Consider the following 109045-nt stretch of genomic DNA (forward strand, 5'->3'; position numbering starts at 1 on the left):
ACGCATGCCCAATATCCTTTGTATTAGTTGCGATGTCATTAAAGTTCGAGATTATATATATAATATTTTTTTAATTAAATAAATAATAGAGTACAAAAAATTTAAGGATAGATTAAAATTTTATATATATATATATATATATATATATATATATATATATATATATATATATATACACACACACACGCATCATTTAGGTGTCCAATTCATATGTGATTGTTCAAGTGACATAGCCAAATTTGTAAGTACATGCACATATATATTTTTTTTAGAGGAAGGTATAACCTGTTATAAAAGGAAAAGGGAAAAAGATCTTGGCTCTACGAAAATTTTGTTACAACTTCTCATTCTTTTAAATGATAAAGTTTAATGAATTTCTTGCGACATCACAGACAATGAGCTATTTACATTATCATAATCTGAAACATTTTATCGGATCATTTAATTGATAAAAACAACGAACGATGTATATAAAAAGCAAATACATAATTAATGAGAGTTGATAACTCGCACTTATTAAGAATTTTTCATTGAAGATTAATAATTACAATGATCTATCTTATTATTAGGATCTCTATGTCCTTATAAAATATTTTTAACTACTCCTTTTTAATTTAATTAATTAATTAATTTAAGTAAACTTAATATTCATGGAAACGTCAAAGGATACTCCATATTTTTAATTTCAATGACTTGAAAAATTGATTTATTAAAATTACCTTTAAGGTAAATGCCAAAAAAAATGAGAAATTTATGCAATATGTATGGTTTACTTTCTTTTTTTTTGTAATTTTTAATTTATTAATATTATAATATATAGTAAAATTAAAATACATTGCTATTATAATGTATGAGAGTTGATGGTATCCATGATTTATTTCCATTTATCTTAGACGAAAAACTTTGCATGGTCCCACAAAAAAAGTTGGAAAAGTTGGCTGCAGCAAGCGGTGTGAAAAAATATAAAAACATAAAAAATTGATTTGACATTTTAGTGTTTAATTTGATTTAGATTAATTTTTTTATTTGATTAGAATTAAGTTTGAATATTAAATATATAAATTAAATTTAAATTAAATTTTAAATTAAAAAATAAAAAAAATCGAATCAAATTATATATTTTTATATATTTTTTAAATTTTTATAAAATAAAATAATTATTTTATACTTAAATCATTTTGAATATATAAATTATATTAAAATAATATATAAAAATTTAAATTTAAATTTTGATGAACAAATCAATAAAATTTAATTTGAATTGAGTCAAATAATATAAAATTTTCATTTAAATTTAAATTAAAATTTAAAAATTTATAATTTTATATATGAATCAAATCAAAATCAAACTCAAATCATTATTATCTTTTTAACTGCAGGGAAATTCAGAACTGACGGAATAGCAGGGGGGATTATGCAGCTTATAACTATGGGTGGAGAGAGCTAATAATCTAATGAAATTAAGGGCAGATAAAATTAAGTAAAGGGTACCCACTAAACCCAAGGTGGGGTTGGCTTCAATTTTTTTTTTTAGTTTGTTCATGTTTTGAGTAGTCTTCTTATTCTTTTTGGATTTCAATTGACTCATGCGAATTGTTTTTGGTTGAAAGTAATCAAGTCCAAACAAACAAAATGGCTGCCATTATTGCACCACAAAGGTCAACCCCCTTGCATGTCCTCTCTTTCTCTTTCTCAGCCTTGTTTCCTGTAGCGGCTGCTAGCTGCCTTCAACTTCCCTGGCCCACCTTGGCCACACCAAGATTCTACATCATGGGTTTCCTTTTCTGTATTATTTTGTAATAATATTTTGTTTTTTGGGGTATAAATCCGCCATTATCAACAGCTTCTCGATTTTCTTTTCTGCCCAAAGAAATTTAGTCTCTCTTCTTCTCTCTGGTTGACACATATATATATATATATTTTTTTTTTCTTCTCTTTAGATTGATGGAGGATTACTCTATTAATTCATCTATACACAAATTATCTGTTGCTTCCAAAGGAACAACAACAACAACAATCAAGACCAAGGATTCAGCCGAAGAGAGTGGCTGGACTGCTTACTTTGAAGATTTATCAAACAATGATCATCAGCAAAATATTAACTCTTCTAGTTTTAGTTGTAGCTCTTCCTTGATCTCAGATGCTGCAACAACTGGTGCTGCATGGCAAATATCCCACAATAACCATCATGTTTTTGCCTGCTCTTCAACCTGTGCCCCCTCCTCAAAAATTCCCAAGAAATTGAAGTTCAAGAAAACAAGAACGAAAGAAACTTGTGAGGATGATTCTCTGGAGGATACTGCTAGTTCTCATATTAATAATCCCAAGGTAAAAATATTGAAGAACACCCCATATTTCTGTATTTCTTTGTCTTAATTTTGATCTTTCTTTCGCATCTTCTTCTTTGATACTTACTGGTTTAATAATTCTTTTTGTTTTCATATTTGAATAGGTTAGTGACTTGAAATCAAATGATAGGAATATTCCCAGAAAGACAAAAGATCAGGTCCATATATAGTTCTCTGGTAATTAAACTCAATTATTCTGAGATCATGATGATAATATATGTTAGAAGGTTGACCTAATTATTAAAGAGTTAAATTAATATGGCTTCTTGGTGATTATGTAGGGGAAGGAAACTGCTTCAGAGAATTATTCAGAGATACAGATTGAAGAAGAAATTAAAGAAAATGAATTTTGACCATGGGATCAAGCGTAATTAATTGTACAGAGTTAAAGAAAAGAGGGCTTGTTTAGTTCCTTCGTCCATGTTACTTTACTATCTTGGTCAACACTCAACATTTTATCATTAATCTCTGTCTCTCTTCCCCTCTCTCTCCTCTCATGTCTTCCTTGTAGCTGGCATGCTTATATCATTGTGTAAAGAGAATGACTTTGAGCTCGAAATTAACTCGATTCATACCTTAGTTATAAGTGACATCCGATAAATTTTAAAATTTATTCCAACTCCTTCCATTTCCGACCTCTTTTATAAAATATAAAAGGAATTTCGGTTGATATATGTTGATTATAGTGTGAGCATACATTATTAAGTCCTTGATCTATAATATTACATGAGAAAGTAAGAAAATTAAATTACTTGGTGAAGAAAGTGAACCTCATTTCATTATCAGGTATTCCCGTTTTATGAATTATGGTAGATAATTCTAACAAATAAATATTCAGGTATATTATTCTTGGTGAGAATGAGAATCACAATCACAATCACAATCACAATCAAAACCCAGCTAAAGGATGGGAGTTCCTTGCACCCTCAAAGCAGAAAAAAAAAAAAAAACAAAGACAAAGGTTTAAATATTATTTAATATCCAACCTCTTGCAGGCCATTCATTTAAATTATTCAGAAAGGGCTGCAATGGAAGACCCCTCCATGTGCACAAGCATTATATCAAGGCAGGTGAAGCACAGAACAGAACCCAGAGTTGTTAAGGGCGTTCAGCTAAACACCCACCATTTATTCTTCTGGTTGACTACCTAATCTATCACACTCTTCTATATGGATGTTATCTTAAGTCTCCTTTTCTCATTATCCTTTTAGGAAGAAGATCGTAGTTTCGGGATCGAAAAAAGAGTTGCAAGCATTATAATTTTAATTTCAAATTTATTAAATATTAATTTTTATGATCGATTTTATGAATTAAATGAGTTAAATTATATAATTCATCGATAATTAAGATGTTTTCAGTATATATGCTTTTAATAAATGTAATTCCTTTGGATTTATGTTGCTGCATTTAATCAGTTTTTGAACTAATTTTTTTTCCTGTTTATTTCAAAAAGTTTTGTTTGTTGATTTATAGAAACATTGGAAATTTTCCAAAAGCTACCTTCCAACGTAAAGAGAGACCTATATATTCTACTTTTAAAGCTTTATTTGTCAGTATACTGCAAGGCATAATTAAAGAATATGACAACTTGGATTACTTGGTTTGATTAAAAATTGGAAGAAACTGACCAAAATGGTTCAGTTTGATGCATAATTATCTGATCAAAGTGCAAGATTCGAATTTCTGGTTTCTTCGGTTTGAAATTTTAACCATAAATGGTCGAAACTTGAAAGCAGTGGAGAGGTCCAATATTTGGCATCCAATTCGGCTTTTGCAATGAAATCTTGGACCATTGAAAAGCCCAAAATCTATGTTTTGTGCAATGGTAGATAGGTTGATTTTTAGTATATAAATTTATCTTTGATCCACTTTTTTATACTATTACTTTGTTTTAGTACAATTCATACAACAATTTGAAAAGAAAAGACTTAATTTTTTTTTACCAATAAAAAAGACTGAATTTAAAAGAGTGAGATATGGATCCATAAATAAGAGTGTAAATGATATATTAGTACTTGTAAATTATTCGGGTTCGATTTCAAAAAAATTTGAATTCGGTTCGATTATTATCGAGTCGAGCTCAAATTGCTCGACTTATCGATCGAGTCGAATTCGAGTATTCTTATATCCGGTTCGAGTAGTTCGCGAGCATAATCAAACTTTTATATTTAAATATATTTTTATTATTTTAATTAATAAAATATTTCGAATTCAAATTCGAGTTTGAGCTCGAACATAAATAATCGAACTCTTGTCGAGTATACAAATCAAGCTTATTTTTATATATTAATCAAGCTTAATCGAACGAGCTCGAATAACTCGAATTTAATCACGAATCGAGCTCGAGTTTGAAAAATAAAATTCGATTAAATTCGAATCGAGTATCAAATCTTGAATTATAAATTAAACTCGAACTCGAACTTCTCACTGTATTGACTCGATTCGATTAAACCCTATCCACAAATAAAGTTTGATTTTGTGTGTGAACGAATATTTTAAACCACGATACGATTGGGCTTATTAGATCATTCTGAAGCCTAACTAATATCCAAGCCCCTAACTAATTAAGAGACCTTTTACAAACAAGCAGGTAAATTTTTTTTTAGCGATAAAGGATTTTTTTTAACTTTCATTTGATATATATATATATATATATAATTTAAATAAATTTAATAAATTTATAAAAAATTAATTTTTTACATTCTTCTAACGGATTAAAACTAAGACAATAAAAAAAAAATTCTTATCACATTAACCAACTTATGTTAATCAAATAGGTTATCACATATTTCAGTTATTATCTTGTTATTTAGTACATATATTTCTAAAAATTTAATCTAAATTTAAACTCTTCTTATAATTTTTTTATTTTTTTTATAATATTTCCACCTGCATATATAATATATAATATATAATATTTCTTCATTTGAGAATGCGTTGGCCGTACCTACCAATAGTTTTTTTTTTTTTTTTTTGGTCCTGGATATTTATCATGCAATAGTAATATAATCCTTGTAGACCACAAGGGTGATAGATGGAATTATAAAGCTGATTCAAATGTTCATAGTTTTGGAACTCCATAGAAGTAAAACAAAGTTTTTTTTTTTTTCTCGTAGAGAAAGTGGTTGCTTGTAGTAGGGAAAGAAATCTCCAAAGTAATGTGAGAAGCATGAAGGTCGTTTTTCTTTTTCCTCGAATTGCTATACACCTTAACCCCCCATCACCCCATCTCAATCAGCAAGCAATTTAGGACCACAGTCAATAGCTAGGTCAGCTGGTTCAGTTCCACCTTCAACCATATACCAACCACCACCCCATTCTCAATGTCACAGATCCCAAGTAGAAGGAACTCTTTTACTCAACGTTAAGTATTTGGTTCCAATTTCCCCATCACTTTTCCAGAAACTCAGCTGCAGTCCAAAGAACCCATATCTCATCTTTATTTCATGCAGCAAAAAGGAAAAAATAATGGTGTGATCATGCAACACATTCCTTACGTGATTTTTTCTTCATATAAATAGATATAGAATTTATGATAGAAAAGGATGCCATGATCCTGAACCGATCTTACCCGGAATCGCAAATCCCAAGTTTATTTACGAAGAGCAGATCTAATTGTATTAGTGTCTATAATTGATTTCTTCTTTATAACACTAGTTGATAAGGCCTCATTGGTACGTGCTATAAGATTTCGTAGATTGGAACCCACGGTTATGGACTTGAATCCATTAATATGGAATATTTTCTTTTCCAAGTGAAATCCTCTAGTATATGAAAGAGTGAAAAAATGCTTTCGTTGTGATCATACAATACATCTTTGCTTTCTCCATGGCTACATGCATGCTCTTTGTCTGTATTTTTTTGGGTTGCTTGAACTGCAGAGTTTTTCTTATCTCTAAGGAAAAAAGAATCCATGGAATATGACAAATTAATATGATTCTACCATGCATGTTAACGAAATAATGCTGATATTTGGTGAATTATAACAATAAGAATTTATAAAATTGATTGATTCTATTGCCAAATATGAAGTATAATTAAAAGGAAAAAAGAAAAGAAAAGAAAAACAGTTAGTTGGATAAAATTGCCAAGTTGTATGAGAAAGTGATAAATATTGAAATGGCAATGGAGAAATGAGGATTGGGGATAGGTCTATCTTGATTGTCCTCGGGAATCCCAAATTTCCAAAATATTGTAACAATTTTGTATCGTCAGCAATTCTCTAAGAACATTATCCCTAAATGAAAGGAGTGTGTAAGAAATTAATGCTTACAACTTTTTTTTTTTAACTTGAATCTACGAGGATTTCATTTCCATGAAATTGAAATAACAATAAGACCCTTAAAATGCTGTATATTTTTATGTAACGTTTATTTTTTTTATTTGAAGTTATCAGAATTTAAATCAACATTAGATGACTATTCCAAAACTCGTTTGAAGGACGAACGATCATCTCAAAATGCAGTTGTATCACACAAATTATCATGCTCTGACAGTTGTTTTCGGATATTTTTCTCGTCTGGTTAAAGCAGAACAGATCTAAAATCAATGACACCAAATTCACTTCATCTTGATCTGTCAGAAAACAATAGTCTACTGCTTAAATGATCTGTTTTTCGGATCACTCACAGCCATACTCAGCTAACCCGACGATCATACACAGCTAGAGATGTTGTGACTTTACGGGGCAACCTCAAACAGAGCTATGGCTCAAACGAGATGGCAAAAAGTTATGGAGAACTCTCAAGACACACCAAGCAAATGGCACTGCCTCAAGGACTTTTGGTGCACTTGATCCTGTCCAAGTAACCATGATGTCCAACCATTTTGACTCCATTTATGTCTCTGGTTGGCAATGCTCCTCTACTCACACCACCACCAACGAGCCAGGTCCAAACCTTGCTGACTATCCTTATGACACGGTCCCGAACAAAGTGGAACACCTTTTCTTTGCACAACAATACCATGACAGAAAACAAAGTGAGGTACGAATGAGCAAGAGCAGGGAGAGGGCTCGAACCCCTTATGTTGATTACCTGAAGCCAATCATAGCAGATGGTGACACTGGCTTTGGTGGCACCAGAGCAACTGTTAAGCTTTGCAAACTTTTCGTGGAGCGTGGTGCTGCTGTTGTCCACATTGAGGACCAGTCCTCTGTAACCAAAAAATGTGGTCACATGGCTGGTAAAGTGCTTGTTGCTGTTAGTGAACACATTAACAGGCTTGTCGCTGCAAGGTTGCAGTTTGATGTTATGGGAGTGGGGACAGTTTTGGTAGCCAGGACTGATGCTGTTGCCGCTAATTTGATCCAAACCAATGTTGACACCAGGGATCATCAGTTTGTTCTTGGTGTGACTAATTCAAATCTTCAGGGAAAAGGTCTGGCCACTACGTTAGCAGAAGCAATGGCTGCTGGTAAAACTGGCCCTGAACTTTAAGCCATTGAAGACAACTGGCTAGCCATGGCGCAACTCAAGACATTTTCCGAATGTGTTACGGATGCAATGAAGAACATGAACATCAGGGAGGATGAGAGGAGGAGGAGAATGAATGAATGGATGAACCATTCTATTTATGACAGGTGCCTCTCAAATGAACAAGCCAGAGAAATTGCTGAGAGATTGGGGCTCAAAAATCTTTTCTGGGACTGGGATTTGCCTAGAACCAGAGAAGGGTTCTATAGGTTTAAGGGATCTGAAATGGCTGCAGTTGTTCTTGGTTGGGCTTTTGCTCCTCATGCTGACCTTATTTGAATGGAGACTTCGAGCCCAGACGTGGTTGAGTGCACCGAGTTCGCTGAAGGGGTGAAATCAATGCACCCTGAAATCATGTTGGCTTACAATCTCTCACCATCTTTCAATTGGGATGCATCAGGAATGACTGATGAACAGATGAGAGACTTCATTCCAAGAATAGGCAAGCTTGGTTTCTGTTGGCAGTTCATAACACTAGCAGGTTTCCATGCTGATGCACTGGTGACCGATACATTTGCAAGAGATTTTGCAGGGAGGGGAATGCTAGCATATGTGGAGAAGATCCAAAGGGAAGAGAGGAACAATGGGGTGGACACACTTGCTCACCAAAAATGGTCAGGAGCAAACTTTTATGATAGGTAGCTCAAGACAGTCCAGGGAGGCATCTCATCCACTGCTGCTATGGGCAAAGGCAAGTCATAAAAAACCCCATTCTTTTCCTAGTGATTACTCTAATAGTGGAAAAGAAAAAGAGTTTGATAATTAATTTTTGTTGTTTAAAATTTGTGCAGGAGTGACAGAGGGGCAATTCAAAGAAACATGGACTAGGCCAGGAGCCATGGACCTTGGAACTGAAGGCAATCAGCTGGTTACTAAGGCTAGAATGTAAGAGAAAGCAATGGTGAAGGGACAAAAGGGTTTGGTCTATTTGAAGCATTACCCAATTCTTATATTTTGGAAATGGCATGCAAATAATAAAATATGCTAATAACATAATTGGAGAATGGATCATTCTGGGCAATTTTTTTTTTTTTTTGCCCACAGTGTGTATCTTTTTTTTTTTAAGTCTCTCGAATGCTTTGTTAAAGATGAAACTTGTTTCTTTTATAGTTTCTCAAAGTTTCAAATGCTAGTTTTACTAATGCAACTCAAGGTATAAAACAACATATTTGCGTTAAAATTTAAAAATCTAAATGGTTTTTTGGACAACAACATCTCGTAATCCACCTTTAAAAAATTTTTGAGAAATTTTATGGAAAACCATAAATTTCAAGGTGTATTTCTAATCACTCAATACTTTCTCACATAAAACATAAAAAACTATTATTAGTTGAACATGACCTTCAATCCAGCTCAGTGATGAAGCAATTGAACATGGCATTGGCTGAAGTTGAAGACTATTATTAGTTGAACATGGCCTTCAACCTAGAAATTGAAGATTATGTTGGGAATAATAATTCAAATCTCATAACAAATTTATTTGAAATTTATTAGATATTACTTAATAGACAAAAAAACTTATAAGAGAAGAATTTTAAGAGGTTTATTGCCTAACAGACTAACCTTTGGCTGTCTGAGTGCCCTTCTTTCATTCTTTTTTTTTTTTCTCAAAGAAATTGTCAATGATCTGATTGTTACACACACTGAGCCCACCTGATTGATCTTTTTTTTTTAGTTTTTAATTTAATTTTAAAATAAAACTAGAAAAGGGATTTGCTTTTATGCTATGATGAGATGAAAACAGGCTAAAGAGTTGATGGGCAGCGGATTTGGATCTTTCTTATGAAAGTTCTGCCATGAGCCATCTTTTTTCAAAAACTTATCCTTCCACTGAGCTCTAAATCCTTTTCTTTTGCATGTCATTTGATCCTGGAAACGCCACAAACATTGTGTTTTCTTCAAAGCTTTCTTGAAACTTGAATGGAAAATAAAACACCAAGGATCCTAGTAGTATTTTGTCCAAAAAAAACTGCATCTTAACAAGACATGTCCAAATCAAACACAGCTTAAGCTGATCATGGGATAATGATTTCGGATCAAAATTGGAGTTGATTGGCCAAAGTTTGTAAATGAATGATGAATGAGCAAAACATAGAAGTTGGTATACATGTCAGGTGACAATTATACTTTTCTCATAAAATTGATTTATTAAGTTATGCAGCACTAACATTTATACGTTTAGCAATCCTTTTTTTTATCCGATGTTAAGAGGTTGGATTGGTCTGGCATTTGGCATGGAATCGGATAAGTTAAGGGTTGACTCTTGATATAGAGTCGGACGAGTCAAGAGTTGACTCTGATACTATTTATTACCTGATTATTATTCTCTTTTAACAAAATCGGAACGTGCAACGTTAATATTTATATGAACAACCTTTTTTATCCTATGCAAAGTAGAATTAATACATCTCTTTTTTATCCGACCCAACATTGGATTAATGCATCTTATCTATTCTTTTTAAATTTTGACGTAACATATACATCATGAAAAGGTGATTTTTTTTTTAAATGGACCTGTTCTGTTGGACATTTTTAAGGGGGCAATAACTATCAACTCTCCACCCAACCCAGGGTTTAGAATAAGAACACCATAGTATTTTATGGGTGTTAGTTGTATTCTATGATTTTGATACTGAAAGATGGTTTTAAGTTTGGACCAGTTATGAGTTGCGAAGTACAATGGTAAAAGTCGCTGATGTTATGGTCAAAACATGAACCAAGATTCTGTACTGGTTATTACAGCATTTTAAGTTGCCATGATACAGTTGCGGACAGTCACAGATAAGAAGTTTAGCACGACTGATGAAAGGTTAAGAGTTGGTTTGAAATTTTTTTTCGTTGAAATGTGATTTTTGTTGGAAATATTGATTCAAATTTTATAAGAGATTTGTTTGAAATTTATCAGATATTATTTGATGGATAAAAAAACTTGCAAAAGAAGAATTTTAAGAGAAAGATGATTCTTAATAGGTAAGTTTGACTTGTAAGAGAAGAATTCTAAAAGGAAAAGGATTTTTAATAGGCAAGTTTGACTTACAGGAGAAGAATTCTAAGAAGAGAGGGATTTTTAATGGGCAAGTTTGTATGATTATAAATATATAAAGTCTTTACAGCGTTAGGTATGAGAAAAAGATGTAAGAGAGTTGTAGAGTTTTGTGGGATAGACAGAACTAGAAGAGATTGAGATGGTTCACATAGGTATGGTGTATGGGAGCATATGAGTATGTGTTTGGTTGTGTTGAAAGGGTGCACAAGGGTTTGAGTTTGTATTTGTTTGGGTTGAGAAAACTCCATAGGACTAGAGGAGATTGAGTGTCTTATGAGTATTGATTGTTGAGTGTGGTTGATGATTTGACGTAAGTTTGTAATTCTCTACAACTAATGGATCTTGTTTCTCATCCGTGGATGTAGGTCAGTTGGACCGAACCACGTTAAATTGTTATCTCTTATGTGTTTGATTTATTGTTTGATTTCGCTTCCGCTGATATGATTACATTGAAGGTTTTTAGTCCAACAAATGGTATCAAAGCTGTGGTGTTCTCTAACAACTTTTGAAATCAAAAGTTGATTTTCAAATAAATGAACTCGATCCTGGAGGATGAACTAAGCTTTAATTGGATGATAAATGTATGTAACCATCAAGAACGAAGTTTACACTGGTGTTCGGAGTTCTTTTCTATAAAATTGAAATATTGTTACAAGATTGATAAGATCATCAGTATTAGACCCAATCCAATCTGAAACTTGAGCTTGAATTTGGGCTCAGAATGAGTTAGACAGAATCCCAAAACCCAAATGGATATGGAGGCCCGAATGCATGGCTTCCCTCTTCCGCTTCAAAAGTGTAAAAGGGAGTAGCAAGGAGCTTCTCCATGATAAAACTGGGCTATGCATGAACATTGAACGGCAACCGTGATACTTCCTGAAGAAACTGGAGGTTTTAACCGTCAAACCTGATGGGTTCCAAAGCCTGGCTCGTTGAAGACGAAAGTGCAAGAGAAATGTTGGACAGGGTTCTAACTGAGCGCCCTTTCTTGCTTCTTCCCCCTCTTCACAGGGTTCCTCTACGCGTCGGCAACATTGTTGAGATTGTAGGCCCTTCACCTTCTGCCAAAACCCACATCTTAATCCAGGCTGCCATCACTTGCATACTTCCCAGACAGTGGAAAGGTGTCAATTACGGTGGATTGGGGCATTTAGCGATGTTCCTTGACTTGGATTGTCGCTTTGACATTTCACGCTTCTCGGATTTGTTAAACCATAGAATCATGGAAGCAGCCAATGGTAAGACTAATTCTTGATGAAAATTAGCAGTTTCTTTTCTTTTACTAAAGTTTGGTTCAAACACGTATAGGATCAAGCAGTGAAGTAGATTGTCAGATAAAGGAGTCCGAAGCTCAAAATGCAACAATTAAACCTTACAATGAGGAATTGTTTGCATCATGCATGAGACGGTTTTTATACATCCGTTGTTATGATAGTTCTGAATTTCTTGCCACTCTCAAGGTGAGGACCAAAATTTTCCCCAATTGCCCAAGATATAAGGTGCAAAATAAGTGTCTGTCTGATTGAATTAATGCATTGTTTTCTTTTCATGAGGAGAGAAATGAGGGTTGATTGTCCAAGTGAGAAACCAACACTTTAAGATTTTGAAATGGACCGAATTGGTGCAAGGACCTTGGCAGACTTCTCTTTATACTGTTGTAGATTTGTGCTTTGGTAAAGAAGATTTATTTATTTGGTGGTTTTTAATCTATTGTCATTAGTGTAATTTTTGCTGGATGACAGACATTACACTATCGGCTTCAAAAGGAAAGGGAAACACATGGTGTTAATGTTCATGTCCTGTTGATTGACAGGTTTGGCATTGATCCCTCTAATTCAAACCCTTTACCTTTGTTACCTTTTATTGTCTTTCAGTTGTAGCTGTATCTTGTTGATGTAACAGTTAGAAAATTGATTAAAGCAGATAGTTTAATGAGTTATGGAATATCAAGTATTCTATCTGTTTAACTCATCTCTCTGATGAATATAAGTTGTGATGGTTTTAGGGTAGAGTGTTAGTGGATTCAGTAATCCCAATAATTGAATAGCAAAGATCTCCTTCCAATAACTGACCAAATCGACCGAATTATTTTGGCTAATAGTTTCCAGTACCAAAATTTAGCAAAGGAAATATAACGGGTTAATGAATGGAAGTCTGAGTTAGTTTTGGGAGGGAGTGTGAAAGAATCTAATGTAAAATTCTTTGAAATTAAAATAACAGTTAGGATCACCTAATTCCATAGCCTCTGATGTGCATAAATTGTCACCAGCATTGGAGCATTTCACTGGATAGATCGTGGTTCATCATCTTTTTCACTGGAGGGTGATACTAGGTAACTATTTCAATATCTGTTCCCACAGTTTTGAGCAATCTTTTGAAAATGTCTCGCATTTTTAGTTATTTCCTCCCATAAGTTATAGTAAGAAATTGTTTAACTGTTTTTGCTGTTTTTTTAAATTTTTCTTTAGTTTGCCAATCGTATAGAGTTTTGGATTGTCCTAGTCTTTCCATTCGTGGTATATGTTTATAGTTTATTCTCTATTTAGTTTTCCCCCAAGATCAGATCCAGTCATTATTTCTCACTGTTTTTAGCTATTTGTTTCTTTTTGTTTAATAGCTACACAACACACACACACTCAAATTTATGCAGGTGTAAATATGTAATAAAGAAAATTTTGGTTACTAATTTCATTCTTGATTGACATGTAGGAAAAGCTTGCATCTCCAAAGTGTGACAGAAACTGTAGTTCAGGAGATCAGAAAGCTCCTATTGGTGCATCCCATGCTTGTGATGGCTACAAAAGCAGCTGTCTTAGGCAACAGATATTCAATGAATGATTCAAAACGGTAGGTTCCCTATATACTTGTGCATGGACGTTTATGCAGTTGGAAACTTTATATGTCCACTCACCAGCAGCTGGCAGTATATCATGCAATAGTCTTATACTATAGATGTAAATCTGTTACTGGAAATTATTATCAACAACTGCATGATGTAGTGTTTTAGATGCCATATTTGTCATCTTGACTGATTATGACTGCAGAAAAATAGCTGATTCAGTCCGTAGTTTATAGTTCTCTTAACTAATGTGGATTTGACAACACGTAACTCTCCCCTTCATGTCTAAACCTAATGGAACAATGGATAAGAATGGGCTAATCATGCAGATTATTAAAATGAGACAGACAAATAACTAGGCCTCTTTACATTGTTTCCTTAGTTACTTGTGTTCCTTGTATAGTTATAGGTTTGAATTCCTCCATAGCTTGGAGTTAAAAAAATTGGATGATTGAAAATTTCTGCTATTCACGATGGCTAGTTGGATTGTAGTTTCCACCTCAATTCCTTACCACTTATGGTTCCCTATGCTCCTCTTCTCATTTTTTATTAAGAGCATGTATCATTGTTTAAAATATGTAATGTCATTCCACTAATTTGAAAAGTGCTTTCCAAAACCTATAATGTTATCACAGATATACTTCCATTATCTGATGGAAGCCTTTGTCCCAGTAGAGTTTAAAGGTAATGATTAATCTTTTTGACAGGAATTACAGAACATGGTCTGCAAAGGATAACCTGCATTCAAGAAATGTAACAAATAGTGATCAGCAAGTTCCATATCGCGAGTATATGCCTGCTGTCTGGCAGGTAACGCCTAGGATTAGGTTGTTTCTCTTGTGATTCATGAGGGTGTTTTTTAGGACACATGCATGAAGCCTGTTATAAGTTGACTGTTGCTTAGCAGTTAAAGTTTGTTAGTTGTCCCTGTGCTTAGCCAAGTGTTCAGATCAGTCACTGAGGCATGACATGCAGTGAAATATTAAATTGATATCCATAAAGTGCGTTAAGACATACATGGAGCGTAGGCATATGAGGGATTCTTGTTACAAAAGTACTTCTTGTTCTTCAAATATGACGTGTAGAATTTGTCATAGCTGACTATTTAACAATGTTGGTCATTAAACTTTATATTGTGTTAATTAATAATCCTTTCTGGTTGCTGCAGTCCTTAATTACGCACAGGATTCTTGTACGAACTACAGGTTCAGAATCTTCTTTTTAATAGTGGAAGTCACTAATTCGTGTGGCATCTTTATGCTTGAAGTTGCTTTATTTCTTAATGTGGAATATGCATCTAAGGTGTCCTTACTATGTTACAGATGCTGATTTTGTTAATGGTGAGCATCAAAATGTCTCTACATATCTATCAGAATGGTTGCTGCCACCACTGAATTCCGTGGACAAATTTATAGTGAGAGATGTAAGAAAACACTCATGCTTCGCAGTTTTTAAGAAGAAAAACCAAATATCAACTCTTTCCTTCAGTTGTATTTGACATAATTCATTTGCCACCTGTAGACGGGTGTGTTCGTTCTTTCTTGAAAGTTCTCTTATCCGGCAATGTGGGAACTGAAAGGTTGTTGAAAACTTGAAATCGCCTCTTTACCTCTTATTTTCTTTCAACTGTTGAAGCAAAGCAGCCATGAATTGAGGCTGTTGCAGGAGCAAATGACCTTGTTATTGTTTTCTGGAGCTGCAGCAACCACCATTCACACCGTGTGAGTTTCACTTGCTTCCTTTTCACTTGCTTCCTTCTCATTCTCTCCCTCTCTGGAGGCCCATTTGTTTACTTCTTTCCTTTGCTTCCTGTGGCATATGAGATCATATCTGTTTTAGAAAATGCTGGTCGTTCTCATTTCAGTTGTAATGCTGCTTAATTTCACAGGACTCCGGTCCCGCATCTGGGGATAAATTGCTTTCCTCATGAATGCCAGAGTTCATATTAGTCATTCTGGCCATTGAATTCATATCAATAATGTATATATCATCCAGAGTTCATGTTTATGCACAAACTACAAAGTGAAGTAAATGAGCAGTGAAATATATGTATAATTTTGATACTAGAGTTGGTTTTTTTTCATCATAATTTGATCAAATCTCTAGAGTTTTGCTAATCTATATCATGATGTGTGTGTAGGATAAAATTTTTTCTTTCAACTTCTGGAAATTAGAATCATTCTTCAACTTTTTATACTAAATGGGATTCTTATTGAAACTTTAACTTTAGGATAAGAGGGGGTTACCTTCTGTTATGCATGTCAAAATTCAATAAGTCTTCATTTTTATCCAAGAAAAAAAACTTATTTTTATAAAAAAGGGGAAACCCAAATTCTAAACACCATATAAGGAAGGTTATGTTTTTTTTTTTTAACAAAGTTGTCTGAAAATTAGTGAAGATATTATGGTGATGGGAGTCGATTTTTGAGCACGTTGGATATTATTTTTTAAGAGTGATTTGTAAATTTAGATTTGAGATATTGTGTATTCGTATTATATAAAATAATTACGATTCGTATATTCATGTATTTGTATTATGTTTTATACAAAAATTATGTATTAGACGCGAAAACATGAAAAATAAAATTGTTTTGTTAAATTCATATATAATTTTTATTAAAATTTTAAATTATATCATTTTTTTTTTTTGGATAAAATGAATATTCATTTATCTAAAACTAACAAAAATTTGTTACAATACAACTATACAAAATTGTGTTATATTTGTTGTTGTTTTTTTTTTTTTTTATCTCTAGTATCATTTTTGTATTATGTTAATATATTATATTTTAAATTATTAGATTTATATAAATTAATTAAATTAAATTTCGGTTTTGACGGTCGTGATATTAATAAAGGATGTGTTTTATCTCAGGTAAAAAAAAAAAACCTATATAAGAAAAATATTTTTCACAATACAAAATTTGGTTGCTTGTGGGCCGATAAAAAAGTGGGGGTGCAAGAGTGCCGAAGCTAAACAACATTGGAACATGGGCTACGTCCCAAGAAACGGCGACTTTAAGCTGAAAACAATTTCCACGAAATTGTTCTTTTTTTTTTTTTAATTTGAATCTCCAACAAATTCCAAATCAAATAATTTTCAAATAATTCTCCTTAAGGGTTACAACCAGGGAAGGAAGTAACGAATGAACAAGACCGAACCCCTGGCTCACCTCCCCCAAAAGGAAAAGCAAGAAGCCCCAACAACATGGCTGAGTCGGCCAAGGTCAGTTCTTCTTTCTCTTCCTTTCATCGTATCGGCACCATAGCTATAAGGTTGGTTTTTACTTTTTTTTTTTTTGTCTCTTATTTCATATCGGTTTTGATATCTCTGTTTAAAATGTGTTGTATGTTCATCTGTATGTGCTGTAGCCTTTTATTCAAACATAGTAAGTTCCATAAAATTTTGTTTAAATTCTAATTTGCTTTTTATTCAAATCAATTTGGTAAAAAAAAAAAAAACTTAGCTCTTGGAATTAAGTTTGACTTCTGTGGATGTTGTGTTTGATTACGCAATTTAAATTTGTGTTTTGCTTGCAATCTAGAAAGGAAAAACAATCGGATCTGATCGTACAGTTTAATCCTAATCAGCTTTGAATCCAGATATTTCTAGGAATCCTTCTGTTGAGCTGTGATTTCATATCATGTTGTTAAATTTAAAATAAAATTCATCACAGAAAATTAAAAAAAAAAAGTTTGAAGTTTTCCCTTGCTATTTTTTTATGTGCAATTTTGCTGTGAAAGATTGCCAGGAAATCGGGAAAAGAGGTAAAGGTATAAAAGGTCAAGTTTTGTTGAGGAAAGAAAGTGTGCAATTTTGGGAAAAAAATAAAAGAAGAAACACAATATGAACAATGAGGATAAAGAAGTTGTGGATTTGATTGATAACATTTACGAAAAATCATTTGATGAAATCGTAGAAAAGAAAAGGAAGAAAATAAATCAATTTTGTATTTGTACGGAAGTGTAGCAGAAGTGAGTATTTGTGTGTTACTTCCAAATATGGAGGTTCGGGTTGGTATAAAGATAGTCCTGTTAAAATTTGCTTCAAGTACAATAGAAAAGCAGATTTCCTTAATGGCTGACTGAAGAAAACTAAACACTATTTTTCACACAAACTATTTTAAATGTAGGAACATTTTGTAACAACAGTCACCGAGGATCATGAGACTACATGCTGGGGTTGTGGATTGCGCCTCCTCCTTTCAACTTACGCACCTGTTTTCAAGTGTGGTTGGTGTGGAGCCGTAACAAAACAAAGTGTAAACAAACCTGAAACCAAGTGTCTTTGGTGGAGGCGCTTGCGTGATCGGTGCTTTGTTTGTATTCTCTTCATATTTATGCTCTTTGTAATATGTATGTTCTCTCTCTCTCTCTCTCTGTGTGTTTATATAAGAGTTGAAACACTCCTTCACTTTGCCTTTCCCCCCCTTTCCTTTAACCATTAGCTAGTCCAATAATTTGGAATTAGTGCATGCACTAAATTCCCTTTAAAATATGTTTAACGAATCTGTATGTACAAAACTGTAGAGTTATGTTTACAACTCATCTCAAAATTTTGAGTTGGCTTAATATATCTCCTTGTCCTATTGGTTTTATTGATGTATATAAGTTCTGTAAATGAAAGGTTAAATAAGTTTTAGCTCGAGGTTTTGAGAGCATTTCTCTTAATTATTGGGTTATATTCATTATTGGGTTATATTCACTTAAAGGTACTAGCTTAGTAGGTTAACGTTGGAAAATCCTCTTATAAGTTTTTTGCGGGTGACACTAGAGTGCAGAATGAATCTTTATGATTTTTATGGTGGTATTATATTAGATTAGTCACCAAATGAAAGAAGATTGTGGAAACTTTTGCATAGCTGAGATTCATAGTGGATCTTAGATGATTGCATCAATATTTATCCTCATATTTGCATGTCATTCAAAAATGGAAATTTTATATTTTGACATGAATTTTTTTATTACATATCTCCATGTGGTTGTTTCTTTTGCAATTGCTGAATTTAAGTGTATACATTTTGATTTATAGTCTTTATAGCCACGTTTGCCTCTTGTAATACAAGCAGCAGTCAGCTAGTTACCAAGTTGCATTATCTCTATATATATATATATATTTTGTTCCAACTAAGTTGCATTATATAATGTTTTTGGCAGGTGCCTTATCTAATATTTAGTGAAGTTTTATATTTCTCATGTTAATATGTTGACACGAAAATGCAGGTGGGGGGGTATGGGCTGTGTATCCTGTTGTTTTCTCTGTCAGTTATATCTGCGGGATTGTTCATTCTATCTTAACAATTATCTTGGCTGCTACTACTCTTTCTACCTTCAGTTTAGCAGCATTCCGATGTGCTGGCACACCACCAATCATATTGTGGGGTAGCTATCCAGTTGTAGGGAAAGGTGACCTTGAAAACTATACCTTCTGCCACTATTGTTCAAAGCCAAAATCACCGAGAACTCATCACTGCCGTTCATGTGGAACATGTATATTAGACATGGATCATCACTGTCCTTTTGTAAGTATTAAGCATATTTTCAGTGTTAAAATACTTTAATTGTGCCAGGTCTAAGTTATTTTATAAAGTGTTGGTGCAAGATGCCTGGTAAATATGAAGGTTTTGTGGAGTATTTGATATTATTATTAGAAATCGGGATCTATTTCCTTGCTTGTTGCATAATATTAGGGTACAATAGCATCATTACCTGGTTGGATTCTGTAATCGTGAAGTTGTTTTTGTTCATTGGTAACATCTAGGACTTAGGCTTCCAGACCACATGAAAATACTGTGCCTGATTTTAGCACGAGAAGGGAAGATCGTTAATTTGTCTGCAATTAGTAGTTCACAAGAAAATTAACTAGTAGGTGTAAAAATCTCCATGAAATAAATAACCAAAACTTAATGCTAATGAGATTTTAACCCCAACTCTCTTGCTAATGACAACAAACTATTTTGCTTTGTGATATGACACAGATAGGGAATTGTGTTGGGGCAGCAAATCATCGGCACTTCATCGCCTTCCTTTTTTCAGCTGTTTTCAGTACAATCTATGTTTCGGTCATGTCTGCATATGCAGGGTTGCATACCTGGCCACCGTTAAAGTATAGATCCCTTGGCCACTTGAACGCTTTCAGCAGTGATGTGGCATTGCGAGCATTCAAGGAAGTTATTCTTGCTCTCCTGAGCTCTGCAGTGCAACTGTCTGCTAGGGGGCTTATTCTTGTTTATCTATTTGTTTCGAGCATTTCTGTGGAGATTGGTTTATGCGTTCTACTATGGCAGCAGCTCTGTTACATATATGAAGGCAAAACTTACCTGACCCATATAAGTTCCCGGGGAGGTGATCAGGTTGAAGAAAAGGATTGTCAAAATCTTCTCCGGTTTTTCGGTTGTCCATATTCTATATTGAGATTCATGCCTAGCCTGCGAAATTCACGAAAGAGACACAAGAAATGAAAAGGGATAATTTTCAGTTTCATCTTGAATTCTGAATATTTAATCTCATATTTTTCGTTTCAGAATGGATTCACTGTTGAACCCCTGCCTCCTTGTAAACTGAGATCCACATACAAGAGGATGTCGAGGTATGTTACTTACGTTCATCATTCGGCTTCAAGAAATTGAGAAACAGAAATTTAAAAAATGTGCTTTCAGTTGCCGTTGGTGGTTATGGGAGTGGAAGAGGGAAGGGTTGATATCATTGTATTTTTGTATTAGCAGATTTTGAGCATTGAGTAGAAAGAAACTTCCTATCACCTCTTTTTGGTTTTCAATTTATGCGAACGGGATTCAAAAATTTTCATTTTTGTTCACATTATCCGCTGCTTGTTTTCTAAAAGTAATTTGACTTATGTTTTTTCGATGAACACTTCATCCATGTTATTATTTCGATTGTTTCTTCAAACATCATCGAATTTAATTCCATATTTTTTGAATAATATATAAAATTTTTAAATTCAATTTGAATTTGTTCTGAATTATCAATTTTTAAAATTTATTTTTTATTTTATATATTATTTTATATAATATTTAAAATATTTAAATAAATTTAAATTTAAATAATTATTTTATTTATTAAAATTTAAAAAATATATAAAAACTGATAAAAATATATAATTTGATTTATTTTTTTATTTTTCCATTTCAAAATTTAATTCAAATTCAATATATACATTTAATATTTAAATTTAATCTAAATAAAAAAAATTCCAATCAATCATCATAATTGTAAATAAGTTTCTGACTTTTTCCAATTTTTTTCACCCTCATAGGCAAATGCTAAATCTTAAGGAAAAAACCTTTTTTTTTTTTGGCTAGAAGTTGCAGGATTATTACCATGGTCAATAACTGACTGATTCAAAAAGCTTCAATCTTGAAATCCCGGTATTTGGAACTGCTGAGATTTTTTTTTTTTTTCTGATATATGACAATTTGTTTAATTAAAAAGTTTTTTTATTAGCAATTATGAAAGTTAAGTGAATCAAACTTAGTGCAAGTAAAAAACTCAATGCTGCATTAAAAGAAAGATAAAGAATAACAAAAGCACCAATGGCAACCAAAATTCCATGTCCAGAGTGAAAGGAACCTCCATCTTGCAACCACCCAGCCTATGCTGCAAGGAGCAAAAATGGCAGCCCAGAAAACCACCATATGAACTCAGGAAAAAATGAAAAAAAAAAATTGCTCCAAAGGAAAGATAATAACAAATTGATAAGCCACTTCTACCTGTGACAGGTTGCCCATACCAGGGGCCGGGAGTCCAAACAAATAGCTTTTCTGAAGTGAGAAAGTAAGGAGATCGGAAATACCGTTGCATCATTACTTACCAAATCTAGTAAGAGTAAAAGAGCAGAAAATTGAATAAGAATTCTAAGGGCATCAGCCCCTGCTCCCCTGGTAACACATCATGAGGAGGTATTGCTCAGCAAAGCCCCTGGCGACACACCATGGAGAGGCACACAATAGTGCTACCTACAAAATATAAACTTCTGGGAAAAGACCCAAATGTCACTAAATTTACCACGATATAAACTTTACGACGCTTTAATGATCATAAACATGGGTACTCAGCAAATATTTTAGATCATAATACAAGTAGTAAACCAAGTGCATATCAAAAGGGAACCAATAGCTAAGTGACATAACGGGGTAACTTGTCTCCCTAAGCAAAAGGATTCCTCTACTTCCATTGCCCCTGAAAGGCTCGCCAAAATGCCAAATCTGCGGTAGATAGCAGACTTGCCATTAGTTTAAAAGAAACAAACATGTGTGGTAACATTAAGATAGTAATCCTAATAGTACATGACCAGCCAATGTAATCTCCATAATATAACAACAAAGAGGAATGAGTAAAGAGTCCCACAATAATTTTTAAGTTCCAACAGAAACCTTGGATGGTCTCGTTCAAAAACTCATCACCTCTTCCTACCACCACGTTCCCTCAATGAAAGAGCAAGTGTTTCTCCTGCTCCAACATTGTAATATGCAAGGGTCATATTGTCCTTCAGAAACCCTGCTTTTCCACTCAATTTCTGTTTGTTTGCAGGAAGCTGGATCTCCCCAGCAATTTTCTCCTTCAAACTGCCAACTGTTTCTGATATGGCCTGCACTGTGATCTCAAGAAGTTGTCCTTTGAGATTTCCTTCATCAAGGTTGGGAACAGACACAGTAATGAGTGAAGGTCCCTAAAAGAGAATCCAAGCAACAATTAGAGCATAATAAATCAAGTAAAGACACCAAATGTAGCATCAATTTTATGTTAAAAAGAAAAAGAAAAGAAAGTTAGGAGTAAAATAGCAATAGCTCCTCATACCGGATGTTGAGCAAGGAACTGATCTTCTGGAACGAGCATGGAATCATCAAGCTTCTGTCTCTTTGGCTCTGGTTCCTCCGGAAGCGGTGGAGGAGCTTCTTCAGGTGGCGGTGGAGGAGGTATTCCTTGGGGCAAAGGTGGAGGTGGCTGCATCATAGGCATAGCAGGTGGTGGGACAGGAAGAGGGGCGAATGGTCGAGGAACTGACAGAGGGGTAAACTGAGAACCTGGTGGAGGGGGTACAGGAATATTAGCTGGGTTAATGGACATTGATAGAGGCATTTGGGGTGGTCGATTCATCATCATGGGTGGTTGGTTAGATGCCATCTGCATTGGAGGTGGTGCTGGACGCATAGTAGGCATCATGGGAACACCCAGTGGACGAGGTTGGGATAGCGGCATAGGAAGCCCACCACTAGATGCTGCAGAATATTGGGGAGGGTTTGGAGGAACACGAGGGATATTTAAAGCTAGACCAGGTGGTGGGGGTAGGGGACGGACTGCTGGATAACCTGGGCGAGGTGGAGGAGCAGCAGGACCAAGAAGGTTCAGTGCATTGCTGTCAGCAGCATCATTTTGATCCTCTCCCATGATAGTTTGAGACAAAGCCTGATTTGCAGTCCGTCCGATGCTTCCAGTGTGACCATCCCATATAACCTGTTTTGGTTGCTCATCTTTCTTTTTCTCAATCTCAGCTTTGACAGCATTAGAAACTTCTTCCTCTGTGGTACCAAATATATCAGGACGTGTGCGTGCAAGTCCCACAATGTTTCTTGATATCTCATCATCCTGAGCAAGTGTTGTCTCCCTAATCTTTGCAAACATCCTTTCTTTCTGCTCCTTGTACTTGGGATCAATCAAGGAAATTCTCATGTGTTCAGACATCTCGTTAATGGGAATTAGCTCGCCAGTTATTGGTGAAACAACAAACTTGGTAGGATCTCTTTCAGCAGGTATTCTCTCCTCAGGCCTCTTCCAGTTCTTCACAATTCTCATTGGTGGTTCTGGCTCTTCATTTGCCCTTGTCTCTTTCTTTTCGCCATCATTCTCTTCGATACTAGCCACTCTCATGCCTTCCTCAACAAGCTGTACCTCTTCCTCATCCATTTCCATTTCCACCTCCTTTCCAGGCTCAACAATTTCATCTTCTTCCATAGCAGATATCTTGCTCCTCCTTATAACCTCCTCAACGGTCATTGGAGGAGGTAAGTCCTCATCCTCATCATCAGCAAAGTCTATAGTCTCAACCACAACAAAATCATGCCAATCGATCATTGCCATTTGCGCTCTCTCCTGCTCAATTTCGTCCTCAGCTTTCTGCCTCGCCTGCTCCTGTGAGCGTTCCCATTCCAACCGATGCAAGCACCTCTCAAGCACAGTTGTCATATCAGCAACACTCTTTCTCAACTTCTCTGTCAAACCCTTTGGAGGCATCAACACTTTGGAATGCGCATCAGCAAGCTCAGTGAAAAAGGTAAACATACTATGAGTCGGCCTTAAAAAATTGAACTGCGGGTTATTAATCTCCCTACTAGTCAATCCTGTCAAGAATGATTTCCCGTTTCGTGCAACAAACTGTGCAGTCAGCTTAATAATATCCAACTCTTCCCCTGAAATCCCTTCAGGAAGTCTAACAGTATATTGAGCAGCTTCTGGTGGTTCAAGATTCTTCCTCACAGGCAGTCTAAACAGTGCAGCAGGATCAGGCTTAGCTACTGCCGCTGCAGCATCATTTTCATCAGCAGCAGCAGTTGGAGCGGACTCAGTTGGAACAGAATCAGCCGGATGCGAAGGCAGTTCCAGCTGTTGAGAGTTGGACTGGTTCTGATTCTGAGCACGAAACTCAGACAACCTGTGTTGATAATAAGCATGGTAGGGATCTGAACTAGTCAAGAAATTGAACTTAACATTGTTAGCATTATTAGCAATGATTCTTTTTTCGAATTCGGGTCCATTTTTGGCAACAAACTGAGCAGTTTTATCAACGATATTCCTAATATCAGGAGGAGGATGAATGATTCCAATAGTTCTAGTGTGAGTTGCAATTGAGCTCGCTTTGTTCTGTTCCTCATTCGTTAGAACCTCTTCAGTTTGATTTTCCGGCACCTGAGATGGAGGCAATGTCCCTAAATCCCCATCGGAAGGAGGTGCCGGAAGGGGCAAAATTGGCATTACCCCCGGCATTTTCACTTGATAAAAAAAACCCTAACTTATCAAGGAAGAATCAAATCAACCACCATCAACCTGCAATTAACAAAACAAATCAGTTTAATCCAAAATTGACAAAGAAATGACTATCGAAATCCAATGAAAAATTAGGGCAGAAAAGAAAACAGTGTAAAACTCAAGATTCCATCTATTTTTCTCAAAAAAATATTTTTTAAAAAATTACAAATTTGAAAAGTGGAACATCTAAACAATAACATTGCCGCCGATCAAAGAGAAAAAAAGAATTAATAGAAGAAAATAAAGGGGTAGAGGCGTAAGGCTGACCTGGAAATCGCTTCGCGTCAATCAGAGCGAGAATCGGAGAAAAAGAGAGAGTGGGTTTGAAAGAGAAAGAAAGCTGTTATGCCCAGGTAGGGTTTGGAAGAGCAGGAATCAAAGGGCAACGATTTTCCTTTGTTCGGCTGAAAAGCAGGATTCGACGCTCTGTAGGGTAAAAACGTGGATGGGGTGGCGGCCCATTGAAGCATTAAAGCCTAATTTTGATGGATGTTCAGCCCATTCCCAAAATATTTGCAAGATAATCATATTACTAATATTATTAATTATTACATAATTATTAAATTAGAACACAATTTTTTTTGCATTCGTTCTATTTTTTAAAAATTACCTTTTAGTGTTTATTATATGTATTTTACTCCAAATTAGCTATAAAATATGTATTATATGTAATTTATATTTATGGGTTAATGGCTGTTGTAGATTAATAAGAAAGATTTTCGAAATAGTTGAAATTAAGAAATGCATATCCAAATGATAGAGATGTTTATAATTCAGTTTTAATTGAATTAATTGATCGACTCAATTTAATTAGGTTAATCGATCGATCATTGAATTAATTTTGATTGATTATTGAAAATGATTTTAAAAAAATTTTGATTTTAAATTAATTCAATTTGAAAACTGAATTAACTCAAATTTTAATAGAAATATTTTAAAATCTATATATAAAATTAAAAATATATGAAATAATTTATTTTATTTCCAGTTATTTGAGTTTTTAACTTGGTATTTAAATATTTTTATTGGATAATTTAATTTAATTTATTTTATTTTATATATAAAAAAATAAAAATTTAGAATATAATTTAACTTAATATATTTTATTATTTGATTAATCCAAAAAATCAATCCAATATATCAAATTAATTTTGGTTGATTAATTTTTGAATAAAAAATTTAATTTAATTAATGAAAATAAAATTATTTTATTTTATTAATTTAATTTTAAATAATTTGATTCAAAATTATCCTTGAAATAACGATGTAAATTTTTAGATTTTTTTATAGAATGAATTACTAAAAGTTTCTTTGTCTACAAGCAATTGACTAAAAAAATTAAAGTCAAAGTATGTTGGCTCAAGTTGCAAAAGAGTTTACACTCTTGCTTGTTCCGAGTTTTAAACTGTTAAGAAATTATGAAAAAATAATTTTTCATAAATTCTTTAAATTCATACGTTAATAAATTTATTTTAATCAATCCAAAATAAAAATGTAATTAACTTATCATAGAAACAAGAAAGCACCCACCACTCAACCAAAAATTATAGATAAAAAAGTGCTAAATTCCCAAATTGATCATGAAATATTCAAAGCCATGGTTGCTTTGATTATGGAGCTTTAATTCGATAATATGATTTTTTTTTTTTTTTTAAGTTAAGAACTCATTTGTAAATGAAAATGACTAGCAAATTTCTTTGATTCCAAGAGAAAGCATTGAAGTGATGGCATTGTCAAATCCGTTCAGAGGTCTTCCTTACATGATATATAGAGTTTTTTAATGGCATGTCTCCATGCTATTTCAGTTGTCAACAAGCTAAATCAAAAACTAGTAACCCGCTTCATCTTGCAATCACTGGAAGGTTCACTTCAATCCATTCAATTAATTTTAAATTAAATTAATTAAATTAAATTATTTTATTTTTATTAATCAAATCAAATTTATTAATTTTAAAAATAAGCTAATTAAATTTAAAATATAATTTGATCAATTCAACATCAAATGATAAATACATTTAAATTAAATTATATTTTTAATTTCTAATTTTTCATATATTAAACAAACTAATAATTTATCCAATAAAATATTCAAATACTTAAATATTATGTTAAAAACTCTAACAATTTAAATAAAATGATCAATTTCATGTATTTTTTATTTTATATTTAAATTATATTATATTTCAATTAATTCAATTTTTAAACTGAATTAATCAGAAATCAAAATTTTTTAAATATAATTTTTATTAACCGATCAAAATTAATTTAATAATCATCCGATTAATCGAATTAAATCAATTCGATTGATTAATTCAATTAAAATTGAATTATGAACACCTACATATAGCGATTGGCTATAAAGATAATATAAAAAGAAAGGGAAATAAAAAATCTCCGCTCCTATTAGACTTCTAATTGCTGGCAGAAACATTAGGGTCATAGCAGCAGCTGGTGCAAGAGCAACATAGCCAAAGATATCATAATAAGGTCACAGCTAAAAAGAAGCCTCATTATCTTAGTTTGTTCAAGAGAGGCAACAATTCAAGAAGATTAACCTAATTCATCAAACTTAAACGTCCGACAACTACAAAACAAAGAGATAACACCGCAGAAAAGAAAGAAATTCTACTAAAGAATGTCACCTCAAAGTCAGTCCATGGGCTAATCGGCGTCTGCGTATGCAGTTTCAAGGTGGGCTTGTTCAGCTTCTTGCACCTCCTTCTCAGTCTTCCTTCCTTTCTTGGATTTGTAGTACACACTCATGAAAGTTCCCACTGCTCCATACTTTCTCCTGACATGCTCATAGAGACCAGCATCAAACATCCTCCAGAAATCCTTCTCATTCAGCTCAGACACTGCATACTGCGGCTGGAAACCATGGTTTTCGATCAACCATTGCTCCATTTTACGAACTGCCTCCGCACCATCAAATTCCTCACCCCTCAACACAGGGCCTGGAGCATAATATACCCCCACATCTGTGAACATCTGAGCATAAGGTGTATCACCCTGTCTGCGATGATAATCAAAGTCTGGTTCAGGATATACCATAGTCTTGACTGGAAGCCTGAACAGTCGATGAGGGCAGAGCCAAAGGGGATAGACCTGGAGAATCAACAATTTATACAATCACAATCACAATCTTAACACTTAATTCTAATAGCCCTAATTTACAAATTTAGGAGTCAAATCAATAATTTATCCATGAGGATGTTTCCAAGCTCTTCTTTGTCTGCGAGGCTGTAAACAACAAATCAGTCACAATTCCGCCTCAGTATGAAGTAGCTTCAAGGATATCTAATATGACTGATTTTTTTCTTCCTTTCACCTTATTATCTGACAGGACCAGCCACAGTGACAAACGTCATACAGGGAAGAGCACCCATTACTTTTCATTAAGGTAACCAGTAAACCAATTAAGTATAATCATTTCATCATAAGAAAAATATAACATTTAAGAGTGAAAGATAAAAGTAACATAAAATGCAACAAGAAGGAATGAGGAGGTAATGAGAGGAAAACAAGTGCAAGAACAAAAAATTTACCTCCATCTCTCGGTGCACCCACTCTAGGGCATCCCCAACCTTGTAAAGAGGAACAAGCATGTCCTGAATGACATGCATCTCGTGGTAATAATTTCTTATAGCTTCACCTTGAGTAGCCTTGAGCAAGGAAACCTTGGGTGGCATCAGCCAGCCCAAGAGAAACCTAAACCACCATTGATCTCCAAATGGAAGGATGAGCTTCCCCTCCCAATACAAACATCTTGTGTGTCTGTGGTAATATTCTCTGGTTGGAATGTATTCTACGAACTCTCCCTTCTTTAATGCTGTCTGTGCATGCTGGTAGAACCAGGGCTTAAACCACCAGCCTACATTGTTAATCTTATTCCCCTTCCTCTTGGCCTCTTCCTTAGAGGCATATCTCCCCATCATGAACACACCTTCAGTAGATGAGTAAATCATGCCTTCCACAAAATCTGGAACTTTCGCTGGATTATCCTGATCACAATCTCTGGGTGTAAAAGAGTCCATATAACCCCGTGCAAGCTCTTTCAGATTCCCCACTACTGGCATGTAGGTCAGTCTCATGTATTCTTTAATGGGTATAAGTTTGATTTCAGCAGCAACAAGAAGCCCGAGGGTTCCTTGAGACCATGGGATAGCATAGAAGATATCAGAATATTCATTGTCCTTGGTAGCTCTAACAACACGGCCATCAGCTAAAACTATCTCATAAGCTACAACAGTATCAGAAAACAGGCCATAGAGGTGGGAGCTTCCTTCAATCCCATAGCCATTGATGAGACCACCAACTGTAAGATCATCAAGCTCTGCAACCACAGCAAGGGAAAGATTCATTGGCACAGTGACCCGTGTGATCTGCCCCATGTTTACAAGCGGCTCAACCCTTGCAATCATTCTCTCTTTATCAATTTCAAGGATATTACGAAAAGCAGACAAATCAACTTCAAAATGGCGAGCCCTCTTATAGTCTACATTACGCATTCCGACAGCAACCCATGGTTTACGGGCCGTGCACACAAGACCATCCTTTTTTGGATTCCTCTGTTTGAGACGCTTTACTACTTTCTTAACATTTTCATCATGTTCCTTCTGACGCTGCTTGAAGGACTTCATCTCAGATCTGACATCTCCAAGATATATAAGAAAGTAATAGGCACAGGAAAAAGGAAGGACAACAAAAATAACCAAAATCCACCGAAAATGGACCAAAAAGTCCACCAAGCCCTTCTTCCTCTTTGGGCGAAGGGGTACTCCAAGATCTGACATAGTGGAGAGTGAGAAACACCCTTTCCCTCTGCAACAATGATGACAGAAGTTTTAAGTCAACATAAAATGCTCCAATACAGCATTTACAATTGAGGGTTTTCAGACTTCTGAAAGAAACAAATTAGCTTAGCATGCTAAAAAGAGATAAACAAATAAACAAGACAATTCACTTGCAGATTTAGGGAGTACAACCCAACAGGAAAAATCCAAGCCTCACTTAAATTGTCTTTAAGGATTAAGAATGGCATAAACTACCTAGGAGATTAAAAATTACATCCAGAAATATCCATAAGACAGAATTTAACATAAATGAGTCAGTTTATAACTGACATAAAGATCATATTGATGTTCACAAATTAAATAGCAAAACTAAAATGCCTAAAGATGCATGTCAAATAGAGAAAGTACATTCTTTCCTAAGAGTGGTGGAGCAAAAGATGCAGAAGTCATAGTAAAAGTTCAATGAAAAATCAATAAGTTGAGAAACAAATAGAAGAGCCAAAGTCAAATAACTGAAAACCATTAAAAATCTTTATTCAACATGCCCAATGCAAGACTTGAAGAAATGAGAATCTTAAAGCCACTTATGCTATATGGCAATATAAGGAATGAAACAAATTTTCACATTTACAACACATAGTCATGAAAAGCTAGCTCCTCAATGCTAACTAAATAAAGTGCAACTCAACTTTTTTTGAGAATGTAAGCCACTGAATAGGTAGAATGGACAACTTTTGTGAAACAACATACAATGTTTAAGTTTATTTGAGAATCAATATTCAACAACACAGGTTTGATCTCTGTCAAATAGGAAGCACAGCAAAGATCCAATCCTCTGAAGAAAAAGGCACTTTACAGACATACAGATCAATATATCATTCAAGCAGGAGCAAAGAGTGAACTTCAAATTTCAATAGGCATTTTCAATAGCAGCAAAGATGCTTCAACTATGTGAGCATTCTAAATGTAAATTCTTTCAAGATGACAAGCTGTCTCTGACCAAATTGCACATCAGCACATTAGATGTTTGTCCATTTCTCTATTCTTGTATAGAATACCAAAAGTAGATGATGAATTGACGCAATTATATAAACAGGAACTTATCACCCATCATATCACAAACTAATTAAAAATCCAAGTACTTTACAATTCTAGTTTAATGCATAAACATGTGAGGCAGTGAAAGAGAAAAATAAAGAATTTTGGCAGGTTAGTGAAGGTGAAGAGAGAATCCCATTACAAAACTGACAGAAGCATGACTAAGGAAACGACAAGTTGAAAAATCTTTGTCCCAAGGCTATAATTTTTTAAGTCACAAAAACAGTTTCCTTTATTTTCCGACCAACTTAGAAGTCAAAAGAAACAATAGAGATCAAAATAAATGCATGACAGAGCAAATAAGACATAATATATTCAACTAGAAAACCTCCCAACTTATTAGCCATAATGCAGAACGTTAACATACAATTTGCTATTTAGTCTAAACCCCAAACTAGTTTAATACTACCTTTCAAGAACAATAGATAGTCAAATTATCACTAACACTTAAACAAAATGTAAGTTCAAATAACAAATGAAAACTTCCTAAATGAATCTAGTATGGCTAACTGGTTATGCTTCATTCACTCAAAACTTATATCAGTAACGAAAAACAATAGATTTGTAGTGTTCTTATTCATCAAATTAGCTTAAGATCCCAGATCTTCCCATGGCTCCTTTTACTTCTTTTGAAATATAATAACCCGAAAGCCGATCCTGGCACAAAGTACTTACTTCATGGACCAAACAGAGTACTAAGCACCAAAATCTACTAAAGATATTCTAAAAAGGCAGACAATCAAAGAAATCCTCTGATCTATGCAAAGTCCAGTAAACCAAGACATTGTTTGGCTAGCGACTTAAACTTAGGGAAAACAAAAAATTAAAACAATGACAACAGATTTACCATAAAATTACAGTTTAGGCAACAGATCTACTGTTATAAACCCAAAAAAAGGTGTGAAAAATGTGTGGGACTAATATACGTAGTAATAGTTAGTAAGCGACATTCAACTTCAATAGTCCAATATTTACTTCATTTTCTCATTTCCGCAGTAACTGACAGGTGATCTAACAACAAAAAACAAAAAAAAACAGGAAAATCCGAAACAACATCATAAAAATACCGATTAAAAACATCATTCAATTGAAAATGCAACGTCCAGTCAAAAGAAAATTAGTTTTAGTTCAGTTTTCCTTCGTTTTTCTTGGTAACCAAACAGACAAAAGAAAAAGAAGAGCAAAGAGAGGAAAAGAGAGAGAGAGAGAGAACCTTACGCTCCAAAACTGTAAGATCGGCAGAGAAAGTGAAGAGTATGTAGAGCTTTAAGAAGAAAAATGAGCAAAGCGAAGGGAGCTTAAATAGAGAGTGAGCTCAGTGTACTATGAGAGTGTTGATGGTAGTGAAATAAATATCTCAAAAACCAAATCAAATCAGATTTTTCTGATTGGGTGTTATTAATTTCAATTTTATTATTTTAAATTAAAAAAAAACAAAACAAAATGAGTATGTTTTTAATTGAGAAAAAAAAAAAAGGAAAAGAAATTGTGGAAATGGAAGACAGATCAGAAATGTGAAAAGGAAAGGACGGGCCTTTTGGATTCGCCGGCACTCACAGGCAAACCCATGTGACAACGTGACCGAATCAAAATGTAATTTACTTTACTAATCAAACATTAGTAATTAATTAATTAATTATTCTATATATAAGCCCCAAGACCTTAATTAATATATATATATATTTTTAAGAAAAAATCTGAGATAAATAAGTTATTTAATTTTTCGTATCAAAATAAAATGTATCGTATCTTATAATTTAATATAAATAATTATAAATCGTATATTTAAAATAACTTTAATAAATTATCACCAACAAGATTTGAATTTAAAACTTTTAAAACAAATAGTCACAAATCATACATTTGAAATAATTTTAACAAGTGATCATCAAAATTTTTTTATAAAAAAAAATAAATTTTAACCGACTGAACTAACTACTTGTTGATTAATATTATTAATGGGATAAGAATAAAATTTTGATTGAATTTCTTAGGTTTTTGAATTGAAAATTTTAAATTCAAATCTCATTCCAACTTGTTTATATAAAAAAAAGTTTTATTTTTTATATTTTATTAAAAAATTATTATCTTGCCAGTAGAGTTAACCACTAATTTATTATAATCGATTTAATCATTAATTTATTCTAATTGATTTAACCAATCAAAACCTAACAAAATATATTAATTCAATAAATATAAATATAAATTTTAATTTATTAATTCATTCAATCACCTTAAATTAGCCATATACAAATTAGGTTCAAATTGAAGTCTAATATTCATAACAAATTAAGATATATATACATATATATAAATAATGGTGGTATATGAACAATTAACAGATATACAAGGCAAATCACATCTACCATCACTTGATAAAATCAAAGCAAAAATTTTCCTTGCCGCCATTGGAACACTCCTCTGCTAACAAGTATGAATATATATAATGGTATGGATGTAGTATGGGAATGAAAAATGTGAATCTACTTCGGAAGAAGCCGATATTGGATTTGCAGTACTTGCAATTCCTTCTCTTGTTCCGGGCTATAAATCCTTTGAATCAAAAAAAGGATGGCCGAAAACCTGCGGATGGAAAACATAATGACTTAACATCCAGTACTAAAATGAGATATAAGAACGAGATGAAAACAAATAAACCACAAAATCCTGTTACCGGAAACAGTGAAAGGATAAGTGCAGGCAACTATAATCATATTCAAGAGAGAACTGAGAACCAAAGAGGCTTTAGAGAATTACTTGATCAAGCAGAAGCAGTATCACTTACCCAGGTGATATCAAGGGTTGAAGAGACTCGAGCCACCCATATTGAGTGCAATTAGCACTAATGTACTGGTAATCACAGCAAACCAGAATAGGGTTGATCCTGCAGAAGACAATATTGAATACAATCAAGACAACAACACGTACAGACAATTGAAACAAACTCTTAGATACAGATATTTAAATGTCACACCTCCAGATGCTTCAGAACTTGTATCAGAATCTGATGGAACAGGTTCTCCATTCACACCACTTGATCTCGTTTTCAGAGGCCCTGTTCTTGAGATGTCATCAAAAAGTTTGCTCCCTGGTTCAGATGATACTATGCCTTGAAATTCCTCACTCACAATCAAAGCTGCTAGAACATCCATAAATGACTCTTTGTCTGTTTCATCTGTATATTGCTTTACAGCCTGCTCATATGGCACATTTGATTCATCAGAATCAGACAACTCATCATCTGAAGCATCAGTATCAACAGATCCTGCCGCAGTTGTGTCATCTTCTTCATCCTCAACGTAAGATTTATACGTCAATCGAAGCAATATTTCTCCTGAAGATCTCTTTCTGAGCAGTCCCCAACCTCCTTGCAAGACCACAATCTTATCTGTTGGAACAGTGTCCTGGAGAGTTCCCAGATCCACCTGAAAGTTTTGATGCATCAGATAACCACATTCATAGAAAAGGGGAAAAAATTGACTGCAAAAACTTGCAATCTATTAATTAGCCTTTGGGTACAGTGAAACTTTATCATGAATCCATATTTTGCTGTTAACTATAGTCAATCTCAATCAAACATGCAGCAGCAGCATTATATGGACATCTACCCTATAGACCATCCGCCTCTTTCTTAGGCAGCAACTAAGTCTTCATTGCCATATTCATAAATCTTAAGCTCTATATAGGATAGTCTGTATATTATGTAACACAGCAGTCTCAAAGTAGAAACTCTTGCTTCTCACCACAAAACAAATAGGTGCCAACTGCTATGTAAAAGATGGACCATCATGCCTGTTGGTCAATAAGTGCCTTGAACAACTGGCTAGGCTTGCCTTACCACACAGCTGCTCTCAACACCAATCCTTGGCCTTTTCCAAATGAATATATATAATTATTAAAAATTAGAATGGCAACTATTGTAAGTGTCAAATCCAAAAGTTACGTAACTATGCCGCGCCTAAAAGATGATTTCAGCATATATAGGAATATTCAACAATTATACACACTGAATTTAAAAATAAAAATGTTCACCTCTCCAGTACCAATTGTCAAATCAGTGAACCCAAGGGAGTCGTTCACTTGGATGCATAGTTTTTCTTTTCTAGGGTTTGCCACAAGTAAATGAAAATCCTGCCAAAATGCCAAAAAAAGTTGATCAATTGGAGAAATCTTATAGCTTCAAATGTAAAGTTCATCCAGTTTGGAAAGTTTCATTACAGTTGATAGAGTTGAAAAAAAGGCTAAGAAGCTGCACCTGATTCCAAATTGGTTTGCCAGGAGGCCCAATTACAGTAGTTTGACTGTTCTTTTTACTGCGTATAACTTGATCCCCCAGGCTTAGAACAACGTATGGGTCAGTTTTGCCTGGCAAAAAACAAAGAGCAGTAATGAATACGGTGAATGGAAGTGAAGATATACATGCATATAAAGGATTCTACTAAGATATTCATATAGCTATCAGAAAATCTATGTATTTCATCCTCATTCCCTATCTCAAGTCGCAAGTTAGGAGACATTGATAAGTAATTTACATCTCTGTTGCCGAGACTTATCTCTTTACTCTGCTCATGTGGCCACAGTACCAACACAAGTAAAGGGTGGGTTGTGCTGGATCTTGAATGAAAGTTTTGGACATTGTTCTTGTTGTGTTCTAAAGATAGGGAAAGAGAAAGATTGAGAAATAGGGACCTTGTGTCTCAGAGAAAAGCCACACAGAACAAGAGGAGATAGGAGATAAATAAACAAAGCTCAAAAGATTTCGAAAAGGCACAGTAACAGTCTTTAAAAAGCATTGACCAACTTTAAGTAGAAGAATGACTAGCTGAAGTTCATTAAGGCTGTGTTTGCTTGGGAATATGAAAACTTAATAAAAAATTTTCAGTCTAAAGGTTGAGTTACACAGGTTCTTTCCAAATTGTTAGCCCCACCTTCCCATCCTTCCTACCAAGCAAAGGCTCAAGCTAGCAAAAATGGGCTAGCTAACTATAGACCAACCTGACGATAGATAAACAAAGAAAACACACCAACAGCTGGTCACAATTTGTCTTTTACCCCTTTTCTTTTGTTTGTCATTTCTTTAGCACTATTCATGGCTAAGCCAAAGCAAACTAAAAAAAATATGGCCCAACCTATAAATATAGCAAGTTTTCATCCACCTTTTGTGGGCTCGTAAGTACTGCAGGACTAAATACAAACTTAACTCTTCAAGGACACTGGCTATAAAACATTCAGACTATATCCCTAATTTTTGGACGACAGTATGTCAGTACCCATGTCCAGTTTCAGACAAATACCTTTGCATCTCAAATTACAAAGATTTGGAAGAGTTAGACACTAAGATCCTTATCATACATAACACCCATGCCTAAGCTCAAGGAACATAAAATTTACATGCACAGATATCTGTACTTTCTGTTGTATATTAACCTAGAGAAGTGTTGAACAGAGAAGGCATAATAGCCTAGCCGCTTTTGCGCAATTTTCAAAATAGATAGGGTTGTCAAATGTGTTGTATCAAGAAGTGTCTGATTCAGCAATTAAAGAAAAGTGCCCAACACATAATAAGCAGTCAGTGAGAGGCAAACATTTTTTCCACAGTTTGCAGCAGTTTAAACTTTAAACCAAGTGTTGTCACACACCTACTTAGCAAGGAAAAAAAAAATTGAAGATGCATCACAGAAGGTCAAAAAATAAAAATTTATAAAAATTACTCATTTTGTTTTAAAATGGAAAAATGTATCTTCTTAGAGCTCAAATGAAAAACGGCTCTTACCATAAAAAACATAAGAAAGTTTCCTGGCATCTACAAGAGTCACGGATAGTTCTCCAACAAAATCCTTGTTTTTTTCTTCTTGAATTTCTCCAGATTTTAAATCATTTGCAACAGGGCCAACTGCTTTCCCTTTTTGGAAATCCAGAACAATCTTCTTTGGGCGTACAAATAGTCGAGGCAAGTCCACAGTAAGAAGTTTTGTCAAAAACCTGAAAGTAATTGTAGTCAGACTCCGTACGAATAAAATAGTAGAAAAAAGAGACTCATAGAAAGTAGTCAAAACCAGAAGATAACAATAATGCATTGAAATAAAATGGAAACATTCAATAGCAAAGCCAAAGAAAACTGCTATGTTCCATCACTTATAAAACCTTTACATAAACTGAATGATTATTGATGCATGAAAAAAATGATAGTAATGGCAGCAGCAGCAAAGTAAGAGTTACTATAGCAAAATTCAGTGCCCACATTTAAATTTATGATGCAATCCTTACCCATGCATAAAAACATAAAACAAAGGAAGAAATAAGAATAGTAGTGACAAATGCCAAAATATCCTGATACTTGAAACTCAAATGGGATACAAGTTAGTGTCGTTTTAAGCCACAAGAAATTTGATATACATTCCCAATTTATATGCTTCTATTCCTATAGTTTTAGGGAAATCCTTGGGAGAAAGTAAGTGGTGCCCTCCCCATGCCATGAACAAAATTCCCACCATAGTCATTAGATAGAAGCAATATCAAGAAAGACAACTCACTATCATTCATTTACTTTCAATTAAAAATGAACAAACGAAAACCAATCCTAACAGCCAAGACATCTAGACTGATACAAGAAAAGTACAAGTGCAATAATGAATATTGGGTAAAAAGTAAAAGGTGAATTATGTCTAACCCTTCAGCTAGAATATGTATTTAGTAAGAGGATACATGTGCCAAGTTGAATGCTCAAGTCAAAAGCAGGAGGGGAAGAACAAAGAGGAGATGAGTTACACTATCAAATACAACCTATCTATTAGTGATCAGTCCTAAATATTTACTTAAAGTGATATAGATTGAGGAATGCAACTACATCAAGCTCATGTAGAATCTTAATTTAAACTAAAAGCAAATAAATTTCCATTTGCCTCTATATATCTAGCACTCACATGTTCTTGAAACCTACATCAACCAATTGGGAAATTGTAGCTAAGCAGTAAGAAGTTCTGTAATGTATGTCTCCAATGCTGAGAGGAGGATTTGACTAGAAAATTCTAATAGAATTTATTTGCAACAACTATGTTATGTAAAATAACTCCTATAGTAGTAAAATTCTTAACCTTTAAGAACAGTATGGAAAAGATAAAAAAAAAAATTGTTTACAAGCCAAATCCTTAAGTTAGCATATTATAGAAGCTGTGAAAAAAAAATTGCACTTACATTGAAAGGACAGGAATTGCTGTTATTGCCCAGTGCATGCACAAAAGAAGAGAAAAAGAAACATGTATCAGCATCTTCGATGACAATTAGCGCATACAAGGACAATTCCTAATCATTTTTTTCTTTAAAACTTTCAAGACAAGGGAATTGAGAGCAATCTCCAAAGAAAAGAAGACGTCAATGAGCAAAATCACATAAATAGATATGTTTCTCTTGATTCCATAGTTATATAATTAAAATTCAACTAATTAACTATTCTCTACAGGAGACTAGTGTGAATTATTTTCTTTTGTTGCCACCTAATTCTGTGCATCCGGTAATTGTTTCTTCTAACCCCTTAAATCAACTATGAAATGCACAGCTTAATAGGTAATGAGCAAACCCGAGTTATTGAAGAACACTAAGTAATTTAAGCTACACAAGAATTATCTTAAAATACTGAGAAAGGAAGGGAGAAATTCTATACTCCTTTATTCAATTTTAAACTTTAGCAATCAGTAGAGAGGAAAAGAGGCATCGTACTTTGTACCAATGCACTTAGGCATTGAATTACAGGACTAAACTAATCAATCCTAGTATCAAAAGAGGTCTGCATTTCTGTAGCTTTTCTACAATAAGAGAGCAGTCCTGGTCCCAAGCAGCTCATGTTCCCTTTACTTATAAGATGACATGCTTCTATCAAATTAACTTTCTTACACTTAAAGATAGAAATATGTTAGAAAATGTTGTAAAGAAGAGGGCCATCAGAATTACATACCCATCAAGTTAAACAAGCGAAATGGTGATAACTCAAACTTGATCTTTGGAAGTGAAACGAAAGCCCATGAAACAGCTCCAACAAAAGGTTCCGTTGGTATCAATCGCAATTTAACCCAAAGTTCTCCATCAATATCAAAATCTCGGACACCAACTGGCACAACAATTGGGATAATGCCAAATTTTAATGACAACATCAACAACATTCGAGCACCACCAGTATAACGAAGTCCTATTTGATACCTAAATTTGAGTAAATGGAAGTTAGTCAAATGCACTCTCGTATTTGTAAACAGAACCTCAAAATATCCTCACATCATAGCACATAAAGCATCAAGTTTTACATCATACTTATAATGAACCTCCAAGCAATAGAAAAAATATTTCATATATATCAAGAACACTTCTAAACTTGAAAATTAAAATTCCATATATAAATAAACATGGGAATCAGCAATCATAGACAGTTCAATTGCAATTAAAAAAAAGGCAAAATAACTATGTCTACAACAACAACAACAAAATTCTGATAGTTTTGAAGTGGCAAAAAACTCACTGCAAATCATTGACTCTTCGAGAAGTCCTACGTTCAACATTCCTAACAGACAAAGGCTCATCCCCCAAAGAAAACTGCTTTATTTCCACTCTCTGGACATAATCAGGCTTCTCGAGATTATCAATAACAGGTTGTAGCAACCCAATGATCCAATTCTCAATCCCAACTCTATAAACTTTCCACAGCTTCCCCAACACCATGTTAACCCACTCAACTGACTCTTTTCTTTGCAAATCCTTTTCCAAGAACAATGAAAAACTGGTTGGAACTTGTGGCCAAACCCCTCCTCCCATTCTAGCTGCCTCCCCATCTAGACTCCCCAATTTGCCCCTCCTTTTCCTTGAAGTCCAGAATTTATCAAAAGCAACCCCAACAAAGAAGAAAAAGACAAATAACCCAGCAATGTTACGGTTGATTGGAGGGGATGGGATTGGGTGGATAACTCCTAGCTGGGTCCTTAACTTGTCAACAATGGGGTCTTGTTGGAAATTAGTGAAATTTGAGCCCATGTTGATTGAAGATTCTTGACTTTCCCCATCCACAAACTCATTTGAAAACCCTTTGGCCATAAGTTTCCTAGCCAACCTTACATTAAGCCTGTTGGGATTCGGAGTGGAAATTGCACAAGCAAGAAGACAAAGTTTCCGGTAGGGGATGAAAACAGTGATGAGCCGGGCTTTGGGTGGTCGAGCATTGGTCCTGGGTGGCAAGGAGGGATGGGTTTTACAAGGGCAGAGTGGAGGAACAAGAGGGAAGCCGAAACTGGAAGTAGAAGACTGTAAAATGATCATTTAGTACGAGAAATGGGAGAAAGATTTTCAATGCCCCAGTTGGAACGTGGGGATAACAGAAAACATAGTTGTTGTTAGTGATTATAAACATGAATAAACTGGGTGAATCAAATGAAGCAGCAGGCTAAAAGAATCAAATGGTTTTTGGGAGCTGGAATCGAAGACTGACAATGGTTGGGATTGTGTAGATGTGATGGACAGCAAGAGAATAAAGATTGGCAATGGCCCGCGGTCATGCTTTCTTTGTGGTTGAGCATTAATTTTTTTTCATAGAAGGTTGACCCTTGACAAAGATCGGTGCAGCACTTCCCTTTTTCTTTTTTGCCCCACAAAAGCAGGACTTTTTTAACAATAAACAAAGAGTACTTTTTATTTCGAATTTTTATTACATAATTTATATCATAATTAATTTATCAATCACTAAATATAATTTTTTTGTAAAAAAAATTTAAGATAAATAGATTATTTATTTTTTCATGTCAAAATAAAATGTATTATATTTGATAGTTTAAAATAAATAATTTTAAATTGTTCATTCGAGATAATTTCAACAAGTGATCACTAACAAGATTCTAACTCAATACTTATATTAAATCAATCACTTATTGATTATCAATAAATATATTTAATAATTTAATTATACAAATTACTATTTTTAAAAAGTATTAAAATCATTAAGTTTTGTATAAGTGTAATATTTTATGTCAAAATTGAACCTTTAAGATAATACATATATAAAATTTTTTTTTTACATAAAAATAATCATGAATAAATAAAAAATTATAAATATTAATATTCGAATTTAGACATACTAAAAATTATTGCAAACATAAAGATTATAAAAATATATAAAATATTATTATTTTATATGATATAAATTATTAAATTATTAAATTTATATATAAAATTTTATTCAATCATGAATTATGGACCGTATATATATATATTTATTTATAATAGAATAATAACAGACAGGTAGCCTAACTTTAAGTTAAAATGAACAAATTCATACCAAAAAGTCTCTTTAGAGACGACAAAAAAATCAACGTTAAAAGCTAAGATTTGCCTTCAAAATTATACCGACCAGATACGGTTGTTGTCTCATTTAGTTTTTTTTTTTTTTTCATCTTAATAAAATCCTTATTTTTTATTTTAAAAGAAAATGTTTAATTTAGAGACTTGAACGAGATAATCCAAGGTTTAAAACTTATAATTTACAAAAAAATGCGCCACATATCGTTAGCGCGTGAAGTGGCGGTCACCATAACGACACGTAACATCATGCGTTCATGTCCTGTCATTTGCCAAACTGATTACCGGCTATCTCCGGGATCTTCCACATTAAAAGAAAACCACCCCCTTCGCCAATCCTTTTCGCCGGCCGTGTTTGCTTTGCTCTTCTAAATTTTTAATTTCGCAAAATAAAAAAAATAACAGAAAAAAAAAACCCAGAAAACCATCATAGTTTCCACTAGCTTCTTCATCTAAAAGAAAAGGAAAAAAAAATCAGTCAATATAATTTCGGGTTTTTAACATTCATAATTAGAAAAAAAAACCAGAGAGAGAGAGAGAGATGGGACATTACGGCGTGGATGAGGCGGTGAGAGCGTATAAGCTGAATGACGCATCCAATTGGTGGCGTAACATTAACAATTCACCGCTCTGGCAGGATCGCATTTTTCACATTCTCGCCGCTCTTTATGGCCTCGTCGCCGCCGTGGCTCTCGTATGCCTCTCCTCCTTCCTTTTCATTACTACTTTTTATATTTTTCTTCTTTATTTATAAGTAATTAGGGTTTAGCTCGGTTTGACTGCGTTGTCTAGGAAAACTGATGATTATAGATTCAAATTTTAAAAAAAGTTTTTCATTATTTGCTTTCTCCTCCTTTTTAACGTGAAAAAAAGAATTAAGAAATTAAGTGCAATTAAGATGCTGTTGTTGTCATGAATGGCGCTTATTAATTACATCTTTGTTCATAAGTCATATATTTATTGATATTTTTAGGTTCAATTAATACGGATACAATTGAGAGTTCCCGAGTATGGTTGGACCACCCAGAAGGTTTTTCATTTTCTAAATTTTCTGGTGAATGGGGGTTTGTATCTGAAAATTTTTGGTTTTTCACTTTTTTTTTTGTGGGCTTTGTATTTGTTTTTATTTTGGTTTCTGTATTTACTGAGCTTTCATTTATATGACAGTTCGCGCACTAGTTTTTGTTTTCAGGCGGAATGTGCAGATCTTACATCCAGAGGTTTGAGACAAACAATTGGGCGTTTCTTTTGAATTACTTGTAATTTGTTGCTTAATGTTGCATTTTTGATAGATTGTTCAACATATCTTGCTTGACATGCCAAGTCTAGCTTTCTTCACGACATATGCACTTTTGGTCTTGTTTTGGGCTGAGATCTACTACCAGGTTAGATTATTTGAGCTCTGCCAGTTTGCCTTCCCACGTTGGTCTTTCTCATTTTGTGATCATTAACTTTATCTTAACTCTGCCTATCCGAAAACAGGCACGAGCTGTATCAACTGATGGACTGAGGCCAAGTTTCTTTACAATAAATGCAGTGGTTTATTCTATTCAGGTGAAATTTATGTTCTATTATTTGGTATAAGTGCCTACAGAAAGGAGAATTTGAAAGTTGGATTCTTTCTATTTGGAAGCAAGTCATGTTTTGTAAAAAACAGTACTGTTATATAGTTTTGCATAATTTGTTTATTTGGCTAATTTGTTGCAAATTCTATAAATTTTTAGCCGGATAAGGATGGCAAATTTTGGCAGAGTGGATTGGTGCCCTTTGGTGACTTTGTAAATACTGTAAATGAATTAAATCACTAAGCTTATTTTTCATAAGTGATTTTCCTTTTTCTTGAGGGGGGATCTAAATATTGTGCTACACATGGCAAGATTGCTTTAGACTAATTTTCTGTTTTAGTTCTTTTAATTGTATGAGATTCAAGTTCGGAAATAATCACGGGTCCAATTTGCAGTGTCAGTAATTGAAAAACAAAGAACTTTTTCACATGTATGAGATAAATATTGCTCTTTGGGATGATTAATTAAAGATGAAAGATACACGTCAACGTCAAGCAAAAAGGTAAATTTAGAGAAGACGGTGTTGATCAGAAGCGATGATCTATTGTTTTAGACTCCATTGGGCTCTAATTGGAAATATATTTGTTTCTTCCTTCTTTTTTTTTCCCTTTCTTTCCTACCTTCTTTCTCTCTTTAATGAGACAGTATGTTCTAACTTATTATGATAAAGCCAATGAGGAAAAATGTTCTGTGGATTTTCTTTTCATGTGCACTTAACCACATTTCATCTTTTTGCTGAGTAAACCTTGGTAAAAATTTTTAATGGTGGAATTTGCTCATAAAAATGGGTGAAAATTGGAAAACCTATTATACTGGTTACATCTTATGGTAAAAAACTGCTTTAATGGCTAGTAGAGTGGTTGCGACTTGTGACCCATGCACCAGTAAGGACCTAGGTATTGGGAAAGTTGGAAATAAGTCTAGTTGATTCTATTTGCATTTGTCCTTTGTATGATTGTTCAGTTGCAGTTTGGATAATATGTTCCACTGGCTTCTTTAGATTTTTTGTTGCATATTCTTATTTTTAGAACTTCTTGGAAATTAGGACACAAAGGACTAACAAGAATATATTGAGTATTTTGACTGTCTGTGCCGTTATTTTTACAGCTTGGCAGAGGGAGTCTCTCATTTTATTTTATTTTATTTTTTTAAATGAGTACGATTCTTATCCAAAACTAAGTAACTTCACTCCCTGTCTTTTTTTTTTTCCCTTATTTTACGTTACACAACTGTCACCTAATTTCAACCTTGACATATTGGTCATCATCAAAGTCATACAACTTAGATTTTGTCAAAGGACAGATATCATAGGTGATACATTTCCTTTTGGTAAGGTTGCAATGCAAAATTTACCCAGATTATTGATTATATTTCTTCAGTTTAAATGTTTCTAAGACTTCCCTTGTTGGTATAGCTAAGTTTGCTATTGATTGGGGGTGTTCAAAGCTTAATAGTGGGGATCTTGTCCTGAAAAAAGGATTTTGTCAATGTATATTAACATATTTGCCCCTCATTTCCTTTTTCTCTCTCTCTGCCTCCTTTCTGAGATGAAAATTTTCCTAACCTTATGACGGTAGCACTACTGACAAAAGGAATTTTGTAAACACCCATAATCCTTGTAGCAAATAAAAATTTAAAGTTTTCATTGATCCTTGTCAAGTTTTTCCCCATTTTGCCCATATCTTGTGACTGTAGTAACCATGAAGATACTATACTTTGCAGCAGGATAAATGAAAAAAAAAGTCTCTCTGGGTGGCTTTTGTATTTCTTTAAAAATGGCCTTAGGAGTTCACTTTGCTGCATAATCAAACCTTTGTAAAGAACATTTCCTTGAAGCTGAGATTGAAAAAATATATCCAATTTTAGATATGTGAGATTATCTGAGACATGATGGAGGATTGTTTGGGATTGTTTTGCCATATATGTCCAGTATAATTTCTAGAATTGATGCTATGAGCTTGCTACAGAATACCATAGTCAGCTTCTTATCCTCCTTTTTTTTTTTTTGTGGATAAGTAGCTCATTATCCTCATGTACTTGTTTTCTATCAAATTTCACAGTTATTGTGCCAATTGATAGTTGAATTCTATTCTGGTTAGCAACAAGGTATATTTTCCTTGATTCAGTCATATGTTATTTAGACCTCTGATAAGTTAAACCTGTTGTCTTCCAGCTGAAGTTTCTTGGTGTTTATCATTATAAGTCATGCTCTGAAATCCTTTTTCATAGCTATTGCCTCCATTAGGTCTAGTATTCTATTGTCAATACAGATATGACATTACATACATTTGTAGTCCCCGCTGTCAATATAACAAAGAAAATATATGAATTTGCTTGTGCTTTATGCATCAATTTGTCCTCTTTGCCCTTTTAGCTATACTCTTGTCAACCTACCTTAGTCATGATTTAAGACACTACCTGTAAGATGCTTCAGCAGTGAAGTCAGATAGTTAATAATGCTTTGTTACTCCATATTTGCAAGCTCTTTGTCCCTTTATTGATTATTTGCTCTGACCTATAATAATTTTTCTTTAAAAATTTATTTCACATTACCTTTAACTGGCTGATCTATAATGTCCCTTTAGTCATGATTATTTGCTCTGACCTATTATTAATTATAATATCCTTAATTGCCTATAATATCAAATCAAAGCTATGTTGAATGACACTGGCCTTTTGCACACTGTGTGTTCATGTTTTTGCAATAGCTTCCTTTTCCTTAATACTTTCCACAATTTGTTCTGCTGGAATAATGCTCTTAAGCTAACCCTGATGCTGGCCTCTACAAATTATGAGCTGGCTGAATGAGAGTTAAACCATAAAATTAAGTTGGTAGGTAGGTTTGAAGACAATATTTCATTTGCTAGAATAGTGACAAGGATGTTAATGGCATTTGTTGTAGATTTTACTAGTGAATTTGAACCTACAGTGTAGACTTTTCTTATTGTAGCCAGTTCAGTCATTCTGACAGCATTTTTAGCTGTGTTGCATACTTAATTTGCTTTGGAAGTATGACTTTTGAGAGGTGTTAATAAAGTTCTTTTTTTTTTTTTTTGTTGTTGGGGGTGGGGGGAATTGATTTCAGATTGCAATGTGGCTGGTATTATGGTGGAAGTATATCCCAGTTTTAGTCATCCTATCGAAAATGTTCTTTGCAGGTAAGTATTTGCTGTATCCTTAGTAGATTTATGGTAGTTAATTATTGAGTAACTTTGGATGCTCTATGGATTTATTATGGATGATCACCTAGTAATTTTGGATGCTTTATGGATAATAATCACCTGGTAATTTGTTTCAATTATAAATGTAAGTGTTTGATCCTGACTTTTGTAAATGGGCAGGTGTCTCATTGTTTGCAGCCCTTGGTTTTTTACTATATGGTGGAAGGTAATTATATTGCCATTTATTTTATTGTTGCTAAATATTTTAATGGCATGGGAGCTAGCATTGAATTATAATTTAGTTTTATGTTTAGGGAGCTTGCTGAAACCAGCATATAATTGTCTTTTCTATGTTATTCGGAATTGTGCCTTCTCTTTGTAACTCTTCATCTTCTTTGTTAAAAGGTCTCTCTTACTTCTCAACTATGGATCTAGTATAATTACAGGGCAGCTTCTTTTACTCGGTCCTGAAGCTTAATTGATATTTATAATATATATACATATATGCTACATATTAAAGTGGTTTAAGGGGTTTGAAATCTTGTGAGGACAAAAATAACCATTCCTTATTTTCTCCTATATTTTTGTTACATTTATTATCTTATTTCTATTTAGAAAGTATTTCATATTTTCTTATGAGGGTTTCTGAATTTTTTTTATCTTGGAATTTATTTTACATTGGAAAAACAAAATTAGTTGTGTTAGTTGATAGAAAATATTGAACTCCACGGACATGTATGCATCATTTCACAATTAATATAATGTATTTCACATTCTATTGGGAAGTATTAAATAAAGATATTGTTACTTGTAACCTCTATATAAACAATTTTTTTATGGTTTTGAAAATGTCTACACACATGATTTGTATGCAAATTGCTTGTCAAGTTAAAACTTAGTGTATAACATATACTTCCATATCAGGAATCTGAATTAAAAGAAAGGATCACTCCCTGGTATAACAAAACCAGGAAGGACATAAGTGTGCCACACATTGTGCTTGTAGTAAATGATATATCAATATGTCAGACTAAAATACACACATGCACACACTTGTGTGTGTGCACACAGCCACGGAAGTAAATGAATAACTAAAATATAACAATGATGCGAGTTAACTAAAATTATTTAAAATGGATATACACTCTCAAATGTGTGCACACAGCCACTGACATTTACATTTTGGTAAACATTTATGATCATCATTGATGAGTCTGTTGGCAAAGGTGTATGGTACACTTATTATTAGTTTATTGATAAATAAATTCATGGTTATTTAGCATTTTTCAGAGAAAATTATTGATAATGACCCTTTTCTTGTTATTCAATGTTGCATGTGTCTCCTAATTACGGTTTCCTTGGTTCATTTCCTAATACAACAGGGTAACCATATCATAGATATGCCTTGTGTTTTGGGTGAGCATGGAGAAAATAAATAATAATATGTTCAATCCTTGCAGGCTTTTCTTAATGTTGCAGCGGTTCCCTGTAGAGTCCAAAGGGCGGCGTAAGAAGCTGCAAGAAGTATATATTTACTTTAAAAGTAGATGTGGTCTTTGAGTCCAACAATTTGACCTTTTATTTACAATTTTTATTGTTATTTCTTTTTGGCTTGGGCAGGTTGGTTATGTGACCACAATATGCTTCTCATGTTTCCTAGTCAGATGCATCATGGTAGATTACTTACTTCCTTTCTGGCTTTACTAACCCTACACTTTTCAAATTGAAAATACTGCAAGAATGTTTTGTTGGACCTCTGTGAAACTTTTTCTAATTTGAGCTATATTGTTATTTTTTGTTCTAGATGTGCTTTAATGCATTGGACAAAGCTGCTGACCTTGATGTTTTGAACCATCCAGTTCTAAACTTCATATATTACCTGGTAAGTTTGACATCTTGCTTATTTGCTAGTGATTGAGAGTCTCATATTGAAATACAGTGTGGAGGTTGCCTAACCCATCTTTTGCCATATGAAAACGGAAAAGATTGCCCCATTTCTGTGCCTTGTTTATTTTGTTGCTTACATAGGAATGCATATTTCAAGAAATTACAAGTTTTATATGCAATTTACAAGTCTTTGGCATCAGATTATTATGTCGAAGAATTTTTTTGGGTGCAGTTGTGAGTTGTGACTACATGGCTGCTGAGTAAAATTTGTTATGATCAGCTTAAACTGTCATTTATCTATTTTTTAGATAACTTTTATGACTTTTGGAAGAGCAGGTTAAGGGTCAGAGGTTGGTTTAACATCATATATTTTGATGCCCAAATGTTACAATTGGGTCAGTTAGAACAATCTCATCCAACTTTTAACCTCATTTTCAAACTAGCTCTTGAACTTTAGGTTTAATAATTTTACCTATGTAGTTTCATTGATAATAATTTCTTTATGTCTTCCTAATGTTTTCCCATTGCTTATGTTTGTATAGTTGTTCAGGCAAGTAGCTAGAGGCTAATTCTAGGTATCTCTGTTGAACATGTATATGAGAGCATGGCTCTTTAAAATGGTTGGAGGGGGGAGGGGGAGGGAATGAAAGAAAAACAGAGTCTACCCATGTTCTACAGTATATTCAAGTATGAGCTACCTAGCATTTATCTATTTTGCTACCAAAATTTAGAGTAATTACTGAAAGTGATGATATATCTTAACCCGGCCCTACCAAAGCGAGGAGGAAATCCTAGTGGTTGACCTGGCCGTACATGACAGATTATGATCTGCATTTTTCATAGGAAATCACTTGTATTGACAATTCTATGCCATAACTAATGATATCTTGTAAAAGTAGTGCAGCATGGATTTAAAACATACTTTGTTTAATATGTTTACTTTTATGTGCATTAGTAAATGGCTGCAACTCCTTGCCTTTTAGTTAGTAAAAATCTTTTCCTTGGTGTTCTTGGTGAGTGTTTTCGATGTGCTAATATGTAGAGTTTACTTGATATTGTGAGGAGTATTTTAATGTTGATTACGAAGATGGCATTCGAATATTTTCAGTTACTTTCTTTTTCTTGGGCAGTTGGTGGAGATATTACCTTCATCTTTGGTCCTTTTCATTTTGAGGAAGTTGCCATCAAAACGAGGTATTACCCAGTATCATCCTATACGATGAACGATTGAGGATGACACGAAAAAAATAATAAAGGGAATCAATGCTTGTAACGATTTTGGACATGGCTTTTGTACCCTGCAAAGAGAGCAGAAAAAGCAATATGGAAGGCAGCAAAAACTAAGTTTTGTGTCTGTACTCACGAGCTGATCTCATGGATTGTAACCTATCAATGTGTTCAAAGTAAGGAGGTTTGTAGATTATGAGAAATTGTGGAATCTGTCGACTAGTTTGGTTCCATTCAACATGTAAAAGCGAAACCGAAAAGAAAAACGACGATGGATGAATTTCACAGAATGCTATTAAAACTCCAAAACCGATACCATTTTGGAACAGGCTACATGGACTAACATATGTCTTTGATAATGTTAATTCCTGGAGGCTTCTAACATAATGATTTCAGGAAGAGATGAAACATACAGAAATATGAAACATACCTGCAGGATTTAGAAGTCTGTCTAATGATGTGGTGGGAATTTTTTTTTTTTTTTGTAATCGCGTTGAAGTGTGATTTTGATGTACGATCTAGTGAAAAAAGGGTTTCTATTGAGTTATCATATTGGGCTTAATTGCATGAACTTGATTGCTGTCTTTGACGCTTGATAGCTGAATGAATATGTTGAGAAATGGAAGATGGGTTATTTTTGTTGTAAAACTGAGAATTGAGGTTTCAATTGTTGGATTAGCATTGAATAGCAATATATAAAAGCCAGTTTCAGAAGGTTGACTATTTGATAGAAGAAAAACCTACCATTCTGTGACCCAGCCACTGCTCATTTTGAATGGTAGTTTTCTTTTTTTTCTTTTGGGAGAAGATTACAAGTCATGTTTTGCATTACGAGAAACAAGAAATTGTTTATTTAAATATTCTAAAAGCCGCAATCTTATTAGCCAAATTTTAGGGAGGTTCTTTTTTATAATTATGAAAATTAATTCATTAATGGGATTAAAAAATGACACATATATTTTAAATACATTAAAATGTTAATATAATAAAATAAATATATTTTTTAGTATATTAATTCTATTTATAGAATTTAAAAACCAAACGGATTTGCATAAAAATAAATTTTTGATGATAAAAAAACTTTTTTTAATTCAATTTAAATTCAAAAAAATTGAATTTAAATTGTTTCAATAAAAAAAAAAGAAAAGAAAAATAAAAACCTATAAAAAGAGAAACCACCCGAAACTGAAGTGATCTAAACTGCATGAACATAAAGTGCCTGATCCGAAACTCCAATAGGTGAAGCAATGAAAACATGTTATTATTAAATTGGAGTCCTAGACTTCAGTACAATCTCCTCGCAGCCTCCCAAGTTGCATGGCTCTGCTGTTTTCCTATAGTTTTAAAAGTTATTCTTTTTTTTTTTTCCATGCAAGGACTTGTGGGGAGTCCTTGTCATGCAAATATGGGAAGGACTTGGGTACTCAGAGTTCTCAGGGAAGGACTTTCGGGCTGTTTTAAATAGTCCCCATCAAAATGCAATCATTGCTACTTAAGTTTTGATTCAGGATGATTACCCCCATTGAGCAGCCTGAGTTTGGTGAGTTTCTTTCCCTTTCATTGTTAATTTCCTTGATGAATCTCGTCTTTGGTCTGTTCTTTTTTTGTTGACAAAATTTTGTTGTTTTTATTATTGCTTTTTTGTCGTAGAAGTTGGGAACGAGAAGCGGATTTATAAGGTTCCTGTTGATGAGAACGAAATGGTGTTGGATGGAGGATTTGTGGCCACTCATACCAACTCTTGGCCACACTCTCTTTTCATTTCCTATTAAATTCATACTATAAAATTTCTGTTTTACAAGGCTGTTTGCTGTTGAAAAAAAAATTTTAAATGCCAAAAATGGCATTACCATTTACCAATCACAGGTTTGGTTTAGTTCAATTGATAAAGTCATCCGTTGTATCGATGACGTTACGTTTTTGGATACAAATTTTATTTATAATACCTTTGATTAACACGTTTTGCTTCCATTGACTAAAATATTAATGTTTTATTTGAATGCGTAGTGAAAGGGATTCTATCTTTTTATGGTTGAATCTTGCATCTAAATGAAACCTGAGTAAGCTATCAACTTGGGATTTGTATGAAAAGGAGGGCATTTACAATATTTTTTGTTTTTTAGTTTGAATTTTACTCTAGCCAAATTTATTCCAACTTCAAAGACCCAAGCCATAGTCAATGCCCAAAGCCAAAAATAGTATGGGTTTGATTGCTTATTGATTTAGTGAGAAAGGCCTGAAAAGAGGCCCAAAATTTTAACAATCTGATGCTCAGAGCACATCTGTTTGTGTAAATGCAAAACAGAGATTGCCATGTTGAAAGTGAAAGGCAAAAGGGTGCTGAGGAATTCTACAGAACAAATCACATCATCAGACTGTTGAATTTGTAAGTGATATTGGCATGTCTGTTTCATTTCCTTAACCAAAAAAAATGAATAAGGGAAATGATTCTTAAAAGTTATAATACTATTTATAAATGAGCAGGTGAGGAGGATGAGAGAGGAACATGGAAAACTGAAAAGGGTGGAAACGAGCATATGGGAATGCTGTGAACTTCTTAATGAGTTTGTTGATGAGAGTGATCCTGACTGAGATGAACCTCAAATTGAGCACTTGCTGCAAACTGCCGATGCTATTAGAAAAGACCATCCACATGAGGAGTGGCTTCACTAGACTGCCCTCATCCATGGTATATACATACATACATACATACATACATACATACATATATATATACTTATATATATATATATATATATATTCCTGTCACACCACTAACATCACCTGACTGACTGACTGACTGAACTCCATGCACTTTTCAATGCAACTAAGGATTTAACACTGTGTTGCAGATCTTGGAAAAGTTCTTTTTCATCCTGCTTTTGGTTGAGCTTCCTCAATGGGTTGACGTGGATGAGTGCCCCCTGCTTCTTTGGTCTTTCTCTTGTCTTGCTGTTTAAACTATACCATCAAACAGATATTCCATTATTGCAGCAATTAGGCAGTTAACGGTGATTGCTGTCATACCAGGTGACACATTTCCTGTTTGGTGTGCCTTTGATGTATCAACCTTCACCACATTGTCAGTCGTTACTCAGTATATATTCTTGAAACTTTATTCACACTCATTATCACCATATTGTTCTACTTTATTACTCATTTCAGAAGCTTAAATTTCTGATTCCCATGTTGCTAGTCTCTAACCTTTCTTGGGCATATTCCTACAGTATTTCCAGGAAAATCCAGACTACCAAAATCCTGCTTATAACACTAAGCATGGGATTTGCAGAAGGTTGTGGACTAGACAATGTCTTGATGTCATGGGGGCATGATGACTACATGTAGTTGGTAAACTTCCAAGTCCATTTTCCATTTTTTTCTCCTTTTATATGCATTTTTGTGTTTTAATTTGATTGTTTATGCTTTTACATTCCATGTTTCAATGACAAGAATTAAACTTTGTTATTCTATATTGGATATATCAGGTTGGTAACGAGAACAAGAGCACTCTTCCTTCATCTGCACCATTCATCATAAGACATCACTCCTCCTATGGTAAGTATAAAAACCTAATGATTCAATTTGTCCGAGTGTTATCAGCTAAAATTTCATCATTTTAACAACTTTGAAATACCATCTTTTTGGAAACAATTCAACTTGCAGCTTTAAATCAGGCTGATGCATGTAAGAACTTGAATGAATGAAGATGATATTGAGAATCTCAAATGGCTGAACATATTCAGTTAATTCTCTGTAAAAGGGAAGATCATTTGTATCTAAACACTGCTTTCCTCTTTTGTTAGATTTGCAGCAAATATGACCTTTACAGCAAAAGCAAAGTCCACATACATCTTGAGAAAGTCAAGCCATACCATTTATCCCTAATCAAGAAGGTAAAAATTCGCATTCCAAAACCCTTAATTAGGATTAATTATATATATATATATATATATATAATTGCAAATTCACTGGTTCTGAAGTAGTTTTCAACAATTCTTTTCCGGTACTTATTATATGATGAAAGTTTGAAGACCCATGAGTAAGGGCATGATTGGATCTAATAAAGGTTTAAGCTCTTCCTAAGGAAATTTTGATCTTTATCTTGAAATTAAAAATTAAAAATTAAAAATTTAATTTAATTTATTCATACAATAATTTTTAAATTTTAACACAAATAATTATTTTTTATTTTCAAATTACGATTTATTTTATATTAAAATGATCGGTATGTTTAAATTCACTACTTTATCTATTACTACATTCTTACTTTGATAAAAATTATACCTAACCAAACCTTAGTAAAATAAAACTAACAAGTTGTACAAGTAAGAAAATTTGGCCTTCCTACTGCAAATGTAATTAAGACAATAACCGATGATGTCTTTTTATTATAGAAAATTTAATTGAAATAATTTATGTGTTATAATTGTCTTTATATTTTGGTCCACATGTAATAATAATTCAATCACTACTTTTGATCTTATTTTGGGTCATCCTTGACAAATATGCGCAAGTGACCACGACAGTTCCAATTGGCAACCCTAGCAAACACTTGATTGGAATAGAAACGTTCAAAAGTCCTGATTGTTCAATATTACCTTAAATTTTTATTGTTTTATATGTACTATATATACATTTTTTTATTATAAACTTGAAAAAGACCCAACGACTATTCAATTTGTCAAATAAAGCTATTATTATTTAACTAGTTTCGTCATAAAAAAATTTGTTTTAGAGAAAATTTTCATAAACAATAATTTTTTATAGAGATAAAAAATTAAAAATTAATTCAAATTTATAATATTTGATTTAGTTTAGATCAATTTTTTTATTTGATTTAAATTAAATTTGAACATTAAATTTATATATTAAATTTAAATTGAATTAAAAAATAAAAAAATAAATCGAATCAAATTATATATTTTTATATTTTTTTAAAATTTATATAAAATAAAATAACTATTTTATATCAAAATTTATTAAAAATTATATTAAAATAATTTAAAAAATTAATAAATCTAATAAAATTAATAAAATTCAATTCGAATCAAATCGAATTATATAAAAATTTTATTCGAAATCGAATTAAATTTTAAAAATTTATAATTTTATATATTATTTAAAAAATTAAATTCAATCAAAATCATCGTTACTCTTAATTTTTTACCCTAATTAATATGAATATTTAAGACCAAAGGGAAACATTTGTATTATTGACAAAGTTTGATGAAGTTATCTATGTATTATTTTCCTCTCAATCCATAAAAAAAAAAATTTAAGTCTTTATATTCAAGCATTCGATTGAATGATAAAATTTGTGTCATTGACAAAATTCGATGAAATTATCCAGTGCAATTGTATGTATTTTCGTCTCAATTTGTATATAAAATAATTTAAATTTTTACATTAAAGCATTCAATTGAATAATAATTCTAAATACGTAATACATTTTTTTTAATTCAAAACGTTGGATCAACTTCGAAACTTCCTTCTTCTAATATCAAAAGAATCTGGGTGTTTGTAAATAACAACTATTTTTATATATTTAATAATTTAAAATATGATATAATGATATGATATGAATATGATATAAAAAATAAAAATAAAATTTAAAATTTAAAATTTAAAATTATAATAATTATTATGTATAAATTTAATAAAATTAAATTTTATATTTTATATTTTTATATTATAAATTTTAATATTTTATATAAAAAATACACAAATTATCATATTTAAAATTTTTATATAAATAACAAAAAAAATAAAAGAAAGTCTGACACCGGCAATGCTGGTTACCGTTTGATTTGTATCAAACTGTACTTTGGTAAACAAAACCCAAAATATCTTTTAAAAGAATAGATTTCAATGACAAGAAAAGGGCTGCGTCCAATGAATGTAGCTATGAGTTAGTTACTTGGTAGGTGGCGTGTAGGTTTTTCAGACAACGCCTTTGTTTCAATTAAGTACATAACCTTTATTTTCCCATTTTTTCTTTTTTTTTTCCTTATATTCCATAAACATACGCAATACTGTTCAAAATTTCCAACATAACTATCGATATATTTGACCTTTTGTCTTTTGTTTTATTGATAATTTCAGACTGTATATATATATATATATATATGTACACATGTGCTCAAGGCTACAGGTAAGAGTTCTGTTTTGTCTCTTGGTGGAGTTTTTGTGTTGCCATTATTGACCATGACCCTCTCTTTTGAAGTTTAGCTGTAATAATATATTTATTTTTTGCATACAGAGAGGAAAAATCAAGTCCTTGATTTTTGGTGGTTGTGTTCTGAATTTTTAAGGTTTGTTTATTCGTTTGCTTTTGTTTTATAGATTGGTTTCGGTTCAGTGGTCTTTTTGATGAATGATCAATGGATAAAACAGAAGTGGGTTTTTTTTTTTTTTTGAGGTAAAGTTTTGGTTTTTTGGATAAAGAATGCTCTCTTGGTCTTTGTGCTGAATCTGTTTCATTTTTTGCTGATTTGGATTGTCTTGTTCTTGAGATTTCATTAGTGGGTTTTTGGTTTAATTTACATATCTTACTGCAATCCTGAGAATTTGGGATTTTACTCTCTATTCACTGGAGTTTTATAATTCAAATACCAAAAACAAGTGAATATAGTTAAAATTGTTGGAAGTTTTGAGTTGAAATCTTTCCCCTTTGGTATTCGTGGTTGGTGGGTCAAGAAGATCAAGGAAAAATGAAAGGGAAAGTTGGTACTACAGGGAATTTCTTTGTGTTGAATACTGGAGCTAAAATTCCTGCCATTGGGCTTGGAACATGGCAGAGTGGAGGAGACCTCTGTGTTGATGCTGTGAAAACAGCATTGTCGGTTGGTTACCGCCATATAGATTGTGCACATCTTTATGGCAATGAGATTGAAGTTGGGGAAGCATTGGCTGAAGCCTTCAAAGGTTCTTTGAAAAGAGAAGATGTTTTCTTGACCTCTAAGCTTTATTGTACCATGAATTCATTGAATAAGATTGACAACTATGTTAGGGTGTCTCTTAAAAATCTTGGAGTCTCCTACTTGGATCTTTATTTGATGCATTGGCCTGAGAGCTCAGGTTTTGGAGATGCAACTGATCCTCCTTTAATGTCTGGGAGTAAGCATAGGCAGTTTTTGAATCGGCTGAAGAAGGTATGGAAGGCGATGGAATCCCTAGTCGAATTGGGTTTGGTTAGAGCTATTGGTGTCAGCAATTTCAGTGTTCATCAAATCAAAGAACTGCTTAAATTTGCAAAAATCGTACCTGCAGTTAATCAGGTTTGATAGATATTTCACTTTTTAACTTTAAATTTAAATTTATTCTAATTTCAATGATTCTTGCATAAAAGAATTTTCCTTTGCATTGATTTATTGAGAACTTTATGGTGAAGTGAAGTCATAACTAGTTGGAGAGCCAGTGACAAATTTCTCCCTTTTGATTATGATTCAATATTACAGTCTAATGGACTTTTATATGATTACATGCACCCTGTATATTTATTTAACTAGAGATGGATTCTGAATCTGTTCTTTTCTTGATCAAAATCCATTTACCCAAGTAGGAGCTCAGAGTCAGAGCTCCAGTAACTTGGGATGATATAATAATAAAAGAAAATTACTATGTGCAATGTTTGAACATGGGTGTGCAAAACTTGAGGCAAACTTTACTGGTTGATGCACGAGAATATTTGTTTATGTTGTAGTTGGTTGGCTGTGGTTTGGAATTTTGATTGATAATCACAGTTACTGAAAAATGAAAAGTAGGAGCAACCTGACAGTTTATGTCCTGCATGGATGATTTACAATATATGAAAGCACATCATTTTGTTTATCCCCTTTCTTGTACCTTGAGACATGCATTTTACTCGGAAGTTGGAACTTTGTCTTTCGTACACAGCACCTTATGGAAAGAGTTTATCTTTGCTAAACATGTTACCTTCCATTTAAAGTACTGAATTATTTGCGTGTATGGCATGCCTTAACATGAATCTTTTTTTCCAACTATATTTTTGCTCAGTGAACCAAAAATTATGGTTCATTTGATTAACTATGTTAATAGCTCCTAAGTCTATTGGCACCATACCACAGACATCGGACTGATGGACCATTAAAAGAAATGCAAAAATGGCTTCCAGAATTGTCTGCCTTGAAGTTTGGCCAGAATAAAATTTTTCAATGACTCAATCCATTTTTCCTTTTAATTAACTTGTGAAGAAGAAATGGGTGTATTGCATCAGATAAACATCATTTCTGTCTTTTATCAGTTCTTTTCTACATGTGGTTTTATATTATGCTTTTCCTGTTTTTAGTGGTTTTATCTTTTCCATGACTGTATATCTTCTTCGCAAATTTTCGTTCTTGCAAGTGTTCTGCTGTTATTGAAATAGAGTGTTGGAAATTATGCTCAAGTCTTATGCACCTAAATATTGTTTATCCCTTTGTCTTGTAATCCTTTCCAGAAATAGACTTTTCATCAACAAGGTGTAAAATTAAATTTCTTTTGTAATAGGTGGAGCTGCATCCTTTTTGGAGGCAAGATGAACTGGTGAAGTTCTGCCAATTGAAAGGTATCCATGTCTCTGCTCACACTCCTTTGGGAGTACCTACTTCAAGTCCTGGAGTGTCTGATAGTGGATCAGGTGGGGAAGATGAACCTGGAACTCCTCGCATTTCATTTAGGAGGTCTAGATCAGTGCATGGACCAATGCTGAAATTGTCAGTTGTTGGAAAGATAGCAGATAGGCACAAAAAAACACCGGAGCAGGTATTTCCTTTTATAACAATATCATGTCTATTTTTACTGACTATGTATTATACTAGCATTCTCCTTCTATGTTTCTTCTGATGTCAAGTAGGTTAATAATGATTTCAAATACGTCGATGATATGTTGACCTCATCTCATCCATATAAAAATCAACACTACTGATACTTGGTTTCAGTGAAATGGGAACTTAGGGAATAAAAAAGAGAAAAAAAAAGGATTAGGACTCATAAAAAACCCTTTGAACCACTTTAAACTCCAAAAATATCAGGTAAAAGAGCTCATGTTTGTCATTTATTAAACTAAATGAATACTTTTAACAAAAATTTTAAACATTTTTTCATAATTGAGCAAAGTTTGAGTAGTAGGTGAGTTCATCTTGTTTATGGTAAAAAACAAGCTTGATAAAGAGCTTGTTTACACCTACAGTGTATATTATTTATGTTTGTCTGAATTTTTAGGTTGTATAAGTTTGAAGGACAATGATGACTAAATATTGATCAAAGTTACTAAAGTATGGGTGGCCAGCCGCCACTATTCTAATCCATCACTTTATTGCCGGTCACAAACAGCGGTGTTGGTTGGTGGTTTTTTTGTTATTTCCCTAAGCTAAACACTATTTTCACCAACTTTATTACTGTTGTCACATAATAAAATATTGCCATGGTAATGGATTTTGGATAATGCATTTTCTCAATAACTAATGTTGCAAAAGTGGTTAATCTTTGAAAGGATCAGGAAAGTGATGCAAACAACTGAAAAGAGTTTGAAATATTGATACCCTCTTGGGAGAAAACAAATTTTGATCTTGTTGGGTTCACTTATATGCCTCAATGTGTTGGATTTTGCAAAATAGTTTTCAAACTAATTATGAATTTACAAGTCAAGAATATTAGGCAAGGAGCGTAGAAAAAGAATAAAACTCATGGGTATCATTTGCTTTGAGAAACTTTGATGGCATTCCACATCAAGCATCAATGTATGAGGGAGGGGACAGATGCTGATAAAAGGCCTCCCCATCCCACTCTTCTCTGTATGCTTTACTGTTAAAATTTTTGAATCTCTGGATCAGTCCGCATGGCCAACTGCTTAAAAGTTGGCTTTATGAATAATTTCCCAAGTAACCAACCTTGGATTAAAGCTTGAGCTCACCTCAAGAGCCTGATAAGCTTTTCCAAACTGAGTTCCAACTGCTAATTTTGAGCTCAAAATGAACTCGTACTGAGCTGGAACTTGGTAAATTTTAGCCAAGTCAAGTCTGAACACAACTTGGCTTGGCTCATTTAGTTGACACTTTACAACCCTATGTTTAGCTGAAAATCTAAAAGCAAACAATTTTGGAGCGGGCTTCAGAGGCAGAGTTTGCATGTCTTCCATATTCCTGCCTGTAACCATGAAAAGCAATATCTTTTGTTATTAATCCCAACTTCATATCCTTCCTGAATAAAACCTCAATAACTAGACAGGAAGTGCATTTTTAGTAATAGTGCTAATATTATGGCAGGTCTCTTTCAGTTTAAACTTCCCCCCATAGCTATACCTGAGAACTTCATACTGTCAACTGCTTCAACCCCATATACCCCATTTTGCATGACTTCCACTTTCCTTTTTCCTTTCCTCCATACACCATATGAAGAGTTAATTCACAGGATAATAGATGGCTCTTCAATCAGGCCAATAAGCTGAATGCCAACCTCAGATTAGATATTAATCTTACATCTACTGAACTTCTGAACTATAGTGAGCTGTGGATCAAACTTTATTTCTAGGCAATACATAATACCACTAAAGACATAGAGGTGCAAATGTAGTGAATTTTCACTATATTTCCTTTTGTCTTAGAGGAACTTAATTCTAGAGATAAGGTGGTTGTATTCTTTATGAAGATTAATCCTATTGCACTCTATATGAGCCTCAAATGTCTTTCATTGGGGGAAGAGAGAGATGGATGGGAGGTTGTACATGGACAACCAATTGATAGCATTTTAACATACTAACACCTATTAGACCACCCAAAATTTTGTCTGTCATGTCATAAATAACTGCTTCTACCGCATCAGTTCAATAAAGAGGACAAACTTCATCATCTGTTATGTAAATAACCTTCCTTCCACCTTTATCATATGTCATATGTCATTTGTTATTCTCAAGCCGCTTGAGCTTGATTTGCAAATATTTGGTGAAATTGAGTTGCGTTAACTGAAGTCTACGACTGATTAAAGTTAATCATGCAAGGAGAAGAACACTCTTATGCTGTATGGGTGTATATTTATATTATCATGACCAGGCTCTAATAAATACGTTCACAAATGCAAAGAGATCTATAACTTTTGGTGGCTCTCGTAACTGTTTTCTTGATAGAAAATATGAAGTGAACTGCTCATCTGAAACTGATTGTCACTTAAGGTCTTATTTAAACATCGTGATGTGATGACTGGGGCTGAATAATGCTTTTCTGATTGGACCTCTTGACCTATGATATTTTATGTATTTGGAGCTGATCATGATTCATGTGTATGATAGTGCATGTTTTTAGCTAGTCAATGCATCGTTTACTTAATCAAATACCTTGCAACTGCAGAATTCAAATTTATGGGTTAATTTGGAGTGTTGTTTCCTGTCCTGCTTTGTTACTTCGTAGGTAATTCTACGGTGGGGGTTACAAAGAGGAACCAGTGTTCTACCATGCAGTCTAAAGCCTGACAGGATAAAGCAGAATATAGACATCATTAATTGGTCTCTGTCGGATGATGAATGGAAGCGCTTGAATCAGATTGAACCACAGGTATGTTTATTCGGAGATGGTCCTCTCAACAATCTATCAGATAGAGGCCTCATGTTCGGTAGCTGTCCCCTTCAAGCTGTGCGCGAAATGGAAGATGATGCAGAATCCAACGCCTAATACTTGTGAACATGTTAAGATAACGTTCCATTTACATTCAACCATGTCATTGTGCAGTTATAATATTGCTAATGTCCCCCATTGTTTGCAATACTTTGAGTTCGTGGATTATGTGTAGAAAGTCAAAGAAAGACATTATTATTGATCATAGTGGCAGGGTTTTTTCTTTATGAACCAAAGTTTGTTTCATATATATATATATTGAACAAAAGTAGCGTGTTTTGTATGTAAACATCATGAAATGTCAATTATCAATGAAAATTTTCTAAAGGAAATGTAACTTTCAGTTGAAGTTATTGTGCCAAACTTGGTTTTAGTTTGCACGTAATAAACTTGGTATCTGGGTGGCCCATGGTTGAATTACAAACAACTAATCAAAGATAATCTAGTTTATTTACGATATGAGGTGGGATCATGACCTGTTAGCACTATGATAAGCAATTTGTCAGTGGGTTAATTTAACACAAAACGTGGGTTTTTTTTTTTTCTTCCTAGGGCTTAAAGAAACAGTAGAATATCAATGAAGTTGTTCTCAATGTGTTTCATTATCAAATATTAATTTAAAAATTCAAGATTTAATTCAAATGATTCGTATAATTATTTTTAAATGTGACATTTAATAAGTATGAAGTTTGTTTTTTTATCCCAAATTACAATATATTTTGTATAAAAAAAAATCAAAATAAAAATTTTCTGATTTTTTTTAACACTATCAATTTTTCACCTAATTCTAGTTTTTGTATGAATTACAAGTGTTTGTTTTTAAAAAATGCAAGTATAATCCAATGTCCATAAGATGTTAATAAATAGTTAACCTTTTTTGTTTGGTATAAGCTTGAGATCAATCTCCATAATGACTTTAATTCCTATAACCCAAACATCTCAGCATAATTGTAAACCTGTTCTTACTATATATAACCAATTTGCCCTTAAATATTTTTATTTCACTATGGATTTCCCTATACTCATCTAGCTCTCATAAACTAGCAAGTGAAGGTGTCACGGGTTGAGACTTAAGCTCTGAACTCGCGCGACTCCGAGACCCGGACATTTATCATTCCGGCATTTCGAATCAGCCTAACCGCCACGGTTCACACCCTTGTGAGTTATTATCCGCTCTAGCCCCTCTGACCTCACAGTTTTGTTCTACAAAAGGCGCCTCACAAGACGGAGGTGGTGTGAACCCTTTTATACCCAGTGACCCTCCTATTATGATCGATGTGAGATTCATGACTCTTCTTTAAATCCGTGACAAAGGCCCTGCTTAATGTTGTGGATTTTTGAGGAAATATCTTTAGTGTTTATGGATTATTTACAATTCAACTTAAAAGTAAATTTGTGATTTTTTTGTTACATTTACTAATTTGAGTAAATTTTATTGATTTGTCAACAAAGAGATTATGTTAGGGTTGAACCCGATATTTGTTGAATACTAACTCTTAAAGCTAATTACATAAATAAATTGAGTTAAATTTCGTATTAAGCTGCAACAATATTTCAAAGATATCTAATTTTACACTAATTTAAGGATGAATAAGTAATACACATTAATGGGAACCGAATGGAATTGTAATATGGATATTATACTAAGGAAAAATAAAGGCTAACAGGGAGAATGCTAGTGAACTGTTGTAGAAAATTTGTTCAGTGTGGAAATAAGATAAGAATGGTCAGTGATATAGATGTTAGGCAAGAAAAAATTAGGAAATGGGAACTGCAATGCTGAACAAAGATTTCATATGAAGTTGTAATTTTTTAATGTGTTCATATTATTAAAAAAAAAAAAAGGCAAAATGGACAGTTTAAAAAGAGAAAACTGTAGCAGAAGAAAGATATGGAGGAAGTCCATGGTGTAGCATTTCAGAAGTAAAATCACTGCAATTCAACTTGTTAAAGACTCAGAAAGTTTGTTGCTGGCACATCATTTGTGATAAAAGACTGATGGATTACAAACAGCATTCAAAGAAATAATCAAAGCAGCGAAAGTGGACATCAATAACCTAGCTTCTTCGATGGTTCAGGTAAATTGACATCGTTTTCCTCTGCATAACATTGACAGGAAGATGAATGTTCAGTCAGTTCACATCTTGACAGTTCAGGTATCTATCTTTGATGGTTGGTGATGCTGGTCATTGTTCTGACAATTCAGTAGGTGTGTCAGCGGTATTCTTTTGAGCCTGATACAAACTTGGGTGCAGGTTTGTCTGCTATGAACTATAATCTTTCAAACCAAACAGGTGAAAGGGGAAAAAAAGTTTTGAAGGAAATAATTCGTCATTGAAGAGAAGAAAAATTCCAGAATAATGATGTTTTGCCACCTAAGACTAAGAGAACTTGTCAGGAGCATTTTGTGTCTATTTGTGATGAAAATAGTGTTTGATATTGGTGTCAGATCCAGGGTTTGAGTGCAGTCGATTTCTGGAAATGAAAGCACATAATTTTCCTTTTTGGGGTCTATCACCATCACTATCACCACCATTGTTCTTGATGAATAAATAAATTTATGTTGATTTCAATTCAGATATCAGAATCAGCAAAGTAAATAATGCTTTTTTTTTTTTTTTTGCCACCGCCAGCACTTGAAGCATATCCGGAAGTAGGATATTCATAATTTAGTTTTAATTAAATTAATTGATTAAATTTATTTTATTTTATTAATTAATTAATCATTGAATTAAATTTGTTATTAAAAAAAATTTTAAAAAAAATTTAGTTTTTAGATAATCCGAATCAAAAATTGAATTAATCAAAATTTTAAATGAAATATAATAAAATATATAATTAAAAGTATATAAAATTATTCATTTCATTTAAAGTTTTAATTAATCTTTTAGTATTTATATATTTTTTGTTGAATAATTTTATTAATTTATTTTAAATATAAAAAATTAAAATTTTAAAATATAATTTAACTTGAAATATTTTATTATTCAATTAACTAAAAAATTAATCGAACCGATTAAATTAATTTTAATGAGTTAATTTTTAAAAATTAAAAAATTTATTCGATTATTAAAAATAAAATAATTTAATTTAATTTTAAATGATTCAATTCAAAATTAATGAAGTGCCCAGCAAACACTTTTATCTTGAAGTGCTAACCCTCGAAAGGCCAAAAATCTTTGAAGACCAGAAAAAAAAAAAAAAAAAGGAAAATGGAACTTCATTCTTAGGCATCCCAGGGAGGAAAAAAATTAAAATAAAAAGATGAAAACAATAAAATATAGTTCATAATCCATATCTTTCAAGCAAATATGCCCTATTTTCCATGGTCATAAAAATCCAAATTCAAAGTCATTTCTATAGATTAATCCACATTCTACATTGTGGGTTTTTTTTTTTTTTTTGTCCTATTTTTGACTTTTCATGCACCAAACTATGAATTCTAAGAGGAATCAGATGCAAGAATGAGACCATAAAAGTTGAATAGTCCCCAAAAGAAAAATCAACTCTATGAAATTGCAAAGGCATGCCCCTGCCCGGTTTGACCCACCATCCTTTTAAATTTAGTAATTCAATTTTCAGTTAAAATCAGCCAGCTTAGTCAAACCTGCAAATGATATAAAACAGGAACTAGTTGGCCATTAATCTGCTATAAAACCTTTCCAAAAATTGTCTTCAACAAATACAGTGGACCATGAAATTTCTTCTATCCCACCCTGTTGACCAAGAATCTGCTGTTTATGAATGTCAAATGGTTTGATTATAGCGTTGTCAACAACCAACACCATTGGAACCACAAATTCTCACTAACTCCAATTGCCAACAGGGTTTGAAAAGTTTTTCTTACCAATATAACCTACCCAACCAAGGAAAGTAGGAAACTATAGGAACAAGCATACAACATTTTTAAACAGAACATTCCAATCTCAATTCACAGTTTTCCTGGAAAATTTCAGATGTCAAAGACAAATTTTCCAGAGAAGGCATAACATTCATTAGCACTCCTGGTGGCCTCTTAAAATAGAAATTCATGTCATTCACACAATTTGTTCTAGCATTATCTCAATAGATACCATTTGCAGGAAAGTAAATCCTAGCAAATAATATTCTTGATACAAACAGAATCCAAAATATGTAGAGCACAGTTAAAATTCTCATTGTCCTATTTTGGAGATGGAACACCCCAAATCCAAAATCCAATGCAGATGTAGGAAGACCTTGGATAATGAAATGATTGGAAATTGGAGCAACACGAAGCGTTTTGCATATTGGGATTGACACAATGCTAGTTAATAATTACCATAATAAAGCTAACAAATAAACTGAGCCAGGGTTATATCAAGGTATGGAACCTAAACATCAAGCCATTCCGAGAGAAAAGCTTGTCCAAACCAAATCATTTTTCCAAGAGGTATGGAACAATCAATATACGGACAAAACACACATGCATGATGATCATCACTAAACATGATCAGAAGAAATTTTTCACATTTCGTATCAAATATGAACCACCATTACATACAAAAAGAATAACTTTTACATGTTCGAAAATAAATATTTTATCATCGTCCAAAGTAAGACACTAACTTTGAATGTGAAAACTAAACTCACCAAGTTTTTGACGAAAACGTCTGTTGCTTCTGTTAGATCCCTTCCTAGGAGAGCACCAAAATCTGATAGGACACATAAGTGGAGTGATATTTACAACAGGATTAATTACTATGAAAAGCTACCATTTTCTACTGCTTCTGTTGGAGCTTGTTCAACAATGCATCTAGGAGAAATATTTCTAGCTATACAACAGAGCTTACCTAGTTCCATTACCAAGCTAGATGCTGATGTCAACTTTGTCAAGCCAAGAAACTAGTTGCTGGGTTGTAGGCCTAACTTTAGGGCTTTCACTTAAACAAAGGCATGCAATTTCAAGAACCCATAACATTTCCTTATCGTGCTGCTTGCCATAGATAAATGGATCGAAAACCTCACTCTCCCTGTTTTCCATCTTCATGTGAATCACCCAAGAGATCAAATCCTGGGATCCTTTTGGCTTGCACATATCCACGGGCCTTTTCCCAGTCAGAAGCTCCAAAAGCACAACTCCAAAACTGTACACATCACCCTTATAGGTTGCAATAGAAGCTTGCCCATACTCGGGAGGAATGTATCCTAATGTCCCTACCAGATCAGTGGTTACATGGGTATCATATGGAAGTATCAGCCTTGCCAGACCAAAATCAGCCAAGTGGGCTTTAAAATTCTCATCTAAAAGAATGTTACTTGACTTTATATCTCTGTGAAGAATATGAGGTTCACATGACTGGTGCAAATAAGCTAGACCCCTAGCCACCCCTTGTGCAATTTGCAGCCTCGTTTCCCAATCTAAAGAGGATGGTCCATCAACCTTCTCATGCAACCAATAATCCAAACTACCATTTTCCATGTAAGAATATATTAACAACCGGTCACTTTTATAAATGCAATAACCTTGTAGGTAGACAAGATTTTGATGTTGAGCTCTTGAAAGTGCTTCAACTTCAGCACAGAATTCTCTATCCATCTGACCACAGTCACCAGAAAGCCGTTTAATGGCAACCTTACGACCATCAGGTAGGGTGCCTATGTAAACCAGACCAAAACCTCCACAACCTATGATATTTGCTTGGTCAAAATTGTTGGTCGATTTCAAAAGGTCGTCAATGCAGAGCTCTTTGTAGGTTTCCCTATTTTGGAAGAGGACCACTGGCCTTGAACCGAGTTCTTCCAAATCTTTATCATTGGTGTCAGGCTTCTCTTTCTCAGGACCAACCTCACCATGCTTATGCGCATGCAACACAACTACCAACACAAGGCCAAGTAAAAAGGCTGTCCCAAATATGATTCCAACAACCATCCCAATAATGATAACTTTGTCCCTTTTTGATCTTTTTGGGGATTCATGACTATCTTCATTTTTAGTATCTTGACAACTGTACCAATGATCACCACAAAGCTTGTTTCCTTCAAAGCTTGAATTTGGAAATGTTGGAAATTGACCTTCAGAAGGGATCCTCCCATAAAGCTGATTGTAGGCAACATTAAATGTAGACAGAAAACTGAGATTTTCCAGTGAAGATGGTATGGTCCCTGATAAGTCATTATGCGATAGATCCAGAATCTCCAAGCTGGTCATCCAAGACAAGTTTCCCGGAATTGGTCCAGATAAATTATTGAATTTCAAATCAAACACATGGAGCTTTTTCAGATTCCCAAACTCTGGCCAAATTGGTCCACTTAGAAAGTTGTAACCAAAATCAAGTGTTGGTGGAAAACTCCAAATTTGATTATACTGCAATCCCGTCCCATTTTCATTCCTTTTCTTGAAGAAAGGAAAATCTGGTGAAGGCTGCTCCAGTGAGATGTTTCCATGAATGAGGCTTGGTAATTCAGTTAAATTTTTTGGGATCTCTCCAGTAAGTGAATTGTTGGATAAGTCCAAGTAAAAGAGATCCATGTAACTTCCAAACCACTGTGGAATTGTTCCGGCCAAATGGTTCCAAGATAAATCCAACAACTGCAAAGAAGTAACATTTCTCAACCATTGGGGAATTGAACCTTTAAGTCTACAATTTGCAATAATCAGAACCTTCAAGTTCTCAAAAAGTAGATTAGGATCATCAGGCAATGTTTCATCAGGGAAATTCAAGGTGAGGACCAAAGTAGTTAGATTCTTACACTGCTGCAGAATTTGAAGAGCAGAGGAAAGATTATGGAGGCTCGAATTTGAGAGGGAAAGATAAGAGAGGCTTTGAAATTCTTTGAAGCTCTCAGGGATTTGGCCACTGAAATTATTCCGGGCAAGATTGATATCTTGCAATTGTCTACATAGGGGAAGATTATCAGGCAGAGGCCCAGTAAACTTATTGGAAGCCAAATCCAGAGCGTTCAAAGCAACCATAGCTGGGCAATTAAGATCTATAGAACCATCCAATGAATTATTCCTCAAATTCAGCAAATTAATGGTTGGAGAATTGGACAATGAACTGGGAATTCTACCACTAAATTTATTTGAATAAGCTACAAGATACTTAAAATTCTGTAGCTGACTGAAGACATCCGGGATCTCTCCAGAAAAATTATTTGAAGAAATATCTAAACGAACAAGGTTAGAGAGATTAGCAATACCAGGACTAAGATTCCCACCAAAGTTGTTATTCTGAAGCCCCAAAAGGTTCAAATTTTGAAGCTGAAAGATGTCTTCAGTTATGCCACCAGTGAGATCATTCATGCCAAGACAAAGTTGCTCCAAGAAAGAACAAGTTCCAAGCCCTGGTAAAATATTACCAGAGAAATAGTTCGCTGCCAAACTAAGGAACCTAATTCGAGTAGAATTAACACATATATGGGAAGGAAGAGACCCGTTCAAGGAATTCGAAGAAATGTTAAGAATTTGAATTGAAGGAAGATTGATGCTTTCTGGGATCGGTCCAGAGAATTCATTATAGCTCAAGTCAAGCTGCTCTAAATTTGGCATATGAAACAAAGATAGTGGCAGTGAGTCTTTGAGGAAATTGTGGGAAAGATTGAGAGTTTTAAGCTGATCCAAAGCAGCTAAGGAATCAGATAATATGCCTGATAATCTTTTCTTCGGAAGTTCCAACTTGATTACTCTACCATATGATGGAGGATCACAGGTTATGCCTTCCCAGTCACAACAATCAGTTGATGAATTTGTGGTCCAGCCTTCAAGATTTGTTGTCAAATTGCCCATGAAATCCTGGAGTGCAGTCAAGTCCATTGGATTGCATGTCAGGTTTTGAGAGTTGAGTAACTGAACTTTCAACAACAACCCAAGAATAACAACCACAACACAACAACCTCGAGCACCCATAATAACAAAAGCAACAACCAAGAAAACCCAATATGGAAGGGAAAAAAAAGTGGAGACTTTATATATTGAGGATGAAAAACAAGCAAAAAACAAGATTTTGGACGTTGGTTTTCATTGTTTGAACCATTGTGTGCTTCGGGTAAAGTATCAAAGCTCAAAACTAAAAGGAGGGTTTTCTTTAGAGAAGAGAAGAAGTGAAGAGGAAGGGAGAGAAACAGAAAGAAAGAGAGCCAAATGACGGCTTTTGACTTCAACACGGATACGAAGGGTGTCAAATGAATGAATGAGAGGCTCTTTGCCCTTTGCCGTTTGCTTCCCTTCCCTTCTATATTTCTTCGAATTGTTTGACTTTGCCTATCAAAATGGAGAGTTGAAAGATTATATATATATAATATATACATGGAGAGAGATGGAGAGAGAAGGGTGTCTTTTGCCCCAATAAAGCTGTTGGCATATTACAGTGGAAAGCAGAATGGAGACGGGCAACATCTATTGGTTTCGAGGCTAACGGTCCTTGTTTAAATACGAGTAAAGAAATATATATAGATAAACATTTGACTGTAGAGTTGCTTAAATTAATCATGCTATAATAATACAATAAATTTTAAATTTTAATTCAATCTATTCATATAATATTTAATAAATTTAAATTTTAAATTCTATTATTTGTAAATTTTTTATTTTAAAATTATGAATTTTTTTATAAAAAAAAAGTCTACAATAATATTGCATGGCATGCTTCTTCTTTATTAATAAAAAATAATTAGGGATAATATTAATCATTTAGTAAAATTATATTTTTTATTGATTTTTTCTACAAAATTTATGGTAATAAAAAAAATAATGATAAGGTGATAATGACTAATTCAAAATATTATTCTTGGGGTCCTTGTTAAAAAATTTAGAAGCAAAATCACTAAATTATTATATTTATTTATTTTCCTCAATTTTCAATATTAGAGAAATAGTCAAATGTCTTTCAATAAAAAAAAAAGGAAAAAATAAATAGTCAAATATTGCCTAATTAAACTCTACCAATTAATGTACTGTTCAAAAAAATTACTAATAATGTTTGTCAAAAGAAAAAAACCGCTACGAATTAATTAACAAGAAATATTCAAATAATAAATAAAAACAACGGTCAAATACAAAAGAACAAGCCGACCGCTGATCATGAATACGAAGTTTAGTGTTTAGTACATATAATGATTTTAAATATTTATATCATATAAAATATTAAAATTTATGTATTTATATTTTATTTTAGATAAAAATTATATATTATAATTCATATTAATATAAAAATATAAAATATATTTTATTTTAATAAATATATAATTATTATTATAATTTTAAATTATATTATTTTTATATTTTATTTTTATATCATATTCATATCATATTATATTATATTTTAAATTATTAAATCTAATATTTAGGTTTAGATTATTATTATTATTATTATTAAAAATAGTCAAAATTTTATTGGATCATGGATTGCTTACTTCCAAAAGTAATTTGAGAAGCAAACGGACGGAAAAGCACTTGTTTTATTTTAAAATTTAAATTTAAATTTAAATTCGAAACTTTTTAATTTTAAAATTGACTCTCATCCAATGCTACTCAACTAACACAGCTCATTAATACAACTTATTGGCCATTAATCTTTTCAAAAAAAAATATATATATATATATAGAAAGAGAGAGATTTTAAATTCGCTTCAAATCTACATATACGACTAAGTCTAATAATTTTTTATCCAATTATTATTTGTTTAATTACGGTTTTTAATTTGATTGTTTTTTTATATTTTATTAATTTATCAGTATTAATTTTAAGTTAATTATTTTAAATAAAAAGCTTAGTTTTTATCCAATGTTTTTCTTTTATAATTGTGTTTGTAAACTATAAATGAGGAATTAAGAAACCTTAAACATGCATGTAAATGAAGTGGAGCTCTAGAAATTGTCATAATTATGAAACATAGTGTTATTTATATATATATATATAATTTTATACTTTTAAATCAATATTGCATCGAATATTTAATTTAATGATTTTTTAAATAAAAATAATATTTAATTTACATCAAATTTGTTATATTTTATTTATTTTGGACAAATAAAGGGAAAGAGATTTTCAAACTCTTGGCCACGAAACCGTCGTAAGGAGGGAAGCCACCCACATTGTCTCAATTTCAGGTAGGTTTTTTTCTTTTTTTGGGTTAACACTTCGTAAATTAATTAAAAATATAAAACTACATAAAATTAAAAAAAAAAAAACCTTAATTAATTTTTTAATATAAATATAAAAATTTTTAAAATTAAATATAACTATTACGTAATATAAATTTAAAAAATATATAAAACAAAGAACATATGTATAACAAAATCTGAATTTTAATATCATTTTAGGTATTTAATTTAAAATTATATAATAATAAGTGTAGAGTCGAATTTGAATATAAAATCTCAAAAAACCTAAAATAGAAACGGATGTAAAATTCTAACATTTTAACATACTTCATCTTATTTAAGTTCCTTTTATATATAGTTCTTTCATTAATCCTTTAAGATTTCAGTACTTATATTTTAGGTAACTATAGTTTTTTTTTTTTTTTTTTATTTGCAACCTCTGCTTAAAAAATGAAAGATATTGTTACCAAGCCATGGTTGACCACATTTTAAAGATGAAATTGTTGACTTTTTAAAATTTGTTATTATATATATATATATGTATATATATATTCTCATGTTGGAGTTAGAATATTGATTTTGTCACGGTGTCTTTTGAAATTAATTGCATGACGCATACAATATATTTGATTGACTTTTATATAAGCACTCATTTTATTCGTTTATAAAATAATTTTAATCTTATTTTTTAATCGTATAGTTTTGAAAAAATAAAAGAATTGAAATTGTGTTTCTTTAATAATAATAATAATACATTTAGTTTATAGACATCGTTAAAAAAAAATTAAGACTCTACTTATATAGGTGTGGTGAGATTAATTGTGATAAAATAAAAAATAATTATTATTATTATTATTGTAATTGTGATTAAAAAAAATCATTGTAATTACGATTAAAAAAAATTATATTGAATGAATTTCATTGAAATTAATAGTTAACTTCAATTGGTGATAGAAAATATGATGAAATTTAAATGGGTACTAAGTTGACGTTGACAATTGAAATTTAAATTTAAATTTGCTTAATATCTAATTTAAAGTCAACCATGTATGTAACATGGTTAGAGATACACATATGTATCACTATTTTTTAAGAGTTCTAAATTTTTAATATGATTAAAAAAAAAAAGGTAATTGCTTTTAGCCCAAGTTATTCATGCATGGGGACGGCGTTATCATTTGTTCAACATTATTACTTCCCCACCGTCCTTCTTAAAATAAATAGATATTGTAATAATAATAATAATATAATTCCATTTTGCGACACCCATTTGCTTTAATTAAAGAAACTAATATTAAAGAAAAAATAATCTCACATTTAATAATTAAATATTGAAATGTAAATTTATAAGGGTAGGTCTGCATATTTTTGGAGCAGACAGTATTTTACAATAGATGCAGTTCAATAATTTTTTCAATAACAATGTTGATCCGTTGCATCAACAAATTTAAAAAAAAAAATGAAAATCAAACTCTTTGAATGATATAAGCTGAAGTTTTTTAAGGAAATTATGAATGGAAAATTTTTCTTTTAACCAACTGTTTGGTTTTGTTGAAAAAATATTGATGACGAATGTAATTTATTAGTCTGAATGAAGAAAATTCAACAAAAAAGAAGAAAAAAAAATTGGAGCAATGCCATGAAGAAATTTCTGGGAAGCAAGCTGAAGGTGACAGATTGTGAGCCAACGTTCGTTTTGCTTTTACAGACACAATAAGCTGGTCAAGTTTAGATTCTTCCCAACGTTGGTTCTTTGGCATATAAAAGCTAAAATGCCATACTTTTAACCAATAAGATTTTTTTTTGTTTTAAAGAAAAAAAAATGTATCAATCGTTCAACATATTTGAAAAATATTTCATTTTCATTTAAGATTTTAAAACTCAAAATTTAAATCACGATCTTTTAATTCATCTCTTATCGGATGAAATTAATATTAGACGTTGAAGATTCATATTTTATGTGATTTTCATCTTTTTTATATTTTTCTTTCTTCTTTCATTCCTCCTTTTGTTATTTTCTTTTTTCTTTACACTTCATATTTAGAAAATAAATTAATTCATCTTTTTTTTTATTAAATCCTTCCAAAAATCCCATTATTTTTGCTTCAATAGCATAGAATGGGGAACTGCATTAAGCTATATTTGTACATATATATTGTGTATGTAAAAGAATGGTAGGCTTCCTTTCCAACTTTTCAAACACCCACTTTTCTCACCAAGGATGGAGAAGAACACATTATCCACCAAGTCTAATAAAAATAAAGGAAAGGCTGAAAATGTGGTTACATTTAGGCTGCACAAATTAAAGGTGACCACCATTTGATTTTTTTTATATATAAAATGCAACCCAACTTGGATTTATTTTAACTTTTCTGGTACTAATATTATTTTATAAATGATTGTAAAGCTCCAAAATGAAGGTTTCTTTCAACTTTCAACCATCCACAATCCAACCTTAAAAAAAAAAAAAGAATTGAAGAAGATTTGCCTCCACTCAAATTGGCACCCCAATATCATCATTAACCATTATCTTGATTACACACACAAAAAAAAAAAGGAGCATTAGCCAGTAACCTCTCCCATTCCTCATTTTTTATTCAAGGAGACTTTTTTTTTTTACTGTTATTTTGCAATTATGAACAACTCCTATGAATAAATGTTGGGTGACATGTATTATTATGCAAGATATTGATAGAAATAATGACTAACTGAAGCCACTTATGGTGCTAAATTAAATTTAAATTATGCCAAGGTCAACTCCATCTAAGATATATATATATATATATATCTGCCAGGATTAAACTAGGGTAGGGCAATCCATGGAATTATTTTTGAATAATAAAACAATAGTTTGCCATGTCATCTATTAATATAACAACGAACTCTTAATTAATTTCAATGATCGAAATTCAATCCTGATATCTTACAAAAAAAAAGAAAAAAACAATACATTGCAAAGAAAAGAAGCTCGAAGATTATGTGGAAGTGAAACTAAGGGATGGTAACCGAAGTTTAAGTTTTCATAGCTATTTTAGGTCAAATTGATCTATGGCATGATATTTGGCATGCAGACCTTGAAACAGAGAAATTTTATCTATGGAAAAAGAGTATAAGATAGTGAAAAATATGATTTTAAGTTATCATATTAGGGTGTTCCATTCAATTAATAGAATTAAAAGAAAAATAGTAGTTCCAAGATGGTAGAATGGAACAAAACCAGCCAATCAAGACACATATTTTTACATGAGCAAAGCTGTTTAAATTAACTACAAATAATTATATATAGTGGACCATGTGGGATAAAACGAGGAGAGATTTGAAGAAATTTCCAAGAAAAAAATCACTTCTTTAAATGGATTTTAAGGTGTTCAAATTTCTTTTAAAATTTTTTCTAAATTTGGAAACTCTCCATTTTTTTCCAAACAAAATAACTGAATTTTATACCCTTTAATATGTAAATCGAAAGAGTTAATATTTCAAATAATCTAATGAAATATTAAATATGATACTTAAATTTTAAAAACCTCTAATATAATATTTGAATTATAATTTTATTAATTAATAAATTACTCATTTTTAATGTAGTCACCTCTAAATAACAATACATGTGATAAATAAACAATTTTTTAAATATTATATTAATTAATAAAATTATAATTTAAATATTATATTATATATTTTTAATTATTCTATCCTACACCAAAGATGTTATAGTTTTGGGCTAACCAATACATTATCTATATTTGTAGGTTAGGTTTAAACTAGTAATCCGTAGATAATCTGCCTCATTTTTGGCTTTCAATTGTAACTTTAATTACGTTTTTTTTTTTTTTTTTGAGTGAGATGGGCCTATTAAGCACCAATTTCATAAATGGACCTTAAATTTTTGGGCTCTTCTTCACTTTAGATTCCCCTTTTTGCTGTTGTTTTCAAAATGAAGAAGATTTTTCCTTCATAAATCATTGGTAATGCCCTTTCTTTAAATAATAGACATCCCATGAACTTGATTTATTCATAGATAGTGTTGCATTTTCATTAATCAGATGATTTCATTCATATTTAACAAATTTTATATCACCTTCTAGCTTTTTAACCAATTAACTAAATATTTTAAAAATTTTTTGTCCAATAAATTTTCGTATCAATCATTATTTTCAATCAAGGATTGCAAACAAAGACGAGATTAATTTGATTAAGGAAGTAAAACTTAGTAACATAATTTTTTCTTCAATATGATAGTACTTGTTTTCACCAATGGTTATAGTAGTTTCAATGATCAAATTTTTTTTAAGAAATTTAATGAAAATAAAAGGTGATTTTGATTTTAATGAAATTAATTTATTAATAAAATATTGTACTCTTGATTTCATTAATTAAAATTTAATTTTTTATAATCTTAAAAATATAAAAAAAAAAAAAGTTGATAAATGAAAATTCCCGAATTCCAAAAAAAATTGATAGCTTGGTTTGATATTGAATTGAATATTAATTTTGAATATTAGATTAGATTGAATAAAAGTGAAGAGATTTTTAAGTGCAAAGCGAATGATGTCGTTACACGTATTCCAAGATTTAGTTAGAGTGTCACACGCCCTTTGTTGATATGTAACTAGCCCGAAACAAGAGCAGCCACTTGCCCCGTCTTTCGCTGCTTGGTCTGTTGACGTCAGAACCATTTCCTACGCATATATGCTTGTGTCCGCTGCTCGAGAAAAAAAAAATTCTTCTTTATTGTATAAAAATAAGTAAAAATTTTTATTATTTTATTCAAAAGTGTTGAACGTACTTTTAATTAAATTTATTATTAAAAATTAATAATTTTAAACTAAATATAAAGTAAATAAAAATATTTTAAATTTATTTCAATCATAAATTTAATTAAAAAAACATTTAGACATTTAAATAAAATAGTTAAAACTTTCTTTCCTAAAGTTTTAAACGGTAAACGTACTTCTAATTAAATTTATAATTAAAATTTTTGTATAAATTAATAATAATTTAATTTAATTTAACTGAATTCAAAAAATAAACTTGGCAGTAATCAATATGCTTGACTCGAATCTAATTTTAAATTTTTTATATAAATTAATAATAATTTAATTTAATTAAACCCAACTCGAAAAACAAACATGGCAATAATCAATATGCTTGACTGGATGAAGCACGATCCCCCAATATTCTTCTTTTTGTATAACAGAAAATGAAGAAAAGAACAGTTGGCTTATTTCTACAAAATCTTTGACGTGAGGACTTTATGTATTATTAAAACATTGATCATGTAATGTGCGGGCAGGCAACGGATTTGCCAATGCCAAATATTATGATCACCATTAAAATATTAACTTAACAGGAAAAAAATATTTATATATAAAATAAGCATGAAAAAGGCGTATAATGTGTTGGACGGCTTCGATTTGATCAATGGCACTTTGATGGGTGTTGGATCATACAAGAAAATAAAAAGACCTTTTCCCCAATATCATATCTAAGCAAAGAGAATGAACTTTTCTAAACCCTTTGACTAAGCCTAAGTCATTAACCCCTTTATTAAAGTTTATTAAATAAATTTTAAAATTTAAAATTTAATCTAATCAATTTATATAATCACAAAATCATGATATTTAATAAATTTAAAATTCTAATTCTAATTGTTAGGGATATTTTTAAGTTCAAAAGGTCAAATAAATTTTTTTCTCCCCATATAAATCAATTAATAATCAAAGTTATTTTGTTATTTTGATCAAATTGAAATGTTAAATTAACTTAAATCTACGTATATATGTCAACTCAACTATCTCAGATGACTTATCATGTCTTGAGTAAACAATTAATTACTAGCACAATTTAAATTTTTTAGGTCAATTTTAGGCCCTTAAAGTTAATCTCAAGTAGTCTAAAGGTATAATCGATCGAGTTCGAGTCAATATAATATTAAGTTGAGTTCGAGTTCGACCCCATATTCAAGGCTCGAAATTTAATTTGAATTTGATCGAATTTTATTTTTTTAACTCGAGTTCGATTCGAAATAAAAAATCAAGCTACTCAAGCTCGTTGATTATTTGTGTTCAAGTTCAAACTCAAATTCGAGATATTTTATTAATTAAAATATATTAAAATATATTAAAATATAAAAGATCAATTAAGTTCGCAAATAACTTGAGCCTAATATAAGAATACTAAAACTCGACTCGATTGATAAGTAAAACTAATCAAGCTCAAACTCGACTCGATAATAATTGAATTGAATTTAAATTTTATTCGAATCGAACCTGAATAACTTACAAATACTAATATATCATTTATATCCTTCACCTAGATTGTCCAAAACTCCTATTTCATAAATATAAATAATATCACTAAATTATGTTTCATTTATTTTACCTTTCATTGCTTTCATATTATCTTCTTTTTAATTCCTTTAAATCGATAAACAAATATTAGAATCACTCTCAATTTTTATTGATAATCATTATTTTTCTCTCTCTTATTATTTCAATATTTTACCCCTTAAAAATAACTCGACATAAACACTAACATTTGTGGTTATTTTTCTATGCCGATTATGATTTTCTTTTAAAAAATCCACCAAACAAAACTATTTCCCAAAATTTTCCTCCTTAAAAGACGCCAAAATTGAGACTCAAAATCTATTTCTTCCTTAAAGGGTCGGTGAGTCTCAACTCAAAGCTCGTGTCAATTGCCACCATTGTTTTTTGGTAAGTGGCACTAACCAAAAAAAGGGAGACTCTGTCTTCACGTCTTTTTGACCTCCTCCAAACCCTTTTTTTTTTTGTTCTTATTTAGTTTCTTTCCATTGTATCTATATTTCCCCTCCATATATCTTTCCGTTTTCATCGCTCTTTCTTCTTTATATCTTCGTCTCTTTATGCATATATTTTTCCATTTTAGAAATGAATCAAATAGAAATGGACCCAAAGCAGTTCAAAGTCGATGATGATCAGGAGAATATTCCCAACGGTGGCGGAAAAGGGAACGGAACCGCCGTGTCGGATGATCAAGATGGAGGAGAATTCGCTGATATCGAGATGGAGAAAAGTGAAGATAAGGAGGAGCAGCTCCAGGAGAAGAAAGATTCTAATTCTGATTCGACTTCAAATACCCCTGAAGGAAGCAAAAACCTTGCCTCCTACGCTAAGGAGGTTAATCCTCACCATAATCATTACATACCAGCCATCAAGGCCCAAGTTCATCTCCCAAAACCCGAGCCACCACCGCCAAAAGTGGAACGTTCACAATCCTTGTCCATGGCCGAAAGCATGCCTTCCATAGGGAAATACATAAGAGACCGAAGCAGCACTTTATCAGCAGCAATCATGAAGCGTTTATCGTCTTTAAAAGAAAATAACGAAGATTTCGTCGTGAAAAACGATTCGTTAAACTTCGAGGTAACAGAGTTCAAAATCCCTGGGGTCAAAGTTATAGTGAAGCTGAAAAATGAAGACGAAATACAAGAATTGAAGGGTCGGATAACGTTTTTTACTCGGTCGAACTGTCGAGACTGCACCGCTGTTCGTAAATTCTTCAGAGAAAAAGGGCTTAGATACGTTGAAATAAACATCGACGTGTTCCCCAAGAGGGCAAAGGAGTTGATCGAAAGAACAGGGTGTTCAGAAGTGCCTCAGATATTTTTTAACGAGAAGTTGTTGGGTGGGTTGGTAACGTTGAATTCGTTGAGAAATAGTGGGGAGTTGGATAAGAAAATGAAGGAATTGTTGGGTCAGAAATGTCCTGAAGAAGCGCCTGATATACCAGTTTATGGATTTGATGACGAGGAGGTTGAAGAAGAAGATGAGTTGCTGGGGATTGTGAAGGTTCTGAGACAGAGCTTGCCTATTCAGGACCGTTTGATTAAGATGAAGCTTGTCAAGAAGTGCTTTGCTGGTGTTGATATGGTTGAAGCCATCATTCACCACCTTGACTGTAGCAGAAGAAAGGTAATTTCTTTTATCTTCCCCGTTTTTTTTTTTTTCTTTCAATTTTGGTTGCTTATTTATTAGTCATCTTTTCCGTTTAACTTACGGCAAAATGAAGAATCCAAATATGAATATAATCGAAAGACATTTATAATTGTCATCCCTCAGGTGAGTTGGTAAAAATCGAATATAAGTATGGGTGTTCATAATTTAATTTTAATTTAATTAATTAATTGAATCAATTTAATTTAATTAATCGATCGATCATCGAATTAAATTCGATCAATTATCAAAAATAATTTTTAAAAAATCTTGATTTTTAATTAATTTGATTTGAAAATTGAATTAATCAAAATTTTAAAGGGAATATAATAAAATTTATATATATAATTAAAAATATATGAAATTACTAATTTTATTTCAAATTATTAAAATTTTTTAACTTAATATTTTAGTATTTGAATATTTTTATTAAATGATTTTATTTAATTTGCTTTAAATATAAAAAATTAAAACTTTAAATATAACTTAATATATTTTATTATTAAGTTAACCAAAAAAATTAACTTAACCGGTTAAATTAAGAGATTCGATCGATTCAAAATTAAAAAATTTGATTTGATAAACAAAAATAAAATAACATAATTTGATTAATTCAATTTTGAATAATTAAATTCAAAATTAATTAAACCATAGAATGAACATTCCTAAATATAAGTGTTACTAATAGTTTTTATAAATAATTTATAAATTTATTATAAATTTAATATAGATTTTCATTAATACTTAAGATGTGTCTTTTTCTTCTCAAAGTCCACAGACACTAATGATGAGCTGCACTAATAACACCACTTAACCACCACGTTCATCCAATCCAATTATATTTATATTTATATTTATATTTATTAAAGTACATTTATATTGTTACTAATTGAAATTGAAATGATGATTATTTTTTATTAACATTACATATTAAGCACTAATAATTGAGGATTAGCGACAACCCTTATGTTATAGTTATCGGCTTAAATATTTCATAAAGTTACGTTACAGTTACCATGCGTGCAGACAAGGAATATGCGAAAGCATAATGATTTAGTACTTTTTGCGACGGTTATGTCGTATTGTCGTTGAATTGATGCCGTTTTAGGTTGTCTACGTTACCCAATTTTGTTTGATATTTGTTCCCGAAGATCTATCAATCCAATCAATCTCCCAAAAAAAAAAAATCTATGAAAAAAAAAGTGTTGATTTTACTTCTGGTATTTATTTGAACGAATTAGAAAGTAAACTTTTTTAAAAAAATTAGATAAAATTTTTTATTAAAATTAAAAATTTAAACCAATAAATTATTATTATTTTTCAATATATCTTTATGTATTGAAATTTCACGTAGGATTTCATGTTTATTAAAATAGTTATAATTTATTTTGTAGCTGGAAAAATAAATTAAATTTACTTATTATTATTATTATATATTTTTTATCTTTCAAAAATTATAGGGCATTGAAACTCAAAAGCGGCTGGCCCAGAAGCATTTCATCCACCATGTCTTTGGGTATGAAAATTCTCTTCTAGATAAGTTCTAATTGCAACATACTTTTCATCTGAAAATATATAAAAAAATTTTAATTGTTTAATTGCCATTTTTGGTGTAGGGAAAATGATTTTGAAGAAGGAAAACATTTCTATCGTTTCCTTGAGCATGAGCCATTTATTATCGGATGCGTCAACTTTCGAAATTCAACAAATGATAGTGAGCCCAAATCTGCATCTTTTCTAGCTGATAGGCTTACCAAGTTAATGTCTGCCATACTGGAAGCACATGCATCTGATGACAGGTGCCATGTTAACTATTATGCCATCAGCAAAAGTGAAGAATTCCGCAGGTATTTTTGGTTCTTTTCCTGTTTAATTAGATTATTTGGCAGATTTCATTCACAATACCTAATTAATTCTCCTCAGACTATTAGAGAAAATTAGATTTAGGTTCCCTTTTGGAGTATGGTGGGAGCATTTCAAGGCATGAAAAAATACGTTTTATGATTGAATTTTCGATGCGATGAAAATCCTCTCATCAGACTAGCAAATGGAGCTTTAAAGTACATTTGGGAGTTCAATGGCACTGGTGGCGTTAAAAGATGATGGACCCTTTCAAATGCTAGCCTTAAAGACCGTTTGCAAGGGCGGTCAACGTGCTCAATTTTTTTTCTTTTACTGTTGATTTGCAGGTACTTAAATTTGGCACGAGATCTCCAAAGGATCAATCTTCAATTGCTTACTCCAGAAGAGAGGCTGGCCTTCTTCTTAAACTTATACAATGCCATGGTCATCCATGCTGTAATTAACATTGGACATCCTGAAGGAATACTTGATAGGAGAGCATTTTTCTGTGATTTCCAATATGTAATTGGAGGGTACCCTTACTCCCTCAGCAACATTGAGAATGGGATCCTCAGAAACAACCGAAAGTCCCCTTATTCCTTGATCAGGCCCTTTAGCAATGGAGACAGGCGCTTACAGGTAACCCAACTTCATCAATTTCTTTGGTTTACTAACTCACTGTTCACTGCAATAAATCATGCATGCTTGACATTTTTTTTGAAATTGACAGCACGCTCCTTCTAAAGTTAATCCATTGATCCATTTTGGACTATGCAATGGAACAAGGTCAAGCCCCAAAGTTAGATTTTTCACTGCTCAGGGTGTTCAAGGTGAGTTAAGATGTGCTGCAAGGGAGTACTTCCAGAGTGGAGGAATAGAGATTAATTTGGACAAGAGAACAGTTTATTTAACTCGGATCATCAAGTGGTAAGTTTTCAATATTATCAATTTATACGTTTATTAACTATTTCTTACATCAAAATTAAAAGAAAAAAATGTTAAAAATGTTAACAGTTAACTGATCGAATTGAACTCAAAGCTAAGTTAAGTAAGTTCATGTAATTAATTTTATAAACTAACATTTAACAAGTATGAAGTTCAAATTCGATTATCTACAACCTTTTTTGTTATCGTCAAATTACGACATCTTTTGCAGAAAAAACTAATCGAATGTAACGTGTTACACTTTCACTTTACAGGTTCAGCGAAGATTTTGGACAAGAAAAAGATGTTCTCAAGTGGGTCATGAGTTTCTTGGATGCAACTAGGTCAGGGCTTTTGACACACCTCTTAGCTGATGGAGGCCCTACTAAAATTGTTTACCAGAACTATGATTGGTTTGGTAATTTGTAACCACTCAACTTTTCAGATCCTTGGGTGTTTAGATAGAAATTTTGGGATGAAATTACAGAAGGAAATGATGAGTTTCATTCATATTGATACAAACATTAGAGGAAGCTGCAATTGGCAGGGAGATTTATTGTATCTAATACCTCAAGTTCAAAGAGGGTCTGGTCTCCACCCTTCAGCAAAGGTATCAAAGATAGGAATTACTTGCATATACACATTTTAAAATCTTGTTTCTTTTTAGTGTGAATTCCAGCTATCATTAAAAGTTGATTTGTACTGGAAGAAAAAATAAAAAAGCATACTTGTTGTATTGTTTAAACTATGTTGTCCTTTTTTTTTTCACCTTTTGGTGAATATGTAACATATGAAAGTTGAAATTTTTAAAATGAAAGAATATGATCTGTCAACCATTATCAGTCTATCATGTACATAGGCACCATCACCAATTCACCCTAATTAACCTATAGAGGTTAAACGCGCATAGTTTCTTTTTTTTTTTTTTCAAACAAAATCAGGTTGTAATGTGAAAATTGAAAAAAAAAAAAAAAGCCCAAGGCCATGGAGAATGGCACAAGCATTTGCTCCCTTATTACTCTTTCGATCAGTTTGTATATGAAACCGATAAAGTTTCTTCTATCAAACGAATCAAGGTAACTGCTTTTTTTCACTTTCAACACTTAAAATTTGAGTGTTTAATGAAATGTTACTCAATCACAGAAGAGCAGTGTGGTCTCGTGGAAGCTAATAGGTTGAAAGCACTAGAAATATCAGCAGCTCGAGCGAGCTCGTTTTAATTCAGCTTGACTGCCAACTCTCAACTCTAAATTCGTACATAGACAAAAAAAAATGGTAATCTCGTCTTCTAAATTCGTTCAAATTTATTTATATCACCCGAACATTGGCAAAAGTCTAAAACCAGAACGGTCGACTATCACAACGGCCGATTCCCATGCAGCACAAAGCTGGCAAGTTTTTTGCCTTCAGCAACATCTCTTGCATTTCTTTACCTCTTAACTCTCCTAGCTGTTGCTTCACCAGCCTCCTTATCTCCTTGCACCGCCATTGCACCTCAATTTGCTCTAGTTCACCACAGCATAATCGGAGTCCTTGGCGGCAGCTAGCATCCCTGATCATTATATTGGTCACCATCAGAACCCTCCGGCTGGCCTTGGCCAAGAACTTCTCGCAATCCTTGAGACCTTTGTCTTTTGTTTGTTCGGACTGCCTAGAGTTTTCATCAGAGATCCCATGGGAGCTGGCGCTGGCAGAGATGGAAGCTACAACAACAACGATAGAAGGGTAATCACCAAGGAAGTGAAAGCTGCTAAGAGTGTGAGTTTCTCCATTGGTTGTGATTTTTGGACAGTGAAACCATATTGGTGAGTGTTGCTTTTACTTACAGGGAGACGATAACGTATTATTATTATATTATAGTAGGGGTTAATTTGCATGAAAATGGTACGTAGAGCTTCTTCAAGCAGTAGATGGTGACCGCTACTTTTGGCTGATTTACGTTAAGTATTTTAGATAAAATTTGTAAATTTTATTTTTAAAAATAATTTAATAAAAAATTCAAATCAGATAAAATTTAATACGAAGGTTACTAATACGTAAAAAAAGTTAAAAATATTATTTATAATTTAAGTTTAATTAATATTTATTTAACGATAAAAATTTATCAATATTTTTACTAAAAATATATATAAATATATATCAAAATTTATTAAATTTTTTTTTAAATTTACATTCTTAATCTATATAACAAAATCTTTTAATTTATCAATTTTAGTTTTTAATTTTAATTTTAATTTTAATTTAATTATTTTTAATTAAAAATTTTACGAATTTTACCTAAAATATTTCATCTTAGTATAAGCGCCCTGTCTCGCATCCTGGTGTGATTAATTAAACGACAGTTTAATTTGTTCATACAATATTAATTTTTAAAAAATAATATTTAATAATTTTAAATTTTAAAGCTTATAATTTATTTATTTATTTTTAAATTATTACTTTCGTTTAATAAAAATTTATTTTATATATAAATAAAATGTTAAAACAATTATTTTATAGGTTTATTCGGAATAATAAATATTTCACTTTAATATTTTTCATTTAGGATGCTCAATTTAATAGAGTTCCTTCTATAAATACTTGACAAAAAGCATCTTGTTTCCTATGAAAAAAACAAAGCAAAAGGCATCACGAGCTATCTAAATTTAATGTAACATAAAGATAGCCCACCACTAAAAATAATTTGTTTTTGTTTCTCTACATTTTATAATTCTTTATTTTTCTAATTTAATACTTTAAAAAGCACTTATTATTTTCAATGTGTTTAGGAGTACCCTTCTCAAGCATTACCAACTTCCTATTTTACAAATATTTTATAACCTTTTGGCATCAAGAATTATTTCATATCGATTTTATAAAGAATTATAATATAAAAACTTCAAAACTAATTTTTTTTTAATAAAACTATAATGAAATTTTAATTTTTTTTATGAAATTACATGTATGGAATGAAGACCCATGTTTGTGTTTTTATTTTTTTAGTACATAAAAATTGCAACATGAGATAAAGAAAAGAATTGTGGCATTGAAATTTAAATATTAAATATATGCTAAATGTTATTTTTTAAAAATAATTATATAAATTAATTAAATTAAAAATTAAATTTATTATCATATTTTTATTATATATATGTAGCATGCCAAAATTTTTAGATCAATTCATATAATATTAAAATTAATGTTAGAAGATTAAGAATTTAAAATAATTACATGTTATGTCATTTTTAATCATATGAATAAAATAAATTAGAGGTTTAAGGCTAGGTTAAAAGTTTTACACACGTAGCAATTTTTTTTTTTTTTTTGAGAGGACGGAGTCCTACAACAAAGAAAGAAAAGGGAGGGATTGAGATTGAATCTCAGCCTTATGTCTTATTAAGGCTTGTGGCCAAGCAGCTGAAGACACACACGTAGCATTATTATTTCCTTGACAATGTCAACCAAATTTGCCTTTTGTCTTGGCGAATCAAGGAACTAAGGGAAAGCTCCGACCCCTGCAGCTAGATTTCCGGCAAGTTACTCGGGATTGTCGTGTGTCCCAAAACGACCGTCCTCCAAAAACTAATGAAATTTCCGAATCTTGACTCCAAATCAATGTGACAGCTGGACACACATCCCCCTTAACGTGAACTCAACTACAATCGAAGACACTGAACCACCTTTTTGCCACGTGTCTTCCATTTTAATATTACTGCTATCCTTTGCCTTCATTTCCTTCACCCATTTACCTCAGACTGCTCAGGAATACAGTCCTTCTCTCTTGAATTATTACATTCAATGCAGGTAGATCTATTCTTTACCATGAACTTCTTGGGTTTTAATAGCTGTTTTTGTTTTTCTTCATGATCAGCTCCAAACCCTTTTTTTTTTTTTAGATTTTCCTTTTGATCTGACAAAGGAAAGGAGGGTGTTTTACTGTTTTGAATATGATCTCTGGGATTGGGTGGTTTCTTTTTTATTTTTAGTTGCTCCAATCATTTATTTAAAGATTTTCAAGTTCTGGTTTTTGCTGGTCTTAGCAGAGTGATGCAGCTAAGGAGTGAATGAGTGAGAGAGAGAAATCCCAGCTTTTTAAGTTCAAAGCTTCAGAGTTTAATGGCTTTTGATTGACCGAATGTATCATTCAACTATCAAAAGAAAGGGAGAGCAGTATTGGATCCCATGACTCTCAAGTTCCAACACTGCTAAACGACGTTTGAGCAGCCCAAGAAGAACCAAAAAGAAATAAGGAAAAACATTTAGAAAGTTGCTTTTTTTTTTTTAAATTTATTTTTTTGTTACTGCAGTTTCAGGAATATAGAAATCATAGAAAGGAGAAAAGAAAGTAACTGAATTTTTTTTTCCTGGTCTGCAAGTTCTGAGATGAGTTCACGTGAAGATTACACTGCGTTGTCCGTGAGTGTTGCAAGTAACAAGCTCGAGAAAAGATGCCTCAGCATTTGGTGTATTTGAGAAAAGACTCCTTCACCAATGCAATGCAGCTCCTCCTCCTTCACCTTAAATGCCGTGGCTCTTTCCAGGGTTTTCAAAGTCACTTCAGTGAGTAAATAAGCTTTTCCCATTGGTGCTTATTTCAAGCTTTAGATCCTGTCTCTTTGCCCAGTCAAAAAAGGAGGGCGTTACTTGCATTGTTGAAAATGACCCAAATTGGGGCGTTTCTTCTTATACTCAATCACTCCCATGTTTTAGTTTTACAATTTCTTGTGCGTGGAAAGAATGGCAGATCTGAAGATTTGGGGTTTGGGCTGTAATTTTACTAAGAGAATGGAAAAGGAGTCAGCTTGCTGAAAGCTGGGATTTTGCTATTGTTTTGGAAAGTTGAAACGTCAAATGTCTCTCCGTACGGAAACCAATTCAATTCAATTCAATTCAATTCAAAGGGGTTGCATTAGTTAAGAATGATGGTTTGAAAGATCCCATAATTTTCTCTACCCCAAAAACAAAGAGTATTTTTGAAGATCACAGGCTCAAAAATGGAACGCCTTGTTTCAAGGCACTACGTTCTTTTCTTCTTCTTCTTCATCTTCTGCTCTCTCCTTTCTCTTGTCCCTCTTGTCAGATCAGGGGATGCAGAGGCGCTTTTAACCCTGAAATCATCCATGGATCCTTTCAACTCATTGCCCTGGCAAGGAACCAATGTCTGTGAATGGAGAGGAATCAAGGACTGTATGAATGGAAGAGTAACAAAACTTGTACTAGAGTATCTAAACTTGACTGGTACTTTAGATGAAGAAAGCTTGAATCAGTTAGATCAACTTCGGGTTTTAAGTTTCAAAGGAAACTCACTTTCAGGTAAAATGCCTGACCTTTCTGGCCTAGTCAATCTCAAATCACTTTTCCTCAACGAAAATAACTTCACAGGCGAATTCCCAGAATCAGTTTCAGGTTTACATCGCTTGAAAACCATAGTTTTGTCAGGAAATCACATCTCTGGTCACATTCCACCTTCTTTACTCAAACTCAATCGCTTGTACACTCTTTACTTGCAAGACAATAACTTGAATGGTACAATCCCACCTTTGAATCAAACAAGTCTTAGATTCTTCAATGTTTCTAATAACCAACTTTTTGGTCAAATCCCTGTGACCCCAGCCCTGGTTCGGTTCAATATAGCTTCATATTCTGGTAATATTGATCTTTGCGGGGAGCAGATTGAAAACCCATGTCAAACAATCAATTTTGGGCCAGCAACGAGTCCTGCTTATCCCAATGTTCGAAGTTCAAAAGCCTCATCAAACAAACATACCAGGTTGATCAAGATTGTAGTAGGAAGTGTCGGTGGGTTTTTGCTGCTACTTGTCAGCTTGTTTTTGGTGTGTTTTGTTAGCAAAAGGACACGTGAAAAGGATAGCTCAAAGGGGGTTAAAAGCAAAGGGGTTGTTAGCGTAGAAGGGGTGGAGGAAGCGGAGGTGTTAGGCTGCGGCGGCGGCGGAGGAGGAGGAGGAGGAGGAAGCGGTGGTATGGGAGGTAATAATAGTGGCAAACAAGGAGGGTTTTGGGAGAGTGAGGGTCTAGGGATTTTGGTGTTCTTAGAAGCAGGTGATCAGCAGATGAGTTATAGCTTGGAAGATCTGTTAAAAGCATCAGCTGAGACTTTGGGGAGAGGTACAATGGGGAGTACTTACAAAGCTGTGATGGAATCTGGATTCATCGTGACCGTTAAAAGGTTGAAAGATGCTAGATATCCAAGATCAGAGGAGTTCAAGAGACACATGTACTTGCTTGGTCGGCTCAGGCATCCTAATTTGGTCCCACTTAGAGCTTATTTCCAAGCCCAGGAGGAACGCTTGCTCGTATATGATTATTTCCCCAATGGAAGCCTCTTTTCTCTCATCCACGGTATGTCGGTGACTCACTCTCAACTCCACTCATTGCTGTTTCCTTGTTTCATTTTTCTTTTATTGGTTGAACTGTCATTGTGACCTAATGCAATGGCAAACATGATTTTAGGATAAACATGATTTAATCCATTCACTTGTAAACATTAGACAATGGCAATCTTTTATGGAGAATGGAAGAAAGTAGCTGTAAACCAATAAGTAATGAACTAGATTTGATTTGTGTCATTATAACAGGCCAAAAAGACGAAAATTCCTATGCTAATTTTTAAAAATAATTACATGAATTTGTTAGATTAAAATTCGATTCTATTTTTATTACTTTTGTTAGAGTCTTTAAAGTTTAAATCCTAAGTTTGTTTTTTTAGGACATAGTATGTAATAATAAATGGTTTATTTGCACTTAATTAGCCTTAATTATGATATTTTAGCAGAAAAAGAATAAGAAAAAAAACCCTTATGAAAGCATGAAGGGAGACTCGGGCTGGGACCAAAACGTTAGCTTTGATTAGATGTCATGGGAATGAGGGAGCAAACTCTAGTTCTTTTCTTTTTGATCCTTCTTTTTCATCATTTCATGGTTAAGCTTAAAGAAGAATTCAATTTTATTTTTAAAAAGTTGCTATAATAATTTCTTTGTTTTTCTCTACAAAAAGTTGAACTACTTGGATGAGCCTAATTGGTCCCTTTCGGAGATCTCATCCATCATAAATGATGGATGGATTCTTGGTTTCCATTAGATATTTTTTGACCCACACCAATAAAGTAGACAAAAAAACATTCTCCATCACTGTCTGAATTTGAAAAAGTGATAAATTGTATTACTGATATAATTTAAAATCCTAAACTTTAAACCTTAAAACTTTAAACCTCAGCTTCACCTCGTCACAATTATATTGTATTACTGATACAATCTACAGGTGATGCTCCTGTGGAACTGTCCTTGTAGCTAGGCGTGTTTCCAGGAAATTAAGCAGCCCATGTTTTTTGATCAGTTAAGTCTAAATTGGCTTGGAATTATTTGTTATAATAAGCTGAATCTTGAAAATGGCCCATTGCTTTATTTGACAACTCATTGTGGACTTGTTAGTCTGACCCCCCAACATGTTATTGTTGTCAGTTGCCCCCACTCTCTGAATTCTCAATTTAATTTTAGTTTTTTAGCAGTCATTTTCAATTGACATTATGATATAAATGTTTTTCTCTTCCCTTTTTTGCTGTTGGTTGTCATAATTTTGTGTAATACATTTGGTTGTCACATTATTGGTTTTCTTGTCTGAAATTCTAATTTAATCAAAGAGATTAGAATAATTAATTAAATACTAGTACAAGGTTTTGCTGTTTCTCTATGTGAGAATTTCTAGAGTTTACTGTTGATTAACACCTGTTAAACCTAAATTAAATCTCGTCTATGGGTAAATTGAAGAATTGTTTCAACATTTGATATACTGTAAATAAAATTTTTTAATTTTATAAACGGAATTACGAAACTGACACATATCTCGTTCCTTTACGTGCATAAAAGTTGTATATGCGATACTGGTTAGGGTCTGCTGACTCTCGTTCTCATGCTGCTTCTTACCATGTAACTTGACAAATATTATAAATCTAATGCAAAAATGCATTCAAAAGTTGGGGGCATTTTCACAATGTGTCTTTTTCTTCTTTGGTCAAGGCTTGCAGTTATGGCTGCAATCCTAATTGCTCATACGCTCTGCACTCATAATGTTTCAGAGCCGTTAACATTTTGGATTACCTTGCAGGAACAAGAGCTGCTGGTGGTGGAAAGCCTCTTCATTGGACGTCATGTCTGAAAATAGCCGAGGACTTGGCTACCGGACTGCTTTATATTCACCAAAATCCGGGCTTGACTCATGGGAATTTGAAATCCTCTAATGTGTTACTCGGTCCTGATTTTGAGTCTTGCCTTACAGATTATGGTCTCACTTTATTTCGAGATCCAGACTCTGTGGAAGAGCCTAGTGCTGCTACATTTTTCTATAGGGCACCTGAATGCAGGGACATCCGCAAATCATCCACCCAAACAGCCGATGTTTACAGCTTTGGTGTTCTACTCCTGGAGCTCCTAACAGGCAAAACTCCCTTCCAAGACCTTGTTCAGGAGCACGGGTCCGACATTCCTAGGTGGGTAAGATCAGTACGTGAAGAAGAGACTGAGTCTGGGGATGAGCCTAACTCAGGTAACGAGGCATCTGAGGGGAAGCTTCAGGCTCTTTTGAACATTGCAATGGCTTGTGTTGCACTTGCACCAGACGACCGTCCTGCAATGAGGGATGTTTTAAAGATGATTAGAGATGTGAGGGCAGAGGCTCAAATGTCATCTAACAGTAGTGACCATTCGCCAGGAAGATGGTCGGACACTGTTCAGAGCTTGCCTAGAGATGAACATCTAAGCATATAAGCCTGTGATGGATTTGGCAGGCATTAAATTTAAGCGTTGTAATTCTTTCCCATTGAAACTATCATATTCGTCCACTAGCCATATTGTAGAGTTGCCTCGTAAAGGTTTTACCGTTTTTCCTCTTTGCAGTTGTAGAAGCTTGAGCAACTTCGATGGTGGTAATTATTTGGTTAATGGATTTTCAGTTATATTTAAATGTGCAGAATTGAATCCACTTTGGTTTTGCTGCAGTGCAATCTCCACCTTAATAATTAGAATTCAGAAGAAATCGGATCTCTCTATCTTCAAAATTCCCTTCCTCTTTTGTTTCTTTCGTTGAAAGGAGATGGTGGTTGAGGTATCAGACACCCATTTGGGATTTTAGAAGCAATAGATCCAAACAGATCACATCAAAATATTTCTGTACCTTGAAACCTTGGAGTTGAATTCTCAAACCAACTCGATTAATGAATCCTCAGTGAAATTAACCTGATCAAGCATTCAAATTGGTTTAATACTCAACAAGAAGATAGCAAACTACAAGTAGTTATAAATCAAGCACCAAATATGGATCCACTCAAAGGTGTTGCAAGTTATAAATTATACACATCAAACTCAATGCAAAATTCAGCTGAATCTGTTGGCATTTTTTTTTTCCCAGGAGCCATGAGATAATAAGCAGTCAGTATTCTTATTATCTGGTGCTTGGGTTTGATACCTGGCGGGTAAACATCTCAGGTTCCAAAAATGGGATCTCTACAAATTTACCATTGTGGCACCCAATATGTGATGAGTACATGAGTACACAAGAGGAAGAAGAAGATCCTACCAGCTTCTTACGCATTTACAGTAGAAAATTTTTTGTAATTACACAGACCAGATATATCCAACCTCAATCTCCGACAGTTCCCTATTAGCACCTTGGCTCCTGCTTGAGGTGGATCACGCTTGGCGAGCCAAAAATCATTGACTGGATACAGAGGGTAAAAAACAAGAGACGGTAACATAAGTGAAAACAAGTATGGATCACACACAAAAATTTTAATTTCTCACGGTGGTAGAGTGGATCAATGAGTAATCATTGCTGATTTGCTCAAACATTTGCAGGCCAACTATTGCTAGTGGGGTAACTAGTTCCTGTCATTAAATCTACATTAGCAGATGGTATAACAGTATGGACCTGGAGGTGTAAAATGCAAACTGTATGAAGCAGTCAAGCAGCATGTCATAGTTTACTTTTAACAATAGCAATAATGTTTGGGAAATGTAGATTACATCAAATTGAGATAAAACTGAGGTATAGGAGGTTTGAGTGAAATCTGGGATTTGAAAGAGAGTAGAAAAATTAGTTCAAGAGAGAAAGATACAGTAAATGTGAAATAATAGAAAGAATAAGGGAAAAAAAAGCTATTAGGATGACAGATCCTCAATTGAATGGGAGCAGGGGAGTTAATATGTTCATCTGAACCAGAAAGATAACATTGGGGATGTTACAGTGCAATATAATTTAATTTGAAAGTTTTGAAGTCTAATGCGAAATGCATCCATTGGAAGGTTTGTTTCACACCTAGCCCTGGTTGAATTTAAACTCTTATATAAAATATAAGTGAACGTTCAGGTCAACCTGGAAAGCTTCCACTCTCAACTAGCATAAAATAGGCTTTGAATGAAACCTTAAGTAGATAAAGTTAATGACAGATCCTATCTGATGGTGGTTTATATGATCCCACCTTTCTGGCCATCGACCCCAGCACATGCAAACTGAATCAATTTAAATGATAACCTACCTGCATTGCACTAGGCAAGACATTAGTTGCACCAGGCAAGATGCTATTTGCTAAATCCTCATTAACAGATACAGGCAATGCTGGCATCTGGCTCATTAAACCTGGCATCTCTCTCATGCTGCAAAAAGTCACTGTACAAATTAATAAACTGAAGCATAGGCAACCCAAGAAATAACCAAAATGCTTGCCATAGGGCATTAATCACCAATTGATAACTATAAAGGAAGGACATCCACGTACTCATTTAGGATGGCGGTAATATTGCTCCTTGTGTGACAAAAGAGATCAATGTTATCCTGTAACTGTTGATAAAAGTTTTACTTAATAAGCCAGCCTCAGAAGACTGTTAACAAGAATCATATATGATGTGAGGCAATCACATGCAAGATTTACATGAGAACACTGAAAAGAACAACAATAGATTGAACCCATGACACCATCCTTTGAAAGACAAGAAGTCCACTTGACAACAATAGGCCGTGCCCAGCAGTAGATGCTTAACTACATATTTATTTCTTGTCAAATAGGGTATACACCAATAGAAGTGCAGGAGCATGGAACAATGAAAGCACAACTAGAAGCATATGGGCCTGATTGTTGCTATGTTCTATAATCCTAATGATGAACCAGATTGGTTGAAATCACAAATAACTCATATGCCACCTTATGTTGGTTTGTAAATGAAGCTAAAAATTTTGGACAATGATGATAGATCCAAAATGTCTGTTTTTCCTAGTTTCATCAGTGATATATATTTTCCCAATTCCCAAACCCATTCAGGAACAAGAAAATGACATCCTGATTTGGATTGAATCCCAAAGAAAAAACTCTAATGGCATCAACACTCATCAATTAAACGAATCATTATCACCTTATTTAACCTCTTGAACTTTTCAGCACAAACTACCATAACTTGCAGATTAACCATTAAAATGTAGCACCAACAAGAAGACAAGGTATTCATCTCATCTAACACCTAATATTTACTGTATGATTGCATATTCATGATAAAAGAATTGCTGTGAACTAGGGAATTATACAGTCACCTTGTATGCAGAAAGATTGGATGTGATTTGACTTAAAGCTTGAGCATTTTGCATCAAAAGATGCATAGTTGTAGCACTTATTCCTGAAAACACACAACAAACAAGTAGATTTACATCAACCAATACCTTTAACAGCAGGCTAGTATACAAGGAATTTACATTATCCAAATCCAACTACTACCTTTAACTTCAATATAATTAATTCTTACTTTCACAATCACCCTTTCTAACTAGATTTCGTTTCATCAAATTACGTGATTTGTTTGAGTTTTTTTAACTTTAAATGTCTAATAATCTACTTGGTTGAGATCTAGTCCCATGTTTACTGGTAGAGAAAATAATTAAAACTTTTGAGAAGATATGCTTGTAACAGTTCAAAACCATTTTATTTTGCCAGCCGTTTCAGAAGTTTACAAACCAATCTCATTATTTCAACAACAATTTGATATTTAATGTCCATCCATTCCTCATCCCTAATTCATTATTAACTGTAATCCACTTTAATCAACAACTCAAAACCCCAAAAACCTAATTTCTTAAACCCAAAACATCATTTAGAAAGATTACCCAAAAGTTTGTCTTACATTACTTGAGATAATAAAAATGGGAGATGTGGACAAATACTGATAGAAAGATATTAATTAAAAGCAATTACAACTGAAAGAAAGTTATCGATAATTCTAGGTGGTAATATAAAGTACCAACCTTTAGAAGGCATCCTTTCATTCTGGTCCAGATGGTGCATCATGTGAGTATATGCAGCCATGTTTTGCGGCAGAGCTGAAGACATATTCATCTTTGAAGATGATCCAACCAGCTTATCCTGAAGAAGTATGATCTTTAGAATACTGGTTCTTCAATCACATTACATCCTAAAGACATTAGTTGATTCAGGAAATTAAAACAGGAATCCGGGCTATACCATTCAACTTAGCAAATTGAGATACAGAGTATTTACTTAATCCTAACTTTTTAGTCATAATTTGCAGTTTTATTTGTAATTTGACTCGAAAGAAAGAACACAATAGAGAAAAGCTGTAATTAACGCAATAGAGAAAAGCTGTAATTCTTTCAAACAAAAGGAATAAAAGCATCCGAGCCAGAGGTTAGAGAGCATCAGTGTGCTCACTGAAATTGCAAACAAGGTTGGTGTGTACATATTAAGTGTAATAAATCAGTTTGAAAATGATTTTTAGGCTTGGTATAAATGAGTGGTTGAGCAAAGCTACATTAACTTATTTAGGCTATGGCAGAACTGAAAATAAGTTTGGCATTTAAAGCATGTTTTCATGATCTGTTTCACCTTACAATGTAGTTTTAATGGTATTTTTCATACAAAATTTTGCATTCTTATTCTTGTCAAATCTAATGTCTTTGACAAATAAGATGCAACGATGCATGAAGAAGAACCATGAACAAATTTAGAAGAAAGTGAAGATTTTATACTAGCTTCTAACACAACGTGAGATTTCAAATACCAGAATTGTACACCTGCCTAGCTATGAAAAGAGAAAAGTATAGGCTAGGGACTAGGGAGGGTTAATGCTATAACATAACCACCAAGCGCAGCAGTTAGTGACCACTATGTCAAGATCAGTTGAATATCGGGGCCAGCCGTCTATGCTGTACAGTTCTGTCCATTAGAAAATGAGATGGGTTTCTCATAATGTAGATTCACAAACTAGGGCTACATCACAGACCCACATTAAGACAATATTATTAGGGCCACGCAGCGGTACACACACACCATTCTATACCCAACAAATAAAACAAAGTCAGGTTTGCTAGCTCAGCAAGCTTATTATATCTGAACTCTATCCATTTTGTTTTTGGTTTTATGCTTATTTTGCAACTTACACGGGCCATAATTAATACTATCTGTTTTGCTTTTCAATGTTTGTCTATTTTTAAATTATGGATGTCTGAAAATATTTGCTCATCTCAAAAAGTAGGTAATACAAGTTACCAACTTCCCAAGCTACCTCTTTTTCTTTTTATTGTCAATTATACCAGATTGCAGTACTTGACATGTACTGAATGCATCTTGTTTTGAAAAGGTCAAACTTTTTAATGTGAACCAAGATTGAGGAATAGAGGAGTCTTTTTCTTCTTTGTACTTAAAAGGGCTAGCTTCTTTCTTTTTTCATTATTTTCTTAATCTTTGGGTAGCATATTTGGAGTTGCTCTCCAATATGATATATTTTTCTTCCTCTACTATGCTTTAATCTTAGACTATTACCAAAATTATTTCCTCTTTTTAATCCTATAAAAGTACTGTTCAAATATGTATCAAATATTAATCAAACTTCAACCTAATAACCAAATAACTATCACAGGGCAGTTCCCTGCACCATAAACAGAATCTCTATCTTAAAAATCTATATTCCTTCACCCCCAACTCCACCCTCCTTTGATTTTTCCGTGAGAAAATTTGACATATTTTACTTACATAAACATGAATACTTGAGAAAATGAAGTAAAAAAAATTCATTCCTTGCCAAATTCAAGCCTAAATTTTACTAACTTAGCCAGTAATAACGTTTTAAAAAGAGTCCTTGTGCTGTTGAACATCAATATTTTGCTCTCTAGTATGCATGTCAACATGCCTTGACTAGGGAAGTAATGGTTATTCAACATATGGACAAGCATATCCATTAATAAATCCAACATTATGACTTATTTATATGATAGTCCAATCAACTTATATTGAAAGACGAAGACATAAAAAGCAGAGTAGGACATGTATATCAAAAACCAAAAACTTCACAATGGACAAAGTGATTATTATTGTCGATACTGATGATTAAAAACCATTTTATACAAAGTAAATCTGCAAGTCTATGTGCTTCTTCTCAAGAAATTTAACTAACATGTTTAAATCATTTAAGTATTGCACAAAATTACCAGCATACCTTCCTATTGTTCACCTTTTTTCCAGCATTAAGTTCTTCAGGTTTCATTCGCTTTCTCTGCCAATTTACAAAAAATACCTTTATTTCTTAAAACAGAAGAATCTACAGATAATTTTAAATACACAAATACAACGTCTAATAAATAAAAAGGATAAAAGAACATTTTAAATACACTTGCTCCAGTCAATGTCAATGGTAACCCATGTTTCTTGACAACATAATCTCTTTAGTACAGTAGCTTTAAAGAGAGAATTAATTTTTCATCAAGTCATATATGCAAAATATCACCAAATGCATTAAGAATAAGCAAAATTAGTTAAGCAGATATATTTTGGTCCAACTCCTCTTTAGAAACTGATTATCCTGCACAAGGTTCATTAGTTGAACATTTCCACCAGCATATCAAAACTAATGATTTTGCACGCCACTTTTTCATATGCAGACAAAGAATGAGAGCATAAATCACATGATACAAGACATTAAAGCTTAGTAACAATGATGGTAGAAATGCATCAATAAAAAAGCAAGGAGCTTACTTGCATCCACCTACACCTCAATGCAACATCACGTACAGTTTTATCAGGCAAAGCAGCCGCAATCTTTATGTACTTCATAATATTTGGTTCAACTTTATTTCTATATACATGTACATTGAAAATGATAATCAGCAATTAATCTTCAGTCCAAAAACAAGATATACCTATTAAGTACCTCCTTGAAAACAGTTCTATCATAAAAAGAGCATCCAAAAACTCACAGCAACCCTAGTAACATAACTAGGGATCTATTACTTAATATTAACTACGATCAATTTGACTACAGTAAGAAACCGAATTATAACGCTTGCATATACAGTAAGAAACCGAATATGGCTCTAAAAGGCCTCTAATAAAAAAAATAATAATAATAACATACTTTTCAAGGCCGTCCTCCAATAGGTATTGTTCATCTACAGACCATTCGACAGCCAGCCCTGTATCATGCTCGAGCCCTGCAACTGAATCAAGGAGGGAGGAGCCAGAAGAGTTTCCAGGTTGGATTAAGACAGGGGAGGTAGTAATAATACTGGAATTCCTAGGTTGGATTAAGGCAGGGGAGGTAGTAAAACTACTGGAATTCCCAGGGAAGATCATGGGCGGCGGTGCGAAGTAACCACTCATCGGAATCATCTCGGAACTACTGTTAATAGCAGCGGATTGGAAACATATAGCATGCCTATTCATAATATAACTTAAACTATCTTCATATTGAAACCCTGTGCTTGATTCTGTTGTCATTGCGATTTCACTTAAAACCCACTTCACTCAAAATCCACTTTATCCAAAACCCATACCAAATTTAAATGTGAAAAAATAACTTACTCCTCATCATCTTACAATGAAAACTTCAGATATTAAAAAAAAAAAAATTTGGTTCATTTCAGCTCGAAACCCTAAGTTGCATACAAGGACAAACACCAAAATAAAATGTCATATCAATCTTGAAAATTCAACCCTAAATCGAATTCCAGAAACAAAAAATCCCATCAAGCTGACTTGAATAAAAACTAAAAACAAAAAATCTCATCAAATTGACTTGAATAAAAAAGAATCTGAGACACAAAAGGCGACAAAAAAAAATAAAAAAGGTAAGGAGAGAAAATACCTTCTACAAGAAACACAAGAAGCACTAATTGGTTATACCTTTTTCTCTCCACTAAAAACTTAAAATTTGGCTTTTTTTTTTATATTTTGTTTTTGGGTGTGGGATTTTTGCTTTTGTTTATTATCTACATTTTTCTTCTTGAAAGGAAACAGGCAGCTTAGACCTCCATAAGCAACGCTGAACTTTTTTTTTTGTAAATTGGTTTTTGAAGATAAAATACACCGAAATACTTAGATAACAACAGATAGGTCAGAATAAAATTTTATTTATCTTGAATTCGATTCGATTCTATGTTTATAATATTTGAAATTAATTTGATTAGATTTTTTTTAATTTTTTATATTTAAATTTGATCAAATCTGATATTAAATAAAATTGTATTTGATCTAATTCAATTTAAAATTAATAAAATATTATTTTTAATAAAAAATTTCAAATTAAATATATATAAATATAAAATTAAATCAATAATTAAAAAAATAATTATAAATATATCGAGTTTACTTAAAATTCGATATCAATTTTATTCTATAATTATCAAATTCAACGTGAAAAAAAATTTGATTTAAAAAAAAAATTAACCCTAAAAAATTAAATTCAATTGAAATATGTCGAGCACGAGTTAAAGTTTCATATATACTCGTACTCAATTGCAAAACTTATTTCTAATTGAAAGATGACATATTTTATTATGCATATTGATATAAAAATAAGTATAATTTTAAATTTTTTATCGTATATATGAATAAAAATAGTAAGATATTCATTTTTATTTTTATACTCTACATATATATATATATATATATTTATATTTAGTAAATAAATTATTATTTTAAATTAATTATAAGTAATATATTTTAATTTAAAATATATATTAATATATTTATAAAAAATTATAAAAATATATAAAATTAAAATTAATTTTTTTTAATTATAAATGCGAAAATTATTCATATATATATTAAATATTTATGTGATAAGAATGATAATAAATTTAAAAAATTTATTAATATAAATGCAAAAATAATGATAAAAAATATTTTATCAATCTTATATTTTATCTATTGACATTTATACGTGAAAATTAAAAAAAAAAATTATTTGTCCTTAATCTACATTTATAATATTTGAAATTAATTCGATTCGATAATTTTTAAAATTTTTTATATCTTAATTTGATCCGATTTAATATTATATAAAATCGTATCAATTTGATTTAATTCAAAATTAATAAAATATTTTTTAATGTAAAATATTATTTTTTAATATAAATATAAATTAAATAAATATATAAATATATATAATTAAATAATTATATATATGATCGAGCAGAGTGGGTTTCCCTAAAACCTTGTTCTAATTTTATTTTATAATTAACAAACCTGACTCTAAAAGATTAAGTTCGATCAAAATCCGTCGAGCACAATTTGAATTGCCATCTTTACTCGTATTCAATTGAAAATCTAATTTTTAACTAAATGATGATGGATATTATATTATAGAGATGGATATCAAAATAATAATAATTTTAAAATTTTTATTAGATATATGAATAAAAATGAGTAATATATTCAAAATTATTTTCATACTCTACGTGTCTCGTGTGTGTGTATATATATTTAATAAATAAATTATTTATTAATAATATAAATTATTATTATTATAAATTAATTATAAGTAGTATATTTTAATTTAAAAATATATATTAATAAATTTATAAAAATTGTATTAATATGAAAAATAAAAATTTAAAAATTTTTAAGTTATAAATACGAAAATTACTCATATATATTAAATATCAATGTGATAAGAATGATAATAAATTTAAAATATTTATTAAATATAAAATAAAAAAATAATGATAAAAAAATATTTTATCAATCTTATATTTTATCTATTGATATCTATGCATGAAAAATTAAAAAAAAATTATTTTCATCACTTAATTAATCATGTTAAAAAATGATTCTTTTATTTTTATATTATGTGTGAAATTAATATGAGATTTTTTCACGGTGTGAGCATGTTATATATAACCATTAATATCATTTAAATAAATTAATGGTAGAAAAATATTTAATAATTAAAATTTATGAGTAGTCGATCAAAATAAAAAGTTATTCATAATTAAATTTTAAGATGTATATTATTCAAAATTAAAAAAATAAAAATTATGTCATGCCAATGATATTAATGTCACATTTTTTATTGTGTGGACTTTTGTAATAATGTGTCATACATGATGTGCTTTATTAGTGTGTTATTAAAAATTAATAGCATAATGAAAAGAAAAACACCACCTGTACTTTTTCTCATTTTTTTTTAATTTTTGTACATTATTTAAAAATATATATTTGTATATATTAATAAGTAATTGATTTAATTGATTAAGATTTGTCATATTTTATAAAAAGATTTTAAGTTTGAGTTTTGCAGTAACCTTTTAATGGAATCATTTCGAATACACGATTGATAATCACTTATTTTAAACTGTCAAATATGATATATCTTGTTTTGACCTAAAAAATTAAATAATTTATCTACTTTGAATTTTTTTCATACCAAAAAGAGAATTATTGTATAAAATTTTTAAGTGAAATTTAAGAAAAATTTTGTATAAAAATAATTTAATAAAAATTAAATCAATAAATTAAAATTAATAAATTAATAAATTAATAAAACTCAATAAAAAATTTAATAATATGTAAAAAAATTATTAAAAATATCATTCATAATTCAAAGTTAATAAATATTTATTTTACAATAAAAATTTTATCAAAGTTTTTATTTTTTAATTTACATGCTTAATATATGTAAGAAAAATATTTAATTTATCAATTTTAATTTTAATTTTAATTCTTATCGAATCACCTCTTAATAAAAAAATTCTAAAAATTTTACTTAAAATTTTATTTTCTCTCTCTTTTCAAATTTGTTTTCTTGATGATTACCTTTCCACGAAAAAAGCAGGTACCCTTAAATTGCATGTGGTAAATATATTATTATTATTATTTTTATATAATTCATTCATGGCATGCATTATTTAAATTAAATCAAATAAAAAAAAAAACTTGACTTGATTTAAAATAATCTTAAAAAAAAAATTCAATAGATCTTTTTAGTTTTTATATTGTATGGTTCGAAATTAATTGGTCTTTCTAAACACAGGTGTAATTTTTTTTCAAAATTGTTCCTTACCTGTAATTGATTATTCATTGGCAAAGAACTCACTGACAATGCAACATTGGATGGTTCATAAATGTTACACATATAATAAGTTGCGTTATCAAAAATTGGAAATAGCCAAATAATAATAAAAAAAAAAGGATAGATAGAATTGGGACGAACTTGTTTTTATTATTTTATGGTCAAACTCTTTTGATTAAGTTTTTTTTTTATATAAAAAAATATAAATTAAAAATAAATTTGATAATTTAAAATATGGCATGATAATATAATATAAAAATTATAAAAATAAAAATTATAAATATAATATTATTTAAAATTTTAATAAAAATCATAAATAAATTTAATTAAATTAAAAAATATAATATTTTATACGATACAAATACCTAAATTATTATATCTAATTAAATATAAAAAAATAAATTAAACATGCTAAAATGTGAGTTTTAAATTTATTAAATATATGAATATATAAATTAATTGAATTACTATCGAAGCCAAATGTTTTAATTATTTCAAGAGGCATATTTATTTAAATTTAAAAATATTTTTTTTATCTTAAAATTTAATTACCAACGTACAACTAGAGAAAGGAAGGTCACCGTGGGCTAGACAGCATCATAGACAGTTAGAAACTGTTGAGATGGAGGAACTCAATCTCGGCCTAAATGTGAATGTGAACAAATTCATTGCCAATTAAAAGGAGGCCCAACATCCGTTTTCTTTTTTTAACAAAAAGTTGGCTTCTAAGCCTTTTTTTTTTAAATTATTTCAATTGGATCTTGAAAGTTAATTTTTGGGAGAATTCTATTAATACTCCATCGTATACTTTTCGTTTTTTTTTTTTTTGGGATTTATTTTTAACTAAAATTATTTAATTATATTTTTAACACTTTTTTTACTTTTTAAGCTTTCAGATTTATAATTCAAAAACTTTTAAAATTTTTCAAATTTGTATATCCAAAAATATTTAAAATATTCTTGATTTTCATATAAAAAATTTAAAATTTTTTGTAAAATATATATTTTCAATTGATTTTTTTTCAAATTTAAAGGTAATTTTTTTTAATTTTCGAATGTGCATTTTGGATTTTTATATCCAAAAAATTATATAACTTATCAAAAATGTATGTCATAAAGTTTTAAAATTTAGATAAAAATATAATTAAATAATTTTATCTAAAACAATTTTGAAAAACAAATGTAAATATAAGAAATGAGGGTGGTGTTTATTAGAAAAACCCCCAATTTAGTCATAAAATCAACATCATTTTAGTGACGTGGCATCTTTTATAATATAAACATGACATATGATTAGCTGGTAGTCCCAAGCACAAGTCAGGTGGAGGCTCTGTTTTACTTCCTAGATAGACTGAAGCTGTGAGTAAAATCCGAATTATAGCGACGAGGAATGCGAGAACTGAATTGGGCCATTGCAGGGGCCAAATCGTTGATAGAGTTTGAGAGCATTAATATTGTTAGTGTATCATAGATTGTCACATAATTATTAAAATTTTAAAATTTGTTAAAATAAATATTTTAAATTTTAAATATTTAATCACGTTAAAACAAAATAATGATGTAGCAATTTGTGATGCTAGATAATATATAATATGTATATATTTATAATATATCAAATATAAATCTTATAATTATTAATATCGTAAGTAATATATTTCATCAATGTTATGGTTAGATAATAAAAAATACATACTCAAATTTTAATGATTAAAATGTATATTTTTATATTTAGATGATCAAAATAAAAAATCACCCAAAGTTTTGGGTGACTATTAGTGTGGTTTATTTTAATTCTTGTCACTAAAATTTAATTTATGACAATTTTAAATTAAAAAAACTACTTTTATCATACAATTCAAAATCCTAATATATATAAATATAAAAAATTAATATATATACTTTTGTATTAAAGATTCATTTAAAGTTTTCATGATCTATTATTTTTATTTTTATTTTATATCATTAAAATTGTTGAATATATATAAATATATTATAAAACGTTGTAAAATTTGCCATAAAAATAGTTTAAAAGTCAAAGTTTTTTTTAATATACACCAAGTCAAACATGAGTTTTTTTTTGGGGGGGGGACCAAGAGTCAAACATGAGTTTTTAATTAGGAAAACTATATATTTTTTATTCATTTAAATAAGCTTTCTTTTTTTTTTTTGCCAATCATTTAAATAGTTTAAGTTTAAATTACCAAGAGCTAGTAATAGTTTGCTACCTCGCCAAAAAATAAATAAATAAATAATTTTTTAATTTTCAAAAGGGGCAAAATCTTATAACAAAAGGGAGAGAGGGAGATTGGAGTTGAACTTTAATTTTTGTGTATTCTTAAAGTTTTCTTAATCATTAAATAAAAAAATTGAAGACATAAATAAATATTTTGTGATCATATAATATATATTTTATGTTAAAAAATAATTTTGTTAATTGATTATTTAATTAATTATATGATAAAAAAATGTTATTGATGTGTGAATTTAATTATTTAATTAAATTATAATTTTATTAATTGATTATTTAATTAATTATATGATAACAAATTTTTCTTTAAAAAATTAAAAAATCCTCACAGGTGCCAACAGTTTTTATATTTAAGAACTACCCTTATCTAATTTATTAAATTCTAAGAATCATATAATCGAATGACTAAGACATGTGATAGCTGTTTCTTCGGACGGCATCATTTTTTTTTTTTTTTGAAAAAAAAATCAAACATATTTTTTTAAATAATGTCTCTCTTAATCAAATGTTTCAATGCACGATGTTATAAAAAAAATATTTAAAATATAATAATCAAATATTTGACTGAGATTTATAAATAAAAACATATTCTTTTATTTTTATTTTTTTTAAAATTAAAATAATAAAAGAGTTTGTATTAAAATTCATATTAAAATTTAAAACGGATAACTGTTCTAACAAAACCCAACTATCTTTATATCAGCAATGGCGTCATATGCAAAAAAATCCAACTTTTAGAAAAAAAAAAAAAAAAAAAAAAAACACAGATCCAAAATTTTGACTAAAAGCTAATATTAAAAAAATCTCACATTTAATAATCCAGAAATGAACTTAGTGCCGTCGCCACCTTATAATAGTGAGGTGAATTGATGTTAATGGTGTCGTAAACTTTTAAAATTTAATAATATATAGTAATTGACCAAAAACTATATCTATAGTAATTAGTATTAAAAATAATGTTTTTTTATTTTAATATTGATATCACGGATATTTATTAAAAAGAGTTAAAAATAATTTTTTATTTTTATATTTATTTTAATTTAAATTTTTTTAATAATTTATTTTACTATGAATATAAATTTAACTTGTGAGTTTAAGATTTTTTTTAATATGTATTTTTATTAAGTTTTATTAACAAAGACACTCTTTTCCTATAAAAACACCAAAACCTTGAGGCTTTCCTCAAAACGAATACTGCAAAGTACAACCATTTTTTAATCAACAAAACATAATTACATAAAGTCCGCTAGGGCGGCAGCTTATTTTCTCTATCATATCACATGTTGTTCAAACAAGCACATGCATCCTGCCGTCTTCTTTTCTTTTTTGTTTTAGATTTAGGATTTCGGTGCACGAAATTAATAATTCCTATATTTATATTATATAAAATATTAATAATTTATATATTTATATAACATTTTATATAAAAATTATATATCATAATTTATATCAAAATAAAAATATAATATATATTTTTTAATTTTATTAAAATTTTAAATTATATTATATTTTTATTTTTTATTTATATATTTTTATTTTATATTATTATATCATATTTTAAATTATAAGATCTAATTTAAACCAACATTTGAAAAAAAAAAATGGAGTGATTAGACATGATTTTAGTTTTAGTACAGACATAAACTCATCGAATGGATAGATATTCTTTCTTGTCAAAGCATAGGAAAACCTGTCGGTTGGATAGTCATAGTTTGAGAAATTATTTGCCTTTCAGCATCTAACGATGACCAAAGTACTGTAATTGTCTAGGAATTAGAATCCTGAAAAATATTCTAAAACAAGAAAGAACAATGAGCTGAAACATGATTCTCTCATCATTCACACCTGTTCTTTCCTGTTTTTTTTTTTTTTTTCTCTCCCTCATTGATCTCAGGAAAGGCTTAAACTTCCACCATTTTTTTCCTGTCTGAGCTTGGTTTGTGATAATATTAATTTCTCAGATGTGGAGAAAAGCCACATGAAAGTGTGTTATGGCACAAATTCTTAATTGCAACTTGCTACTGATCCTAAAGATTCTTGTGCTGCAAGAATTGAACAGAGAAAGAGAAGGAAAATAAAAGAAATTTTAGGCCAACTGATTCAGGGTGTTTAATTTCATTCAAGAATTAATACATAAATTGCACGTTTGATTCCCAGGATTTACAAGTCGGTCCTTTCTCATGGGTTTCACAGCCGGCCAAATCCTGGTAGCCCCAAGGTACCAAAAGAAGGAGAAAAAAAATCATAATTGGTTCAGTTTTAGGGTTGGATGCAAAATACACGATTCAAACACTCACGGTATTATTATGTTGGTAAGCGACTTATAAATCTAAAAAATCTTAAAAAATTCGTAAATTTCATTTGTTGGTTGATGAGTTATTCTAACTTTAAAGATGGATACCTTCTCTAATCCTAAACTTACAATGACCTAAAAAAAAAATAAAATCATAAGTGATATATGAAAGTCAATGAAATAGAAAAAGGGAAAAACTAGAGCTTTTTGAAAGAGAAAAATGGGTGAAAATAACAGTGACATATTATTCTTTATAATTATTGTATTAACGCCTCACAATAAAATTTATCAAAATATTATCTGAAACTTACACGGCATGGAAAACAGCAGAAGAGTCCAAAACTACTGAAAATTCCCCATTGCCAATTGGAAAAGATATCACCATCTTACATGTTAAAGGGAGCCTGCCTAGGTAATCAAAGCTTCAATAAAGTCAAAAAGTGAAGTAGGTTTGGATCCATTATTTTCAGCATTATTCCACCTCCACCGCCAATGCGCAAGACTCTAGTGAACCATCTTAGACTTGTTCTCTCTAAGACATTTACAGAGTGAAATGCTCTCATTACGCCATCTGTCAACATTTGGTAGCTTCTGACTTGTTCTCTTGCCCTTGTGCTCATTGTCCTCTCCTTGGACTCTTCTCCCCAACTATGTCTCCGAACCATATATAAACAGAGTTACCACTTCAAGTTTCCGCCCTGCAACTCACTTCTGAGAACCATTTATATATTTTCAAGACCCTAGGGCAATGATCCAATCAGACCCACCTCTCCTTGACCATTATGGAGCTCTTTTATGCCACTCAACTCAATGTGATGAGCCTCAAAGCCGACTCATCATGGAAGAATGTCAACTTCCTTTAATTGACTTGAGTGATCTAAGCAGTCGCGATGAAATGATTCGCCAAGCCTGTGCTGCAGCCATTTGTAAAGCATCATCAGAATGGGGATTTTTCCAAGTGGTGAACCATGGCCTTAGCCCTCAACTAGTTGGGAAGATGAGAAGTGAACAGGTGAAGTTGTTCCAAACACCCTTTGAAAGGAAAGCTATTTGTGGACTTCTGAATAATTCGTACAGGTGGGGAAGTCCTACGGCTACTTGTCCCAAGCAATTCTCCTGGTCTGAGGCTTTCCATGTCCCTCTTACCAAGGTTTTAGATGAAGCTTGTTATGGAGAGTTTACATCTTTAAGGTAATATATTACATTTCCACTTGATTTAGACTTGTCTCAAGCTTAGCTTGTTTGCGTTTTTTTACATGGGAGGCCGCAGCTAGGGATAGGGAAAGGGGTTACAAGTATTCGGATTTGAACCCCAAATTTGATAGATGCCAATCTCTTAAAGGTGACTGTATTGCCAAGTGCTAACATATAAATGTTTTCCTCTTTTTTTTCTACAGGGAAGTGATGATAGAATTTGCAGCTGCTATGTCAAAACTGGCAAGACTTCTAGCAGGGGTTCTGACAGAAAATTTGGGCCATGGAAAGGAAGTGATCGACAATATATGCGACCAAAGCACTTGCTTCCTTCGCCTGAATCACTACCCAGCCTGTCCAATATCTCCGGAGATTTATGGTTTAGTGCCCCACACTGACAGCGATTTCCTAACAATTCTTTTTCAAGATCAGGTAGGGGGACTTCAACTAATGAAGGACTCCAAGTGGGTGACAGTAAAACCCAACCAAGATGCTCTTATAGTCAACATTGGTGACCTCTTCCAGGTAAATATCTAAAGCAATAAAATCCAATAAACTTTTCCTTCACTGTGATCATATTTATCTAAATGGCAACTATATACTGTATACTACAGGCATGGAGCAATGATGTTTACAAAAGCGTGGAGCATAATGTGGTAACTAATGCAAAGATGGAGAGGTACTCGATAGCTTATTTCCTGTGCCCTTACGATTCTTCGATCGGGAGCTTCACAGAACCTTCCATCTACAGAAAATTTACTTTCCGAGAATACAGAGACCAAGTTCAAGAAGATGTAAGAACAACAGGCTACAAGGTTGGCCTTCCAAGGTTTCTACTTGAGGGGACAGAGGATTTGACAAGACGTAAGGTGTCCAACACAACATCACAGGCAACAGTTAGATGAATACTAAAAAACAATGTCTCTTGCAAAAATTTTAGCCTTTAGGAATCCAAGTAGCATACGTTAAAAAGCAAAAAAGGAGATAAAAGATCGATACAAAGCTATTCTAAGACATTTCCAGGGAACCAATATGTTCATTGTACTAATAAGGTTTTGTAATCAATAGTATATAACTTTAGTCCGTCCTTTTTTTGGATTTGTGGATTGAGGGGCTGTTGTCTTTTTGTTGGGATAAGGTTTATGTGAGTAAAAAATTTTATATTATTAAAAAATTTAAATAAAATATTATGTATAAAAGATTCAAGAATTTAATAATTTAAATTTTTGAATTCAAATAATATCTAACATATATATATGAACTTTCTGATGTGCTTTCGTGAGTTTTCAGTATAATTTATCTCTTCAATAACTGATATTAAAATTAAAGTTATGAGTTCGAGTTTTAATAATATTATTAGAGGGTGATTACATTTATGTACATGTTTTTTAGTACGTTTTGTGGACTTCTAAGTATAACTTATCTCCTCAACATTTTTGTCTGAGTAGTAATACACACAACAATTCTATAATCATAGATTAATTTTTTAAATATTGAGTACAATCATCAAATGTTCCAACAATTATTCAAAAGAATGTGAAGAACTGACTGAAATTTCAAGATGCTTTGTTAATGCAACAATTGCACATCATTGTATGGATTCAGCTAAAACAGAATGACTAAAAACAATCTTAGAATACCTAGTATGCTGTTAAACTATACACTCCAAGAACAGTAATAGGCCAATATCATAACTAGAGATAAGATCGGGTGGTGTATTTTTTTTCATCCCAATCCGATTTTATATAATAAATACTAGAAATCAACTTAACCCAATATTAAATATTATTTTTAATATTCAACTCAACTCATGTATGCATAAAATTGGAATTGATTCAATTTAACCTGAAATTAAAAAAAATTATTTTTAAATATAAATAAAAGATTAAGTATATAAATAAAAATAAAATAAAATAAAATAAATAATAAAAAATATTTTATATATATACATGATCGAGATAAAACAGATTTGCTTAAAACTCAACCCAAACTTAAAAAAAAGACCCATGTCCAAATCTAATATATATATATATATATATATATATATATATATATATATAAATTAACCCTATAGAATTAAATCAGATCGAAACATGATGGATTCGAGTTGGATTGCCAACTCTAATCTTAACAGATTGTCACCACAGCAAAGATCTACTTAAAATGTGATTTGTAAAATGTGGCACAATATAAAATCATGGAGATCAGGATTCGCCCTGGATTTCATGTTAACTTCACCTTATGGATAATGATTAACAGGTCCCGAGTTCTTATTCAGTCAAGTGGTATTGCTACCTTATCCCTGAGTGTGCACATCTTCTTTGTTAAGGGGCTGCTTCTTCTTTAACATCATTCACACGTCCCTTTCCTAATTCATTGGAAAATGTCAGATCCCTCATAATAAATTCAGTCCCCTTCTCCTCCGCAGTTTTCTTTAACAAAGGACATAAAAACAGATCCAGCAAGTCCTGAGCAGGATCGATTCATTTTAAAATTGAAAATCAAAGATTAGAAACCGATTAAAACGTTAACAATCACTTCAAAATTTTAACGATTACGATGATTCAATTCAACTCCTTTCTTTTCATTTTTAAGACGATGATCAAGAATCAAGGAAACCGAAAATAAGGGAAAACAGAAAAGAAAAAGGAAGATTAGAACTGTTTAAGGGCTTTGACGTACCTTAGCCTCGCCATCGACAACATCCAAAAATTCGGTCAATCGACTCTGTTCACTCGTCTAGAATTCGAGCGG

The 109045-nt window shown here is 32.0% G+C and overlaps 11 protein-coding genes, 1 non-coding gene and 4 pseudogenes across 24 annotated transcripts; 11 read left to right on the forward strand and 5 right to left on the reverse strand.

Annotated features, from left to right (window-relative positions):
* The first annotated feature begins 1630 nt into the window (after positions 1 to 1630).
* On the forward strand, positions 1631 to 3535 carry LOC149518675 (vascular-related unknown protein 1-like; annotated as a pseudogene). The gene is made up of 3 exons (XR_016342454.1): positions 1631 to 2328; positions 2453 to 2525; positions 2630 to 3535. The product of XR_016342454.1 is annotated as a vascular-related unknown protein 1-like (transcript).
* A 3308-nt stretch (positions 3536 to 6843) lies between these two features.
* Positions 6844 to 8734, forward strand: LOC111281487 (isocitrate lyase-like; annotated as a pseudogene).
* Positions 8735 to 9542: 808 nt separating this feature from the next.
* Positions 9543 to 9661, forward strand: LOC149518676 (small nucleolar RNA Z152/R70/R12). The gene has a single exon (XR_016342529.1). It is a non-coding gene; the product is annotated as a small nucleolar RNA Z152/R70/R12 (small nucleolar RNA).
* Positions 9662 to 11442: 1781 nt separating this feature from the next.
* On the forward strand, positions 11443 to 15823 carry XRCC2 (homolog of X-ray repair cross complementing 2 (XRCC2)). Of its 4 annotated transcripts, none has more exons than XR_016342081.1 (10): positions 11443 to 12106; positions 12177 to 12328; positions 12611 to 12681; positions 13138 to 13200; positions 13578 to 13715; positions 14424 to 14517; positions 14876 to 14912; positions 15030 to 15130; positions 15229 to 15428; positions 15596 to 15823. XR_016342081.1 is itself a non-coding variant. In XM_022870287.2 (9 exons), the coding sequence occupies exons 1-9, from the start codon at positions 11779 to 11781 to the stop codon at positions 15250 to 15252; spliced, it is 1017 nt and encodes a 338-aa protein (XP_022726022.2). In that variant the 5' UTR covers positions 11578 to 11778; the 3' UTR covers positions 15253 to 15430. The 4 variants fall into 4 exon arrangements, 1 of the variants encoding a protein (XP_022726022.2); XR_016342080.1 differs by having other exon boundaries at positions 11578 to 12106; positions 14415 to 14517; XR_016342082.1 differs by lacking the exon at positions 13138 to 13200 and having other exon boundaries at positions 11445 to 12106; positions 14415 to 14517.
* Positions 15824 to 16650: 827 nt separating this feature from the next.
* On the forward strand, positions 16651 to 20524 carry LOC111282568 (protein S-acyltransferase 11-like). The gene is made up of 4 exons (XM_022870701.2): positions 16651 to 16933; positions 17841 to 18063; positions 18931 to 19229; positions 19686 to 20524. The coding sequence occupies exons 1-4, from the start codon at positions 16916 to 16918 to the stop codon at positions 20166 to 20168; spliced, it is 1023 nt and encodes a 340-aa protein (XP_022726436.1). The 5' UTR covers positions 16651 to 16915; the 3' UTR covers positions 20169 to 20524.
* A 678-nt stretch (positions 20525 to 21202) lies between these two features.
* LOC111281909 (putative splicing factor 3A subunit 1) lies at positions 21203 to 25156 on the reverse strand. Of its 4 annotated transcripts, XR_016342079.1 has the most exons (5): positions 25018 to 25156; positions 22525 to 24768; positions 22101 to 22396; positions 21438 to 21932; positions 21203 to 21324 (listed from the first exon to the last, which is right to left on the reverse strand). XR_016342079.1 is itself a non-coding variant. In XM_022869708.2 (4 exons), the coding sequence occupies exons 2-3, from the start codon at positions 24706 to 24708 to the stop codon at positions 22127 to 22129; spliced, it is 2454 nt and encodes an 817-aa protein (XP_022725443.2). In that variant the 5' UTR covers positions 24709 to 24768; positions 25018 to 25156; the 3' UTR covers positions 21203 to 21932; positions 22101 to 22126. The 4 variants fall into 4 exon arrangements, 2 of the variants coding, with proteins under 2 accessions (XP_022725443.2, XP_089616697.1); XR_016342078.1 differs by having other exon boundaries at positions 21438 to 22396; XM_022869708.2 differs by having other exon boundaries at positions 21203 to 21932.
* A 1978-nt stretch (positions 25157 to 27134) lies between these two features.
* Positions 27135 to 32215, reverse strand: LOC111283131 (delta(24)-sterol reductase-like). Of its 2 annotated transcripts, none has more exons than XM_022871546.2 (3): positions 31855 to 32215; positions 28296 to 29571; positions 27135 to 27855 (listed from the first exon to the last, which is right to left on the reverse strand). In XM_022871546.2, exons 2-3 carry the CDS (start codon positions 29541 to 29543, stop codon positions 27412 to 27414), a joined length of 1692 nt encoding a protein of 563 aa, XP_022727281.2. In that variant the 5' UTR covers positions 29544 to 29571; positions 31855 to 32215; the 3' UTR covers positions 27135 to 27411. The 2 variants fall into 2 exon arrangements, with proteins under 2 accessions (XP_022727281.2, XP_022727282.2); XM_022871547.2 differs by having other exon boundaries at positions 31860 to 31986.
* A 621-nt stretch (positions 32216 to 32836) lies between these two features.
* LOC111283044 (uncharacterized) lies at positions 32837 to 40280 on the reverse strand. Its single transcript, XM_089760573.1, has 9 exons — positions 39148 to 40280; positions 38593 to 38834; positions 37836 to 37854; positions 36415 to 36623; positions 34897 to 35006; positions 34674 to 34772; positions 33616 to 34066; positions 33427 to 33525; positions 32837 to 33224 (listed from the first exon to the last, which is right to left on the reverse strand). The coding sequence occupies exons 1-8, from the start codon at positions 39936 to 39938 to the stop codon at positions 33437 to 33439; spliced, it is 2010 nt and encodes a 669-aa protein (XP_089616699.1). The 5' UTR covers positions 39939 to 40280; the 3' UTR covers positions 32837 to 33224; positions 33427 to 33436.
* A 781-nt stretch (positions 40281 to 41061) lies between these two features.
* Positions 41062 to 49360, forward strand: LOC111281932 (tobamovirus multiplication protein 3-like). 2 transcript variants are annotated; one of them, XM_089760574.1, is made up of 12 exons: positions 41062 to 41664; positions 41944 to 42034; positions 42138 to 42190; positions 42263 to 42355; positions 42453 to 42524; positions 45621 to 45693; positions 45877 to 45922; positions 47157 to 47220; positions 47317 to 47370; positions 47501 to 47578; positions 47920 to 47978; positions 48714 to 49360. In XM_089760574.1, the coding sequence occupies exons 1-11, from the start codon at positions 41512 to 41514 to the stop codon at positions 47941 to 47943; spliced, it is 801 nt and encodes a 266-aa protein (XP_089616700.1). In that variant the 5' UTR covers positions 41062 to 41511; the 3' UTR covers positions 47944 to 47978; positions 48714 to 49360. The 2 variants fall into 2 exon arrangements, with proteins under 2 accessions (XP_089616700.1, XP_022725476.1); XM_022869741.2 differs by lacking the exon at positions 47920 to 47978 and having other exon boundaries at positions 41095 to 41664.
* Positions 49361 to 50319: 959 nt separating this feature from the next.
* Positions 50320 to 55413, forward strand: LOC111281763 (inositol oxygenase 1-like; annotated as a pseudogene).
* Positions 54696 to 60765, forward strand: LOC111281762 (aldo-keto reductase family 4 member C10-like). 2 transcript variants are annotated; one of them, XM_089760575.1, is made up of 3 exons: positions 54696 to 56087; positions 57319 to 57573; positions 60213 to 60765. In XM_089760575.1, the coding sequence occupies exons 1-3, from the start codon at positions 55521 to 55523 to the stop codon at positions 60471 to 60473; spliced, it is 1083 nt and encodes a 360-aa protein (XP_089616701.1). In that variant the 5' UTR covers positions 54696 to 55520; the 3' UTR covers positions 60474 to 60765. The 2 variants fall into 2 exon arrangements, with proteins under 2 accessions (XP_089616701.1, XP_089616702.1); XM_089760576.1 differs by having other exon boundaries at positions 54957 to 56087; positions 60153 to 60765.
* Positions 60766 to 64890: 4125 nt separating this feature from the next.
* On the reverse strand, positions 64891 to 68706 carry LOC111282235 (phytosulfokine receptor 1 pseudogene; annotated as a pseudogene).
* An 8563-nt stretch (positions 68707 to 77269) lies between these two features.
* LOC111282574 (uncharacterized) lies at positions 77270 to 82056 on the forward strand. Its single transcript, XM_022870712.2, has 6 exons — positions 77270 to 78434; positions 79916 to 79971; positions 80072 to 80302; positions 80645 to 80936; positions 81028 to 81224; positions 81497 to 82056. Exons 1-6 carry the CDS (start codon positions 77391 to 77393, stop codon positions 81648 to 81650), a joined length of 1974 nt encoding a protein of 657 aa, XP_022726447.2. The 5' UTR covers positions 77270 to 77390; the 3' UTR covers positions 81651 to 82056.
* A 2883-nt stretch (positions 82057 to 84939) lies between these two features.
* LOC111281957 (inactive leucine-rich repeat receptor-like serine/threonine-protein kinase At1g60630) lies at positions 84940 to 90177 on the forward strand. 2 transcript variants are annotated; one of them, XM_089760577.1, is made up of 3 exons: positions 84940 to 85004; positions 85244 to 87560; positions 89323 to 90177. In XM_089760577.1, exons 2-3 carry the CDS (start codon positions 86195 to 86197, stop codon positions 89979 to 89981), a joined length of 2025 nt encoding a protein of 674 aa, XP_089616703.1. In that variant the 5' UTR covers positions 84940 to 85004; positions 85244 to 86194; the 3' UTR covers positions 89982 to 90177. The 2 variants fall into 2 exon arrangements, with proteins under 2 accessions (XP_089616703.1, XP_022725537.2); XM_022869802.2 differs by lacking the exon at positions 84940 to 85004 and having other exon boundaries at positions 85101 to 87560.
* Positions 90178 to 90490: 313 nt separating this feature from the next.
* Positions 90491 to 97315, reverse strand: LOC111281958 (uncharacterized). Of its 2 annotated transcripts, none has more exons than XM_022869805.2 (8): positions 96621 to 97315; positions 96242 to 96341; positions 95706 to 95762; positions 93499 to 93616; positions 92794 to 92876; positions 91988 to 92049; positions 91748 to 91865; positions 90491 to 90930 (listed from the first exon to the last, which is right to left on the reverse strand). In XM_022869805.2, the coding sequence occupies exons 1-8, from the start codon at positions 96980 to 96982 to the stop codon at positions 90874 to 90876; spliced, it is 957 nt and encodes a 318-aa protein (XP_022725540.2). In that variant the 5' UTR covers positions 96983 to 97315; the 3' UTR covers positions 90491 to 90873. The 2 variants fall into 2 exon arrangements, with proteins under 2 accessions (XP_022725540.2, XP_089616704.1); XM_089760578.1 differs by having other exon boundaries at positions 90491 to 91097; positions 96621 to 97119.
* A 7995-nt stretch (positions 97316 to 105310) lies between these two features.
* LOC111282398 (gibberellin 2-beta-dioxygenase 6-like) lies at positions 105311 to 107395 on the forward strand. Its single transcript, XM_022870465.2, has 3 exons — positions 105311 to 106288; positions 106495 to 106816; positions 106906 to 107395. The coding sequence occupies exons 1-3, from the start codon at positions 105846 to 105848 to the stop codon at positions 107194 to 107196; spliced, it is 1056 nt and encodes a 351-aa protein (XP_022726200.2). The 5' UTR covers positions 105311 to 105845; the 3' UTR covers positions 107197 to 107395.
* The last annotated feature ends 1650 nt before the right edge of the window (positions 107396 to 109045 follow it).

Source organism: Durio zibethinus, chromosome 5, assembly GCF_047325235.1.
Source record: "Durio zibethinus cultivar Kanyao isolate XHJ-2024 chromosome 5, ASM4732523v1, whole genome shotgun sequence".
NCBI lineage: Eukaryota > Viridiplantae > Streptophyta > Magnoliopsida > Malvales > Malvaceae > Durio > Durio zibethinus.

Excerpts from the sequence above, each read along its gene's own strand:
- LOC111281958 (XM_089760578.1), bottom strand. The coding sequence starts at position 96,982 with ATGACAACAGAATCAAGCACAGGGTTTCAATATGAAGATAGTTTAAGT. Across the intron at positions 93,617-95,705 it reads AAAAGGTGAACAATAGGAAG|GATAAGCTGGTTGGATCATC; the intron begins GTATGCTGGTAA and ends ATACTTCTTCAG. Across the intron at positions 91,098-91,747 it reads TCTTGCCTAGTGCAATGCAG|GAACTAGTTACCCCACTAGC; the intron begins GTAGGTTATCAT and ends ATTTAATGACAG.
- LOC111283131 (XM_022871546.2), bottom strand. The coding sequence starts at position 29,543 with ATGTCAGATCTTGGAGTACCCCTTCGCCCAAAGAGGAAGAAGGGCTTG. Across the intron at positions 27,856-28,295 it reads GGGTGCACCGAGAGATGGAG|GTCTATCCCCTTTGGCTCTG; the intron begins GTAAATTTTTTG and ends TTGATTCTCCAG.
- LOC111282574 (XM_022870712.2), top strand. The coding sequence starts at position 77,391 with ATGAATCAAATAGAAATGGACCCAAAGCAGTTCAAAGTCGATGATGAT. Across the intron at positions 78,435-79,915 it reads TTGACTGTAGCAGAAGAAAG|GGCATTGAAACTCAAAAGCG; the intron begins GTAATTTCTTTT and ends CAAAAATTATAG. Across the intron at positions 80,303-80,644 it reads AAAAGTGAAGAATTCCGCAG|GTACTTAAATTTGGCACGAG; the intron begins GTATTTTTGGTT and ends GTTGATTTGCAG.
- LOC111281762 (XM_089760575.1), top strand. The coding sequence starts at position 55,521 with ATGAAAGGGAAAGTTGGTACTACAGGGAATTTCTTTGTGTTGAATACT. Across the intron at positions 56,088-57,318 it reads TCGTACCTGCAGTTAATCAG|GTGGAGCTGCATCCTTTTTG; the intron begins GTTTGATAGATA and ends CTTTTGTAATAG. Across the intron at positions 57,574-60,212 it reads ACAAAAAAACACCGGAGCAG|GTAATTCTACGGTGGGGGTT; the intron begins GTATTTCCTTTT and ends GTTACTTCGTAG.
- LOC111282568 (XM_022870701.2), top strand. Across the intron at positions 18,064-18,930 it reads ATTTATGCTCTTTGTAATAT|GTGGGGGGGTATGGGCTGTG; the intron begins GTATGTTCTCTC and ends ACGAAAATGCAG. Across the intron at positions 19,230-19,685 it reads TGGATCATCACTGTCCTTTT|ATAGGGAATTGTGTTGGGGC; the intron begins GTAAGTATTAAG and ends GATATGACACAG.
- LOC111281909 (XM_022869708.2), bottom strand. The coding sequence starts at position 24,708 with ATGCCGGGGGTAATGCCAATTTTGCCCCTTCCGGCACCTCCTTCCGAT. Across the intron at positions 22,397-22,524 it reads AGTTCCTTGCTCAACATCCG|GGACCTTCACTCATTACTGT; the intron begins GTATGAGGAGCT and ends ATTCTCTTTTAG.
- LOC111282398 (XM_022870465.2), top strand. The coding sequence starts at position 105,846 with ATGATCCAATCAGACCCACCTCTCCTTGACCATTATGGAGCTCTTTTA. Across the intron at positions 106,289-106,494 it reads GGAGAGTTTACATCTTTAAG|GGAAGTGATGATAGAATTTG; the intron begins GTAATATATTAC and ends TTTTTTCTACAG. Across the intron at positions 106,817-106,905 it reads ACATTGGTGACCTCTTCCAG|GCATGGAGCAATGATGTTTA; the intron begins GTAAATATCTAA and ends TGTATACTACAG.
- LOC111281932 (XM_022869741.2), top strand. The coding sequence starts at position 41,512 with ATGGGACATTACGGCGTGGATGAGGCGGTGAGAGCGTATAAGCTGAAT. Across the intron at positions 42,035-42,137 it reads AAATTTTCTGGTGAATGGGG|TTCGCGCACTAGTTTTTGTT; the intron begins GTTTGTATCTGA and ends TTTATATGACAG. Across the intron at positions 42,356-42,452 it reads GGGCTGAGATCTACTACCAG|GCACGAGCTGTATCAACTGA; the intron begins GTTAGATTATTT and ends ATCCGAAAACAG.
- LOC111283044 (XM_089760573.1), bottom strand. The coding sequence starts at position 39,938 with ATGATCATTTTACAGTCTTCTACTTCCAGTTTCGGCTTCCCTCTTGTT. Across the intron at positions 34,067-34,673 it reads TGACAATTGGTACTGGAGAG|GTGGATCTGGGAACTCTCCA; the intron begins GTGAACATTTTT and ends CAAAACTTTCAG. Across the intron at positions 33,526-33,615 it reads AAGTTCTGAAGCATCTGGAG|GATCAACCCTATTCTGGTTT; the intron begins GTGTGACATTTA and ends TGTCTTCTGCAG.
- LOC111281957 (XM_089760577.1), top strand. The coding sequence starts at position 86,195 with ATGGAACGCCTTGTTTCAAGGCACTACGTTCTTTTCTTCTTCTTCTTC. Across the intron at positions 87,561-89,322 it reads CCTCTTTTCTCTCATCCACG|GAACAAGAGCTGCTGGTGGT; the intron begins GTATGTCGGTGA and ends ATTACCTTGCAG.
- XRCC2 (XM_022870287.2), top strand. The coding sequence starts at position 11,779 with ATGGGTTCCAAAGCCTGGCTCGTTGAAGACGAAAGTGCAAGAGAAATG. Across the intron at positions 12,329-12,610 it reads AATTTCTTGCCACTCTCAAG|ACATTACACTATCGGCTTCA; the intron begins GTGAGGACCAAA and ends GCTGGATGACAG. Across the intron at positions 15,131-15,228 it reads ACAAATTTATAGTGAGAGAT|ACGGGTGTGTTCGTTCTTTC; the intron begins GTAAGAAAACAC and ends TGCCACCTGTAG.